Source organism: Mangifera indica, chromosome 6, assembly GCF_011075055.1.
Source record: "Mangifera indica cultivar Alphonso chromosome 6, CATAS_Mindica_2.1, whole genome shotgun sequence".
NCBI classification, from domain to species: domain Eukaryota; kingdom Viridiplantae; phylum Streptophyta; class Magnoliopsida; order Sapindales; family Anacardiaceae; genus Mangifera; species Mangifera indica.
In genome coordinates this window covers 17,596,422-17,740,600 of record NC_058142.1, presented here as the reverse complement: position 1 = coordinate 17,740,600, position 144,179 = coordinate 17,596,422, and the positions used below count along the sequence as shown (strand labels likewise).

The 144,179-nt window shown below is 31.5% G+C and overlaps 14 protein-coding genes and 2 long non-coding RNA genes across 24 annotated transcripts; 7 read left to right on the top strand and 9 right to left on the bottom strand.

The window, feature by feature from the left end:
- Nucleotides 1-2,007: 2,007 nt before the first annotated feature.
- On the top strand, nt 2,008-9,926 carry LOC123219741 (probable LRR receptor-like serine/threonine-protein kinase At3g47570). Its single transcript, XM_044641724.1, has 6 exons — nt 2,008-2,953; nt 3,108-3,179; nt 4,385-4,456; nt 6,385-6,477; nt 6,844-8,835; nt 9,334-9,926. Exons 1-6 carry the CDS (start codon nt 2,008-2,010, stop codon nt 9,681-9,683), a joined length of 3,525 nt encoding a protein of 1,174 aa, XP_044497659.1. The 3' UTR covers nt 9,684-9,926.
- Nucleotides 9,927-16,091: 6,165 nt separating this feature from the next.
- LOC123218212 lies at nt 16,092-19,541 on the bottom strand. 2 transcript variants are annotated; one of them, XR_006502640.1, is made up of 4 exons: nt 19,313-19,541; nt 18,284-18,420; nt 18,030-18,138; nt 16,092-17,407 (listed from the first exon to the last, which is right to left on the bottom strand). It is a non-coding gene; the product is annotated as an uncharacterized LOC123218212 (long non-coding RNA). The 2 variants fall into 2 exon arrangements; XR_006502639.1 differs by lacking the exon at nt 18,284-18,420.
- A 21,114-nt stretch (nt 19,542-40,655) lies between these two features.
- On the top strand, nt 40,656-48,364 carry LOC123218402 (putative receptor-like protein kinase At3g47110). Of its 2 annotated transcripts, XM_044639855.1 has the most exons (7): nt 40,662-41,675; nt 41,898-41,969; nt 43,164-43,235; nt 44,543-44,614; nt 44,978-46,975; nt 47,452-47,826; nt 47,976-48,364. In XM_044639855.1, exons 1-6 carry the CDS (start codon nt 40,673-40,675, stop codon nt 47,808-47,810), a joined length of 3,576 nt encoding a protein of 1,191 aa, XP_044495790.1. In that variant the 5' UTR covers nt 40,662-40,672; the 3' UTR covers nt 47,811-47,826; nt 47,976-48,364. The 2 variants fall into 2 exon arrangements, with proteins under 2 accessions (XP_044495791.1, XP_044495790.1); XM_044639856.1 differs by lacking the exon at nt 47,976-48,364 and having other exon boundaries at nt 40,656-41,675; nt 47,395-47,623.
- Nucleotides 48,365-57,092: 8,728 nt separating this feature from the next.
- Nucleotides 57,093-60,004, top strand: LOC123218469 (probable GMP synthase [glutamine-hydrolyzing]). Of its 2 annotated transcripts, none has more exons than XM_044639932.1 (5): nt 57,093-57,749; nt 57,832-57,904; nt 58,317-58,400; nt 58,493-58,628; nt 59,529-60,004. In XM_044639932.1, the coding sequence occupies exons 1-5, from the start codon at nt 57,236-57,238 to the stop codon at nt 59,817-59,819; spliced, it is 1,098 nt and encodes a 365-aa protein (XP_044495867.1). In that variant the 5' UTR covers nt 57,093-57,235; the 3' UTR covers nt 59,820-60,004. The 2 variants fall into 2 exon arrangements, with proteins under 2 accessions (XP_044495867.1, XP_044495868.1); XM_044639933.1 differs by having other exon boundaries at nt 57,094-57,749; nt 57,847-57,904.
- An 8,741-nt stretch (nt 60,005-68,745) lies between these two features.
- On the top strand, nt 68,746-71,587 carry LOC123219814 (galactan beta-1,4-galactosyltransferase GALS3-like). The gene is made up of 2 exons (XM_044641803.1): nt 68,746-70,163; nt 71,019-71,587. Exons 1-2 carry the CDS (start codon nt 68,917-68,919, stop codon nt 71,362-71,364), a joined length of 1,593 nt encoding a protein of 530 aa, XP_044497738.1. The 5' UTR covers nt 68,746-68,916; the 3' UTR covers nt 71,365-71,587.
- Nucleotides 71,588-74,326: 2,739 nt separating this feature from the next.
- On the bottom strand, nt 74,327-75,881 carry LOC123219785. The gene has a single exon (XM_044641771.1). The coding sequence runs from the start codon at nt 75,717-75,719 to the stop codon at nt 74,634-74,636; it is 1,086 nt and encodes a 361-aa protein (XP_044497706.1). The 5' UTR covers nt 75,720-75,881; the 3' UTR covers nt 74,327-74,633.
- A 147-nt stretch (nt 75,882-76,028) lies between these two features.
- Nucleotides 76,029-80,518, bottom strand: LOC123219786 (ycf3-interacting protein 1, chloroplastic). Its single transcript, XM_044641772.1, has 5 exons — nt 80,008-80,518; nt 79,798-79,911; nt 78,165-78,245; nt 76,542-76,706; nt 76,029-76,249 (listed from the first exon to the last, which is right to left on the bottom strand). Exons 1-5 carry the CDS (start codon nt 80,374-80,376, stop codon nt 76,160-76,162), a joined length of 819 nt encoding a protein of 272 aa, XP_044497707.1. The 5' UTR covers nt 80,377-80,518; the 3' UTR covers nt 76,029-76,159.
- Nucleotides 80,519-88,512: 7,994 nt separating this feature from the next.
- On the bottom strand, nt 88,513-89,839 carry LOC123218560 (probable purine permease 4). The gene has a single exon (XM_044640047.1). It carries the CDS (start codon nt 89,823-89,825, stop codon nt 88,590-88,592), a length of 1,236 nt encoding a protein of 411 aa, XP_044495982.1. The 5' UTR covers nt 89,826-89,839; the 3' UTR covers nt 88,513-88,589.
- A 6,103-nt stretch (nt 89,840-95,942) lies between these two features.
- Nucleotides 95,943-101,742, top strand: LOC123218179 (DNA replication licensing factor MCM6). Of its 4 annotated transcripts, none has more exons than XR_006502635.1 (18): nt 95,943-96,244; nt 96,341-96,466; nt 96,619-96,781; nt 96,884-97,077; nt 97,181-97,376; nt 97,477-97,554; nt 97,938-98,167; nt 98,271-98,385; nt 98,725-98,799; nt 98,876-99,016; nt 99,126-99,329; nt 99,428-99,589; nt 99,676-99,731; nt 99,821-99,966; nt 100,054-100,179; nt 100,320-100,450; nt 100,554-100,776; nt 101,398-101,742. XR_006502635.1 is itself a non-coding variant. In XM_044639457.1 (17 exons), the coding sequence occupies exons 1-17, from the start codon at nt 96,024-96,026 to the stop codon at nt 100,686-100,688; spliced, it is 2,499 nt and encodes an 832-aa protein (XP_044495392.1). In that variant the 5' UTR covers nt 95,943-96,023; the 3' UTR covers nt 100,689-100,968. The 4 variants fall into 4 exon arrangements, 1 of the variants encoding a protein (XP_044495392.1); XR_006502636.1 differs by having other exon boundaries at nt 101,348-101,742; XR_006502637.1 differs by lacking the exon at nt 101,398-101,742 and adding an exon at nt 101,016-101,281.
- A 3,215-nt stretch (nt 101,743-104,957) lies between these two features.
- Nucleotides 104,958-106,828, top strand: LOC123219470 (plasma membrane-associated cation-binding protein 1-like). The gene is made up of 5 exons (XM_044641455.1): nt 104,958-105,118; nt 105,220-105,341; nt 105,444-105,533; nt 105,645-105,729; nt 106,330-106,828. Exons 2-5 carry the CDS (start codon nt 105,231-105,233, stop codon nt 106,614-106,616), a joined length of 573 nt encoding a protein of 190 aa, XP_044497390.1. The 5' UTR covers nt 104,958-105,118; nt 105,220-105,230; the 3' UTR covers nt 106,617-106,828.
- Nucleotides 106,829-107,676: 848 nt separating this feature from the next.
- On the top strand, nt 107,677-108,670 carry LOC123219775. Its single transcript, XR_006502906.1, has 3 exons — nt 107,677-107,921; nt 108,017-108,168; nt 108,257-108,670. It is a non-coding gene; the product is annotated as an uncharacterized LOC123219775 (long non-coding RNA).
- LOC123219774 (methyltransferase N6AMT1) lies at nt 108,636-111,926 on the bottom strand. 3 transcript variants are annotated; one of them, XM_044641758.1, is made up of 3 exons: nt 111,776-111,926; nt 109,604-110,409; nt 108,636-109,053 (listed from the first exon to the last, which is right to left on the bottom strand). In XM_044641758.1, the coding sequence occupies exon 2, from the start codon at nt 110,398-110,400 to the stop codon at nt 109,630-109,632; it is 771 nt and encodes a 256-aa protein (XP_044497693.1). In that variant the 5' UTR covers nt 110,401-110,409; nt 111,776-111,926; the 3' UTR covers nt 108,636-109,053; nt 109,604-109,629. The 3 variants fall into 3 exon arrangements, with proteins under 3 accessions (XP_044497693.1, XP_044497692.1, XP_044497691.1); XM_044641757.1 differs by lacking the exon at nt 108,636-109,053 and adding an exon at nt 109,148-109,510; XM_044641756.1 differs by lacking the exon at nt 108,636-109,053 and having other exon boundaries at nt 109,148-110,409.
- Nucleotides 111,927-114,323: 2,397 nt separating this feature from the next.
- On the bottom strand, nt 114,324-118,443 carry LOC123218043 (leucine-rich repeat receptor-like serine/threonine-protein kinase BAM3). The gene is made up of 2 exons (XM_044639241.1): nt 115,667-118,443; nt 114,324-114,880 (listed from the first exon to the last, which is right to left on the bottom strand). Exons 1-2 carry the CDS (start codon nt 118,290-118,292, stop codon nt 114,543-114,545), a joined length of 2,964 nt encoding a protein of 987 aa, XP_044495176.1. The 5' UTR covers nt 118,293-118,443; the 3' UTR covers nt 114,324-114,542.
- Nucleotides 118,444-130,712: 12,269 nt separating this feature from the next.
- On the bottom strand, nt 130,713-132,914 carry LOC123219740 (phospholipase A1-IIgamma-like). The gene is made up of 2 exons (XM_044641722.1): nt 132,073-132,914; nt 130,713-131,452 (listed from the first exon to the last, which is right to left on the bottom strand). The coding sequence occupies exons 1-2, from the start codon at nt 132,727-132,729 to the stop codon at nt 130,997-130,999; spliced, it is 1,113 nt and encodes a 370-aa protein (XP_044497657.1). The 5' UTR covers nt 132,730-132,914; the 3' UTR covers nt 130,713-130,996.
- A 5,861-nt stretch (nt 132,915-138,775) lies between these two features.
- On the bottom strand, nt 138,776-141,036 carry LOC123219607 (phospholipase A1-II 1-like). Its single transcript, XM_044641610.1, has 2 exons — nt 140,139-141,036; nt 138,776-139,519 (listed from the first exon to the last, which is right to left on the bottom strand). Exons 1-2 carry the CDS (start codon nt 140,973-140,975, stop codon nt 139,064-139,066), a joined length of 1,293 nt encoding a protein of 430 aa, XP_044497545.1. The 5' UTR covers nt 140,976-141,036; the 3' UTR covers nt 138,776-139,063.
- Nucleotides 141,037-141,404: 368 nt separating this feature from the next.
- Nucleotides 141,405-141,867, bottom strand: LOC123219739 (lectin-like). Its single transcript, XM_044641721.1, has 2 exons — nt 141,653-141,867; nt 141,405-141,578 (listed from the first exon to the last, which is right to left on the bottom strand). Exons 1-2 carry the CDS (start codon nt 141,761-141,763, stop codon nt 141,405-141,407), a joined length of 285 nt encoding a protein of 94 aa, XP_044497656.1. The 5' UTR covers nt 141,764-141,867.
- Nucleotides 141,868-144,179: the final 2,312 nt, after the last annotated feature.

Here is a 144,179-nt window from a genome sequence, read left to right as displayed (position 1 = left end):
ACATCATTTGGGAAACTAAGATAAGACTAATTAATAGTTTATGAGCTCTTTAAATTATTAAGTGTTTTAGGATGAACCATGTATCCAAAATAAATATTATCTAAACAGTGCATCGAATTACTTAAACTAAGATATTACAATTCAGATCACCATCTTATCCCATTCATACTAATTAAAAAAAAAAAAAAGAAGCATAAAGTGGGATAGATATGTATTACATCATCATGAAATAATATAATGATGCATGTTTGTGTTCTCTTTCGTCTTTGTGTCTAAGTCAAGAAATATAATGGGTTTATATTTGCCCACATGGCTAAGGAAACTAAGATAAAATTGGTTAATAATTTATAAACTTTTTAAACTATTAATAAATATTTTAGGATAAACTGGGTATTTAAAATAAATGAATCTTGACAATGAGTCAAACTACTTAAACAAGCATATTAAAATTCAGATCACCAATATAGAAGAACACTAAATAATTTTTTCCATTCACACTAATTAAAAATAAAAAAAAAAACTTAGTGGGATAAATATGTATTGCATCATCATGAAATAATATGATGATTCATGCTTATGTTCTCTTTCGTCTTTATGTCTAAGTCGGTGTTTTTATATCTTGACACTTTATAAGATAGAAAAATGGGAAACCGCGGGGACATGCATGGTGACTTTTTTCACCTTCGATCACGGTGCATGCTGGCTCCTTCTGCGCACTACGTACGTGCTAGAAGGGATAGAAAAATGGGATAACTTCTTGGACATGGTGACTTTTTTCTTCTTCAATCACAATCCATGTTGACTCCTTCCGCGCACTACATACGTGTTAGAAGGGATAGAAAAATGGGATAACCTTGTTGGACATGGTGACTTTTTTCTCCTTCAATCACAATCCATGTTGACTCCTGCGCACTACATTCGTGTTAGAAGGGACAGAAAAATGGGACAACCTTATTGGACATTGTGACTTTTTTCTCCTTCAATCACAATCCATCTTGACTCCTTTGGCACACTACTTACGTGTTAGAAGGGATGAAACAGTCCAATCTGAGGAATAAAATTTCACGATCATCATGTTGATTATATAAATATAATATGTATCTGCTTGACTTTCACTTTAATCTTGGTTTTAAAGTAATGATACCTTTATGAGGAGTGTTCCTTCGAGGAGAGTTGTTTAACTAGTGATCAAGGAGCATTTCTTGCCCGCCTAATGATAAGGGACACAGATAAACTTTAAATCCAACATGTAATAACGAGAAGACCTTTGTTTATAAACTTTAAGTTCAACATGTGATAATGAGAAGACATTTGTTTTACAACATAATGGTTTAGAGTCTCTTAAAAGGAATTTGTTTTGATCACAATAATAAGATATTTTCTCCTTTCCAATCAAGATATTTTCATTATTACAATATTTTTTATATCCAATTAGGACAAGATTAAACCATTAAAATCATATTTGTATTAAAAATCTTTTTATTATCCAGTATAATTAGTTGTAATTTATTTACACAAGCCTACCACAGAGAGCAAAGGGAACACATAGATGTAGAATGCATACATAATACCTACACTCTTATGCATTCATTCTCCTTGGGATATATTATATAAACTATAACTAATAGTTATACCATAAGCATATACATTATGTTTCACTATTTAGTTTCGTATTTTATTCATATGTCATTATAGAAGACATTAAAGTCTTATTAATTAGATCTTCATCGTTTTTATCTAACCTAACTCACATAAGACTCAGACTACAATTATTGACAAAAACTCTCTTCACACTAACCTTTAAATCAACGTTATGTCACTATTTCTTATCTCTAGAACTTTGAAGTCAAAGTCATTGCTCTTCTTTTTCCTCTTTTTTTTCCTAATTACTTCATTATAGAAAAGAATAATTAATTCATGAAACCGGTGTAAAATATCATTATGGGTACCAATCCACCTTTATATATATATATATATATATATTGCTTCTACTTTTGTTACATTGACATGTACACAAAAGCCTGGCCTCTCATGGAGAAAAATCTTTCCCTTCGCAGTTTATTGGTAGCTTACTTTGTTCAATTTTCAACACTTTCCTTTGTCACTGCAAAACAAACCAACATTTTCACAGACCAACAAGCTCTTCTTGCTTTAAAAGCTCATATAACCCATGATCCCACTAATTTATTGTCCACAAATTGGTCCTCAGCTACCTCCGCTTGTAATTGGATTGGCATCCGTTGTGGTGCCCGTCACCATAGAGTTACAGCTTTGAATATTTCTTACTTTCATCTTACAGCCACTCTTCCTCCTCAACTGGGAAACCTGTCTTTCCTTTCGTCTCTGAGCATTCAAAACAACAGCTTTCATGGCGCTATCCCTGATGAGCTGGCTCGTTTACGTCAACTGAAGCACCTTCAGTTGAGTAACAATAACTTCAATAATATAGAGATCCCATTATGGTTGGGATCCTTAACTAAACTTCAATTATTGGGTTTGAATGAAGTCAAGTTTTCAGGGACTATCCCAGAAGCCCTAGGTAACTTGTCTTCACTTGAAGGACTTCATCTTGATTACAATCAGCTTTCGGGCTCCATTCCCACCTCCATCTTCAACATATCTTCACTGCAAGTACTCAGTCTGTATCATAGCCAACTCTCAGGCTCCTTCCCTTCCATCTTTTTCAACATGCCTTATTTGGTACGTATTAACTTGGGCGATAATGGATTGTCTGGTGGACTCACTGAAACTAAGTTTGATAATCTTCCTAGTTTGGAAGTTCTTTACTTGGATGGAAACATGTTCACTGGCCAAATACCATCCAATTTATCAGGATGCAGAAGCTTGCAATCCTTGGCCTTGTCGCACAATTATTTCACTGGAGCCATGCCGAAAGAAATTGGAAAATTGTCTCAACTTAAGAACATATTTATTGGACACAATAGACTCCAAGGTATATGCTATAATGTTAATTTTATAGTGTAATATCTAATCACATAATAATAAATCATTATTTGTGTACATAATTTTATTATAATCTTATTACTAATTAAGACTTGAAATTTCTAACTAATACAATTGCTCAAATAAATTTGTTGATTTTGTAGGAGAAATTCCCAAGGAGTTGGGCAATTGTACACAACTAGAATCATTAATACTTGCAAATAATCAGCTCACTGGTTCGTAATTATTTTTTATTATCTTCTCTTCAATGTGTTTAGATTTAGATTGGGAATTAATCTAATGAAAAAGTTGATTCATGGAACAACTGGTTTGATTGTTTGGTTAGAATGGTGACATTAATATGAAATAATTAAAATTTTAAATTAGATTTTAATCACATAATATTATCATGTAATCAGAATGATGATCAGATTAATTTAACTTAATTGAATCATAATTTGATAGTATTCACTCTATTCAACCTAAGTCAATTTGATCTAGTTGTTGAAATAGATTTTAAATATGATTTGTATTAGATTTGACACTGGTTTCTGATCAGACTAGCTGGTCCAATTTGAATTTTTAAACAATATTCCCAAATTGAAATAACATTATTTATTTGGGATAATAACACTAAAAAGTATCAAATTATCTCTTTTTTTTTTTCTATAAAAATATCAAACTTTGTTTATTTTTATTGAATTGACTGAAATTCCACATTTTCATTTTAAAAAAATAAAACTTTTAGATTTTTTAATTAAAGGAACTAAATTTTCACCATTTTTATTAAAGGTAGGTAACTAATCACCTTACTTTTAGAAACAAAATAAAGCAAACAATTCTAATTGTACTTATTTAATATATTCAATAAAAAATACAAAAAGTTTTATCTCATTTACAAGAAAATTTGAAAGTTTGTTTTCTTTAATAGAAAAATATGAGATTTTGTCCATTCAATAGAAAAAAATATTTGATTTCTTTAATAAAAAAAAAAATGATAGCTCAATATCTACAATTATGGTTATCCTTTGGAAAAATTGTTGACCATTAAAAATTACATACTTAATAAAAAATGTAGAATAAGGAACACTTAAAATATTATTGAAAAAAATTCTCATGTGGAGAATGCCCACATTTTTTTTAAAAAAATGTTATTGTTTATTGTATCATTTAATGTTAAAAAACAAAGAGCAATCATATGTGCACACAATTTTGAGTGCACAATAAAGTATATAAATAATATATTATCATATAATTAGATATTACTTTATCCTTAATTCAAAATCACTCAATCACATGTTGATAGATCATTTATATATTCAATTATGTACTTAAAACTTTATGCACTTGAAAAAGAAAATCAGGTAACTTTCAGCCTTTGACAAGAAAAATTGGAAAATTGTTTGTTTTTAATGTTATCCTGTTCAATTTTTTTTCTCAGGAGCTATTCCGAAAGATATTGGAAACTTGATTCAACTCTCCTTGATTTATCTTGACTACAATAATATTCAGGGTATGATTTTCTTGACACCCATTAATTTCCATAATTTAAATTATTGTATTATCTTTGAAGTTAAGACATTATGGATCATGTGATAGTCTTTATCATTTCATATATAGAACTTCCCCTCTTTCCACTAGAGGTAATATCAGTCAAACCGGTTTCGAATCCATAAATGAATCAAGACTGAAGTATTCTTTTTTTATTCGGATAATGTTTCTTTTTCTTTGATGATTATTCTTTTCTCCAATATTACTATTCATCAATTCGGCGGACTCATACTTAAATTCATCTTTCTTGATTCCAACTCATATACCCCCACCTTTCTCCACAGCTTCACGGAAGAATGATTAAAGTGACAACCACTAACTTAGAGCAGCCCACAACTACTATACTTTCACACCACTTGAACATATAAAGGATCCTTGACCAATGTTTAGGTTATTGTAATGGACTGAATCAATTAAATTTTTTTACTAATTAATATTCTTGATCTTCTTCTTTACTTGCCCCCCACTACAAATTGTAAAGGGCAATCACCTATTCTTGGCTTTCAAAGTTACTGATGCTTTCTTTTACATAATCCACTTAAATTCTTTATGACTATAAATTAGGCCAGATGATTATTTCCCACCCAAGGTTTAATGAAATGCCACATTTTCAACCTTTAAGTTTAAAAAAATCAAATTTTCAGTTGTTATTCGCTTTTATTGATAAATTTTGTTTGGTTTTTCTAAAAATAATTGTTTTACCCTTTTATTAGAATTACAAAACTATCATAAACACTTAATGTAAATGTCAAATTATCACTATAACCTTACTAACTTAAAAAATTTACTACTCAGATTTCTAAAAGATATCAAAATTTTAACAAACTTTAAATGTTATGTTTTTGTCTAATTTTTTAATGGTGTAACTGTTATTTTTTAAATTGTCAAAGGACATGTTAAAATTTATATATTTAAAAGTACCCTCAAACATTTTTTGAATTTTAAAATCTCTTGAAAATTTTCATTAGCATTTCTAATATTATAAAAAATTAAGTTCTACTCTAAACAAACGTTGTTTTGAAAAAGAAAAAATAGAAAAACTAAAGAAAAAATAATAACAAAAAATAAGGAGGAAACATAAAGAATAAAATAAAATAGAGAAATTTATGCAAATGACTGTAAGACCTTCTTGCTTGATGGAATTCATCAACAAAAATTAATGCTAGATGATAATCTTTTTTTTTTAAACTTAAATTGTGAGAATTTGTCATTTTAACAAACCTTAGGTGGGAAATAATCTTTTTTGGCCTATAAATTATTATTGCTTTTACATATGCCCCACATAATCACTGAAATCTTAAAGATGCTTCCACTAAACTTTCGATAGGATTGTATATAACCCTCAACTGGTTTCTCATGACATTCAATTGTCCAACACAAAAAACAGATATTGTCTGACGATGTCATATTCAATATACCAGCATACGCGAAATCTCCTAAATATTGTATATGAAAAGCAAGACATATAAAATGACTTTCATGCAACTCAAGAGAGACCCCATATAGTTTTACCGTATATTCAACTTTTTTATAGGGAAAATAATCTTACACCTGTATTATTTTGGTTGATTTATTAAGATCCATTAACTTTAGAAATTAACAATGACTCCAAGGCAGCAAGCTTTAAAAAGAAAAACAAACAGAAGGATATTAACACTTATAGGCAAATCACAAGGGAGATGTTGGGCATATAGTCATCCCACATTGCTTAAAAATGATAACATAACATTGATTAAATCTGAAAAGCAAAACTGTGGCAAATTGAATAATATCTTGAGAATAAACTAGATGTCACAAATATTCACAATTCTTTAATCTTGACTTTTCTGTTTCTCTTTTAGATTAATCATTTTTTATTAGATGAAATGAGATCTTTGAATTAATTCACAGGACCATTGCCAAAGGAAATTGGAAATTTGACTCAGCTTCAATATATGTTTATTTCTGGCAATAAACTCCAAGGTATGATATATGCAATTGGATAATATAAATAGGTATAAATTTAATTTGATCTAAGTTGAGCCTAGGGTTGGTTTGAGCTCAAATAAAAAACATAATGTCTTATTCGGGCTCATTCAAACTGGTAAACAATATCACCAAATGATCGATGACGATGTAAACAATATCGTCGGAGATATAAAATGTGTCGCTAACAAGATAAACAATGTCATCTAATAAAAAACAAGCCAAGACGTCAAGCTAGAGCTCTTGCTCAAAATCAACTCATTCAAGTTGAGCCATGGATTTGATTCAAGCTCAAACTGGATCCAACCCTAAATAAAAAATATATAGTTTTATAGTAAAATATAATTAATCCACCAAATGATGAGCTCTCATATTAATTTTCAGGTGAGATTCCAAGTGAAATTGGAAATCTTCATAATCTACAATATCTGGTACTTAATTTTAACAATTTAGTCGGCGTGGTTCCAACAGCTCTCTTCAATATATCAATGATGAAACATCTTTCTGTTGTGGAAAATAAGCTTTCTTTCTCAGGATTTCTTTCTTCAAACATTCAACTTCCAAATCTTAAAGGTCTTCACTTGGGTTCTAATTGTTTTAGTGGGAGATTTCCGAACTTTGTCTTCAATTCTTCCAAGCTCTTTATTCTTGATATTTCAGAAAACTCATTCTCTGACTTCATTCCTGATACAACTGGAAATTTAAGAAATCTTGGGTGGCTTGTCTTATCTGATAATTTCTTGACATCTTATACCCCAAATTTGAGCTTTCTTTCCTCCTTGACCCTTTGCAGGAATTTAAAGTATTTAGAGTTGAATGGAAATCCATTGAATGGCATTCTGCCAAGTTCCATAGGGAATCTCTCTATTTCTTTGGAAAGTATTCACATGAATGACTGCAATATTAGTGGCAACATTCCCAGAGAAATAAAAAATTTGAAAAACTTGATAGATTTGCAGTTGGAAAACAATGAATTGATTGGATCTATCCCAGTTACACTAGGTGGACTACAAAAACTCCAGGGTTTGAACCTTGGAAATAATAAACTAAAAGGGTCCATCCCGGATGATCTTTGTGGACTGAATAAATTACGTGACTTGCAATTAGATGGTAACAAGATTTTTGGATCCATACCTGCATGCGTGGGCAATCTCACTACACTAAATAAACTGTCGTTGGCCTTCAATAGGTTAGCTTCTTTCATACCCTCAACTTTATGGCAGCTTGAGAACATGTTGTACTTTAATTTGTCATCAAATTTTCTAAATGGGTCTCTCCCTTTAGAAATAGAAGCCCTGAAGGTTGTGATAAATATAGATTTGTCAAGGAATCTGTTGTCTGGCAATATTCCAAACAACATTGGACGTTTAAAAAATCTACAAAATCTATCCTTAGGATGGAATAGAATAGAAGGCTCAATTCCTGAATCAATTGGTGAAATGACAAGCTTGGTCTTCTTGGATTTATCTAGTAACAATCTCTCTGGAGACATTCCTATATCTCTAGAAAAACTCATGCATCTGAAGTATCTAAACTTGTCTTTCAACCGACTAAGTGGCAAAATTCCTGAAAAAGGATCTTTTGGAAACTTTTCGACTAAATCATTCATGGGAAACCTTGCATTATGTGGCTCTCCAAAACTTCAAGTTCCCACATGCAAAACAAACAGTCCTCGAAAACTAAGGGCTAAAAAGGTTATCATATTGATTGTTTTACCGCTAAGCATTGTAGTCACTATCTTGATTCTCACTTTTGTGCTGACCAAAACCCTAAAAAAGAGCACAAAGCCACCCACTAATGTTGAGATGTCTCCACATCATACCTGGAGAAGAATTTCTTACCAAGAACTAATGAAAGCTACAGATGGATTCAATGAGAACAACCTACTTGGAAGAGGAAGCTATGGTTCAGTTTACAAAGGTAGACTTGATGATGGTATGGATCTTGCAGTGAAAGTATTTCACCTACATTTTGATGGAGCAATTAAAAGTTTCAAAACTGAATGTGAACTTTTAAGCAGTTTTCGTCATCGAAATCTTGTCAAAGTCATCAGTAGTTGTACAAATGAGGATTTTAAAGGTCTGATACTCGAGTACATGCCCAATGGAAGCTTGGAGAAATGTTTGTATTCTAAAAATATTGTTTTGGACATTTCACAGAGGTTGAACATCATGATAGATGTTGCTTTAGGTTTAGAATATCTGCATTTTGGTTGTCCAACTTTCATTGTTCATTGTGACTTGAAGCCCAACAATGTCTTGATTGATGAAAATTTGGTTGCCCATTTGAGCGATTTTGGCATTGCAAAGCTCTTAGGTGAAGAAGACTCAATGACTTTGACACAAACCGTTGCCACCATTGGTTACATGGCACCAGGTAAATTTTTCTAACTCTACATTATTTTTATTAAGTTTGTGATTTAATTTACATGAATTTAATATAATTCAATCTATTCAGTATGATTTTTGCACAAATTATAAAATGCGAAATTAGATATAAGGTTTATAAGAACATTTGATTGAGTCATATATTATGAATTCATAGAGCTTCTAAGATCACTTGACTAGTCTTCTTCTCTTAAAATAGGGTTTCAAAGATAGAACCTAACTAGTAGTATATTAGACCCTATCAAGGCTCCAATAAAGCTTAAAACCTATATTGATATTGTCTACCTATATTATTACCTGTAAGCTCATGCGTAAATCTTCATTGGACTATTAAATTATATGGTTTTAATTAAATCAAAATTACAATGAATGTTAACCCACTTCAAAAATTTTCTAACATTCTTTGTTGTTGGTTATTTCCCTTTTACAAACATAAAATCTATTGATGTATACATCTGACAATGGAAATGCATGTGACGACTCCTAGAATATGGAAGAGAAGGAAAAATATCTAGAAAAGGAGATGTTTACAGTTATGGTATCATACTAATGGAAACATTTACAAGGAAGAAGCCAACAGATGAAATTTTTACAGGAGAAAAGAGTTTAAGGAGTTGGGTTGGTGAATCATTAAGCAGCACAGTGATGCAAGTCTTAGACACAAATCTACTAAGAAGGGATGATGAACATTTCTCTAGTAAGGAGGCATGTGTGTCTTCTATCTTGAGTTTGGCTATGGAGTGTACAAGAGAATCGCCATTGGAGAGGATCACCATAGAAGAAGTAGCAATAAGACTCATCAAAATTAGAGTCCAATTTGCAAAATTGGAAACATAAGAGGCAGGAAGGTTTAAAATTTAGGTTAATTTATTTTTATTTTCAATAATAATAATAAAGTTTTAATCCAGGTGATCAGCCTTAACCTTTCACCTTTCTTTCACCTATGCTATCTGTTATTTAACTTTCGGCTCATAAGTTTTTGTTGATGTAAAAAATTTCAAGTTGAACATGAGTCAAGGTTTTTTGTCAATATTAACTCATTATCTTTCTTTCCACATGAAACGTCTTTTGAGAGCAAAACTGTAAAGTCAATGAAAGTTAGAGTGGATAATCCCTTGCAATGGTTTACTATGTGTAAATCGAGGCAACATCAATAGCTTTGATTTGTAGAATGAAATGGATCAGCTTGCTAGCCAACTGCCCATGAATTGAACAACCTAGATTTTAGAGAGGCTATGTGTGAAGATAAAGCAACCTTCAACTTTTTCCTGACAAGAAGTTCTTGTAATGAGTTTTTTTAATTTGATAGATCTTAATGTACTGAAGACAAAATATAGGGGCTTTGAAGAAGTTTCCCTTTTCTAATAAGGATGAATTATATTTTCCTTTATTAAACTTTTTTTTTTTTGTAATATTAAAAATCACTAATCATTTTTTCATTTCCTTTATAGCAAAATCTTTTTTTTTCATTCATTTTGATTTTACAAATGGTAATTTAAAAAAAAATTAAGAAAGCAAACTTCCTGTCAAATTTCTTACTGATGGTAGTCATAAAATTAGAGAGTATGACTTCTCATTTTCCTTGGGTGGATTTGATCCTAAATCACAAGCGATTCTTTTCTTCTTCTTCTTCAGCAATTTGTTGCTACTATTGTGGTAATTCTTCTTCTTTTTCGGTAATTTGAACAAACCAAACTCAATCTTGAGATAACTATTTTGAATTCAAATCAAACTTAAGCTATTCCTTATTTGGATTCAACTCAACTCAAATCTACTCATATCATTTAGTTTTGTGGTTATTAATGTGTACATGGTATAGCCAGTAGCCTATCTCTTTTCAAGGCCAAAGGACTTATTCCTATCCAAAGTATATTATTTTCTCAAATTCTCATCCATTAACTTTAGAAATCTCAAACACCCATTTATCTGTTAATTTTTGTTGTTACTATCAGACGTAAAATCGTTATTTTAAAATTTTTATTTGAAAAAGAATAATTTATCTCTATTTTTCACCTTAATTTTAAAAACTCAAAATTTCCAACCTAACTAACTTAGAAATATTAACTTAATTTTAGAAAGTTACATTTTCACCCCCACCATTTAGGGTTCATAGAGTTTTCATATTTTACTAATAACAACCGCCTCAAATTTTAAAACATTGCACTTACACCCTCAAAATTTTATTTTCTCTTTCTAATAACCATTCTTCCTAGTGATTTTCTTTGGTGTGTCATCAATCTCACCACCAATAAGCCATTTCCCTCCCCAATGGTTTCTCGACATGAAAACCATCGAAATCTAATGAAAATAATGGGATGTGGCACGAATCTATGCCTCGATCGACATCACATGTACCTGGTTCACATCTATGTGATTTTGATCGGTGCATCTATGCATCGATCAATGCATTCGTGCTTCAATTGATGCACAAATCTGTGTGACATCCAATGATTTTCATTAGATTTCAGTGGTTTTCACGTTGGAAAACCACCGAGGAAGGAGAGGATTTATCAATGGTGGAGTTGACAATGCACCAGAGAAAATCATCTAGAAGAATGGTCATAAAAAAAAGAAAATAAAATTTTGGGAATATAAGTACAATATTTTAAATTTTGAAGGGATAATTGTTATCTCTAAAATATGAAAACCTATGAACCCTAAATGGTGGGGGGAAAAAAGCAACTTTCTAAAATTAAGTTAATTTTTTTTTTAAGTGAGTTACGAAGAATTATGAGTTTTTAAAATTGAGGTAAAAAATGTAGATAAATTATCATTTTTTTAAATAAAAATTTTAAAATGATAATTTTATCTTTGATAATAACAACAAAAATTAACAGATAGGTAAATATTTGAAATTGTTTAAGTTAATAGGTAAAAATTTAAAAAAATAATATACTTTGGATAGGAACAAACCCTTTAGCCCTCTTTTCAGTGCCACATCTAGCATTGTTGAAGCCTGCCACTGTTGGCCAACATTATTTTAGGATCCTGGTGGATTTCATATTTGAAAAGGTCATCTAAGCCCTTGCATTTATTACACCGTTCCGTAATGTTTCAATAAAATTATATGCACTAATAAATATTAATATAGATATTAATAATTATATATCATCATATAAATATATAATTTTAAATTAAAGATAAAATAACATTTAATCATACAGTGACTCATTATTAATTAAAACTCATTATAAGTGCCTATAAAATTGCTCTTTAACCTCTATTTTTAGAAGCCTATTGTTATTATAAGTTTACATTTTAAGTTTATTATTTATGTTGTTGTTATTGTTTTATTAGGGGTGGATTCAAGTTAAACTGTCTCAAAAAAGTTAAACTTGAGCTCAATTCAAATTCAAAATAGTTAGTTTAATGTTAGTTCACTCAAATTGGTGAATGGTAATATTAGAAAAGGAAAAGTGTCATTAGAGAAGAAAAATCGTCAAAAATATTAGGAAAACAAGAAAAATAATCGGTAAAGAAAAAAAAATTCTAATGAAGAAAGCTTTGATGCGGATATGCCAGTAAGGTATCAATCTCAAGCCATGCTCCAACAAAATGAGATGATCCTTTTAAACTTGACCAGTTGAAGCTAAACATCAAGCCTAACCCAAATTGACTTGACTCAAATTCACCTCTAATTATTGTTCCATCGGTAAAAAAAGAAAGGTTCCCACAATTTTAATTAAATTTAACGACACTTGATAGTAGGACTAGAGATCGGCTTTTACATGTGGGCACTATGGTCGGTAGATAAATGAGCTAGAAATTAGCTTTTAAAAGCGTTTCAAGTCATGTGTCCAACTTATCCTCAAACTATATATGCAAATGATCCATCAATTTCTGAGGTCCTTTTTATTATTATTATTATTGTTGTTGTTTATTTTATAAATAGTCTAGGAGACACATATCATGTCCAAAATCACTTTTTTATGAACAAAATAGAGAGCAAGACTGAGAGAGATGGCAGCTTCATGGTCCACATCTTGAGGCACAATGTCCATCTATCTGTGCTTGTGTATAAACAGGAAGAAGGCCACCAATCCTTTTCTTTTATGTGATTTGGGACTTGCTTGTAACAGCTTGCTCACTAGACAAGGCCAAACTCAATTATTAATGTTTTTTCTTTATTGTATCAAGATTCTCTATGTGATAATGGCTTTTCAACACTACAGTTTCAGCCTTATATGTGTAGATGATAGGTACTAATGTGTAAAACAATCTAATATAACATCATATGATTAAGTAATCTAATTGTTTATATTATTTTTATTTCAAAATCACTCAATCATATAATGATATATTAGTTTGTTTGTATTTGTTGGTAACTACCAATTATACATGAAGCATTATTGTTAATTTAGTTCGGTTATGAGAAACTCAACCTAAATTTCAATGCATAAAAGCCTTCAAATCGCTTCACCGAACACCATTTGGTTTATCAACAAGTTAGGTAGTAATGTTCAACCCTGACAAATGGTATTAGAGTTCAAATCAATTTACACTTTTTCGGTGACAAGGTACCTTTACTTGGCAAAACATGAACCACCAGACTAATAAACCTTGAGAAGACAAACTCAATTTACACTTCAATAGGAGCATATCAGAAGGTGCCAAGGTGTGCACTCACATCCATTTACTAGAGTGTGGAGTCAAGCCAAGATCTACTAACTCCACATTTAAGATTTTATATCTTAACTGACTGTTTTATTCATGATGGGTATTCATTTCACATTATTATCTTAAAAAAGGTATAATTAGGCTTTTCCGACAATGCTTACTTTGGATAATTCAGACTTTTTCATTTCACATTATTATCTTAAAAATTTACTTTGGGCAATAGCACATTTGAGGCTTTTCCCACTTAATGATGAATTCATGGGCTACAAAATTTATATCTGGGACGAAATGGTCGTTCCACTTGATGGGATGTCCATTCCAAACTAAAACAACCAAAATGCTTTTAAACAGCCAATGAACAACTAATGGAATGACCTCCTTTTGACTTGATACAATGTTTGGAACACTTGTTCACCCCACTGGAATGTCTGTTTGAATACTGGAACTCCTGATTTTTTGTTTGAAAAACATGTTCCAAAATTTGAGTCACCATATCTAACCTAAATAAATATGGCAAAATAATGTATAAGATATTGAGAATATCAAAGAGGTAAATTTTGTCCCAAATTCCTGGGGACACAATCCCTAGGTACTATAATTAGGAAGCATGAAGATATAAATATATTTGAAATTGTCCCACAAAATAATAGGTACATTGTGCAAAAGCAGTGGAATATTAATAGTTTGCACTTTTTAAGTGCCTGTCTCAACTGTCAAGATTATAATTGATAAATAAAATGAGACAATTACTTCATTTCTTAAAATAATGCATTCTGGGGCCTTTTAAAAAAAAAAAAAAAAGCTAGATTAGATCCAAATTGTTAGTGCTTAATTTTTCAGTTCAGACTGAATGAATCAAATTTGAATCAAAGATTGATTTAGTTTTCATAAACAAACTGAGTTTAAGCAGATTCAAACATACAAGTTCCATTCAACTCAAACATAAGCGTAAATCGATTCTAGAACAAAATTATTTACAAATTATTGGCTGAATCAAGATAAATTGTGTGTTTTCCTATTTAGTGTTGAATATAATTATTTGTTTTATTGTTCTGACACTAGTATTTAACAGTTGACAAGTGTTCAGGCCATGAAAAGTTCTCGTTTGTTATGTGCACTTGTAACTTGGCTAAGGATGGGGTCGAACATGAACAAGCACAGTGTCACATAATAAGGCAAAGAAGAATGGTGGGATCTTACAATGGATAGAAAATTATATCAAACATATATTAATTTCTGTTAGAAGAGAGTTGTGTTTCTCCACAGGAAAGCTTACCTCACAAGTTGATATTACTGATAGTTCAGGCCGAATCAAACCTAAACAAGAGTTAATTTGAATTCGATTCGAATAAAAAACAACCATCTCAAGTTTAACTCAAATATAAGAAAAGTTGAAAAATTATCACCAAAGAAAAAGAGTTTAAAATTTCAATTTGAGTTTGGTTTGTTTAAGCCAAAGAAAGAATCTAAGCCCCAGACAATTTGGGTTGCATATGCCCCTAGATATATTGTGAGAAACCTATAATCTCTTTTGTACATATCAAATAATAAGAAGTATAAATAACAATCATGTGTTGTTATTTGTGTAATCTTTGTCATGGAAGTGCCTCTCATTATTTATGCAGATACGCTGGAAAAACACATGGCCTGTCTTTCTTGTGGAGCATTTCAGAAGAGGAAAGCTAGAGCTCTATCTTATGATTGATTATTTATTTATCCAATTACATTATTCATTTCACTAGTGATATTATTCACTTCTATAATGATATTGTTTATTTTATTAACGATTTTTTGATGATATTATATATCAATTTAAATAAGCTCAAATTAAATATTATAGTGTTAATTTAAATTTGAGTTAACTCCAAACTCAATTTGACTAAAATCAAATCTATTTTGATTTATATGGGTTTAAAAATGAATTAATTGTTCAAAACCTTAAAGTACAAAATCAACTGTAGATGACATAACATTTGAAGATCCCCTAGCAAAATCAATTGTTGATGACACAAAACTTGTATGTGTTCAATGTGAATAAGTTTGGCCTCATTAATGCTCAAGTGCATATGCCCTGTCATCTGTTGCTTGAAATTGGGTTTGGTAGATGTAGATAGGACATAAATGGGTTGTCAATGGATTAGAAATGATTGGGACCCACACACATGGTAATTTGGTTACTGCAGGGTTAAATTGTCAACCATAATTGCAGGGTTAAATTGGGAAAATACTGTAGGACATGGCCTCACAACCAAGGGTCAAGGGAGCAGAGGCCTCTTGCAGAGGACATATAAGGGATTTACTTGCGATTACGTTTTTCTAAATTCATGCATAAATATGTGGTGATATCTTCTTTTATATCTTGTAACTCTTCAAAATTAATAAGAAACCTAATGCAGTCATGGACGTGAGCATTATTAATTGAACCACCTGAATCGATCTTGTTTTGTGTAATGATTTTGATTTGTAGCTTCTTTTTCATTTGATTTGTTTTCTAACATTGGACTTGCATGTTCTAATCAGTAGATTTGAGGGGAGAATGTCGTACAAAAAATGGATTTTATTCGTATCTAATCGGATTCAAGCAGCAATTCTTTTTAAAAATAGATTCCATCGCCCATGAAGAAATAATGAGATGTAATACATTCAAACTCTTAGATTAATGCAACCAAATGGTCCAGCAGCACTGGTTCCCAATTGGGATTTGGGACCATTTCCAATTTTCCAGCATCAGCTTACAAAGAAATCAAAACGAAGAAGCAATAAGAAAAACAAACATTAAAATGTATCAAGCATTGAACACACAGGAACACGAGAATTTACATGAAAGACCCAATAAAGGAAAAACCATGGGCAAATTACTTCACGAAAATCTCCTACTCTACCATCATTACCATTACCATTGCCAACTTCTGCAACAAATAATTGTAATGTCAAAACTACTTCTAAGTCTTCAAAAATCTCTCCTCCCGTCTCTCCAAAGTTAAAGGCTCCAAGCCCACCAGCAGTAAAGAGAGGAAACGAAGCCACTATGCAAGAACAAGTGGAGGCTTCGTTGTTAGCTGAGGCTCCTACAGGAAGCATACCGGCAGCTAGAAGAGAACAAGTTGCCATTATGCAAAAAGAAAGAAAGATGAAAATTGCTCATCATGGAAGAACAAAAACTTCGAGGATCTTCTCAACATTAATATGCACTATTGCAACATTTTTAGATTAAATATTTTTCAAGTTCCTTTGCTACAAAATAGTTGGGAATGGAAGTGATGAATGGTTTTCACAACTGAACTTCAAAGGTTTTCTATTCAAAATGTAGTATTCCTAGAATTTTTGAAGTTCACATCTTGTTTATATACATTTTTCTGCGAAAAGTTACCAGAAAAACATCCCTTACATCAAAACTCAATTTAGAATTGGCTCCATCCAGAATTGAACTATCAGTGAATAGCTTAAGTTTTCCAGTACTTCTATGAAAATCTGATGCTACATGTGATTACAAAGCAACAATGACCAGAGCTATCATGACCAAGATTTTCTAAATTAAAAAGAAATTTGATGAAATTATTGCTGATTTGCACTTTCATTTAAAAAGAAAAAGGAAAATTTCAACAAATTCTCTACAAAGCATCATATGCAAAACGAAGCAATTTAAAATATTCCTAGTTAGTCGGTGTCACACGACAAAAAAAACTAGGCAATAGACTAATTGCAGTCATCTATATCAAAAAGCAAACAAAGTTATGTGCTGCAACGACTGAGTTATGTTACTGTTAAGTGCATTATCTCACCCCATAACCAAAAGCAAACAAAGTAACAATTCGATTATTCTACAAGGATCGCATCACGAGAAGTGCATAAATGTCTACAATGGCCAGCGAATGGCTCAACAAACTCTGCAAGCCAGCTGCAGCAACAAGGAAGCTGACATAGCAAAACTCAAAAAAGATTTCCTAGAAAGCCAAGAAAAAACATTCGTGATAACAATATAAACAGAGCCACAAACAGAAAACATGAAAGACATTCCGAGGAGCTATAATATCACAACAAATAGATGAACAAATATGTAACTCTTAGACTACAAATTTTCCTATAAAATATCATAATAAATAACTTTGGAAGATTAATCTTATACTAGAGATGTGGTATCTCCAATATTTTCTGAATTGTTTGGAAAGAGAGAAATAAAAGCATTTTGGATAAGAAAAAGAAAGGCTGTTGAATTGCTTTGGGAGAGAGTCTGTGAGAAGGCATCAATCAAGGTTATTGAGATATTAGAATATGAACTACAAGAATATAATTATAGTTAAAGTACTGTGAACTTATGACTATTCATGATTTAAACTGCTACAAAAAATTATTTTTTAGTATATCTGGTAAACCTTTTTTTTTTTTTCTTCTTACAAGTAGTTAAAAATATTGAACTACAAGCAGATTCTTCTACAATTAATGATTATGACTTGAAATACTTCTAAAATTTAAAATGAATGATAACTTCTATTCAAGAATTGTTTAAAATCTAAAATGGAGATTTTTTAGTTTTAACTGAAGTTCAAAATTAGAATTAAAACTCACCTTCTTGTACAAAGGTGCTTAGTTTTAAACATGAATGGCATTTGGGCTCCTGTAGTCAGATGCTTCTGAAAGGCGCTCTTGGTCATCAACATCATCTTCACTTGAATCGCTACAAATTAAGTCAACATGTAAAAATGATACACATGCCACCAAAGTGGGTTAAAGATCAAATTGAGATTCTATTTCACAGCCCCAAAATTAATACTCTAGCTGACACTAGGTCAAAATTTGCAAACAAAAGACACGAACTTCACCTTAGCCACGTTAGCCTGAAGATCTGGTGTCAGGTCATCTTGAAGAGTAATTATAACAGGATACGGAGATGTTAAAAAAAGCATTCTTTTTAATGGATCTCAAGCATTTTATGAGCTCCACAGGGTTTGTCAAAGTCCTTAATTTGGCAACAACACTTCAAGTGAGAATACAGAAAAGAATTTATCTATTAAGGAAAATGAGGGGAGCATATTAAAAATACCAAAAGTTGTAAGAGCCTATTTAAGTATCATGTTTACGAAGTAGAGAGAAAAACAAAAAATAAAGGAAAATGGATGCTCATTCAATATTGATAAGATTTTTATGACAACACAACTGTATCAAGCTTTTTCTTTTACTAGTGTACAACTAATATATAAACAGTTAGAGAAATCAGCAGAATTTGATGTCTATGCTACATGCTACATAAAGGCAGCCTTCCTCTGTGATTCATAACTAAATTATACTAGTGTCTGCTTCCTTAGGTAACATATGAGAGTCATTCCATTCTTGATCAGAGTAAAGATTCCCAGCGTCCAAACAAACACACCTTATATGGGAGGCTTGATTGAAGCAGTGGACTCTATGATGCTTGTTTTTGGTTTAATTCAATATCCTTTATTATAGGTTTTTATAATATTACTAGTTGGGCAAAAGCAAGCAACAACGCTCAACTAGAAATCTAACAAATCACACCCGGAATCTCAAATAGTCTCAACTAAAACCACCTTCAGAGTGATAGTGATTCAAGGAAAGCTAGATAGATAATTTATCAATCTAAAATTCCGATAGTTAAAAAATAAAAAATAAAAACTTGAAATCTAATAAATCAATAAACTCCATTAACTCAAATTGTTTCAATCAATGGAACACAACATTTAATGACTAAAAAAATTCACAAATTGCAAGCATTCAACACAATCAAAATTAAGCTTCCAATAATATAATTCACAAAATTCAATCCATCATCAACCAAATATAAAAAATTTAAAAAAAAATAAGGAAACGAGGATCAAGATCAGCTTATTGACCTAGAAGAAATATCAGTGACGAAACTTTGCGTAATCATAATGAACACTTTCATTGAATATGGCAAGGCTTTGACATGCTCAATTAAACTATCATGCTAGGTTTTGTCGATCTGCTTTTCTTTGCTCCGCTCTATCAACGAATTTAGAGGTAGAGCATCGACGACAAGAAATGAGAATGTTAATGTTGTTGACCCAATTTTTCAGTGAGAGGGAAATGTTTTGGAGCGGAGGGGAAATTTGGAATAAAATAACTGAGAAGTACGTTATAATAAAGGCCAAATGACCATTTCACCCCTTTGGACTAACTTCCGTTCAAAAAAGTAAAAGTAAAATCATTATTTCATTAATTATGTTTAAAAATATAAAATTTATTCTATTTTTCCTCTACTGTTTTAAAAATTAACAACTCCACCCCTACATAAAGTTTTCAAACTTTCAAAAGTAATATTTCCCCCTAAAACCTAGAAATTATTTTTCAGACATTCTCCGATCACCATCTCTGGCAATAGACAATAATGCTTCAACCCACAACTCGTCAGCCACCAAATCGTCACTCTCCGGTGGAAGAAGAGGGGACGAAGACGTGTTGATTCATTTGAATCGTGAAATCTTCATCGATTTCAGATGAATCGACAAAAATCCTTATCTCCATCGATTCATTTAGAATCGATGAAGATGAGTCTTTGGTGTGCCATCTTGAAGCTTCGGTGGTGGCCGGTGAGATAGTGGGTTGAAGTTCTTTCTCCGATGGCTGGAGATAGTGGTCAGAGAGTCTTTGGAAACTAAACCCTAGGTTTTGGGGGGGGGAGAATGTTACTTTTAAAAGTTAGAAAACTTTTTGATAGGGGTAAATTTGTTATTTTTTAAAACTGTGAGGAAAAAATTTAATAAATTTTATATTATTTTAATATAATTAATGAAACAATGATTTTACCTTTACTTTTTAACAAAAGTTAGCATATAGATGAGACTTCGGGTTTTTCAAACCCTACGGATGTCACTTTAAAAATGCACTAAAAGTGAGGGGTGAAATAGTCCTTTGGCCTATAATACATTATATTTTTAATATATTATATCTTTAAGGGGTGAGTATAAACCCAGTTGATTTCGGTTACTCTATTAATTGTGTTCAGATTAAATCAAAAATTGTTTCACTCAAATTTAGTTTGAATTTATTAAATTAAAATAAAAAATAATTTAAATTTAATTCAAACAAAAATAATTTTATTCAAATTTAATTCAAATTTATAATTTAAATTAAATTAAACTAAATTGAGTTAACTTTTAAAATTGAGTTAACTTGATTTAAGTCTAACTCTACTAACAATGATAGATTTATAGATTTATAAATTTTTTAGTGAGAATTTTAAAATTTAATCATTAAATATATATTTTTATATAACTTTAATATGAATATAAATAATTAATTATTAAAATTATAAAAATAACACCCGTAATAACGGCATATTATCTCTTCGTTATTTTTTCCGTTAACAGTTTTTTTCTTTCTAAGTGATTCTTTTGCACTTTAATTCCTTAACGCTACACAGCCGCCTGGTAACCCCAATAATGATAATACTCCACTTAAGAATTAATTTTGTTTAATGTACAAGCTTTAAAGTGTTATCTTATCGTTTTGCAGCCTTAAAAAATAAAAATTAGCTTAGCTTTCTGCACCCAAATAAACACTAACTGGGTTTGGGGAGTGTTTGAGTCCGGTCAACTCAAAGCTTAACTTGAGTTTGACTTGGGCAAGTTAAATTTGAACTGAAACTTTAGTTCGATAGTTTGACTCAAGTTTAAAACTTATTGACAATTCTTCACCGAAGCTCTTTTTTTTGACAATTTTTTTTCTCCGGCTTTTGCTTCAACAATATTTTTTTATTTTCCAATGTTTTATCTTTTTCTCTTTCTCTATCGACTAATTGTCTTTTCCAATATTATTATCTATCATTTGAGCTAGCTTTAGCTCGAAGTCAAACTCATTATTTCATAATTAAGTCAAGTTCGAATTAGCTCGTATTTAGATTTGACTCGAATCCACCCCTCATTGAAATTCTCATAGTAATCATTGTTATCATTAGACATCAATATCTTTAGGCCTTATATGAAACTGTTTTATCATCTCACCTACTTGAATAATTTCACAAATGTGATTTTGAGATTGATCTAGATACATTTCCCTTATTAATAATTTGAGTTCACTTTCACAGGTGAAGAGTTTGAAACATTTGCGAGTACTTGTGGGGGTTTGTGAATTTCAAACCAATCAGTACCCAATACAGATTATGCAACAAGATTCCTAAGAACACCTCAAAATCAGAAAGCATAAGCAAAGACATGGTAAAGAGAGGTTTCAGGTTTGTTGGGCCAACAGTTATGCACTCATTCATGCAAGCAGCCGATCTCACCAATGACCATTTAATCACTTGTCCAAGACACCTTCAATGCATAGGTTTGGAGTACTCTCCTCAGCCAACCGCAGCCCCGGCTCTATCTCCTCTCTTATTTACAATTTTTATTGACAAGAGTTCAAAAATGTCATTTGTTACACTTGTTATCATATTCTCCAAATCTTTCTATGTATATATTATAAATTTCTGGTCAAATTGTTTGTTTCCCATCACATTTTTTCTTTTGGGTTTTATAACTTAAATTGTAACTGAACTTGAATTGGTATTCTTAACTCATTTGAAAAGATAACATCCAAGTCAATAGCTAAGCAGAGTTGAAAAAAATATATTTTAAGCCCAGCCATTAAAAGTGGGTATAAGACAAGTTAATTTAACCTTATTAAATAAAGTGAGAAGGATAATAAGTAACGATCATAACTCTCGAAACCCTATTTGATGAACTGAGTTGAAGATATTACATTTGTTTTGGATTTCGTATATAACACACAACATGGAATGTGAGAGCATTGACTTATAGAAAAATAATAACACTTCATATATAAATTGTGGGTATTAACGAGTGCAAACAATTGTTGTATCATTATACGATTTGATAATTTTGTAGTAGAAATAAAGTAAATAATTTGATTACCAAATCACATGAAGTAAATAATTTTTGAGAATATTCAATAAACCAAGTAATTAAAAGTAATGTTTTCTTACATAAACCGAACATTAACTCAGTTAATAGGTTGGTTCAACCAATAATCAAACTAATGATAGGTTAAATAAACATTAGAATAATATACGATCAAACAAATTATGACCTAATAGTATATATGTGGTGCATATTCTTCATAATATATAAATTAAATGAACATTAGAATAATATATAACCAAAATTATGCTATGATGTTATCATGCTGTAGTGTTCACTGATTCGTTAAACTTTAAACATCGACCTCTGGGTCTAAAGATTAAGAGCAACAGCTAATCGGATGCATATATCGTAGAATTACTTTTCTAGTGTATAATTTTTAAGAGAACAAAATTTAGATATTAAAATCCAAAAACTATGAATTTGGAATATGCAATATACTTTCTTCTAGAGCTAAATTATCTTTTTCACTTTAACGAGAAGTTACATTTTCTTCCTAATTAGGTATGAAACAACAACATCAAGTAGATGAAAAACTCGAGTTTAATTATTAGCCTTACAATCACTTTACATATTTTTTTATATATGGAGTATTCTCTTTTATCACTCAATGTATTGGTTGAGGGCAATGTGTAGTCCACTTTCTTAACTACATTCCTTTGATTATTTTGCTTTCTTTCTTACTGACTTGTGAAGCTTTAACTCCTGTAAAGTGTACATAGAAGAGAATCCTAAGCTGTTGGCATGCAGTTTGACAGGATGGCATATATGCCATGTTTTATAAGCTGTCATCTTTATTTCCTGTGGAGCTTGCTATTTCTGAGAAGGCAGCTTTTTGCAGTCATAATTCTGAATGGAATTCCTGAAGAGTATGATCCAGAAAGGTTACCATTTGGAGCCAAAGATGTAATTGCAGTATCACAGCCCCGTAAACAAAATCAATAATATTTCTTTCATCATGTGATCGGGTGATCCATTGCTATTAAACATAGTATTTCTCAAATAAATTAGACCACCCATTTCAATAAAACGGAGATACACAATCATGACATCTTGATTTTTTCTGATATGCGAAAACCTACGTTTAGAGACAAATTAAGAATTAACACTGGACAGCAAATTAAGTAAGACTGTCAATTAAACTGAGCAAGCTCAAGGTCTGAAAGTTCAATCAAACAAGATGCAGGTTGATATTGTCATGAATCTAAAAGAACTAGCTCAAGATTGACAAATTGAGGCTCGAACTCAATTTGAAAAAATTTAAATTTAAATTTGATCGGAGTCCACTGAAATTCAAATGTTCATATTGGCTCAGCTTGACTTGTTTGATTTGAATTTAAATTAAAAATTATGGGCCTTATTTTAAGGAGGTGAAATCAATTGGGCCAAAAGTGTGAACTTGTGGAGTACTGCTTTGTTGGGCTTGTAATATAAAGTCCAGACATCGGTATGGGTTAGGCTTAGGGTTAGCGTTTGTTCGGCCTCATTGACAGCAGCTTTGTTGGGCATGCTATATGAAGTACAGCTGCAATTATGTGTTGGGCTTTGCTAGAAAATCTTTAGGCATCTAATGAACAAGCCCGAAACCTCTTATGACACTCCTATTCTTTGAACATGTTACAAGAGTCTTTTGTATGACTATAATGACCAAATAATAATACTGTATATATTAATAATAAATACTAATTTAATAGTAGTTTACATAGTTTTATCATTTTTCTAAATGAGTTCTAAGTACCAATTATGCTAATTTGGAAAGACTGATATCAAGTTTGAATGAGGGAGATATGTTACAAGCTAAACTATTTAAGACCAATAATTTGGAATCCAATCAAATAATATGAATAGGACAATATGTATAGTAACTCTCCAAGCCCACTTAAGGAGGCAGGTAAGGCTAAGGATGTTACAAGATTCATGTTATTTGAATGAGTAATTCATGTATTTAAAATGACATGTTAGATATGAAAACTTGCACCAATAAGAAATATATGAGATAAGAGGTGTGATCCTATGCAATGGGGTGATGATTAAAGTGATCAATGAGATGAATTTAGCAACGTCTTTTAAAGTGGTTTGACCTTCTATACAAAACATGCATTCATGGTTATGTTATTGTTTATTTTGGTTATAATTTGAACGATAATATATTGAATCCATACATATATGTATAGGCAAGAGGAAATGTATAATCACATAATTACATCATTAGACAATCTAAATCCTTTATTAAGTTTCTTTGATGACATTGTCCCACAATGGTAAGAAATAACAATACATGGAACATGATATTATAAAAATAAGAGAGAAGAATGGGAAGTTTGAGAGAATTAAAAAAATATCAATATTTATCACTCTCACTACTTCTAGATGAAAGGGTTTTTATCTTTATTCTACGGTGATTTAAAAGTAAATAATATATCTAAGGTCTCGCTTTTAAACGGTAAACAAGTTTACTCCAACTTTATAATTATATTTACTTTCATATACAAGTGAAGTGAATTTTATCTAGTATTATTTTAATAAATAAATATTTAATATAATAATAAAATTATACATAATTTTAAATATTTAATTAAATATTTAAATAATAAATAATAATATAATTAAATAATAATATATTATTTAAATATTTAATTGAATAGCAAAATAGAGTATAATATTGTTTAAAATACAAATGTATAATACAACATAGCACAAACGCATGATTGGTATCAGATGTGCTCTATCGGAGACGCCATGTGGCACTAGCAAATTCTTAATAGGAATAATGTTCCAGGAGCCGAGCAGAATTGAAATGTAGACACGCAACTTGGCAAACCAATAGTTTTGTAAAGTGACTGTAACCGTTGGATTAAGAATGATTTGCCCATGTGATGTGATGACAACACGTTTTTTTGGTGTCGAACATTTCAGTTGGCCATAGTCCTTATCATTCCTCTTATTTTTGGTGTCAAAAATCTGAAGTGGATTGAACAATATCATATCATCCAAAATATGATAATTGAGTTGTGTATTAAAAATTTAATTTTTTGTATTATATATCATATTATATCACATATTATATCTTTTAAAACATAAATATTAAAAAATTTTAATTAATACATCATTATTTTAAAAAATATCACAAATACATTTTAAATTTTAATATTTCTCATATATTCTACGACTATATTATCATTTTTTTTAAAAGAATTTGTCAATCTATATAAGTAATATATATCGTATCACCAAATACATATCGTATCGTATAGTATATTCATTATATTATATTAAATTGATATACTTATGATATATATCATTTTCCATCTGTATTATATTATCTCATAGAATATGTATCATATATCATAAGATACTAATAATTATGATTCAAACGTCTCATAAACTTTTGGTACTAATAAATCGTACCAACGAAGAAGTAAAGTATAAACATATAACACCATTCTCTAGATACATACCTCTATAAGAAATATGACCCAAAGAGATACACATGACTTAACTTCTTAATTTTAAAGCCACAAAAATTAATGCATGGTAATTAAAAACTCAAACATACAAAAAGGTAAAACTCAACATGTAGATTGAAATACCTCATTTATTAAGTTTCATAAATAAAAAAAAAAATTGAAAATTCAAATCCAAATGGTCATTATGCCTAAACAATTATAAAGTTATAACTGAGTGTTATAAATACATAAATAGACATAGATCTAAAAAATAACTATTATGCCCCTCACCCTTGCACACTTCTTCTATCTCAAATAAAATTAGACAAATCAAAGACTTTGCTCGATTGGGGTCTTATGTCATCTTCTACATAATCGGACACTTCGTCTATCTTTTACTACTATGTCTTTCCTTACTAAGGTTTCTTTTTCTTTCTTTTCTTATTTTTTCCCTTGTATTTAAACAAAGGGTAAAATGGTCTTTTAACTACCTACACAGGTGTGCACCCAAGCTGCACCCTCGTGTTCCTCTATTTAAACATAACGTCTACTTTTGGAAAGTTACACATAAGCGTGTGTTTCATACCACACCATAGTATGTGCTTTTCCTCAGAATGAGCGCACGAAAATTGTGTAATTTCTTATTTTACTTGAAAGACACACGGACGTGTATGATGTCATACACACCCATGTGTCACAATATCGATTCTACTTATTCAGGTGGATTTTCAATAATTCTAACACATACAAAAGTCTCTAAAGCAGGTTTCTAAACACCCTAAAGCAGTTTATCATCATAGTAGTGCTAACACATATCCATAAACGAATTGAGAACATTATCATTGTTTTAACCTAGCTAACATGATTTCTAACCCATGTATCACTTGTTCTAACAACATTCATACATGCATCATCAAGTAATCTTCTTGATTTTCCAAGCCTTATAATGATCAGTATCTTTCTTCTCAACATAAGATGAGCAAAACATATATATACACACACACACACATTTATCAATCACTTATTATTGTAAAAAAAAAAAAAAAAAACCAATCATACAATCTAAACGATCTAGTATAAGGGCACGCTTTCAATGATTCATCATGGTTAACATAAAGAGTAGACTATATTGATCAATCATCCATATTTTCTTTAAAGCATAACAAGCAAAAAGGTTGTCACACTTGCTTGTCTTCTGATGTATAAACATTTCTTTGTATGGCTATAGAGTTTTCCAACAATCAGCAGTTTCCTTTAATGACCCAAGATCTTTTCTCACTCTATTCTATTTCTGGTTGTGCGGTTAAAGGTGCAAATATTGATGAAAATTAAGTTAAACGCTCTTTTATTTTTACCTTCTAGATGTGACACACAGGCGTGTTGTCATTTTACATGAGCATGTGTCATGTCATATCTTTACATAGAATAGTTACTCAAAGAGACGTGTTGAATTAATGACAAAAGGGGAGAAGTTATACATGTTATATTTTATATTTGATTATGGATGTAATATTTAATGTACATGGACTTTACACATGTTTTGATGTTTTATCTTGTTTGGATTGTTAATACTCTCATTTTGATGCTCATGCTTATTTGGACATTGTTTTCATGAACTATGCTTTCATGATTATATTTGGTCATTTTGGTGATCATTTCTATACATTGTTCATGCATGTTAGTCTTCTTTTGTCTTATTGATTATATCTTTTTTATACATTGTCTTATTCTTTTTGATAATGACAAAAGAAGAGAAAAGTTTGATTGACCTTATAAATACTTTAATGTGGTTATGGAGAATTATGAATATATTTTATGATTATAGATGAGATATTTGATATTGTGGATATTTTGATAAGGATATATTTGACTGATGTTGTGGAAGATGTTTTATTGATATTGTGGACTTTTGATGTGGATGTATTTGATTGATGTTGTGGATATTTTGATAAGGATATATTTGATTAATGTTATGGATATTTTGATGAGATTAATGTTGGATATATGATATTTATATGAATTATATTATTTGCATATATTCAGGGGGAGGAAACTTGATTTATTTTAAGGCGAAATCTTGCAAAATGTTCTTAAAAATCAAGTGTTTCTTAACTTCAAGGAAATACATTCATTAATATTTTTTATAAAATTCTTTGAAGTATATATGTGTTTGTCATCATAAAAAATGGGGAGATTGTTAACTCAAGAAGTCATTATGCTCTTATTTTGATGATAACAAACTAATATACCCCTAATTATATTGACTAATGATTTTACTTGAGTGTGAGTTTAGATAGCAATAATTTACCTAATGCACTTGAAGAAGTTCAAGATGGAAATAAAGACAAGACTCAATCGAAGAATTTTTGAAGATTTGAAGAAAAACTCAAGTTTAGATAGACATATTTGTAATTTGAAGCATTCGTTTTGATTAGAAAATTTATTTGCATGTGATAACTCATTTAAAAACTTATTCTCATATCTTTCACATTTTGAGTTAAAATGTTGTTTTTCAAACTTATTGGGTTAAGCCAATTTTTTCATCAAAGTTTATTAACTCTTTTAAAATGATGAAGTTTTGTGAACTACATTTTCATATCTCAAAGTTGGTTTTGAAAGAATTTTCAAATATGGGTTAAATTGTCACTTTGAAAAGGTTTAGGGGGCAAATAAAGTTTTCAAAAATTCAAAGGGTAAAATGCAATAAAATTTGATTGATCGAATTTGACCAATCGAATTTTTCGATGGCAGCTTTCGAATTATCCAAAAGACATGCATTTTGGCTTTCAAAAATTCGATTGATCGAATTAAATCCGATCGAACGAATTTTGTTTTGAATTTTCTAATGACTAATGTCACATAGACTCCATAGAAGTGTCATGTCATATTCGGTTGATCGAATTACATCCAGTTGATCGAATTTTACGTTTTTTGAAAAATTAAAACAGTTAGTTTTTGTGCACAATGATAATTTTCCTTATTTTCCCCTATATAAACTCAATCAAATTCATTTGTAAAGAACTTTTGCGATCAAGAACTTTCACATATTTGAGAGCAAATTAGTTTTGAGCTATTCACTTGCAAATTTTCTTCTCTAATCAAAAACCTTGTCCATACACTTTATAAGTTCATTTGCATTGGATTGTACTAAGGCCAAACGACTATTTCCCACCCAAGGTATGCTGTAATGACAACTTTCCACCCTTTAACTATGGAAACACCAAATACCCACCTATGGCCGGTTAAATTTAACAGAACCCTAACGCCTGAAAATTTTATCTCTTTTTGTCCTCCTAAACTTTAAAAACTAAAATTTTCCCTCAGCCTAAGTTTTAAAAAATGGCAGTTTCACCCTATGGTTTGGTTTTGAAATCTCTGATGACCTCTTCGGCTCCATTGTCAACAGCATCTCCCTTTCGAAGCATCCTCTCCTTTCGATGATCTCTTTCCTCCTATTTGGAGGGCCGATCGATGTTGTAGACACCTTAGAAGATGAAGAACTTCGTCGGGAAAGACGAAGACGAAGACGAAACCGTCGTCTTCATCTGGGAAGACGAAGTCGTTGTCTTCATCTAGGAAAATGAAGCCATCGTCTTCGTCTGGGAAGATGGTCATCTTTCCAGAGGTCTTCTCGGACAAAGTTCTTCGTCTCTCAAGGCGTCTCCGATGTCGATCAGCCCTTCAAATGGGAGGAAAGAGATCACCGGAAGGAGAGGATGTCTTGGGAGGGAGAGGCCGTCGGTAATGGAGCTGGAGATTTCAAAACCAAACCCTAGGGTGAAACTGCCATTTTTTAAAACTTAAGCTAGGAGAAAATTTTAGTTTTCAAAGTTTAGGAGGGTAAAAATAGATTATATTTTAGTTTATTTTTTAATATTATAGAGAAAATGACGGTTTTACCCTTATCACCGTTATTTTTAACTGGTCATGGATAGATATTTGGTGTTTTCATAGTTAAAGGGTGGAAACTTATTATTACAGTATACCTTGGGTGGGAAATAGTCGTTTTACCTTGTAATAAGCTTAAACTTTCATATATACTCTTTGAGAGAGATTATATTTCAAAGTCATATAAAAAATTCGTACTATAAAGGAGTAAGGTTCATTGATTTGAATAAATTGATTCAAATCCTTAAATTTGGTAAAGATTCTTTTTAAATAACCTAATTCACCCCTCTCCCCCTCTTTTAGGTCATTCAATCCTTCACAACTATGTACTTAAGACACATAAGCTTGTACTTAAGGTACATAGGTATGTATGCCATTGCGTAATTAAAGTCGCATTTCGAATCCTCTTGAAACACATCTTTATCAAATATTCAAATACATTGACTATACACAAGCATGTAGACCATCACACACAAGCATGTGGATTAACCAAACTTAGCCAAAAATCAAACAACAAAAAATAAAAGATGATTTTGCCTTTCTTCACCACTCACACGAGCTTGCGGCCTTCCCACATGGCCATGTGTTGTTTATTTCATACATATTAATTACTCAAACATATCTAAACACATATTAAGCCAAAAAATGAAAATGCCTACAGGTGTTATATTTCTCTTCAAAATTTACACGAACAGCTATGGAAACCTCTATCTCATATCTTGTTCTACCTCCTAAGTGGCCTTCTTGATCCAATAGTTCCTCCAAAAAACTTTAACTAGAGGAATCTACTTATTCCTGAGCTATTTCACCTGTCTATTTAGAATTTGAATTGGGCATTCCTCATTGACTTGATTATCCTCAAGTATCTCATCATCTCTTAGCACATGCGTTGAGTCATTGATATACTTACACAACAACGACACATGAAAAATATTATAAATCCTATCCATGCTTGCTAATAATGTAAGTTAGTAGGCAACCTTACCTATATACTTTAGAACCTTAAATGGTCATACAAATCTTAAAGTTGATTTACTTTTCCATCCAAACCTCATCACACGATGGTAGGAGGCAACTCTAACAAAAACTTTATCACCCATATCAAACTCCAAGTCTTGCCTTCTCTAATCAACATAACTTTTCTCGTGATCTTGGGCATGTTTTATCCTCTCCCTAATTAACCTCACATCTTCGATCATCTTTTAAGTTATCTCTAACCCCAAAGCATGTGTCAAAGCATCTTTCTCGCTTATCTCATCCCAATGAAACAGTGATCTGTACTTTCTCTTATAATGTGTCTCATATGGAGTTATCTAGATGGTCACATAATATCTATTATTATAAGCAAACTTTATCAACAGTAACATATCAATCCAACTAGCTTCTTTATCTAAGCAATATGCCTTCAACATATCCTTGATCATCTAGTTCACTCTCTTAGTCCGTCTATTAGTTTGAGGATGATAAATGGTGCTAAATGCCAATTTGGTAACCATAAACCTCTACAAACTCTATCAAAATGCTGAAACAAACCCCGTGTTCTTATCCGACACAATTTTCTTGGGTACCCATAAAGCCTTATAATTTCTCTAACATACACCTAACCTAATTGATTAGCACTCGTGTTGCCTTTGATAAGGATGAAATATGCCAACTTGGTTAACTTGTCCATAATTACCTATAAAGTGTTGTATCCACCTCAAACCCTCAGTAAAGTAATCACGAAATCCATTGAAATGTGCTCTCATTTCTATTTGGGAATGCACAAAGGCTACAATAATCTTGAAGGCCTCTAATGTTCAACTTTAACCTACTGACACACTAGACACTTGGCAATAAAGTCTATCATGTCCTTTTCCATACTGACCCACCAAAATGATTTTCTCAAGTCTTAGTACATTTTTACACTCCCAAGATGAACAATGTAAAGGAAACTATATGTCTTCATAAGAATGTTATCCTTTAACCCAGCCACATTGGGAACATAAACTCGATTTCTAAATCTCAATACATTTTCAACAACACTAAAGTCAACCTCAACACCTTTGGTAACTCTCTACCTCTTTTGGATGCACTAATTATCTTATAGTTAAGCCTCATGTATCTTATCCAGTAAAGTTGATTGAATATTCAATCTAACCAATAACCCATAAATTAGCTCTATCTAATCCCTTTCCAATTCTCATTGTAACTCTCAACAAGTTGTAATATGAGACAACATTACCTTTCTACTCAAGGCATCAATTACTATATCAATATTTTCCATGTGGTACCTAATGTCACAATCATAATCGTTTACTAGCTCAAACCACCTCTTCTGTCTCATGTTTAACTTTTTATGGGTGAAGAAGCATTTCAAACTTTGTGCTCTATGTAAATATTGCACTTAACCCCATACAAGTAATACCGCTAGATTTTCAATACAAAGACAACTAATACCAACTCAATATCATGGGTAGGGTAACAAATGTCATAATCCTTAAGTTGTCGAGAAGCATAAGTAATCACTTTCTCTTTCTAAATCAACATAACTCTCAAACTCTAGTGAGAAGCATCCGTATAAAAATAATAATCCTCACCCTTAGTCAGTAGTGCTAAAATCGGTGCCAAAGTAAATCTTCTTTTTAATTCCTAAAAGCTCCTCTCATAAGCATTAGACCATTTGAAATAGATATTCTTTTGGGTCAACTCAGTCAATGACTAAGCTAACTTAGCAAAGCCTTTCATGAACCATTTATAGTAATCTATCAAACCTAAAACTGTGTACCTCATTAGCTATCTTGGGCCTCTGCCACTCTAACACATCCTCAGTCTTACTCATGTCTACTAAGATACCATCAGAAGATACTGCATATCTTAAAAAAGCCACACGATTCAATCAAAACTCACATTTTGAGAATTTGGCATACAACTACCTATCATCAATCTCTATAACATAAATCTCAGATGTTGTTCATGATCCTCCCAAGTCCTAAGATATATCAATATATCATCGATGAACACCACCAAAAATTTATCAAGAGAATCTTGGAATACTCCATTCATGAGGTTCATAAAGACTACTAGTGTATTAGTCAATCTAAAAAGTATCACCACAAACTTATAATGCCTATACCTCACCTTGAAAGTAGTCTTCAAAATATCTTGCTCAATAACTCATACTTGATGATACCCAAATCTTAAGTCAATTTTTGAAAACATCGAGGTACCAATAAATTGATCAAACAAATCATCAATCCTCGATAGAGGTACTTATTCTTTACTATCACTTTGTTAAGCTTTATATAGTCAATGCACATATGCATCGACCTATTCTTCTTTTTCATGAAAAGAATCAGTGTACCCCAACCGAGTGATTGGGTTTGATAAAACTACTATCCAAAAGCTCTTGTAATTACTTCTTCAGTTCTTGGAGTTCAGTTAGGCTATACGGTATAAGGCTTTAGAAATAGGTATTATCCTGAAAGCCAGTTTAGTACTAAACTCAACATCTTTCTCTAGTGTCAACCTTGGCAGATTATCTAAAAACACATTTTGAAACTCAAATACGATAGGAGTATTTTGCAAACTTAGGACTTATTTATCAACTTTATTCACTACATGTGCCATATATCTCGTACATCCTTTACCCAGCATCTTTCTGGCTTTCACACTACTGATCATTATACTCAACACACAACCCTTTCCAAAAGTGAACTTCTCACCATTATCTAGATGAAACCGAACTTTCTTTTTCCTGTAACCAATCTCAACTCCATAGCGACTCAGGAAATCCATTCTCAGAATGATATCAAAATCTGACATGTTAAACATGATCAAGTCTATGGTCATCTTGTGGCCTCTCAAAAACACTAACTCACCCACTCTCATTTGATTGCTCAATATCTTATCCCTATCAGACATCTCATGCTAATTTCAATCACAAAAGTAGGCTTTAATATGAGCCTTACAATAATACCTCAAGTAATAAAACTGTGAGTAACACCAAAATCAATTAATACATATAATGGACAATAATGAAAAGATAATTGACCTATAGCAGTAGGCAGGCAAGCATTTGCCTGCATCTAGATCGTTGCATAAACCTTGGCTTGTCCTTCCCCTACTGTCTGTTTGACAGGGGTTAGTGCTACTATCATGCACGCATAAGCAAAATGACCTAGTTGTTGGCATCAAAAATAGACCCTCTGAGCTACTTCACACTCACCAGAATTATAAATAAATAAATTTGGGGGATCTTTAAAGAAATATAAATAGTCTACATGTACATACATTTAAAAGAGAGAGAGAGAGAGAGAGAGAGAGAGCAAGCAAAAAATAATTGAAAAAAAGGGGAAAAGAGAAAAAAAAATTGAAAAAAAAAAAAGAAATGAAAAAAATATTTTTGTATATATCATTAGTGCAATATACATTTGTATTTCTCTCTTGATTTTATCTTATGATCATGTAGATCTCAACTTTCTCATTAATAGTATGCTCTTGTTAATTTGTTTATCATTTTATTTTTTAACCCATACCTATAGTCACGTTACAACCTGAACAAAGATATAATGATATTTTTGAAATGCATTGCATCTACATTAATGGAGATAGATTGTTTGATTTTGCCTATGAGACTTGGTTGATTCCCTTTAGAGACCATAGTGGTTGCAAGTACGTATATGCCAATTTAAGTGTAATGTTCTTGTTTATGATTGATTGTTGTGTGAATTTTCGGTTTGATATTTGTGATTATCGTTTACCTTGAATCTAAGATTTGAGCATTTCGAGCGTTTCGAGTTTGAAGGGGCAATTTTTACTTTTGATTGCATAAACTTATTTCAAAAATTTGACCATCTTGTTCATACCATTCCAATAGCTCTTTCCATTTGTTTTTCTATTGTCTTTATTTGCTTGGAGACAAGCAAATCTTAAGTTTAGGGGAGTTTGATGTGTGTATTTTATATACACATTTATAGCTTTTAATTGGTTCATTTTAGGTAAATTTTGGTTTATTTTAATTAATTTTCTTTTAAAGATTTCATCTTATGTAGTACTTTAAATAATGTTTTTAGGTGTTTTGGTGAGGTTCAAAACAAAAATTAAATAATCGAAACAAGAAATGAACGTGAATTGTTGAGAAACTACATAAGTCAATTATGACCATAATTAGTTTCAATTATGTCCATAATTACTAGGCAAAAATTAAAAAAACGCAGAATTAATATAGGGTGAGCCTACAAGTACTTTAAATAGAAAGTTATGCATTTTTATTAAAAAAAGACAGTAACAACAACTTAGAGAGAAAATTTCAATAAAAAACCCACAAAATCTAAGAAGGAGATTCAAGATCTAAGAGCCAATCAATCAATCTTGAAAACTCAAAAGTTTTCCCTGTCATCTTCTTCTTGATAAATGTTTTCTTCACCGATCTGAACATTATAAATATATCTTCAACTAATTTTTGTGGAGTTATTGTGATGGCTTTGAGTAACTAAATTTTTTATGTAAGATTTATGATGGATCTATACATCTATGTGATTGTTGATGGATTTTTTATTTAATTTAATATTGATGAAACTTTGATTTAATGATTGTGAGTTTATTTCTTGCTGAATGTTTTGGGCACAACATTTAGTTTATTTATAGGTTGATTTTATGCTATTGAAAGATAGATAATCAATTAATTTATGCAATTACTAAGCCTAAAATTTAGATTTAGGTTCTTTGTGGATTTTGTAATCATCATTGCACAATTTAATGGGTTTTAATCGATACTTAACTGCAAAAGTAGATAATTTTTTAATCTTTACATGTTTTATCAACTTCGAAAGAAGAATTAAATAATTTTGGATGATTACCCATCAAATTCTCATCAATTTATAGTTTTAGATTTGATCCATTAACAATTACGAGTAATTTATAGTGAAATCTTAAATCGTAGACAAATTTACTTGATAATTAGTCTCTTAATTTTCTGTTTTATTAATTTCTATGATTAATTTTAATTAATTTACTGCATTTATTTCAACTTTTTAAATTAAATATTTGGTCTCTCTAACTAATTCGAATTACAAAACAAACTAGTAGTTAATAACCAATCTTTGTTGATTAACTCGTATACTTGCAAGCTATAGGCAACAATAAGTTATAATAGCTATTATTTTGATATAAATAGTTGAACTACTGCCCTAAGCCCATCGTGTTCTTATTTTTAATTTTTTGTCACTCAAACTTCTCAAGAAATGAACTTTGTGTTGGAATGTCCTAATAATTCATAAAAACTCAAGACAAATCTCACATCAATAAAGTATGAAAAAAATATTAAAATGCTAAGACAAGACATGTTTTCGATTAAAGTAAAATTATTATGAACTTTGTGTTCAAAATTGACAATATCTTAACAATTAATTAAACTATTTAAATCATAATAAATTATTAAATTAAAAAATTAAGTGCATATGTGAGAGGAAAAATTTTGGATTTAGTGAAGAGTAAAAAGATGGAATAGAATTTCTCCCTTTAACTTTTAATTTAAGAAAAAGTTTATAGTCATCTAAGTCATTAGTCATTATCGTTGAAATTTCTAGCTTCCATAAATTCTCAAGCAGACTTGACTTGGAAACTTAGGATACGTTCACACTCCCCTAAGTCATCAATGTAGTCAAGGTAATTTTGGAATCATATAAATTTGTCTAAGTAACTAGCTTGACTTGGAAAATTAGGTATGTTCACAACACTTTTAAGAAAAAAGTTGATTTTCTTATGGAAAATAACCTGGAAAGGTTCTTGATTGAGGAAGTGATTTTGGCGCCCCTTGAGTCATTATCAGCTAAGCAAAGCCAACTAAAGCGGACAATGTTAAAGAGACTAATACTAGAATTGATAAAACCATAGAGGTAACTACAATATTATAGTAAATTTAACGAACCTCTTAAATAGTGATAAATTCAAGTTTAATTCAATGCGAATGAGGGTTAGTTAGAGTTTGGTTTAAATCTAAATTGGTTAGCTTGAAATGAAGCTCATTTTACTCAATGAGTGAACAACATCACCGAAAAAAAAAATTTTGATTCTGAAAAATTTGTCAAAAAAGAAAAAAATCATTTCTAAAGAAGAAGAAAAATTGCTGATGAGAAGAATTTCGGTACGATGAACTCAAGCGGCTCCCCTATGTAAATCTCATCTTTGTAAGACATGGAAGCCTAATGATCACTTAGCATTTTTCTTTATTTAAATATGGATCCTTAACGTCTGATCTGTATTACATTACCAATATGGCGTTCCATGTTATGATTTGTACTTTAGAATTCTATTGTTCCATTTTATAAGTTTATGGACTAAGAAAAATGATTCCAGGATTTAATAATTTGACAGCTCTTGAAAAATTAGACAAGAAACTAGCTTTTCCATGGAAATTTGTAGGCAATCTGATTTATAAATGAGAAAAAATCACAAGACCTCCACATATACTTCCTAACTTAAACTCAAATCATATGAAAATGACCTATTTATTTCCAAGATCTCATTTTCTCATAAATTGTTTAAAGTATAAATTTGTTGTTTTAGGATACATTGTGAGACCCACTGACAAATCTTATATTGACAAAGAATGAAATGATATTAAGTATATGTGTCATATTGTTTAGAGATGATAAAACAAAATTAGTTGACCAATGAAATGAATAATATCATCGGAGGAGATTTGAACAGAATTCTGATCGAATTGAGTTGTCTTGATTTGGATCCACCCCTAAATTTTGAAGGTATTCAAACTTTATTTTTCTTTGTGAACATAGAATTGTAGTGAGCAGGGTCTCCAAAATATTTATCTCTAGCTAGAAGGAGCACCAAGTTTTGTAATTAGGCAAATGTGAAATGTATTATTGTAAGGCAATAAATCATACGATTATATAATTAAATGTTATATGAATTAAATAATAATAGATCATTTATTAATGATTAATATAAAATTACATTTACAAATATAAAATCATGAACTTTACGTTCAAAATTGACAATAACTTCACATTGGTCAGACAATTTAAATCAAGATGTTACATATATAGTCATTTTATAATAAATGATTAAATTAAAAAATTAAGTGCATACGTGCGAGGAATAATTTGGGATTTAGTGAAGAAAAAAAAGATAGAATAGAATTTCTCCCTCAACTTTGTTTCAGTTTTTTCAATCAAATTGTAGCATAAGTTTCATTATATTTTATGAGTTTATTAAAAATAAAACTATGTATATTTGGTTTTGAGTTTGGATAACTAGAGTATATACTATCAAGTGATTATGTAATTTTAAATTAAAGATAATTTAACACATAATCATATGATATACATCAATCTCTCACAAGTCTAGTAATTTTAGAAATAAAAATAGTTTAGATATGTATGATTTCAATCAACAGAAGAGAAAAGAAATCATGTCCATTTTATGTATAGACACACGCACATACATACGCAGAGTATTGAAGAACACTTTAGTTAAGAAAAGTCATTTGTAGTGTCACTGAAATTTCTGGCTTCCATAAATTCTCAAGCAGATAGCTTGACTGGGAAACTTAGGTTATTTTCATAGTCTCCTAAGTTATCAATATAGTCAAGGTAATTTTGGAATTACATAAATTCGTCCAAGTAACTTGCTTGACTTGAAAAATTAGATTATGTTCACAATCCTTTTAAGAAAAAAGTTGATTTTCTTATGGAAAATAACCTGAAAAGTTCCTTGATTGAGGAAGTGATTTTGGAGCCATTAAAGTCATTATTAGCTAAGCGAAGCCAACTAAGATTAATACTAGAGTTGATAGAACCATAGAGGTAATTACAATATTATAGTAAATTTGACAAGCCTAATTCAAGTCTAATTCAATGTGAATAAGGTTAGTTAAGAGTTTCGTTTAAATCTAAATTGATTAGCTTGAAATGAAGCTTATTTTACTCAACCAATGAACAACATCGCCCAAAAAAAAGAATTGTTCAAATTTAACAAAATTGTCAAAAAAGAAAAAGAATCATTTCTAAAGAAGAAGAAGAAAAATGGCTGATGAGACGAATTTCGATATGATGAAATCCAGCAGCTCAGATCATATACGTCCCTTTTGTAAATCTCATCTTTGTAAGACATGGAAGCCTAATGATCACTTAGCATTTTTCTTTATTTAAATATTATCTTTATCGTCTGATTTGTATTATTTTACCAATATGGCGTTCCATGTTATAATTTGAATTTTAGAATTCTATTGCTCCATTTTATAAGTTTATGGACTAAGAAAAATGATTCCAGGATTTAATAATTTGACAGCTTTTGAAAAATTAGACAAGAAACTAGCTTTTCCATGGAAATTTGCAGGCAATCTGATTTATAAACGAGAACAAATCACAAGTCCTCCACATAGACTTCCTAACTTAAACTCGAATCATATGAAAATGACCTATTTATTTCCAAGATCTCATTTTCTCATAAATTATTTAGGGTATAAATTTGTTGTTTTAGGATACATTATACGACCAAAAAATCTTACATTGACAAAAAATGAGAAGATATTAAATATATATGTCACATTATTTAGAGATAATGAAACAAAATTAGTTCACCAATGAAATAAACAATATCATCGGAGGGGATTTGAGTAGAATTTTGGTCGAACTGAGTTGTCCCGATTTGGATCCACCCTAAATTTTGAAGCTAGTCAAACTTTATTTTTCTTTGTGAACATAGAATTGTAGTGAGCAGGGTCTCAAAAATATTAATCTCTAGCTAGAAAACTACAGGAGGACCAAGTTTTGTAATTAGGCAAATGTGAAATGTATTATTGTAAGGCAAACATTTCTTCTTCAAGCACCATCATTGTTGACTTCTTAAAGCATTACGTATTGGAAGGGTTTCTGTAAATGTGAATGGGAGGTTTCTCACCTGACTGATGGACATACGAAAGGAAGTGTGAGAAACAAGCACAATTAATTATGAATTCATTGATCCGTCTATTGTTGGAATTGTTGACCACGTCTATTGTTGGAATTATTACAAAGCCAAAAAAAGAAAACCATTTGACAGTGAGTCCAAATTATGTGATCCCATTCACACCTTTTAATAATTGAAAAAAAAAAAAAAAGCTTAAAGTGGGATAGATATGTATTACGTGATGACTTTTCTCTCCTTCAATCAAAACCCATGCCTGTTAGAAGGAATAGAAAAATGGGATAACCTTATTGTACATGGTGACTTTTTTCTCTTCAGTCTAAATCATTGTTGACTGCTTCTGCGCGCATTCGTGTTAGAAGGGATGAAACAGTCCAATATGAGGACTAAAATTTCAAGATTATCATCATGGTGATTATATAATATAATGATGTATTTGCTTTAACTTTCTCTTCAATCTTGGTTTTAAAGTAATTATACCTTTACGATGAGAAGTGTTTCTTCAAGGAAAATCGTTCAACTAAGCAATCAAGGAGCATTTTTAGTTTGTCTAATGACAATAAACGTGGGTAGACTTTCCAACACCTGGTAGTAGGAAGATCTCTCTTTAATAGTATTTTATTTTAGAATCTTTCAAAAAATATTTTTTATTCTCTTCTAGAGAAAGATTATTTTCTCCTTTCCAATTGAGGTATTTCCATTATTATAATATTTCCTTTTAATCCAATAAGAACATGATTAAATCCTCGTATTCATATTTGTGTGAGAAATATTTTTTATTATCCTGTATGATTGTAATTTCTTTACACAAGGCCACCACCAAGAAAGAAAAGGGAGGGAAGACATAGATATACACATACATAAATACCTACATTCTTACATATTGTGTCTCATCTATTTAATTATTTTCTCATTTCATTCACATCTCACACTAACCTTAAAACCAAAGTTATATCACTATTTTATTTCTCTTCAAGACTTTGAAGTCAAAGTCGTGCAACTTCTTTTTACTGTTTTTCTTCATTATGGAAAATAATAATTTATAAAAACGGTGTAGAATATCATTATGGGTACATGTAACTCCACTAATCCACCTCTATATATATATTGCTATTACTTTTGTTACATTGACGTGTATACAAAACCTTGTCCTCTCATGGAGAAAAATCTTTCTCTTTGCTGCTTATTCATAGCTTTCTTTCTTCAATTTTCAACACTTTCCTTTGCCACTTTCAACATTTTCACAGACCAACAAGCTCTTCTTGCTTTAAAAGTTCATATTACCCATGATCCTACCAATTTATTGTCCGCAAATTGGTCCTCAGCTACCTCCGTTTGTAATTGGATTGGCATCCGTTGTGGTGCCCGTCACCATAGAGTTACAGCTTTGAATATTTCTTACTTTCATCTTACAGCCACTCTTCCTCCTCAACTGGGAAACCTGTCTTTCCTTTCGTCTCTGAGCATTCAAAACAACAGCTTTCATGGCGCTATCCCTGATGAGTTGGCTCGATTACGTCAACTCAAGCACCTTCAGTTGAGTAACAATAACTTCAATAATATAGAGATCCCATTATGGTTGGGGTCCTTAACTAAACTTCAGTTCTTGGGTTTGAATGAAGTCAAGTTTTCAGGGACCATCCCAGAAGCCCTAGGTAACTTGTCTTCACTTGAACGACTACATCTTGATCACAATCAGCTGTCGGGCTCCATTCCCACCTCCATCTTCAACATATCTTCACTGCAAGTACTTAATCTGTATCATAGCCAACTCTCGGGCTCCTTCCCTTCCATCTTTTTCAACATGCCTTCGTTGGTACGTATTGACTTGGGCGATAATGGACTGTCCGGTGGACTCACTGAGACTAATTTTGATAATCTTCCTAGTTTGGAAATTCTTTACTTGGATGGAAACATGTTCAGCGGCCAAATACCATCCAATTTATCAGAATGCAGAAACTTGCAATCCTTTGCCTTGTCGTACAATTATTTCACCGGAGCCATGCCGAAAGAAATTGGAAAATTGTCTCAACTTAGAGAGATATTTATTGGACACAATAGACTCCAAGGTATATGCTATAATATTTATTTTATGAGTATTGTTACTATTGACACATATAATAATTTGTTACTATATAATTAAATAGTTTTAAATTAAAATTAAAATAATATTTGTTCATATAATAATAAATCATTATTTATACATATAATTTTATTATAATTTTATTTCTAATTAAGCCTCGAAATTTCTAACTAATATGATTGCTCAAATAAATTTTCTGATTTTGTAGGAGAAATTCCCAAGGAGTTAGGCAATTGTACACAACTGGAATCATTAATGCTTCCAAATAATCAGCTCACAGGTTAGTAATTATTTTTTTATTATTTTCTCTTCAATGCGTTTAGATTCAGATTGAGCATTAATATAATAAAAAAATTAGTTCACACATCAACTAGTTTGATTGTTTGGTAGGACTGGTGACATTAATATGCAATAATTTAATTTTTAAATTGGGTTTTAATCATGTAATATTATTATGTAATTAGATGGCGGTTGAATTGATTCACTCCAACTATTGAATTATAATTTGATATTATTCATTTTATTCAATCTAATCTAATAGTTGAAATAGATTTTAAACATGATTTGTAACGGATTTGGCATTAGTTTCTGACCAAACTAGCTGGTCCAATTTGGATTTTGAAACAATATTTCTAAATTGAAATAGCATTATATATTTGGGATAATAACACCAAAAAGTAGCGAATTATCATTTTTTTTAAATAAAGGGTATCAAACTTTATTTATTTTTATTGAATGGATTGAAATTTCATATTTTTTTATTGAATGAAGCAAACTTTTAGATTTTTTAATGAAAGGGAATAAATTTTCACCTTTTATTATTAAAGGTAGGTGACTAATCACCTTGTTTTTTGAGACAAAATAAAGCAAATAATTCTAATTATGTTTGTTCGATATATTCAATAATAAATACTGAAAATTTTATCCCATTTATAAGAAAATTTGAAAGTTTGTTTTTTTAATAAAAAAATATGAAATTCTATACATTCAATTGAAAAAATTTTGATCTCTTCAATAGAAAAAATGTGATAGTTCGATATCTACAATTATGGTTATCCCTTGTAAAAATTGTTGACCATTAAAAATTACATAATTAAAAATGTCGAATAATGAACACTTAAAATATTATTGAAAAAAATTCTCATGTAGACAATGCCCACTCTTTTGTTTTTATTTTATGTTATTTTATTGTTTATTGTATCATTTAATGTCAAAAACAAAGAGCAATCACATGTATACACAATTTTGAGTATACAATTGGATATACATATAATATGTCATTATATGAATAGATGTTATTTTATCATTAATTTCAAATTACTCAATCACATCATGATATATTAACTATATATCTAATTATGTACTTAAAACTTTATGTATTTGACAAAAAAAAATCAGATAACTTTCAGCCTTTGACAAGAAAAATTGGGAAATTGCTTGTTTTTAATGTTATCCTGTTCAATTATTTTCTCAGGAGCTATTCCGAACGATATTGGAAACTTAATTCAACTCTCCACCATTTATCTTGACTACAATAATATTCAAGGTACGAGTTATCTTGACACCCATTATTTTCCATAATTTACATTATTGTATTATCTTTCAAAGTTAACACATCATGGATCATGTGATAGCCTTTATCATTTCATATATAAAACTTTCCTCTCTTTCCACTAGAGGTGATATCAGTCAAACCGGTTTCGAATCCATATATGAATCAAGACTGAAGTATTCTTTTTTTATTGGGATAATGTTTTTTTTTCTTTGATGACTATTTTTTTTCTCCAATATTACTATTCATCAATTCGGCGGACTCAAACTTAAATTCATTTTTCTAGATTCCAACTCATATGTTAAAATTTATATATTTAAAGTACCCTCAAACATTTTTTGAATTTTTAAAATCTCTTGAAAATTTTCATTAGCATCTCTAATATTATAAAAAATTAAGTTCTCCTCTAAAAAAACGTTGTTTTGAAAAAGAAAAAATAAAAAAAGTAAAGAAAATAATAATAATAATAAATAAGAAAATATAAAGAATAAAAGAAAAAAGAGAAAATAAAGAAATTTATGCAAAATGACTGTAAGACCTTCTCACTTGATAGAATTTATTAACAAAAATAAATGCTAGATGATAATGTTATTTTTGAAACTTAGATGGTGAGAATTTGTGATTTTAACAAACCTTAGGTGGGAAATAGCGTTTTTTGGCCTATAAATTATTATTGCCGTTACATATGCCCCACATAATGACTGAAATCTAAAAATGCTTCCACTAAACTTTCGATAAGATTGTATATAACCCTCAATTTGTTTCTCATGACATTCAATTATCCAACACAAAAAAAAAAGATATTGTCTAACATGTCATATTCAACATACCAGCATACGCGAAATCTCCTAAATATTGTATATGAAAAGCAAGACATATAAAATGACTTTCATGCAACTCAAGAGAGACCCCATATAGTTTTACCGTATATTCAACTTTTTGATAGGGAAAATAATCGTACACCTGTATTATTTTGGTTGATTTATTAAGATCCATTAACTTTAGAAATTAACAATGACTCCAAGGCAGCAAGCTTTAAAAAGAAAAACAAACAGAAGGATATTAACACTTATAGGCAAATCACAAGGGAGATATTGGACATGTAGTCATCCCACATTGTTTAAAAATGATAACATAACATTGATTAAATCTGAAAAGCAAAACTGTGGCAAATTGAATAATGTCTTGAGAATAAACTAGATGTCACAAATATTCACAATTCTTAATCTAGACTTTTCTGTTTCTCTTTTAGATTAATCATTTTTTATTAGATGAAATGAGATCTTTGAATTAATTCACAGGACCATTGCCAAAGGAAATTGGAAATTTGACTCAGCTTGAGCAGATGTATATTTCTGACAATAAACTCCAAGGTATGATATACCCAATTGGATAATATAAATACGGGTGAATTTAATCTGATTTAAATTGAGCTTAGGGTTGGTTTGAGCTCAGATTGAAATATAATACCTAGTTCGGACTCATTCAAACTGGTGAACAGTATTACTAGATGATTGACGACGATGTAAACAATATCATCGGAGAGATAAAATGTGTTGCTAACAAGATAAACAATGTCATCTAATAAAAAACAAGCTAAGGCATCAAGCTAGAGCTCTTGCTTGAAATCAACCCATTCAAGCTCAAATTGGATCCAACCCTGAATAAAAATATATATTTATATTGTAAAATATAATTAATCCATCAAATGATCAGCTCTCATATTTAATTTTCAGGTGAGATTCCAAGTGAAATTGGAAATCTTCATAATCTACAATATCTGATACTTAGTTATAACAATTTAGTCGGCGTGGTTCCAACAACTCTCTTCAATATATCAATGATGAAACGACTTTCTGTTTTGGCAAATAAGCTCTCTCTCTCAGGAATTCTTTCTTCAAACATTGAACTTCCAAATCTTGAAGCTCTTTACTTGGGGTCTAATGGTTTTAGTGGGAGATTTCCGAACTTTGTCTTCAATTCTTCCAAGCTCTCTAAACTTGATATTTCAGATAATTCATTCTCGGACTTCATTCCTACTACAATTGGAAATTTAAGAAATCTTGAGTGGCTTGTCTTATCTGATAATTTCTTGACATCTTCTTCTCCAAATTTGAGCTTTCTTTCCTCCTTGACACTTTGCAAGAATTTAAAACATTTAGGGTTGAATGGAAATCCATTGAATGGCATTCTGCCTAGTTCCATAGGGAATCTCTCTATTTCTTTGGAAAGTATTCAGATGATTAACTGCAATATTACTGGCAACATTCCCAAAGAAATAAAAAAGTTGAAAAACCTGATAGATTTGCAGTTAAAAAACAATGAATTGACTGGATCTATCCCAGTTACACTAGGTGGACTACAAAAACTCCAGGGTTTGAACCTTGGAAATAATAAATTAGAAGGGACCATCCCGGATGAACTTTGTGGATTGAATAAATTGTGTGACTTGCGATTAGATGGTAACAAGATGTTTGGATCCATACCTGCATGCATAGGCAATCTCTCTAGATTGAGAAAACTGTCGTTGGCCTTCAATAGGTTAACTTCTTTCATACCCTCAACTTTATGGCACCTTGAGGACATATTGCACTTTAATTTGTCATCAAATTTTCTAAATGGGTCTATTCCATTAGAAATTGAAGCCCTGAAGGTTGCGGTAGATATAGATTTGTCAAGAAATCTTTTGTCTGGCAATATTCCAAACAATATTGGGCGCTTAAATAATCTACAAAATCTATCCTTGGGATATAATAGATTAGAAGGCTCGATTCCTGAATCAATTGGCGACCTGACAAGCTTGGCCTTCTTGGATTTATCTAGGAACAATCTCTCTGGAGACATTCCTATGTCTTTAGAAAAACTTGTGTATCTGAAATATCTAAACGTGTCTTACAATCGATTAAGTGGCAAAATTCCTGAAAAAGGATCATTCGAAAACTTTTTGGCTGAATCTTTCATGGGAAATCTTGCATTGTGTGGTTCTCCAAAACTACAAGTTCCACCATGCAAAACAAGCAGCACTCATCGGAAATCAAGGGCTAAAAGGGTTATCATATTGATTGTTTTACCACTAAGTATTGCAGTCACTGTCCTGATTCTCCCTTTTGTGCTAACTAAAATCCTTAAAAAGAGCACAAAGCCACCCACCAATGTTGAGATGTCTTCACAACATACATGGAGAAGAATTTCTTACCAAGAACTAATGAGAGCTACAGATGGATTCAATGAGAACAACCTGCTTGGAAGAGGAAGTTATGGTTCAGTTTACAAAGGAAGACTTGATGATGATGGTATGGATATTGCAGTAAAAGTGTTTCACCTACATTTTGATGGAGCAATTAAAAGTTTTGAAGCTGAATGTGAACTTTTGAGCAGTATTCGTCATCCAAATCTTGTTACAGTCATTAGTAATTGTAGAAATGATGATTTTAAATGTCTGATACTCGAGTACATGCCCAATGGAAGCTTGGAGAAATGTTTGTATTCTGAAAATATTACTTTGGACATTTCACAAAGGTTGAACATAATGATAGATGTCGCTTCAGGTTTAGAATATCTGCATTTTGGTTATTCAACTCCCATTGTTCATTGTGATGTCAAGCCCAACAATGTGTTGATAGATGAAAATTTGACCGCCCATTTGAGCGATTTTGGCATTGCAAAGCTCTTAGGTGAAGAAGACTCAATGACTCGAACACAAACCCTAGCCACTATTGGTTACATGGCACCAGGTAATTTTTCTAATTCTACATTTTCTATTATGTTTTCTTTGTGATATAAATTTACATGAACAAAGAACATAATTCAATTTAACAAGCAAGATCTATGCACAAGTTATAAATTACTGAATAAGAAATCAAATTTATAGAAATACCTAATTGAGTTGTATCATTTAAATCTAGCTGTTAAAATTCACATAATCAGTCTTCCTTTTCTGAAACCACCTTGAATGACAAATTTTAATGGATAAAACTGTTATGTTAGGGTTTCAAAGATGGAACTTAGCTAGTAGGGATTCAATAAACATTAAAATCTATATTGATATCATCTACCTAGATTAAAACATGGAAGCTTATCTCCAATTAATGTTAGCCAATATTAATAGATTTTCCAACATTCTTTGTTACTGATTTTTTCTCTCTCTGAGTAGGATAAAAAGTTAATGATTTATACATCTGACAAAGGAAGTACTTGTGATGACTCCCAGAATATGGAAGAGAAGGGAAAGTATCTAGAAAAGGAGATGTTTACAGCTATGGTATTATGCTAATGGAAACATTTACAAGGAAAAAGCCAACAGATGAAATATTTATAGGAGAAAAGAGCCTAAGGAGTTGGGTTGGTGAATCATTATACAGCACAGTGATGCAAGTCTTGGATGCAGATTTGCTAATAAGGGATGATGAACATTTCTCTAGCAAGGAGGCATGTGTGTCTTCTATCTTGAGTTTGGCTATAGAGTGTACAAGAGAATCACCATTGGAGAGGATCAACATAAAAGAAGTGGCAGCAAGACTCATCAAAATTAGAGTCGAATTTGCAAAAATTGGAACCAGAAGAGGCTAGAGAGTTTAAAATTTAGGTTAACTTCTTTTTATTTTCAGTGATAATAATAAAGTTTTAATCCAGATTATTAGCCTTAGCCTTTCACTTTTCTTTCAGCTTTGCTATATGTTATTTAACTTTTGGCTAATTGGTTTTTGTTGATGTCAAAAATGTCACATTGAACAGGAGTCATGGTTTTTGGTCAGTTTTAACCATTATCTCTCTTTCCCACATGAGACGTCTCTTAAAAGCAAAATTGTAAAGTCAACAAAGGTCAAAGTGGACAATCTCTTGCAATGGTTTAATATGTGTAGATCAAGGCAACATCAACAATTTTGGTTTGTAGAATGAAATGGATGAGTCAACTGCCCATGAATTGAACAGCCTGGAATTTAGAGAAGCTATGTCTGAAGATAAAGCAACCTTCAACTTTTTCGAGGCCTGTGATGAGAACTAACAAGAAGTGCTCGTAATGAGCTTTTTAAATTTGATAGATCTTAATGTACTAAAGACAAAATTTAGGGGCTTTGAAAATGTTTCCCATTTCTAATGAAGATGAAAATATTTTCATTTATTAAACTTCTTTTTTTTTTGTAATATTAAAAACCACTAATCTTTTTTTCATTTCCTTCATCGCAAAATCATTTTTCTTCTATTCATTTTGATTTTAACAACAAAGTTAGAAGACAAAGTTCCTGTCAAATTTCTTACTGATGGCAGTCATAAAATTGGAGATTATGACTGCTTATTTTCCTTGAGTAGGGTGGATTCAATCCAAGATTGCATGCGATTCTTCTTCTCCTTCTACTATTTCGGTTATTCTTCTTCTTTTTTGACAATTTGAACAATCCAAACTTAATTTTGAGATAACTATTTCGGATTTAAATAAAACTTGAACTATCTTTTATTTAGATTCAATTCAACTCAAATCCATTGTATCCTTTAGTTTTGTAGTTATTAATGTACACATGGTATACTTAGCAGCATATCTCTTTTCAGTGACACATTTAGCATGATTGAAGCCCGCCATTGTTGGCCCAAAGGCTTTTAGGATGTGGATGGATATCATATTTGAAAAGGCCACCTGAGCCCATAAAATGGTTCATAGGATGATGTATAGTATCAAGGTAACCTTATCTATCATGTTTTAATAAAATTATATATACTTATAATAAATATTATTTTAGATATCAATGATGATATATCTTCATGTGGATAGATGATTTTGAATTAAGAATAAAGTAACACTCAATTATATGATGACCCATCATTATTAATATTTATCGTAAATGTATATGGAATTGCTCTTTGACCTCTATTTTTAGAAGTCTATTGCTATTATATATAAGTTTACATTTTAACGTTATGTACAAGTCTATTGTTGATGTTGTTTTTAATGTTATTGTTATTAGAGGTGGATTCAAGTCAAACCACCTAAAGAAAAGTAAATTTGAGTGTGGTTTGAATCCAAAACAAACAGTTCAAGCTTAATTCCCTCAAAATGGTGAATACTAATATCAAAGAAGGAAAAGCGACATTAGAGAAGAACAATTATCAAAAAAAAAAATATAAGAGAGCAAGTTGAAGAAGAAAAATAATTTCTAATGAAGCAAGCTTCGGTTCAAATACGCCAATGAGGTATTAGTCTCAAGCTTGAGCGCAATGAGATAATCCTTCTTTAGTTCAAACTTAACTAGTTTAAGTTGAACATCAAGCTAAGTCCAAATTGTCTTGACTTAAATCCATCCGTTATTATTATTCCATCAATGCAAAGAGAAATGTTCCCGCAATTTGAATTAAAACGGCCCCTGATGGTAGGACTAGATCGGCTTTTAGGTGTGGGCACTATGATCGGTGGATAAATGAGCTAGAAATTAGCTTTTGGATGCATTTCAAGTCGTGTCCAACTTATCCTCAAACCACATATGAAAATGATCCATCTACTTCAGAGGTCCCATTTTTAATAAATTGTTTAGGAGACATTTCGTGGCCAAAATCACTTTTTATACAAAACAGAGACTGAGAGAGATGACAGCTTCATGGTCCACTTCTTGGGGCTCGATGTCCATCTCTCTGTGCTTGTGTATAAACAGGAAGAAGGCCACCAATCCTTTCCTTTTATGTAATTAGGGACTTGCTTGTAAGTTGCAACAGCTTGGTCACTAGACAAGGCCAAACTCAATTATTAATATTTTTCTTTATTGTATCAAGAGACTCTCTGTGATAAAGGCTTCAACACAATTGTTTATGCCTTATATATGTAGAAATGGTAAGTACTAATAGGTATAAATAATAAAATGTATCATCATATGATTGAGTAATCTAATTATTTATTTTATTTCTATTTTAAAATTACTCAATTACATGATTACATATTAATTTGTTTATATCTATTGATAACCACTAATCGTACATGAAGTATTATTGTTAGTTTAGTTTGGTTATGAGGAACTCAACCTAAATTTCAATGCATAAATGCCTTCAACTCACTTCACCGAACACCATTTGGTTTCTCAACCAGTCAAGTACTAACATTCAATCCTGACAAATGGTATCAAAGTTTAAATTATTTTACATTATTTTGGTGATGAGGAACCATTGCTTAGCAAAATTTGACCACTAAGTTGGTAAACCTTCAGACAAACTCAATAGTTCACCATTAGAGTCTCACACTTCAAATTGAATCTATCAGAATACGCTAAGGTGTGTATGCAAGTCTATTTACAAGAATATGAAGTCAAACCTAGATTTTCTAACTCTATGTTTGAGATTTTATATCATAACAGTTGTTCTACCCATGATGGGCAATCATTTCACACCCAACGCTTACTTTGGATAATTAAGACTTTTTCATTTATCTTACAATATATCCATGTGTTATGACATAAGATATGAAAAAAAAAAATCAATAAATTGTTATGCAGAAACTCAAGTAATTCGTAATGAAATCAAGCAATCAACAAATAGGGCAAGAAGAAAATGATACAAAATTTTTGTGGAAAAATCACCGACAAAGGATGAAGAATTCATTATTCAAAAATTAAATTACAATAAGATTGCAAGGGATTGACAGTCCTGTTAAATACCAAGTGTGTAACTCAAAACCCTTGTTACTCAAATCCCTCTTCGAACTTAATAATGAATTCATGAACTGCAGAATTTGTATCTGGGATGAAATGGTCGTTCCATTTGATGGAATGTCCATTCCGAACTGAAATGACCAAAACGCTTTTAAACAAGCAATGAATAACTAGTGGAATGACCTCATTTTGATTTGATACAATATCTAAAAACACTCGGTCACCTCACCGAAATGCCCATTCAAATACTGAGACTCTTGATTCTTTATTTGAAACACATGTTCCTAAATTTGAGTCATGATATCTAACCTAAATAAATAAGCCAACATAATGTATAAGATATTGAGAATATCAAAGAGATAAATTTTGTCTCAAATTATTGAGGACACAATCCCTGCGTACTATTATTAGGAAGCGTGAAGATAGACACATATTTGAAATTGTCCCACAAAATAATAGGTACATTGTGCAAAAGCTGTGGAATATTAATAGTTTCCACTTTTTGGGCTCTCTCGTGAATGCCTGTTTCAACTTTCAAGATTATAATTGATAAATAACATGAGGCAATTACTTCATTTCGTACAATAGTGCACTCTGGGGCCTTTTTTTCTTTTTTAATCTAACCTAAGCTAGACCCAATCTAAATTGTCAGAGCTTAAATTTCAAGCTCAGAATAAATCAATTGAGTTCAAATAAAAAATTGATTTAGTTTTCATAAACAAAGTAAGTTGAATCATTTTTGACCTAAATTCAAAATTCAACTTGTTAATTTCAAACTGATTCTTTTAAGTTCAAAACTAAGTCCACCCATAATAATAACTATACAAAGCTATCACAATTCACAACAATGAAAACAATATATTGATTCTCACAAATGGAAACTTTACAAAATGTTTAATCATTATTTGAAATAATAAAACTATATATACAAGTTTTATACATAATTTTATATATAAATAATTATTTACTATCATGTAATTGGATATTATTTTAATTTTAACTTTTAATTATTTAATTACATAATAGCATATCATTGTTTATGCATATAACAGTACTCTATTTGAAATTAAAGCTTAAATTAATGGCAACAAGACAACAAATAAGACACAAGTTTTCATTCTTTTTTGACTAAAATGTACAAGATCATGTATAACTAGGCTTCGAAATATATTAACTAAAACATATTTAAAATGTCTTTTGGGAAAGAATTTGATAGAATTAGATATAAAAGGCTAAAAGACTATTTCCCACCCAAGTTTTAATGCAAAGATAGATACACATCTATGAAGTTTCAAAAACCTAAATATTCACTTATGACAAAATTTTTGTTAAAACTCTTAGTTAAGGTTAGGGGTAAATTTGTTATTTATTAAAAAATTTTAAAAATTAAAATTTTATCATATTTTACTCTCCAGGTTTAAAAATCTTACAATTCCTCTCACCTATAGTTTTCAAGCTTTGAAAAGTAACCATTTCACCTCCCAAATCCCTAGGTTTTATTTCTCAACTCATAGAGGACATCTCCGATGATGGCAACCTCTGAAAACATGATGGGAGGGCTGAAGCCATCTCTAGCAAAGTTCCCTCATCTCCATTGACAAAGGGATGTCGTCTTTGTCGACGAAGAGACCACGCCTCTTCGTCGACGAAGATGAAGGAACTCTATCAGAGTGGCTTCGGCTCTCCCCGTAGCATTTTCAAAGGTCATCGTCGCCAGAGATGTCGTCAATGAGGGAAAAAAGAAAACCTAGAGATTTGGGGGGGTGAAATGGTCACTTTTCAAAATTTGAAAACTTTAGGAGAGGGGAATTGTGGAATTTTTAAATCTGTGGAGTAAAATGTGATAAAACTTTAATTTTTTAATAAATGATGATTTTATCCCTAATACTAACTAAAATTTTTAATAGAAATTTTGTTATAAGTGAGTTTTTGAAATCCTGCAAGTGTGTATATGTTTTTACATTAAAACTTGGGTGGAAAATAGTCCTTTGGTCGATATAAAATCTTCCGAAACCATCATGATAAGGGGCAACCCCTTATAATCCCTTAAACGATTTGAGCTTTAACTCATAATGAGTTTTTTTAAGATTTTTAAAAATCTCAATAGGGTTTCTCTTAGGAATATTTAATCACAAATTTCACTCTTGGATAGCGTCCCATGATCTCGACATCCAAGCACAAATCACTTGAGCGTTTCTGTGACAGATTGCAATTACATAGGAAACTGTCGCAAGCAGCCAATTCTCATCACTTTCACCTAGACAGTCTTGCGCACTGCTGAACTCTATGGCGATTGCGGTCACCACCTTCAGGCCTGAGCTCTGGTCAAGCGTAGTCAGCCAGCTTCGTGACTTTGCTTAGCTTCTAGTGCTGCAAAGGAATAACCCGAGCATATAAACACATATTCTCTTGTATGAGTGACATAGTATTCTTTAGCAAATATCCCCCAAAATTTGTCTTATATTTGTTTGAGTATGATTATTTGCTTTATTAGTTTTCAAATGTTCCCTAAAATTCTATACCTACATATATTAATTTTTGTTAGAAGATAGTTGTGTTTCTCCGTAAGAAAAGCTTACCTCACAAGTTGAAATTATGGATGAATTCAAGTCAAATCAAACTTAAATAAGGGTTAATTGTTGTCACATTTAAATCAATAATAGTCAACTCAAATTTGAGTTCAGTTTGCTTGAATTGGGCATTCAATGATGTTGGAGAAACAGAAAAATCATCACTAAAGAAGAGTCTAAAACTTTAACTTGAGTTTGGCTTGCTCAAACCAAGAAAAGATCTAAGTCCAAGCCGGTTTAGATTGCATACACCCCTTGTTGATATATTGTTAGAAACCTACAATCTCTTTGAGACATATCAGATAATAAGATGGCAAAAACTGTATAAATAACAATCATGTGTTGTTATTTGTGTAATCTTTGTATTAGAAGTGCCTGCCTTTCTTGTGGAGCAACTCAGAAGAGGAAAAGTGGGAGCTCCGACTCAAGATTGATTGTTTATTCATCCAATTATATTGTTCATTTCATCAATAATATTGTTTACTTGTCTAATAATTAGATATTATAATTTTAATTTAAACTCTAGGTGGCCTAGACTCAGTTTAGTTCAAATTGAATCAACACTTATTTATATGGCTTTAAAAATGAATTGACTGTTCAAAAGCTCATCCTACAAAATCAACTGTAGATGACACAAAAGAGATTAAAGATCATCTAGCAAAATCAACCGGTGATGACATAAATCTTGTTTGCGTTCAATGTGTATAAGCTTGGCCTTATTAATGCCCAAGTGCATGTGCCTTGTTTTCTCTTGCCTGAAATTAGGTTGGTAGATGTAGATTGGACATCAATGGGTTGTCATTGGATGAGAAATCATTGGGATCCACACACATGATAATTTGGTTTGTGGTTATTCAACCATAAATTGTGAAAAATACATGTTGATACAGGAACAATGATATTTGGAAGTATCCAACTACCATTTTCTTTTTATTGAACAAATCAAATTTTAAAATTTTTATTAAAGAGATTGAATTTAAGATTTTCTTATTAAAATGGCGAAATTTTTAGATTTTTCTATTGAATAAATCAAACTTTCTAATATTTTTATTAAAAGAATCAATTTTTTATTATTTCTTGTTAAACATATCAAACTAATCATATTACTTCAAAAACAAAACACAACAATAATCTTAATAGTATTTGTTTAATAACTTCAATAGAGAATAATAAAATTTTGGTTCTTTTAATAAAAAACTTTAAAAGTTTGATTTATTCGATATGAAAATAAGTATGTTTGATTTCTCTAATGGAAAAAAGAAAAAATTAAGTCCCTTAAATTGATAAGAGTGATGCTCAACAGCTCTGGATACTGTTATCCCTAGGCAGATATTAATTTATTTGAGGTGGGTTTTGGATTAACATCACATAATTTTATAAAAATGCTAAAGGATACCATTGCAAGATTAATTGGGAAATTATTTCGAGACATAGCCCCACAACCAGGGGTCAAGGGAGCAAAGGCCCCCTGCAGGGGTTTTATAAGGGGTTTGTTTGTGATTACGTTGTCCTAAATTCTTGTATAAACATATGGTTATATTTCAAAATCAATAAGAAAACTACTGTAGTCATGGACGTAAGCATTATTAATCAAATTCTATCTTGTTCTGTGTAATGATTTTGATTTCTAGCTTCTTTTGCATTTGATTCGCTTCCTAACATTGGACTTGCATGTTCTAATCAGTAGATTTGAGAGGAGAATGTTGTACCAAAAAAAGACTATTCGTATCTAATCAGATTTAAGCAGCAATTCTTTTTACAAATAGATTCCATTGCCCATGAAAAAATAATAAGATGTAACACATTTAAACTCTCAAGGGTGTTTGGTTTGGGAAATATTTTATTACTAAAATTAGAGGATTACCTGAAAGTTACTGGGTATAAATTATAATTATATTTGATAAAATTTGATAAATTAGATAGGTATAAACAATTATTTTGTTTGGTTAAGAGTAATAAAAGAACACTAGTATATTATTTTACTTAAATATCTTTGGATATAATTATTCTAAAATATTTTTATGTTATTTTTTATATTAATTAAAAATAAGATTATTTTTATCCTAAAAAAATTAATAAATAAGGATATAGTTATAATAAAATAAAAATTATCTTGGTATTCTTTTCAGATTATCTTTTATATTATTTATCATATCACTATTGATAATAGAATATTATCAAAATCTTTTATTATTTATAAATTAAATAAAATAATATAAATAATAAAAAAATATTATTCAAGTACTCTTTAATATTCCCTACCCAAATGCACCGATAGAGTAATGCAACCAAATGGTCCAGCAGCACTGGTTCCCAATTGGGCTTTGGGACCATTTCCACTTTCCAGCATAAGATTACAAAGAAATCAAAACTAAGAATTAATGAAAAAAACAAACCGTAAAATGCATCAACCACTCAATATATAGGAACACAAGTATTTACATCAAAGACCCAATATGGGAAAACCATGGGTAAATGATAGATAAAATTACAGTATAGATAAAAATGATTATAAGATGAGGAAGAGATTATTCAGTTCTCTCTCTATTGAGGCACACACTCTTCCCCTATTCTTTTTACGTATACTTTAATACAACTTTTATGTACAAACTTTAGCGGACAGATATTTAATATATGTACTCGTAGGTCACATGTTCACAATAGATTGCGTTTGTTCAGCCTGCAAGTCACTCCTACTCTATATCTATTTACAGTTAAGTCATGTGGTCCATATTGTAGTAGCAAATCCCCAGTACCCGCAACTCAAATCCATCCTCTGTGAATTTGGGCAACCTTTTTTCAGAATTTAGGTCACCGCACTGTACAACAAAAGTAAGAAAGCATCCAATTAGGACCAAAACAACCCTAAAAAGTAGCTCTAAAGCGATTACCACTCTCTATCTATAGGAAGACAACTAATTAACATATCATTAAGATCATGTGAATTGCAATGGATGATGTAACATATTCAAAATAATTAGTCTTGAAATTGTCGGCCAGCTCTTAAGAGAGACAATGATTAGTCTCTCTCACTCACCCACTTACCTCTCTTGTCTTCCCAACCCAACTCCAGCTTGGGATTTTGCAGACTTGTGAGCAGTAAAGGCACAAAATGAGTGGGGGAATTGAGGGTCTATTTGAGGCTGGCAATGGCACCATAACCATCACCGCACTGTGCCCTCACACACTTTTGGTCACTGATACTCAAACCCAACACTCTATAGACGAAAATAGATTTGTGTAACCACTAGACTAAATTCAATTTCAATTAAATGTAATTTGAGTTTTATATTTAATGATTAAATAATTCATTGATCTAACTGCCAGTTTAATTAGTCGAATCAAGAAAAAACTATTCTTTCACTTTGTTCAAAGTTTTAAAACATTGGTATTGTGGTTTCAAAACCTATAAAACTTCATCTTTAAATGATTATTAATATCATATAACAAATGTTCAAAACAATTAGAAATAAAATAAACAATTAAATTATTTAATCACATGATATCTATCATTGCCTAACATTTGTACATATAATATTTCTTGAATTTAAATATGCTTTTAACATAAATTTTATGTCATCAAAATATTGTCATTTTCGACACATGGGGCTTGCATTAGGAAAATAAATAATGCCCCTTGGAAGAAGATGTCTATGGCAGATTCCCACCTCCCTATGTTACAACTTTCCAAAATGTACCCCACATTTCTAGTTGATAGGCACAACTTCTTCTCCAAGCCCTCCTTATAACTCCTTCCTTCACCATTATTTCTGTATCTTTAAACCATTCTGAAAAAATGTGTTCCTCTAAATGTAAGCCTCAAAAAGGCACTCCAAAAATTGTTCAAATCAATGGCCGCCCTGTCCTTCAACCAAAATCCAACCAAGTTCCAAGCTTGGAAAGGCGCAATTCTATTAAGAAAATTACTTCACCAAAATCTCCTACTCTACCACCATTACCACTGCCATTGCCAACTTCTGCAACAAGTAATTATAATGTTAAAACTTCCACCAAGTCTTCAATAATGTCTCCTCCCATCTCTCCAAAGTTGAAGTCTCCAAGGCCACCAGCAGTAAAGAGAGGAAACGAAGCCATTGTGCAAGAACAAGTTGAGGCTTCTTTTTTAGTTGAGGCTCCTGCAGGAAGCATAGCAGCAGCTAGAAGAGAACAAGTCGCCATTATGCAAGAAGAAAGAAAGATGAAAATTGCTCATTATGGAAGAACAAAATCTTCCAAGAAGTACTCTTCGATTGCCACTGCCAGTATTGGTAGAGAGAAAAAGAGATGTAGCTTTATCACTCCTAATTCAGGTATGTATAAAGTTAAACATAAGCTGCAAAAAGTTTTAATTTCAGGCCTGGTAATTTTTTATGCAAATTTACAATTTAGTAGCCTGTTTGTGTGCAGATCCTATATATGTTGCTTACCATGATGAAGAATGGGGAGTGCCTGTCCATGATGACAAGTAAATTCTCAAACTCTACTCCTTACTATTAAATAAGTCTCTTATTTTCTCAACTAAGTAGATGCATTCCGGGTAAAAATGCCCGCATTTTGGGTATGAATACCCGTATAAAATTCAAAAACAAACAATATTTATTTAGTTGAATATAGACTTTATGAGAAATGTAATAACCCTACGTAAATCACACATCAACAAAGAATGAAAAAAATATGTTGAGTATGTGTAAACATCTCACATTGTTTGGAATAATAAGAAAAGATTTGTTAGATAGATTGTGAGATCATAAACTATTAAAAAGTGTTTTGAGTTATAATATAGAAAATATCTTGATAATAAACCAGGATATTGCACGGGATGTTATAAAACAAATACAATGATATATAGAATTACTGAAAGATTTGTCTTCTTACAGGTTGTTATTTGAATTGCTAGTCTTGACTGGTGCACAAGTTGGATCAGACTGGACTTCTTTATTGAAGAAAAGACAAAAATTCAGGTGAGTAATCAAGCTGATGCTTTAGCTAGCTGGCAACTTCATCCCCTGGAAGAAACTGGCTCTTATTGCTTCTCATTTATTGTTAATTGCAGGGAGGCATTTTCAGGGTTTGATGCAGAAGTTGTTGCCAAATTCAATGAAAAAAAGATAGCATCAATAAGTGCTGAGTATGGCATAGTTATAAGCCAAGTTCGAGGTGTTATTGACAACTCCATCAGAATTCTTGAGGCAATGAAATATCCTTAAATCAGTTTTTTAATTTTTTTTTGCACTTTAATTCCTTAATGCTACACAACTGCGTGCTAACCCAAAAATAATAATACCCCACTTAACTTCAAATTTTTGTTTTAATCTACAAGCTGTAAAGCTTTTTTTTATCATTTTGCAGCCTCATAAAATAAAAATTAGCTTTAACTTTTTGCACCCGAATAAACACTATTTGTATTAACACTGAACTCGAGTTAAAACTTCAATTCAATTTGACTTTGAGGGCTGATTGGCTATTCTTTAGTGAAGCTCTTTTTCTCTAGCGATTTTGCTCTTTCTCTTATGATTTTTCTTATTCTCCAGTGACTTTTTCTTCTTCTTTTCAGCCTCATAAAATAAAAATTAGCTTTAACTTTTTGCACCCGAATAAACACTATTTGTATTAACACTGAACTCGAGTTAAAACTCCAATTCAATTTGACTTTGAGGTCTGATTGGCTACTCTTCAGTGAAGCTCTTTTTCTCTAACGATTTTGCTCTTTCTCTAATGATTTTCTTATTCTCCAATGACTTTTCTTCTTCTCTAGCTATTTTTTTTCTTCTTCTTTAGCAATTCTTCTTCTTCTTTTCTGATGACTTGTCATCTTTTCTAGCATCATTTTTCACCATTCAAACTAATTTGAGCTCAAACTTGAGTTCAAGTAGGCCCTTATCAATTACAGCTCAACTCAAATGCACCCTTATTGGATTTCTCATAGTAATCATCATTATCATTAGGCCTTATATGAAACATCTACAGCCTTACCACTCTTTTTACTAATGTGATAAGATAGTTAACTTGAATAATCTTACAAATGAGATGATGAGTTGATCTATCTAGATAAATTTCCTTTATTAATAATTTGAGATCATTTTTCACAGGTGAAGAAAGAGTTTGGATCATTTGACAAGTACTTGTGGGGGTTCGTGAATTTCAAGCCAATCAATACCCAGTACAGATTATGTAACAAGATTCCTGTGAAGACCTCAAAATCAGAAAGCATAAGCAAAGACATGGTAAAGAGAGGTTTCAGGTTTGTTGGGCCAACAGTTATGCACTTATTCATGCAAGCAGCTGGTCTCACCAATGACCATTTAATCACTTGTCCAAGACACCTTCAATGCATAGGTTTGGAGTACTCTCATCAGCAAACTGCAGCCCCAGCTTCATAGCCTCTCTTATTTACAAGTTTTAGTGACAAGAGTTCAAAAAAGTCATTTGCTAGCTTTATTATAATATAACAAAGCTACACTTCTCAGCATATTCTCTAACTCTCTCTCTATGTATATATTGTAAATTTCTGACCTAATAGTTCAATTCCCATCAAGTTTCTTTCTTTTGGGATTTACAACCCAAATCGCATTGCAATAAAATTTGAAATGGTACTCCTAAATCATTTAAAAAGATGTTATCCAAGTTACTATCTAAATTGAATTAATAAAGATACGTTTTAAGTCTCTATGTTAAAAGTGGGTAAAAGAAAAGTTAATCTAAACCTTTCTAAATGAAGTGAGAAGGATGAGATATAACGATTATAACTCTCAAAACCCTACTTAATGAGTTGAGTTCGAGATATTACACTTCTTTTAGATTTCACGTATAACACATAATATGGGATGCGAGAGCATTGATTTGTAACAGACAATAATAGGTATAAAAATTAGATCATCGAATCACATGAAAATACACAGTTTTTTTGTACTTGTAAGTATTCATCATTTATACACAAAGTATTTACTCATAAAAAAAATAGTATAGTGTAATGTGGACAAAAGGAGACAAGAACATGTGAAGTGGGCAACGGCATGTGTATAGTGTCAAAGTTTTCAATTTTTAGGGATCCCCACATACAACTCTCAATTATCAGCTTCTTTAAAGTGATGCAAAAGTTTGATTGGCCAACTTTGATGCTACTTTTTATATAAATGAATATTATTTTACTTTTAATTGTATTAATTATAAATGCACATAATTTTATTATTAAAATTAATTAGAGTTCATATTTCTGCTTTGAGATCTAGGCAGCTTGCTTCTTTGCACAAGCATGTTTGTGAATTAATTCCATTCTCTTGACCTCAATCATAAGAAATATAAATTTCACCTATGCTACAAAGCTCAAAAGAATAATCAAATGGTTGAAATAGATTCAAGCAACAGTCAAACTGGTGACAGATTAAAAAAACATTAAAACAATAGTTAATCAGATGAAATTGAGGTATGATGGTATATATGGTGGATAGTTCTTATCAGAAATGCAAATTCTGTTCATTGTCCAACTTGGCCGATTTCATAAAAGGTTAAATAAATATTAGAACAATTTATAACCAAACAAAATTGTGGTACGATGGTATAGTGTCCGACTAATTAAATTTTAAACATCGACCTAAATGAGACCTAGATCAACAAATCGGTTCAACTAAACAATTTAATCTAGGTTTTAAGATTGAGAGGAACAGTATCAGATTCATATATCATGGAATTAAAATTCCAATACTGTGAGATTGGGATATGCAATATACCTTCTTGACTACATTGCCTTAATTTTTTTCTGCTCTCTTTCTTACTGATTTGTGAAGCTTTAACTCCTGTAGAGTGTACCTAGAAGAGAATCCTAAGCTGTTGGCATTCAGCTTGACAGGATGGCACAGTTGACCTTCCCCATATATGCCATGTCTTATAAGCTTTCATCTTTATTGCCTGTGCAGCTTGCTCTTTCTGATGAGACAGCCTTTTGCAGTCATAATTCTGAGTGGAATTTCTGAAAATTATGATCCAGAAAGGCTGCCATTTTGGATTGGCCAAAGATGTAATTGCAATGTAACGGCTCACTTTGTACAACCGTTATTAACGAATGTAAATAAATTAAAATGTCATTATATGATTGAGTGATTTATTTTTATTATATATAATATTATTCAAACAAAATTTCACCACCTATTTACAATACAATGTAGATATATAATCATTTATCCCACATGAACATCAATTGAAATGGAAAGTCTTAAGGCTAAAAAATTGAGTTTGAATAAGGCACAATGCAAGATTGGCTCAAATTGAAAAGAATTAGCTTGAAATCAGCTCAAGATTGATATTCTAACACTCAAACTTAGTTTGAAAAAATTAGTCTTTGAATTTGATTTAAGTCAATTCTAACTCAAATGTTTAAATCAATTTAAACTCAGTTTATTTTATTTCAGTTCAAACTTGAGGTTATAGACCTGATTTTAAAGAGGTGAAATCACTAAGCCCCAAAGTGTGGACTCATGGGGTACCGCTTTGTTGGGCTTATATTGTAAGGTCTATAGTCAATATGTGTTAGGCTTAGAGTTAGCATTGGTTTGGGCTCGTGGACAATAGCTCTGTGGGATTTGTTTTATGAAGTCCAGCCACAATTATGAGTTGGGCTTCCCTAACAAATCTTTTGGCTAATGAACAAACAAGTCCTAAAGCTCTAATGAAGTAGAGTGATAATATATGGAATCTATACCTATATTTTTAGGACAAGAGAGTATGCATAATTATGAAGTAATCATATCACTAGACAATCTAGATTGTACATTGAATTTAGACTTTTATTAATTTTTGTAAATGATATTATTTCATATAAGGTTGTGCATAATCTAGTTTAGTCTAGTTTAAATTTATTAAAATTATTTATTTTTAAATATATATTTTTTAATAAAATTAATTAAATTATAATTGAATATAAACAAGTAATATAAATATAAAAAATATATATAATACAATATATATATATATATATATATTAAAAATATATAATTTATAATTTAACTCAGTTTAAAAATAATTTAAATTACCATCAAAATTGAAAAGGAACAATTCTAGAATTTCTGACCAAATTAAATTAAATATATAACAGATGATCGGCATCAGTCGGTGACGCCATGTGGACCTGACTAATTCTAAGCGGAAATAATGTTGCAGCAGCCGAGCAGGTTTGAATTTTCACACACGCAACCTCCCATGCTAGTAGTTTTGTAAGGTGATTGTGACCGTTGGATTGAAAATGATTTGCCCATATGATGTGATGTGACGACAACACCTTCCCTTTGGTGTCAAATATTTCAACCGCTCCCGATCATTCTTCTTCATTGTCGTCAATTACTTGTGTCCCCACACATTTCATTGATTACATTCTCCTCCGAAAGAGTCAGGCGCCATGAACTTCTGATACATATTCCTTTGACAAAACGAACCCAAGAAGAAGGCTGTATGAATAAAATTTTTAAAATCGGATGAGATCACTCAGTTTGACTATTTAAATTGTAAAACAGTATATAATCTAATCTAATTATATATATATATATATATATATATATATATATATAATATATATTAATTTATTTAAAATTAAATTAAACTCGATAAATTTATTAAATTGAAAAAAAATTTTGAAATTAATAATTTATAATCTATTTTTTAATTTATATAATGAAATATTAATTATTTAATTAATATATTTAAAATAATGTGTTTCATATGTATTATATTTTTAAAAAGTGGTAAATGTATAATAACTTCTTTTTTTTAAACACTTTTTTATGGTTTCACTGTATTTGATTTCGATAGAATTCAAATACAACATTAATTTGATGAGGTGTGCCTATCATATCATATTATTTCAATGATGTGATACAATTTTTTGACCAAATTTTTTTATATATAATATTAATATAAAAATAAAATAATATTTAAGACAAGACAATAACCCGTATTTATATCTATATATTATTCATAATTATGCACCTAACGTAGATTATTTTGACGATAGGTCCAGAAACTAAAACTTGCCAATCTCCAAGGTCAAATCGAACATGCTAGTGAAGGTTTCTTCTGGTTAAGCTGCTCCCACGAGTCCCCGGCAATGGGATAATTTATTAATTAGTTCCAAGGGAAAAAGACCATTTCCCACCCTTTTTTTTTCCATTCTCAACTTATACCTATGGGAGATAAAAAATCTCTTTTTTTATCTATGACCAAAATATCATCCAATTTTTTAGTCAGGGACAGAGGTAAAATCAGTATTTTACTGTTTAAAATCTTGAAACTTTAAAATTTTACCATTTCTCTCTCTAAGTTTTAAAAACTAATAACTCAATCCATCCTCAAAATTTAAAAGGTTTATATTTCACTCTTAGGGTTTGTTGCCCTCTCTGGCCATTACCGACGGCCAACGCATTTCACCGATCTTCCATCTTTGACTACAAAGGATGATGAAGGACGACCTTTTGTCGCTCAGATCTCTGTCTCTTAATCGCATCATACGACGAAGAGATCTTCATCTCTTCATTGCACCACTATCGTCACACCGAGAGAAGGAGGAAGCCGGTGATAATGTTGAAAGATGAAGTTGAAGAATGGGGGTGAAACTGCTACTTTTAAAAATTATAAGGGGGCGACTACATTTTGAAAAATATGAAAACCATAGGTTTGGGGGTGAAAATGTTAGTTTTCAAAGTTTAAAAACTTTAGATAAAAGTGAAATGTTTGTTTCTAAAACCTAAAAGAGATAAAAAGAAATAAACTTTACAACTTTTTAATATAAATAGTAAAATGATGATTTTATCTCTGTTCTTAACTGAAAAATCGGACGGCAATTTGGTCATAGATAAGAGAAGGGTTTTTCGTCTCCTATGGATATAGATTTGAGAATGACCTAAAAAATGGGTGCGAAATAATTATTTTCCCTTAGTTCCAAATAATTATTATTTTCTTAATAATACTTATACATCAAAAAATATTTATTATTCAACATTATAAATTTTACAAAATTTTAGTGAATCTGCATCAAATTCTATCATTCTGACACGGGTGTGAAGTTTAAACGAGGTTACGTTTTTAAATTTAGCTTCAACAAGTTAAATATGAGTTGATTATATGTTTTATTTTTATATAGTAAATTAAATTTAAATTGATTTAAATATTTAAATTTTAAAATGTTTAGGTTGAAATGAAAGATATATTTTTTCGAATCCAATTTGCCCTTAATTTATCAATTTTAGATCAATCTCAAACTAATTTTTTTTAATTTAAATCAAATATTAAATCGGACTTTATTCATTCGCGACCTTAATCAAATTTAGCCCTGCTGGTACTCGGTAACGTTACTGAAATCCACACCTTTAGGTACTCGGTTTTATATTGGCCCCCAATTCTGGGAAAATCCCATGGCCCATCTCCAATTTTTCACCTTCAGAAAATTAAGACCACCAATATGGGTGGCTTCGACAGGTGGCAATGTTAGGAACACGTGGCAGAAACACCCACGTGGTACGTGAATAACAAATGAAGAATTTTATATTTTTTTGTTGAATAATAATGGTCCCCATACAGGTGTCTTGTATAGGCAAGCAAGACAGCTCAGAGAAAATGGTCCCAACATCCACGTGGTCATGCTCACACTGAAATCTCCACGTGTCACCTTTTGCTCTCTTCATCGTTTTCAACAAACCAGCTAAGTTTGTAACATTGCTCATTTGACACCACTCTTGCAAGAGGTTTTCATTTTTAGTCCTACTATGAAAAATAAAAAACACATCATCGAGCCTATGTGCGATAATCCAACGATCAAATTTTAGATTTAATTTCACCGGTTTGAGTTTCAAAACCTATTAAAAAACTTATTAATGTAATATACATGTTTAACGAGAAAATTATGACAGAATACAATTTAGATTAAGTAAATAAAAAAACTAGTTTGAGACCTGTTTGAATTTAAAATTGTAAATTCAAGATCGATAAACTAAATAAATTGAAGTTTGAATTTAACTTGATTTATAAAATTAAGACTCGAAAATAATTTGATTTTTGTGGCTTCTCTAATAACTTTACTGCTCGCTTAAATTAAACTTTTTGGATTTTAACAAAAATCAAAATTAGTTCATATTTGAGTTTGATTTGATTCGAATATAACTCTAATTTGATTAACTACATTAAACATATCACATTACTTCAAAGATGTGATACAATTTTTTGACCTGAATTTTTTAAAATAAAATAACATATAATGACAGGACAATAATCCATATTTATATTTATATATTGTTCATAATTAGCGCACCTTGTATTATTTTCACAATGGGTGCTCAAACTAACCTCCATAGTCAAATTGAACTTTCTAGTGAAGGTTTTTCTGAGTCCAATTGGATAATTTATTAATTAGAATATTCAGTATATAATGTTAATTTCTTATCACGTTCCATATAATAATTATTTTCTTAATAATATTTATGCATCAAAAATTATTTTATTATTCACATTATAGATTTTAAAAATTTTAGTGAATCTGTCTCTGAAGTCCGTCATTCTGATATGAATGTGTGAAGTTTATATGAGGTAACGGTACTCCTGGTAGCAAAATCCCAATAACAAACCCCACATGGATTAGGGTGTATACAAAATCGATAACTAATGGGATTTGACTTATAAAGTTCAAGTTTAGAGTAAACGGGTTAAGTTTAAATTGATTATTAAACTTGTTTTTATATAATAATTTGAGTTTAAACGGATCTAAATATTTAAGTTTTAATTAGTTTTAATTGAATTAAAATTTAAATTATTTTCGAATTGAATTTAAATTTTAGCTCATTAATCTCTAATCAATTTCCAGCTAACTTTTTTTATTGGAACCAATTTTAAATTGAATTTTTTTAATTTAATCTAATTTCAAACTGGATTTTATTCATGGTCAACCTTAATCGAATTTAGACCTACTCGTATTCGGTAACGTTACTGAAATCCGGACCTTTAGATAGTCGGTGTTCAATTGCCCCCGACTCAGGGAAGAAGCCCATGGCCCATCTCCAATTTTTCACCTTCGGAAAATTTAGTCCACCAATTTGGATGGCTTCGACACATGGCATTAATAGGCACACGTGGCAAAACCTCCACGTGGTGAGTCAATAAGAAATAAAGAATTTTATACTTTTTTGTTGAATAGTAATGGTCCACCCACCGCGTCTTGTATAGGTAATACAGCCCGGAGGAACCTGACAGGTCATATTCACACACAGAAACCTCCACGTGTCACCTCTTTTCAAATTCAAGCTTCCCTTTTGCACCGTGGCCCCCCACTTTACTTTTAATAAACCACCCAAGTTTCTAATATTTTTTTTGACACTATTCTTGTAAAAGGGTTTATTTTTAGTCCTATTATGAAAAATTAAAAGTGTACCATGGAGCCTATGTAAACTAGTCCAATGATCAAATTTTAGATTTAATTTCACCAGTTTTGAGCTTCAAAACCTATTAAAAAACTTATTGTTTTAATACACAAGACTATCAAGAAAATTAAGGTTGAAAATGACTTTGGGATGAGTTTAAACAAGAATTAATTTGAAATTAGTTTGAATTTAATAATTCAATCATGAGTTGAATAAATCGAGTATTGGATATAGGTCTACCATGACGGATCGACCCAATTTGATTTTTTTAACTGTCAAATGACAGTTATTAGAGGTTAATGATTGACAGTTAAACTCTTATTTAAAGTCCTAATTGTCTCCCCAATAAGATACACCATTTTTATGAGAAAAAATGGATTATCTCCTCTCTTCTACAAAGACCAAAAAAGACAATAAACTTGTCTCCCAAAATGGAAATAATACGTAGGTAAATGGTATTATGGAAATAGACTAATGTCAACACCTCGTGTAGTATTCAAAGACTCGAAATTGAAATGGGTACACAAAATTCTTGTTTATATAATTCACAAAATTTGATCCTAATATGTTTAATTATTTCTAACATTAAGGTTTAAATTGACTTGATTTATAAAATTGAGACTCAAAAGCAATATCTAAATTTGATTCAAGTTAAAATTTGAACTCAAATTTTTAAATAAACTGAAACTTATCTCGTTTAAGAAAACATGATCAATTCTTGATTCGAATTGGAATTCACCTTGTTTGATTTAAGTTATAATTCAAGTTTGAACAACTCATATCTAATCTATTCCTGGAGGAAATGCTCATTCACAATTCAGAATTTTAGGTTACAATTATTCATTCAACAACAATTTACACTATACCTTTATTTTTATTAACCCCTAATCATATTATTACATAATTAGGAAATAATGAAAGTAAAAGTTTTCCATATTTATTATATAATAAAAATACTATAAGCAATGTTATATGCATACACTTTTGAAAAGTAGTTTAAATGATGAAAGAAAAAATTTCATGTATAAAAAAATATCAGTTTAAGTCTCTTCTAATAATATATTAAGATCAAATTTTTGATTTATCTGATTCAATAATTGTGAAATCAATTACTAAATTTGAGGTTTATTCTATCTGATATGATTGGTTTGGACCTGAAAATGACAATGTTTTATCTATGCGTCAATTGTGTTTTCAAAAACTAAGACTATATACACAAATACTATCTATTTCGGGGGCTCTTGTGTAGGCAAATATCAAAGAACAAGGGGCCTATAAGAAAAAGAGTAGGAAGCTGGCGCGACGCCAATGCCTTGTTGTTTCCAGATTTTGAGCCCCTTATTTTGACACGGCTTTTAAGCTGTAAAAAAATTAAATAATTAATAATTAATGTCTAAAATCACTTCCAAAAATTTGTTTAACTTCAATTCACCTTTAGCTTTCCTAAAAGTCCAAAACCGTCCAAACAAATCAATTTACATTGTAGTTTCTGATTATTTTTAGTCATAATTCAATCAAATTTATACAAATCACGACAAAATAACAAAATTATATCCAAAAACACTTGATTAATTTTAGTGGTATTTCAACAAAATAATATAACTATACAACAAAACATAACAAAATTTTTAACCGATCAATTTAATTATTAGAAATTTGCTTAAGATTATAGAAAAACAATAAGATTATGATACAATCACATTTGATTAATTTTGTCATATTTCAATTAAACTAATACAACTAAAACGTTACGAAAATTTCAATCGGTTGATCTAGTTATCAAAATTTGCTTAAAAATATAGATATATTGGATTTGTAAACCGAACCTCATGGACGTTGACGGAGAAAAACAATATTTCAGGGGTCTCGTGGATATTCCTTGTTGGACTCTTTAAAAGCGGAGTCTAAAATATAACACAAAGAAGGAGAAAGGAATCCATGTCGTTGGCTGATTCATAATATTGATTCATTGTCTTCCCCATCCTCCTGAAAGCTTGTTTTTTTTCTCTTTCTTCTCTAACCAAAGTTTCAAACTTTGGGTTCTTTGATTGGCTTCTTCTTCTTGAGGAACCCATCGGCATCAACAATGGCGCCCAAAGAAAGAGATCAGAAAGACAGCAAAGAGAAGAAGGTGTTTATGGGGTTGCTACGGAACTGTGCAGCTGAGCTCAAGCTTTTGTTAGGCTTTCTTTTGATTCTTTGTAGCATTGCTACTCTTCTCCAATTCATCCCTTCTCGTTTCATCATTTCTTCTTCCGATTTGCGCCTCTGCATCTCGAAGATTAACGCCAACTCCAATCCAAACGCCACCTCTCATCTTCAACAGCAGCCCCCCTTGGCCCCTCCTTCACCTCCTTCTTCACCTCCCCCGCCTCCTCCACCTTCTCCACCTCCTTCTTCACCTCCCCCGCCTTCGCCACCTCCTCCTCCTGCCCTTGAGCTCGACCAAATCATTGACAGCAGCACCATCAAGAGAGCCTTCAACACATATGGTGCTGCAGCTTATAATTTCATCACCATGGGAAGCTACCGTGGAGGGCTCAACACATTCGCCATTGTTGGCCTTTCTTCGAAGCCGAATCATGTTTTTGGAAAGCCCTCTTATGCATGTGAGTGGGTTCCTTTAAATCGTTCACAGCCGAGCATCAAGGCCTCCGGTTACAGAATGCTTCCTGACTGGGGCTATGGGAGGGTTTACACAGTTGTTGTTGTGAATTGTACCTTTAATCAACCCATTAACGATGACAACAGTGGAGGAAGTTTGGTGGTTCATGCCTCAAGAGCTTTAGGTGCTGATACAAAACACACTGTGGTGGATCAAATTCAGGCAATTCAAGAACCTCCAGGGAGTGTTGATTTTAGTATTTATACAACTTATGCTCCAAAGTATGAATTTTTCTATTGTGGGTCGCCTTTGTATGGGAATTTGAGTCCACAAAGGATGAGAGAGTGGATTGCTTATCATGTAAGGCTTTTTGGGGAGAAATCCCACTTTGTGATTTATGATGCAGGTGGGGTTAATCCTGAGGTTTTGGAGGTGTTGAAGCCATGGATGGAGTTGGGTTATGTGACATTACAAGACATAAAGGAGCAAGAGAGATTTGATGGGTATTATCACAATCAATTCTTGGTGGTAAATGATTGTTTACATAGATACAAATTCATGGCTAAATGGATGTTCTTCTTTGATGTTGATGAGTATATTTATGTGCCCTCAAAAATGTCCATCAAGGCTGTGCTTGATTCCCTCACTGATTATGATCAGTTAACCTTTGAGCAAAATCATATGAGCAGTCAGATTTGTATGCAAGCTGATGCTGGAAAAACTGAGAGGTAATTTTAAATCTTAATGTTCTTACATGAATTTTCTTTCCTCTTTTTTTTTTTTTTTTTTTTTTGTGAATTTGTTTAACGCAAAACTATAGAGCTGCCTCGTTTTTTTTGAGTAGTTCTGTTTAAATTTGGCATTGAATTGATCAAAGTAAAAGGGTAAAAATAGTAAAGGGTAAAGCAGGGTTCTGTGGCAGATATTCTTGACATTGTTAATGTGAATGATGAAGCATCAATAATGAATTTTCAATGAGCTTTCTGTAGGGTAGTCCTTTTAATTGCAATGAGCTGTCGTTTATCCATTGAACTTTTTTGTGGAAATTTCAACATTATAAGGCATCTTTAGGTTTATTTAATGTATCATGTGAATATCGTAATTTGCGGTGGTTGAGTAACTCGGAATATAATAGACCTGATGTTGAACTTTAATATATTTATATATAAATAAGATCTAATGGTGTGTATGTGTTTGGAGTTATTCTTCCTGATTTTGACATTCGATTCTTGATTCTTCCTTTGAGTTATTGCATTTAGATGGGCGGGGAAGTTGGGGTGGGTCTGCACCTTGTTCCAAAGCGATTGTTTCTTACCTTTGATTAGGACTTGTTCATTTGTTATGCTTCTTAAAGAAAAATCCTTGAATGATTGATGTTCCCTTCTTGCATACGATACTGTTAGAATCACATCAGTCTAAAGACAAATTTGGTAGTCATGGAGCTCCATTTTGTGTTGATGCTGATATGGCTAATCGAGAAACAAAAAGAAATCTTGTTGCATAATGCTTGGTTTGGTTGTTCCTATTAGTAGATATGATGCACATTTATGGATGGTTGTTGTTGACATGATTGTTTATGGCAGGATGTGGGGGTTTGAGAAGCTTGTGTATCAGGACGTGAAGCGAGGGATAAGAAAGGATCGAAAATACGCCATACAGCCTCGGAACGTGTATGCCACCGGAGTTCACATGTCGCAGAACTTTAAGGGAAGGACAAACTACAAGACAGAAGGCAAGCTCAAATACTACCATTACCATGGCACAATTGCAAACAGGCAAGAGCCCTGCACAACTCTTGTCAATGAGACAAATTATATCTTTGAGAAGACACCTTACATTTTGGATACCACATTGAGAACAACAGCCCCGGCTGTGAGGAAATTTGAGCTCAAAATGATTGGCCCTAGGCTACAAAACACTCACCAATGATTCTGTATTTAACCATTTTCCTCTTCTTTATCTTCTTCTGTACAATAGTTTTTTTTTTCTCAAAAAAGGGTATAGAGATACATATGAAGAGAGAGAGACTAGAAGTTGCACCATTCTTTTGATTTTTTACATTCATTTTAGAAACTCTACTATATACCAGTTTGATAATGCTATAGATTGGTACATAAATTTAATTTATGAGTGTATGTTACATTTTACATTAGCACAACTATTGTCTTTGCTATTAATCTGATAACATTATCGAATGAGTAAACGAGTGATTTCTTTTATTTATTTATTTTTTGCATTATAATTATTATGCAAAAACCCAAGAAGCAAATAATCAGAGTAAATCAAAACAATCAATGCAAAAGCGAAAAAAACACAACGATTTACATAGAAAACTCAAATATTGGAAAAATCACAGGCAAAAAAAAGGGAGAAATCACTAATATTGAAGTTTCGAATATAAGAAGAACAAAAGATTCGATAAAGTTATTGAATTTTTATGTGATCGAATTCCTTTATTCTTTTCATTATAATTGTTCTGTTGAAACAGATGGAACAAATTCAACAAATAATCAAAGTAAACTAAAATAATTAATGCAAGAGTAAAATAACACAAAGATTTACGTGGAAAACCCAAATACAAGGAAAAAACATGAGCAAAAAATAGAAAAATCAGTAATACTGAAGTTTTTAATACAAGGGGAACAAAAGAGATCGAAAGCTCTCTCTAATATCAATTGCTCTTAAGCCTATCAAAAGTTTAATAAAACTTATGAACATAATAAATTTATATATGTGATGGATTGCCCATTCTGGGACTTTAACCCTAGTAGTTCAAAAGGGAACGAAACTACTACTTCTCAGGTCGTTCTACATTCAGTCATGATTTTAAGATTTTGGTTAAATGCATGTTTTTTCACTGAAATACCCATTTTGTAATTTGGAATACCTGATCTAGAATTCGGATAATAATATTCAACAATAATATTTGTGGTCCTTCTTCCTTGTTTTTTACACCTTTCTCCTCCACCAGTAGGAGGTGGACAATGTGCTTGGTGGGTTGGATTCCTTTCCAGCTGCCTCACTTTCTTTGCTTTTCATGGGAAGGTGTTTGGATGATGAGAAAGTGAAATGTTCTATTATTTTGAGGAAAGCCACAAGCAGTATTCTTTTGATCTCTTTTGACAAAGTAAAAAAGGCATGTGGGTGGATCATGTTCAAGGGAATTTCCAGACCCTATCATGTGAAAGGTTAGATAAAGAATAAAACATAAGAAAAGCAAGTGAAATTTCTGTATATTTCTACAATAGTAATTAAATCATGTACAAGGGAATTTCCAGCTATTTCACTCGATTCGATTCGATTCATAAATGACAATCAAAGCAGCCTAACCTAAGACTTCTATACAACAAAAATGTGAAATGTTTGTGGACATAATTTTCTACTAACCATTGCTATATTTGTTTGCTTGTTCATTAGTCATTCTATGACCATGGAAAATAGACTTGAAGATTAACAACTCACCAAACTTTAAATTGATAGATATCGTTTAAAATCAATTTTTCGTAACTCAATCGTCTTCTAAAATATTATCTGTCATATCATTTTTATATTGATAAATAATTATTGAATTAGATCAGTCTGACTTTCATATCGATGTTAGTTTGGTGTTATAAGTTATGTTGATCACGGAATGACTAAAACTTATTTTAAAATTCTAATTAAGTGATGCTTAAGGTCTTGTCCAGGCCTGAAAACATGTACAGGGGTTTTTGTGAGATTTGTTAAAACTTGAAAGGTCTTTTTGACGTTAAAAGTTTGATAGTAACAAAAATGGAATCACGTTCATGACTAAAATTAATAATTGAGCACCGAATCATGACAAATAAAATAATAGAGACAAAATTGAATTTTGTAGGTTGGTGGACCCAATGATTCACATGTTGGTTAAACAATTAATAAATGAGAATAATAATTATTATTATTGTATGTTTATATGGATGAGTATAATAAATAATTTCTACTTATATTTATTGAATTAAAGTTGTTAGGCAAAAGAGTTACATATTCATCTTCCAACATTAAATGGGTTTAGAAATTAAGAACATAAAATAAAGTTGGATATGATCTGAACTGATTTATCGTAAAAATTGATTTGGTTTAGTTTAGTTTAACTTAACTTAATTCATTTAGGTCACACTTGAATTGGAAGGTTAGCATATTTTTTAAATAGAGTTGACTTAAATTAGAGAAAGTTTAGTTTGATTTAATTCTTAAACTAAATGATAGTTTGATTCAGTTAGAGTTTGGCTTGTCATTCGATTCAAATCATGTCAAATAATCGTTAAAATAATATCATTTTATTTATTATTAAAATGATATCATTTTATTAATAAACTGTGAACTCAAGTTAAGAATCTGAACTATAAATCCAAATTATGAACTCGAGCTAAACTTTGAATATTAAACTTAGGAATTAAGTAAAACTCAAGTTATCCTTAATTTTGATTCCACAAATTCTAATTACACATGAACAGTAAGAGTATTCAAATTTTACTTAGTTTTATACAGACTAAACTTTTATGATCAAACAAGAGTTACTAAATTTTAGGGTACTATAGTAAATGACCATTTCTATAAAAACTAAACTTTTATGACTAAACATCTTAATCATTTATCATTTTGTCTTCATCCCTAACCTGACTTCAAAAAAATCCCACACCAAAAATACAAATTCAAGCAAAGAAAAAAAGAGTTAAATCAAGGTAAGAAGAAGATCAATGTTTATTGATTAAATGGGCAATGAATGACAAAAAACTAGGTTTATATAAGGGACATTGCATTCAGTTTGCAATTTGTTAGTTATCAAGGTTTAGTCCTTCAAAAGTTGGTGTTTTTTTTTTGGGCCAGATTTCAAATGAATAACTGTAAATGACATGGAACTGAGAGGTTTGGTACAAAAAGCAACTACCAAAAAAGAAAAGATCAACTTCCATGTTACATATATGGTTGCTCAAATATATAGGGAACTGAGAGGTTTGCTATAGCTACTGCATATATAAAGTACCAAAAAAACTAGTGAGACTGATCATTTCTCAAGCTCTTTGAGCTTCCAAGAATGTATTGAAATCCTCCCTAGCCTTGCGCGGCCTGGGAGTAATGCAAGAAGCTGGTGATGAAGGGTATGATGAGGTAAGTGATGATACTGAAAACCGAACATGGCACGACGACTCATGGGATTTTCCAGCAGTCGTTTTTCTTCAATTTGAACCATTTTTTAGCACACCCTTATAGTCTCTGTTGAAGACAAAGGCTGCGTTGATCGGATAGTGAGCATCGTGAGCATCATTCGCATTGTTTTTTATCAACTCCACTGGCAAGTCAAAGTAGAGATGATTCATCAAGTCTCCATCTTCGTCATGATAATGAAGCATGGCAGATGATGCCCAGGATCCACATTCAAACTTTTCTAAAGAAACTGTCCTGGAAATAATATCCTCCATTACTGCTGCCTCTTCCTTTCTTGCTCTCACTGGCTTCACTTTACCAAAGCCAGGGAGGAACATGCAAAGCGTGCCGCATTTGAAGTCCTCGTCGCAAGGATTAATATTGTTAGCATTCTTGTTAACATCTCTGTTAATCTCAGCTTTGGCGAAGTTGGTATGAGAGATTTTGTTGTATTCAGGAGCCTTAGGTTTGCTGAAGCAAAGTTCAAACTCATCTGATGATGCAGAGGTTCTTCCTTCGCCACAAGACTTGCTCTTTGCTAGCATGGCATCTTGTCCCAATGAGAGATGTGAATGTGCCGAGGACCCCTGCCAGACCAGATTATCTACTTTTTGAGAAGGTTGATTTTCATTAATATTCCATTTCTTCATTGACAAAATAGATCCAAATGGAGGAGAAGATGTCGCAGAACTTGGGAGGATGCAGCTAACGAACTTGGTTTTTGCAGGAGGTAGAATGGGTGGAAATGGTGGAAGAGGGACAGCTGTGTCTCTTGGAGAAGTAAGAACAGGAGGCAACATCAAGTTAAAGCTCGGTTCCCTCAGTGACAATGATATAGGATCCACCGATATCTGCTTCTCACTCTGGGCACTCTCCTTCTCCAGGGTGTCAGGCTCATCACCAAAGGCCAAGAAGTTCAGCTCATGAAGATCATCGACAAATTCATCAGGTTCTTGTGTAGTTTTTGTAGCTGGAGTAAGCACAACCGGTGATGCTGGAGGTGCCATGGAGTTAAAAGGGAATGGACTGCAAGGATGGGGCCTGCCTGACTTGAAGTGCTTAAAAGAGGAAGAGACATGAAGAGAGTCAAGGATGTGGGCAGCATGCCTCTCGTACATACAAGTAGTGATTTACATGTTCTCTACTTGCTCAGCAGGCAAATGAATAAAATATGAACTTCTCTGTATCAAAATCTGCAGGAAATGTATGCTGCTACTATCTGAGATATCTTATTTTATTCTAATGAGAGCTGACTTTTCTCCAATTCTGACGCACTGGTGGCTCTTAACAACCTCAAAATCTACCTTAAAGAAATCAAGAGCTTAAACCAAAAGCACACAACAAGCTTTTGTGTATACGATGAGCTTGCATCAACAAAAAGTTCATGTTTGAGAGTGAGTAAGATCTAGCGAAAGTTAGCCAAAAAATATTGACAATGTGTTCATGACTATATACGAATTGTGTACATAGTAGAGTGTTATCAATTAAACAACAAACGATTCATGTAATTCATGATTGCAATGTACAAAACTGATGGTAAAATGGAAAGACAAAATTTCTACTGGAGGGAATTATAGAACAAAATTAACACTACTGAGATACCAATGATAACAGGAAAAGCCGTGACTAGGTATAGTGCTCCGTAACCCTGCAGGAGAATTCATTTCCTCAGTTACAACCTAAACATACAGATATTGATTTCAGAATTTGAAAAAATAAATGGTCTTCAGGGGCTTTTCTCCATGCTTTTTTAAATAAAATTTAATAATTAGTCTGAGATAATCACTTAATATTAGTATAACATTAAGGCATATTATCAGTTGTATTAACAAGAAACAAGAAGTATATGTTTGTTTGAAATCTTTTAAAATTAACCAGTTTTCTTTAGAAATGACATGCATCCTGCTACCAATATTCAAGACAGTGACAAGAAAACAAACCACTACTTGGGGCACTTCTGTTTCATCGGTATCATCAGCATCTCCAATTTCAGCAGCCGAATCCCAATCAACATTCAATCTCTTAGCAGCTAATTCAGGATCAATACCAGTGTCCGTAACTCTTGCATATGGGGATTTGCTAGACTTTTTCTTAGGTGCTTCCACCTATGAAAAGAATAAAATTTGCATCAATAAATATAGGCAAAAAAATAAAACAAGGCCACTTATTTCACACACATATCAGTACAGAGCCCTGAAGAAGAAATATCAGAATGACCAATATCAATCTCTCTGATGTTAACTGTGTTGTCTGCTGAGCATAAAGCTTCCAGACGGTTTTACAAATTTGGTATCAATATCACAAACTAAACATAGAAATGATACTAAAATAAAGTTCACAGTAAAAATGCATAATGCAGAAGTTGAAGGATAGCTATATCATAGAACCAATGTTTTTAAAACCGGACCAGTGATCGAACCGATTGTCTTACTGGTTCATGATTTGACCAGTTCAATAGCTTATTATCAAATTATAATAAATAGATTTTGCTTAAAAATTTATAAAAAATAAAATCAATCAGGATACCCACACCTATGAAAATTAGATTATATCTTTTTTAAAGAGTAACAATTATTCATTTGATTTCAATGAAACAATTAAAATTAAAAAAATCTCAATCTCATGATACATAAAAAAACATAATTCTGCAAATTATTGTTTATAGAAGACATTTTAATAGATATGAAATACTTTTTTTTTTTTAATTTTATTTTTGAACTTATTTTTCCTTACAAATATTTAGAAATTCATCAAATTTAATAAAAAATAATCAAATTATTCAAAAATAATTAAAATTTCAAAAAATTTTCTAAATTTTGGTCAAACTCGATTTTGACCTGTTCATCCGGTCAAACCCAAGTCAATGAATAAACCTTTTTTTTTTGGAGAAATTAAAAGATTTCATAAAAGAAAAAATATAGTACAAAATATGAGGGGCCTACCTCAAGTAACATCAATGCTCAAAACTAAAGCAAGTCAATGAATAAACCGTCTTTTCATATTAACCAAACTGGACTTAGAGCCGGTTCCCGGTTCAACTGGTTGAATCGGCCAGTCTGGTCTGGTTTTAAAATCATTGCATGGAACAGATACAAGCTAGATTCTCCCCTTGTTTATACACTTTCACAACATTCTATAGTTGCATCTTTCAATATGAGTTCAATATGATTATCCAAAGATTAGAATGAGTCAATCTAATCATCAGAAAAACTCTAGTAAGGTCATTCATCTCAATCATAAACAACATAGTCAGGACTACCCATATGGTTGCTCCATAGCTGAAATGAAGAGCCCTTCAACCATATTTCTCAATAGGGTTCTTAACCATATTTTATGTTCTATGTACTTTAAAGGGAAAAAAATATCTAACCTAAAATTTAGAAAAGAGAAAAAACAAATCCGGTGCCACTTTTTTTTTTTGCATCTACAATGTGAAATGAAGACTGATAGTATTTTGTCAACTGAAAAAGAAAAAGCGAACGTCAATCAACATCAGCTACCTAATCTGTTTGTAAAGCATCTCAAATGTGACCAAATAAAATATTCTCGAGCTATCATTGTACCTCTAAATTAGGCCACTGCATCATTTCCTCAGCTAGCATTCGAAGAGCAACACGATCTTTTGGGACCTTTCCTTCATTCACCTGGTGGATGACAATCACACCAACAATCATGCAACAATCATCTAATAGGAAAGAAAAAATCAGGCTAATAGATGGAAACACTCAACTGCTTTACCAAAGTACTAGTTTTGCATATGAAATGGAATCATCTGCTTCTCTTCCTAAATCTATGGAAGTACATAAGGTTGCAAATATCAGTCTAGACGTACATAACAACATATTAAAGTACCGATGGTGATTGATATTATATACTGTTGGCATTTTGATGTTTTAAAATTACATCTCAAAAATTAATCAATTACCTCTAGTCACGCTTTTTCTTCTTTGTAATTAAGGACATCTATTTTACTAATAAGTCCAATCAAGGAGGATAACAAAAAGGAAGTGAACTCATCTCATGGAGTGCCTAGCTGGAGAGATTTTTTTTCCCATTTTAAACTGACAAAATGAAGAAAGGCATCCAAAGTACAATAAATCTAACCATGGTGGTGTCCATTCCAAATTCAGACATGATAAATTGTTGATATAGGATGTTCAGTGCCCAGGAACAGATATAAACTCTCACTCAAATCTTGAAGATTCACAATTGATGGAAGCAGGACTTACGCATACTATGAGCCACTTCGGCAAAAATTCTGTGATTTGACTGTTTATTTAGCAGCTATATAGAAGGTCACATCCAAGCAAATATGTATTCTCACTGGATTGCATTAAAGATACTGCAAAATTTTTAACTAAACTTCACACTCAATATGAGAGGTTTAATCACAAGGAACACAGATAATAACTCACTCGAATTATGAGGATTCACCAAAGTTGGAACCAGGGTTTAAGTGTACATTGGGCCGTTTTGTCAAAAATTCTGTGATTTCACAATCTACTTTGTGGCTATAGAGAATATCACATCCAAGAAAATATGAACTCTCACTGCCTGGACTCTTTGTAATGAATGATTAGTTATGTAAAAATCATTGCGTCTCCTTTTATCAATCGATATAACACGAAGATCTCTATTAACACCCCAATCTGCCCCCCAATCACATAAAATTCTTTCCCATTCCAGTTCATACACTACAATCAACTCGAGAATTCTCATGATTGCTCCCTTCCATAAAACTTCTGACAAGCTTATCCTCTTGTTTAACACTGATCTTGACTTGCTCTGTCCTCCTTATTGTGTATAGGAGACCCAGACTAAAACAAGTGAAATAGAGTACCCAACTTTGCAAATTTTAATACCTTTGACTTTGATAGAGATCAGAGATATAAATGCCATATTTTATTTAATACAAACCCTCCTCAGGATAGCCTGAGATATTTGGAAAGGAACCAACAAGATCCTTAGACAAACAATCCTCGCTTATGCGAAAGACTGTTAGAGAAATCAAACCATGTCTATTGAAACGCAAATTTGCATTATCATTCTTCCATAATAACTAAATACTTAAACCAACCTCTAAAACAACATATACAGATATGCACCAAGTTTGCACAAAATATAACTTAAAATTCATCTGTATTCATAGTTTACAGACTAAAATTAATCGAAATTCAACATAAATTTTAGACTTACTTGTTCCAAAGCCTCAGCCAAATCGTCCCTAGTGGGAGCATCAGCATCTTCTATCCCCAACAATCTCCTCCTCTCCACCTCTCTTGGATCCTCGATCGTTATAGTCAACTTAACCTACAAAATAAAAAATCACAAGATTTACAACCCAATTATAATCAGATAAAGACTTAAAATTAATAATGCCACATACCAAATAAGAAAAGTACTTACCTCACTGAAGAGCATGTCACGGTTTTTTTTAAGAAGCTCCAGGACCCTTTTAACCTGAGCAATGTACTCCAGGTCTTCTGGGGTTGCTTCTTCTTCTTCTTCTTCTTTTTCTTCTTCTTGAGTGAGTTGAAGTTCAGTGTCTTCTTTACCGGAAAACGCAACAAGTCTTGATTTATTGTTGCAAAGATAAAGCTTTGACTGAGAATTACTAATGCAGCGGCCAACACTAATATTCTGAGAGATTAATGCATGGAAATTCTTTTGTCTTTTATTTTGCTTCTGATTCTGAGTCCTGTTGCTGAAGAAAATTAATGATGATGAATAAGTAATGGGCAGTTGAAACTGCTGCAAAGCCACGGCTGCTGCCATCTTTGTTACAGCTTTAGCATCTCCTTCTTCATACAAAAACTAAACTGAACTGATTTGAAACTTTTCTGAGTTTACTCCATGTTTGAATGGTTCATCTTGTCTGTCTGGTTTTGGTCTTCTGGTTTTAGTGGTCACCATAACGGATTGGATTTTCAGTGAACTATTATCTGGGCCAGGATTACCAAAACAAAAAAACTTTTCTGGGCCATGGATGGGCCCATGGGCCAAGCAAGTTTTACTTCCTTCTCTGGCTGGTAAAATCATAATGAATGATTAGAGTAACATTTTCTGGGGCTGCATTGGATGCCCAGCATAAGAGCAGTCCAAATTCAAAATAATCAACTCAAGATCGACAAATTGATATTCGGATTCTATTCGAAAATAATGTAACTTAGATTCAATATAAGTCAACTCAAATTCACATGTTATTGATTCGTTCTCAACTTGATTGATTGAAACTTGAATTCAAACTCAAACAATTCAGATCAAATCCATGTGTGGGTGTAATCAAATCGAACTGAGTAGTGTTTGGCTTGAGCTTGATTTGATTATCATAAAGAAAAGCTTAAACTTGTCAAGCTAGTAATATTTCAAGTCAAACTTAAGTTCCAGACATAAATAGATGACTTGGGCTTGGCTAAAATTTGCAAACCCCTTAAGTTTCAAAATATTAATTTAAAGCATATAACTTATATATTTTACTGCATATATTTAAAGGCAATAAACTAGTTTTTAGGGGTCTAAATGCATTATTTAAAATTATTAGGGGTATATTAATATTTTACCGAGCTAAGTTGTAAGCACACAAATAAATTCACCAAGCCAAGTAATATCAAAAAATAAAAATCAACTCAACTATAGACAAGTCAAATTGTGAATTGTTCACAAATAGCTCAACTTGTATACACCCTAAATCCAACCCTAACGTCACCTATCAATGATAACTAGGACTGTCAATTGGGTTAGGCAAGCTCGAGTCTCAATTATTCAATTTAAAAAATTCAGCAGAGTAGAATCCAAACCTTAGGTGTGTCTAGACATAAAAAATTCTCGATTAAGTTATTGGACTTGGACTTGAACAAAAATTGTTCAAACTCAAGGCCTGATAGGCCTAAAAATTCATTGTGAGCATGCGTGTATTTACCAAGTTTTCAAACCTACAAAGAAAATTGTAAATATGTTTTTGCATATTTTTAAATTTATAAAACAACCCCGAAATAGGCCAAAACAAGTTCAAAACCAGAAAAATTTTAATAAACCAAATCTAAATAAAAAATTTTATGCTCAAATGAGTAGACCCACGACCTTAGCTCAAAATTTTTCTATGAATCTGAATTTAAATAAATCAAACCCGATTCGATAGATCCAATTGTAAGCTCCAATAATAACCTTTGGACTCATGTCTCTAAAGTACCAGGGTTGTTATGAAAGTTGGGTAAGGAAGTAATTTTGTTTATTCTAAAAATCATAACGATACCATAAATATAATGAAATACAACAATTTTTTATTTTATTTTATGATTTCAGTTTGTTTTTGTTCTTAAAAAGTCATTTCAATGTGACTCTTAATCATAATTACATTACCACTTATCAATAAGCATGCTATAGTGATTAGGATTTTCACTGTAGAAGTGTATGGGAATCTATATATTCAAAATATCATATCAATCTGTCTTTCTCTTATCATTTTCCTATTTATTCAAATATGACTCGTAATCAACTATTTGCTAATTTGGTATGGCTAATCGTATTACTATTTTGATAATTTTAATTAGAGATTGATTTGATCTAAATTAAATCTGAATAACAGTTAATATGAATTTGATCGATTCTAATATAAAACGTTTAGTTTAAACTTGAATTCAACTCATTTGAATTGACAATATATTCGCATGAGAAACCCTTAGGAAAAAATAATAACTAAGATGGGTTGTCAAAGATAAAGAAGAAGTAGAATCATTAAAGAAAAAGAAAAATTGTTAAAGAAGATAAATTTATCAATGATTTTTTAACGACTCTATCAAATCAAATTGGCTTGATTTGAACTCAAGTTAAGAATATTTCAATTTGTATTTAAACTGTTTGAACCAAACACGGAACTAAACAATAGTTGGGTTGACTATGATCCACCCCAAATGATAATGTGAGTAAAACATACCTTTGAGTTAGAAAGTATCAATAAGTTTGATCTTTCACATGTAGATCTCCCACTGCCATAGTATATAACATTCTCTTTGAAATTTACATTCGAACACATCAATCAAGTCTTGTTAACTCAAATGGAATTGAACCAACCTGGATCAAATAAATTTGGTTTGGTTCGACTGAATCTCAAATCAATCTGAACCATGCATATAACCCTAGATGGAATTATACTGTATTCAATTACTACTACATGTCTTAATAAAAAAGTATAATGCATGTAATAACATGTGATCTAGTATTATTTTATTTTTAATTTAAAATAATTAATTATATAATGAAATACCAATATTTGTGCATATTATTATATAACTCTGCACACTATATTTGTCTCACTATATATGTCAAGAGAATTATCTCCATGAAGACTAAAGCTCATCTTCTTTAACCTAAGCTAGCTCTTGCATGCCACATGTTACCATGGGGTTAAAAAAAAAAAAAAGAAGAAGAAAATGATCAATATGTTCAATGGAAAAGATGGTAGAATTAAGGTAGAAACTATTATTTGTCGCCATTGAAACCTTACATTGATCTTTTTTAAAGTTAGAGATGGAAAAGATCCCGTTTTGCTTATTATTATGAATATTACTAGGGTTTATCATAGTATTCTAAAACTTTGAGCTTGGTTGAATTGATTGATGCAAGGCTTGAGCTCAAATTTAAAATACAAAAGTTTAACGATATTTGTGCACGATAAAAGTAAATATAAAGAGACAGAGAATAAATATTTGTGCATGAAAGAATATGAATATGTGGCCAAATATTCGTCCTCTATAATAGCTGATAAAAATAAAGCAAAGCAAATTTGCAGGTGAATTGTTTTTACAGGGCTTTAATGGCAGCGGACGAATTTTATCAATCTGAGCTTAGCTTTAATTTTCTCTTTCGTACTGCAGGTGAGGTGCCTTCTTTTTCAGCTTTATATTATTCGTGCATGCACCATGAACCACCTTTTGATTCATCCTTGGCCGATGACTCCACAACGTTTTAAAGGCACCATTTGTTTTCTTTGGCATGCATGCTTCTTTTAATGCAAAAAGAAACGTTTCATTCACTTTTTCAAACCATAAAATTATGAGTATCTACTTTCAATATATAAATATATACACATTTAATATATATCATCATGTTATTGAGTGATTTTGAATTAAGAATAAAATAATATTCAATTACGTGTCATCACATCAAAACTTTTATTCTTTAACGATCCTTCTTTTTTTTCAATGATCATTCTTTTTTTTTAAATTAGTTCAAGCTCAAACTATGAACTCAACATATATGCTTCTTTTAAGAGCATAAAGAAAAACTTTAGTGTCAGCTTAAGGTCCAATCTATGTTCAACGCAAATAAGTCAAACTTTCCAACTTAACTTAAGTTAAAGGGTTTATCGGTATTGTTACATTGAAGCTCTTCTTTGACAATTCTTATTTTTCGATGACTTTGAGTTTGATGGCTTAAGATTGATTAAGATATAATCACAATGGATTGACCATTATAATGATTTGATAAAATTAATCATAATTTAATTAACATTTTTATGTCAATATGAATTTTATAGAATCGAAATATATAATTTTGATTATATAAATGTTCTAAAAAAATTATATATAATTATACAATAATAATATATCTGTATAATTAATTAAACGATTTTATTCAATCACATGTTTTTATAAGTTAAGAGTGGACAGAGCCGATATCAAACGAATCAAATTTGACTCAAGATTTGTGATCATTTTCATGAAAAAAATTGAGCTAGCTTGATTGAATATAAAGTGAAATTGTTTACAAGTTTGATTTGAGCCTTAACTCATTGATATTAAATCAATCTCAAACTAATTTTTTTAAATTTCAATTACTCTCAAATTAGAACTTATTCATACTTATTGAAATCTAATTCAACCTTACATAAGTCCATCATAATGATAAAAATGAAACTTCTATTGAATATGTTAATTTTTATTGGTTGAACTTGTAAAGAGAAATATTAGAGAAATTTTAAGTAAAAGATGTGTACCTTTCCTTAGTAGGATCGAATGTGGATTACATTAGGCCAAATATTATTACATCCCTTTGAGATATTGTAATTATTTACCAATTAATATATATCTAAAGAATTTTTAATTTACTTTATATAAATGACATAATATATATATATGTGTGTGTGTGTGTGTGTGCGCGCGCGCGCGTGTGTGCGTGTGTATAACACTCTCTCAAATAGTAGACATGTAATATGGGTTTAAAATCATAAACCAAGATCTCAATACTTGTCCAATATATGTGGTGAGATCATTCTCACCCACAAAGGAAATACATAGGAATAACACTAAGGAAGCGTATAGTTGTGACGGGTGATTAAACAAGTGAGCAACATAGAACAGTTACGTATTGTTTAGAAATAAAACGTTAAACATATCATTCACTCGTAGATCACTCTTTGGTGAATAGAAGTTTTCCATCCAGAGTAAACATGAAGATTAAATTTTGATAGGTTTCATGTCTACGCATTATTATCTCTTACTTTTTGGATAATGCCAACAACTAAAGTTAATAAAAGTCTATATGTATTCGCACAAATAATCCTACTTCTTATCAAGATTTTCCAAAGAAAAAAGTGTCTGATAACCCTTCTAACATTTTTTAATAACAGATTAAACCACTTTAAAAATATCATTTTGTTCATTATAATTTCACTATTTTTAATCTCTAGTTCTAAATTACACTTTAATTTGATATATTTTTTGTTGATCTAACTTTTAGTATTAACACTACAGATTTGGTATCGGTGATAATATTGTATCTATATATATATATATATATATATATATATATATATATATATATATGTGTGTGTGTGTGTGTGTGTGTGTGTGTGTATACGTCCCCCACGCTTAAATCATCATGCATGATTATAGGATTTGGATAATGGTTTACCATATTTATGGGTTTATTTTATTTTATGGGCAAATCGATAATTCAAAAGAAAATGGTAAAAAGGTGAAATTGGTGAGGGTGATGACTAGACACCCATTTGAATCATCTTTAAACAAAAATTGAATAATGAAAAAAAAAAAGACTTATTGGATAATAAAAGACCCACGTAGTCCATATGAGATCCATCCATAGCTACTTTTATATGTAATCAACCTCATTATCACTAACCCCAATTAATTATATTTTAATCATAATCAGTCGCCATTTTATGTTAATTTATCTAGAAAAGGAAGATCCACTGTCTTTTCTCCCTTAACGAAGAAAGGTCAAATCCACCTCCCTTTCTTTGTCACTTGTTCTTATTCTATTGAATTTAGGATTATTTAAGGAGTCATGCATAAGTTTTCAAATTACATTTTTTTCGTGAAAAATCTTTATTTTAAGGTTTAATTCTTTTCATTTTAATATTTTTTTTCTTTTAAAGGATAAATTTTCAAAATGTCAATATTTTATTTCAGTATCTCATATTCACCAAGGATTCATAATATTAAATATTGACATATACTTTTTTTTAGTAACGAAGAATAATTTATTCCATCTCTTTTGAAGATACCATTTTTTTTCGTTTTACTTCTTGTATTCATCATAAGTGAAAAGGTGTATATCAATCTAAGGCTTCCCTTGGAACCTTGATTCTCAAGTTAGATTTCTTTATTATTTTGTGTCAACTGAGGCTTTTTAGTGGTATATTTCTCCTGTTTGAAACGAGGGTTTGAAGATAAATTCTTTTTCAAAATGATAGATGAGATAATTCAAGTGAGATCTAATATAGATCAAACTTTCTATTCACTCATGGGATCCAGATGGTCCGAGGGCACCAAACATTTATGGAACACTACATCTAACTCATATGCCATATGAACTTCCTAAATTAATAGTTACCTTTTGGAAGATAGGAGTGCGCGGGGCATCCACATTCCCTATGACCTTTAACGATATACATCAAGAGTAATTTTTATATCAATAAAATTAAATTGAATACATTAGTAGCTATCAATCCTTTTAATTGAGTGACCACCACTTGCACTAAAGAAAGGTTTCCGAAAGCTATAATAATCAAATAGAAGAACCCTAACAAAGTGGGTTTGTTTTTACATAGAAAAGGTGTATTATGGCGACAAGATTAATCAAAATCCATATTAATTAATAATGCTTTGCTGCATCATCATAATTGGTCTTGATAAGCTAGCAAAAATAAATTAAGCAATAGGTGACAAATTATGTGCTTAATTTGTTTCAATAGAAACAAACGTTGTAATGGATCTTAATGGACTCTTTTGCTCCTCAACAAACAATATTCATTGGCACAAAGTACAACTTGACCATTTTGTTTAAATAAATTTTTTAATTTTCTATATAGTCAATTCATTTAAAGATTAATAATCGAATAGTTTAGATATTATCGATTATATAATTAAACTATTTATAGTCAAACTCCCAAAAATTGACATCAAACAAGTAAATAAGCCACAAGATTATCAATTAACTAAATTGTGTAATCAAACCAAGGTGTGAATAAGAAACTTCCACCAAGATGAAGTGGGAAGAGCAAGACTTAGATAGATTTCCGTCATCCCATAGTTTCCCTAACGTGTCTTATCAGTTACTATCATCACGTAAGAATATTTTTGTTTTATATTAAACTGATTTAAGAAAGTAATTATCTCAATGATGACAGAGATACACAACAGTGTTTGCATACACTTGATTACTCTATTGAACAATATTAATAACATAATGGTGGACATATACTTATCTGGACCACCTTACATTGTCTTGTTTTATCATCTTATTACTCTCTTTTACAGAAGATTATACCCTAATTTCCCGTGTGCGTGTGTGTGTATATATATATATTTGGTTGTCTTTTGAAGATTATAAATTTATTTTTTAAAAATATTTTAAATGCATGATCAACTAAAAATTGAAAGTGGAGACAAATAGTAGTGTTGTCAACTTCACAAAATCTTCTCCACCTAATAAATGGATACATTTTTTAACCAATAATTAAACCACACTTTCAATGAAATCTTATTCTTAACCCCAAGTAAAGTACTAATTCCTATGATATTGATGTTGATTATATATTAAGAATCCTTTCATATTTATCTCAATCTCCACTTAAATATTTGGCCACTAAAATTATCCAGAGAAAGATTATAACCAATCTTTTTTGTAGTCCATATAAATTGTTAAGTTACCTCTTCCACATTGACATTAAAAGATCAAATTTTAAAATTATTTTTTTTATAATTAACTATTATTATCTTTTTAAATAAATAAAAACTTTTGATATTCATTATAGTAAATCACCATTTTTAATCCCAAGGTTTTGAGAAATTGTAATCTTATATGGGGAAATTTCTCATCCATAAAATATATAATATAGAAGTCTCTTAGTTTAGAGATAACGAGAGAAGAACACAACTTGTCACTTTCTCTCTTTAACATCAATGAGATCGATTTCTTGTTTTGATTCAAGTTTTCGTAAGAAAACAAGATTATATAATTAATTTAATTATCTTATTTTTATTAAATCCCAGTGGTTATATATAAATATCACAATTACACAAAATCCCATTTTTTATCCTATGAGTATAGAAAATTGTATAAGTGATACTAAGACTGTGTTATCATCGACAAAGATGTAAATAATATAATGGTAGAGGCGAAAGTAATATAATAATAAGGTAAATTTTTGAACGATTGATTAAATTACGTTAAAAATACTATATTTGCGTTGTTGAGTTTGTTTCGATCGGAAAAAAAAAAAAAGATAGGTTGATATGTTTAATTTTATGCTTGTTATTATCATTGAAAAATTGCCGCAAGTAAATATAAATTTGGAAGTTTTTTAGAATTTTGGATCATAAAACAATAAGAAACAAAAATTATAAACTCTAATAAGGAAGATAATTAATTAAGCATTAACAAAACATGTATCTAATTAACTCCATAATTATCATTAATTTTCTACGAATTACACCACGTCATCATCTTTATCATCTTCTTCCCCATCAGCCTCCTGTTACAATCTGAACCATCTCCATCCCATTACTATTATTATTATCATTATCATTGTTCATTTCCATCTTCTTCTTCTCCATCTCCTCCTTCTCCTTCTCCTTCTCCTTCTTCAATTTCACATACATTCCATAAACATAAGAGCAAAATCCCCAAGTACACAGCACCGTCGACACTACTTTCACGCCGCCGAAGTTATCTCCATAAACCGACACTCCTCCGATCACATTCATCGCCAGAATCGCCGTCATACAGATGGCTCCCGTCAGCGACGATGTCAAGAACACCATCCCCGCCGTCCCCATGAAGCAAAGCTGCCACGTCACCACGTTGCCAAACACCGTAACCCAATAAAGTTTTTTTCCCAAATCAAACACCTTCTCGCTCTCTCTCCTCATCTCCGCAAACCCGCCGCTGAATGACATCCCGACGGTGGCCAAAGCGGTGGCGGCAATCTCCATGATGAGCTGCATTTCCACCACCATTGAGTAGCAGTAAACTTTCTTGTAGATGATCTCCATGACGGGGAGGTACAAGGCGAAGAGCAAACCGGCGCCGACTGTGCAGAAAAATCCGATGAAATACTTCGATTTGGACAAATTTGAGGCTTTATCGTGGCCGGAATCAAGGGCTAAAAGCACTGAACTTAACGTTAAAAGAGTGACTGCGTTGAGATTGGTAAAGGTGATTTTTTGCCTGGCGATGAGGACGGAGAAAAACAGGTTGAAGACGAGCTGAGAAGAGAGCAAAAGAGAGGAGGTAGAGACAGGCAAATAGGAATTCCCCCATGAAAAGAGAAGATTGTTGACGCCTAAAAGGAGGCCAATGAAGACGGATAAAGAGAAGATTTTTGGGGTGAAATGGGAGAAGGGTTTTCTGTTAGTGCATTTGAAGAGATAATAAGGGAGAAAGATGGGAAAGAGGAGGAAGGGGAAGCCGCCGCATTGGACCCAAGTGGACACCCAACGGCTTGAGCCTTTGTGGTTGAAGTAAAACTTCGACAACAGGCTTGCAGAGACTGAACCCACAAAGAGGAAAAGATAGTTGACAAGTAAAAGAGTGAAGTAGCCTTTGCTAGTTTTGGCCTTTTGGTCTTCTTCTGGTTCATCTTCTTCACGATGCAAAATATGGTTTGCGGCGTTATCCATGGTGAAATCGGAAAGGTTGAGTTGGGGGGTGAGAGGGAGTTTAATTCTAAAGGGAAGTGAAATTGAGCAGGAGAATCCCATTGAAGGTGGATGGTGCATATATCTCTTTATAATTCTGCTTTAATTAATTTTTGTTTTTTTGTTAATACCTCATTCAAAATACTTATATAATAACTTTTAATTAAAATTATAATATTTGTTGGGGTATACAAAATTAACCAGTTGTCTGCATAAAAAATGATTTTCCATCCACGAGTAATGTTATATATATTCATTTTTTATACATAGATAATATATAATTAAGTATTATTTTATCTTTAATTTAAAATCATTTAATCACTTAATGACACATAATTTATGTATACAAAAAATAAGTACACAAAATTTTATTGTTACGATAAAATGTTATGTTAATTTTGATTATTAATTTTACAATAAAACTATACATATTTACTTTGAATATAAAAATGAGTATACACTTAATATATTATTATATGATTAAATGATTTTAAATTAAAGATAAAATAATATTCATTCATATAATGATAAATATAATTATATACTTATTTATATACCTAAAATAAATACGTATAATATTACTCTTAATTTTTAAATTTAGTGTTTTTGGTTTCAGGATGAAAGTTACTATTTTTGTGATTGTTTAGATGATTAAGTTGTGAATTTGTTTTGAATTCATAAAGTTGGAAGTCCATTTTGAGTATATTAAGTGGTTTTGAAGGGGTTTAGGGTGTAAATTGTCAATTGACAGGACTTGAATGCCAAACTTGAAATGAGGTTTGTAATATATATTAGTTAGGAGGTTTTATGGTAATTTTTCATGTAATGCTGAAACGTATAATTTTGTACGTATCTGAAAACCACGATGTATATTAGTAAAACATAACGTTTCTAATAATAATATTTGTGGTAACTAAGTTGCCACGAATATTATAATATTTGTGCGTGGCAACGTATCATACCAGATTAGTAAAATATAATGCATCTCAGTATATAGGATCATATAATTTTACTATATTATTAATATAATATATTTTATAATAATAAAATTACGGTTAGATTCGAACTGAGCTGAGCTCAAGCTCGACTCAGCTTGAATCTAACCGGCTCAGCTCGGTTTATTTATAGCTGAGCTTGAGTTCGAGTTCGAGCTCGTGAAAGCTAAGTTCGAACTCGGTTTGAATTTGATTCGATTCATTTTACGTTATTAAAACGACGTCGTTTTAATACATATTAGTCAAAACGATGTCGTTTTGTATCAAAATTTTTAATTAGAAACTTTAGCGAATAGCTCAAGCTCAACCGAACTCGTATAGGGTTGACTCTTTTCAGACTTGTTCGAACTGAGTTTGAGTTCGAAATAGCTCGGTTCGAGTCTAGCCCTAAATAAAATTATATGTACAATTTTTAAGTATATAAATATTTATATATTTAATATATCTTATTATTTAATTGAGTGATTTTAAATTAATAATAAAATAATATTTAATTATAAGATAACATATATAATATATATCTATTTATATACTCAAAATAGGTATACATAATATTATTTATCTCATAAAATAAAATTGTGAGAATCATAAAAGAGTATTAATTTGTATTTAACTATGCTGTGTCACCCAATGATATTTTGACATGTCATTTATACTATATACATTATTATTTATTTAAGAGTAATATTATGTATATAATTTTATATAAAAATAATAATATATTATCATATGATTGAATAATTAATAATTAAAAATAAAATAATTTTTAATTATATAAAAATATATTATTATTTATATATAAAATTATAATCTCCATAAGGTATAACGACAAAAGGGGTGGGTGATCATGGATTCTGTTGACCCCTTTGAAAATCTTTTTATTATAGTATACGTGATGTATCAATAAGCTTTTAAAATTTTACACTAATCCATTCACCCTCAATATTTTATTGTTTTCCACTTTGACCCTTTAAATTTTATTTATTGCTTGTTTCATTGATCAGGGGTCAGAAGATTTCCAACCTAACTAGTAAGTGGTGGGCATTAGGAGCATAGTATTCATACTAGGGCTGGATTCGAGCCGAGCCGAGCTTGGCTCGCAGCCAGCTCGGGCTCGGCTCGGCTTTTTGAGGGCCGGCTCGAGCTCGACTCGAGCCGAATTCGGCTCGGCTCGAGTTCAACTCATTTTCAGTTCGGTTCGGTAACGGCTCGGTTCGGCTCGTTTTTTATATCAAAACGACACCGTTTTGTATATATATATGAATCAAAACGACGCCGTTTTGTATAAAAAAATTTTTAAAAAAATATCTCGAGCCAGCTCGGGCTCGGCTCGAGCTCGATCGAGCCGAGCTGAGCCCGGCTCGTTTCGGGCTCGAATCGAGCCGAGCCGAGCTCGAGCTTGAGCTGGCTCGGCTCGAATCCAGCCCTAATTCATACTAAGCCAAAAGCAAATACTATGAACAGTGGCAGACTTAAAAGAGATCGACTTTGAAATTTTGTTGGTTTTCAATATATTTTTAAAATTTTAATTAATCCCTACAGATTTCATCTCTTGTTTACTCAAGGAATCCTATCTTAACCAAACTATCTTTTTAAAGTTAAACTAATCACACCAAAAAGTGTTCAAAAATATTTGATAACCAAAATTGAATCAAAAAATCAGTTATTTAAAAAATCAGTTTGGATACTAGTTCAATAATATAGAAAAATTAAGTTTTTTATTCGGTTATCAATTTGTCTATTTTTTAAAACCGGTTAACTAAACTGAATCGGTTTTTAAAAAATTCAATAAAATATTAAATCTATTTTGAAAAATTGGCCAAAAAAATAGGGCATCCTTTGAAATTTGGCCCAAAACAGGTTAGCCGAAAATTCGATTCAATTAATTAGTATTTTTGGTTTAATTCAAAATCGATTAATTTTTAAAGTAGTTCAATTTCGATTTATAATTTTTTTCAAATTGAAAATTCATTTCGGTTAAAAAATTATCAAAGTTTAATTAACCTATTTTGAACATTTTTAATTATATTAAATAAGTAAAACCTTATATTAAGTAATTGATCTTATAACTACTGAACTTGATAAATCATTAAAAAAAAATTATATTTATACTTTTTTATATATAAAATTTTTTCTTTTATCATTTAAATTATTTTTTAAGAGTAACATTTATATATTTGACTTTGATCCAATCTCTACCCATGGTTTTATTTTTCTGTTGGCCACTTCCATGAATGCAAATCAGACGAACTTTGGCAGAGAGTCACTACCATACAAATTTCATAAATGGAAAGTAGAGATGCAGAATGAGTTGTAATTTCGAAACGGTTACCTTGACTGTTTCTTCTTTCTCTTCTTCACTCTTCATGCACGCATCCCAGGTTCTGTTCAGTTCACTTTTAAGTTAGGTCAAGTGGGTCTCTTACACGTGTCCCTTCACTTAATTTTTGGTCATACGTTATTAAGTTGTCTTGGTTTCCACAGTTCTACCATGTTATGGGTTAGGTTAATGTGCTTTTAACGTGGGGTGGTCAATTTTTTACCATTATAACCATCATACACTTTTACAGGGGAATGATCATTTCTTATCTAAAGAATGTTAATATGACAAATTTTATTTGTTAAGGTAGAATATGATATTTTCTGGCCTTTGAAAAGTATTATCAGTGCAACAAGAACATCATTGATAACGAGAAATAATATATTGCCCCGAAAACTTTATTAATTACTTTTTACCATTATCGTTTGTGATGATTAGTGTCACGTTAGTTATTGTGATTCCAACTAAAATTACATTAAAATGATGTGATTCTATTTGAAATCACATTAAAATGATATAATTTTAAAATAATATAAATAAATTAAAATAACGTTATTTTGATTTGATTTTAGTACGTTTTTAAATTTAGAACTTATTAGAGTTAGAGTCATTGTTTTGATTGTTTTCAATGAAAGATAGGGATGTAAGCGATGAATTTTAATGTTGCTAAGAGAAAATATAATTTGTTTGTACTTTAACATTTATATATTTTATAAATGGGCGAAAATACACTTTGACCATTAAAATTAATACTTTGTTTGGATAAAAGCAAAAAAAATGTCATTTTTTAACATTAAAATATGGAAACTTCTTGTTTTAGTATAATTCGTGTTAAAAATAGTTGTTTTGTTTACATTTATATTACTAATTCGATAAGGTTAGGGAAAGTATGAGATACACTATATTACTAATATTATAAAATTATCACTGTAACAATGCACAATTCAATCGTTTTAGTAATGGTATTCAATATGAGTGAATATAACTTGAGCTGGTTCAGATTTGGTTTGAATGAGCTGAACATGAGTTATGGTTGCCCTAAATTTGCTTGATTGAGTTATTGAAAAGTTGTCAGCAAAGTCATCTTCTTCGATGATTTTTCTTTGTTTTAAATAAATCTTCTTTTTGATTATTTTTGACCACCTTTCTATTTTTTTATGACTTTCTAACAACTTCTTCAGTTGTCTAACATGGGGTGTCGATAAAAAGATATATGATGAATTTTAGGTTGGATTTTTTTCAAAGTTAAAGAAAATATTTGTGAAGAGGTGTGTGGCTAAGTTTCATATCATTGAAAGATGTATGCCTATTAATAACCAAACAATTGAAAAAGCATAATTACTTAATTAATTGTTAAATTTACGAACCCCATGATTCAATTTTTGTTTCTAATTTTTATCTCTAATTATTATGCTCATTTTGAAAATTTTTTGGCATGATGTATATATAAAGGGGTTTAAATTGACAACAAAAATGAATAAAAAATCTTTAGAGATCTTCCTTCTTTAATATTTTGTCTCAAAATTGCATTTGGTGGGTGTTTGATTCTGAAAAAGCATTGCATTCTACTCTTAGAAATTTTGCTCAACAAAACCAAATCACTTGTAAACAATGTTTTTAAAACTAAATTGATAGTCAAATCAGTTATCTCATTGGTTTACAGTTCAACCTTTTCGACTAATCAGTTTCAGTTTAACCACTATTATTGAATCAATAACTATAAACGGTTGAATTAATATTTCATCACAATATACAATTATTTAATTAGTTAATATGAGTGTCATTTATCAAATATTTTCAAATTCATCATTATAAAAGACCAACACAACTTTAAATCTGTTTATTTATATTGATAATACAATGCACAATAATAGAGTACAAATAAATCACATAAATTATATTTAATTCATCATAAGTTCCTGATTCCAAATTTTAATAATACAAACCTATTTGTATTTAACATCAAGTATGTACAAAAATTCTTATAGACTGAAATTTTTATATCACTTATATTACAGGGTTTAACCCATTTTTTAATTAGTCAACAATTACATGAAAACCATATTGGGTTATATACTGGTTGTTGGTTGAATTAGTTGATCTAGTCAAAATTTCGAAACACTACTTGCAAATAATGTATATTAGTCCATCTAGGGGTGCATTTGAGTTGAGTCGATCTTGAACAAGAACTATTTCTAACTTGGCTCGAAAGTAGAATGGTTAGCTCAAAACGAAACTCAACTTGTTTGGCTAATAAACAATAATGATAGAGAAGAAGATAACAAATTATCAGAAAAAAAAGAAGAATTATCAATAAGACATGTTTAGTGTGATGAGGCTTCGATTTCAAGTTTCAGTTTAAATTTGATTCGTTTGAATCGAACAACAATCTAAACTAAAACCTATTTAGATCACATCCACCTCTAAGCCTACCCAATCTGTTTGTACATGAAATGAAGGTGATGGTTTGTTTTTTTTTTCACACCCCCCCCCCCTTGCCTCGCGGCAATCCTTATTATAATTCAATAAATTACATTTATCACTAGTTTATTATGAGGATAATTTTATTAGTATTGCCCATGACTTGCTTTCTTATTTTCTTTAATTTTTGTTACGATAAAAAAATTGAAAAAGGTAGAAAATTATTTTTTACTATTGAAAATATATTTAATTTTAAATTATCAATAATAAAAATCATGTTTACTAATTACTTTGAATTTATATTGGCTAAGGCTTCGGCCCAAAAATATGTCCAGGTCAAGAGGGCCAATTAAATAAAGAACAGGCCCACCTCGAACCCATCAATATTTTGGCGCGAAAGCTATGGTGATTTTCGCGCCAAAAAGAGACCCACAACAGTGAATCGATGCTTCCTGCCATACCCAACTAAAATTAGGGCATTCTATCCACCGAGAGAGTGATTGAAGCTCTGAAACAAACGAAAAAATGGAGGCTTTTGGTGGGTACTTAGTCGACGAGAAAGCCATAAGAGTGGAGAACATTTTCTTGGACTTTCTCAAGAGCTTTAAATTGGATGGAGAAGTTTATTACGAAGCCGAAATTGAAGCCATGCGAGCCAACGAATCAACCACCATGTTCATCGATTTCTCTCACGTTATGCGCTTCAATGATGTTCTGCAGAAGGCGATCGCCAACGAGTACTTGAGGTTCTTGTTTCTCCCTTTTTTTTTTTTCAGCCATTTAATCGATTTGGGTTTGCGATATGATTGTGGTTCTGATCATCCCATCTGTGATTAATACAGATTTGAGCCGTATTTGAAGAACGCCTGTAAGAGGTTTGTCACGGAGCAAAACCCGACTTTCATTTCGGATGATAATCCGAACAAAGATATAAATGTAGCCTTTTTCAACATCCCTTTTTTGAAACGGTACGTTTCACTGATTATTGCATAATTTAGGGTTTAATTGTTGATTGTAGAGTGTTATTATTTTGTAAATTTGATGAATTTGATTAAATTTATGAAAGTATGAACATTTTGGATAAGAGTGTGTAAGGGTTCTTGTGTGTGATGAAGGACAGATTGAGAGAGTTGACTACAGCTGAAATTGGGAAACTGGTGTCAGTAACCGGTGTTGTAACCCGCACTAGTGAGGTTCGGCCTGAGCTTCTACAAGGGACTTTCCGGTGCTTGGATTGTGGAGGGGTCATTAAGCACGTTGAGCAGCAATTCAAGTACACTGAGGTTGGTGTGGATGTGGAAGTTTAATGTTTTGATTGTGTAAATTAGTATTGTTTACCAGAATGTGGTAGTGATTGCATTTTTCTTGAATTTGATTGGTTTCAGCCTACTATTTGTGTGAATGCAACGTGTTCAAATAGAAATAAATGGGCATTACTTCGTCAGGAAAGTAAGTTTGCCGATTGGCAGAGGGTAAGGATGCAGGAGACTTCCAAAGAGATTCCGGCTGGATCTTTACCTAGGTCATTGGATGTTATTCTCCGTCATGACATTGTTGAACAGGCTAGGGCTGGAGACACGTAAGATCATCAAGTCCATTGGATCTGTGCATTTAGTCAATCTAAAAGATATGTTTCTTTTAATAGAAGTTAATTTTAACTGTGCGTTTTTGTGAAAACGCAGGGTCATTTTCACTGGTACCGTGGTTGCCATACCTGATATAATGGCATTGGCCTCTCCTGGGGAGAGGGCAGAATGTCGTCGAGAAGCTAACCAGCGCAAGAATTCTGCCGTTGGACATGATGGTGTGAGGGGTCTTCGAGCATTGGGAGTGAGAGACCTCTCCTATCGCATGGCCTTTATTGCTAATTCTGTTCAGGTTGGTTAATAGTTTAGTTTGTCATAAGAAACTATCTCATTTAAATTTTGTGATGAATAAGTCTGGTTAATCTATCCATCATGATTGCTTCATTGTCTAGATTGCTGATGGTCGGAGGGATATTGACATACGAAATAGAAAGAAGGATGCTGATGAAGACGAACAATATCAATTCATGGTCTGTTCAAGATGCAATATCTCTATTATTTTCACTTTTTTTTCTATCTGCTTGAACCGTGATTGTGAGAGTTTTCATTAATAGTTCATTTTCGTATTATATCTATTTTTATATAACCATTTCCTAACTCATTGTGCAGAATTTTGACGATTACTTTTGTTTGGGCTTAATTGTAACATAATTTCCTTCTAATCTTCTCCCATTTAACCTGCTCTAAGTAAATATGTAATTTGTTGATCAGAATTTGCGTATAAGCTGTGGATCTTATAGCAATCATAAGTCTCATGGTTTGCATACTGTTTTTGCCATTCTTAATATTTGTAGAAATCTCCTTATGGGGAGAAACAATTTATAATACAGCTCCGCTTGATTTCAATTAACAGACAGAAGAGATAGATGAAATCCAAAGAATGAGAAATGTGCCAGATTTCTTCAATAAGATTGTTGATAGCATTGCTCCAACTGTCTTTGGTCACCAAGATATCAAGCGAGCCATCCTGCTCATGCTCTTGGGAGGTGTCCACAAGTTGACTCATGAAGGCATCAACCTTAGAGGAGATATAAATGTTTGTATAGTTGGAGATCCCAGCTGTGCCAAATCTCAGTTCCTCAAGTATGACAAGCGCTCTATTTCCTTATTTCATTTTCTGTTTTCCATTTTCAGATCCTTTTATTTATACTGCTTCAAGCATTTAAAATGATTGATTTACTTGCAGGTACACTTCTGGTATAGTTCCTAGATCTGTCTACACCTCAGGCAAGTCCTCTTCTGCTGCAGGTTTGACTGCAACTGTGGCCAAAGAACCAGAAACTGGGGAATTCTGTATAGAGGTAACTTTTGGGATTTGTTTCTAATTTGTTCACTCAGAAGATTTTTCACATTTGTGCAGTCCTAGGTAGTCATGACATTTGCTGTAGGCATGGAAATGACACCATACTTTATTGTCTTCATAGTTATAAACAACCTAATATGTTAATGTTTTACCTTTGAACGAACAAATGTTGGTTCATGCATGACCAGGCAAGAAACATTGCCATTTCAGGCAAATTATTTACATTTGTAAGGTTATAAATTTTCATTTACAATCATTTAAAGGGCTGTGGACTAGAAATTTGGAGTCAAGTTTCAGAAGCATGTTTAAGTTTGCTGATAAATTTCTGCCTATTTAGGCTGGTGCACTGATGCTTGCTGACAATGGCATTTGTTGCATTGATGAATTTGACAAGATGGACATTAGGGACCAGGTAATTTTCATATATTATTAGTGGTGGCCCTTAACCCATGATATTCATAATCACTAATAAAAATATGATTGTCAAGGTTGCAATTCATGAAGCCATGGAACAGCAGACAATAAGCATTACAAAAGCAGGGATACAGGCGACGCTTAATGCTCGAACATCAATACTAGCTGCAGCTAACCCTACTGGGGGCCGTTATGATAAGTCTAAACCACTTAAGGTAAGAAAATTCTTTATACTGAAGCTATGCAATTGATTCCCTCTTCTTTAGCTACAATTTGGTGTCTTTTAAGTGGACTAATTAGCTTTTGATATTTTTTCTTTCCCAGTACAATGTTGCCCTTGCTCCTGCTATTCTTTCAAGATTTGATCTGGTATATGTGATGATTGATGACCCAGATGATCAAACTGACTATCACATTGCCCACCACATTGTCAGAGTTCATCAGAAGCGTGAAAATGCACTTGCTCCTGCATTCACTACTGCACAACTGAAGCGATACATTGCATATGCAAAAACTTTGAAACCAAAGGTATGCTTTCTAATCTTTACAGGGCCAGGATTTTTTTTCACTTGGAAAAAGAAAAAGATTTCTGTCATTATACTTATAACCTAAATGATGTAATTCAGTTAAGCATGGAAGCCAGGAAGTTGTTGGTGGACTCTTATGTTGCTCTGCGTAGGGGCGATACAGCTCCAGGTGGTAGAGTTGCATATCGCATGACGGTTAGGCAGCTGGAGGCATTGATCAGGTTGTCTGAGGCCATTGCTCGAAGTCATTTAGAAACTCAGGTGCACTGTTTTTAGTGAATTATCCTTTCTTGTTTTGTCATGGTCATGCATTTCCACCTTATACTCAAAGAGGTTAACTGTCACAGGTACAACCACGTCATGTTAAAGTTGCAGTAAGACTACTGAAAACATCTATAATCAGGCAAGAGAACTGCAAAATTATGCCAAATTTCTTTTGTCTCCTCTCAATGTAATTCTAACCAGAATGTATAATATTAATTTTGCATGCAGTGTGGAGTCAAGTGAGATTGATCTGTCTGAGTTTCAAGAAGAGAACGGTGATAATGGTAATGCTGGTGATAATGGAAACGATCCAATCGGTAATGGTGATACTCAACCGACCAACAGGACTGCTGAACCACCTTCAGGAAATGCTGGTGTGATTTTATCACTAATGTCATTCTAATCTTTTTCTCTCCATGAATAAATTCAACTGAAGAAAATTTTGGGTTATAACTGTGCAGAAAATGGACCAAGCTTATCAAACCGACAAGGGAAAACACTTGTGATAAGTGATGAATATTTTCAGAGGATCACCCAAGCCCTTGTCATGCGCCTTAGACAGCATGAAGAAACTGTAGTCCAACAAGGTAAACTGCATGTTGATTTTGATAGCACATATAATGATTAACCATGAAAGCCTAATCCAGCCATTAATGATCTATGATTTTTTGTCTATTAATCATTATATTTGTTTCAAGAAACCTTGTAATGTTTTCGCCATCTGCAGGAACTGGCCTTGCTGGAATGAGGCAGAAGGACTTGATAAAATGGTATATTGACCAACAGAATGAGAAAAATACCTACAGTACTATGGAGGAAGTTAAGAAGGAAATTACCAAAATCAAAGCTATTATTGAGGTACTACAACACTTTGAATCCTATGAATTATTTCTGAACAATGACATTTGAAGATAACATCATTACTCGAGTTGTTTAACAATAACAATTGCCTTTAATGCAGAGCTTGATACGAAGGGAAGGTCACCTAATAGTGGTAGATGATGGCAGACAAGCAGCTGTCGATGGTGAATCTGAAAGACGTCCATCTAGAGATGACAGAATTCTAGCTGTGGCTCCAAACTATGTCATTGATTGAAGTTGAAATACATTGACAAGAACCTTTAATGTAGCTGGATGTAACTTAGTCATCTGTTCCAAAGCAAGTCGGCATTACAGTAAGAAAGGTAAAATCATATTCATGGCATGAAACCTGGATCTCCAGATTATTATAGTCGAAAAACCTGCATTGAAACATGTTTTAAAACAATTCAACCTAAAAATTTCTTCCGCATGTTTTCCCTTGTATGTAATTTAACTAACTGGTCTAGGTTGTAATATACAAATCTCCATGGAATTTCATTGAGTTCATTTTAGCACTGGTGGGTACACTTAATTCCTTCGCTTGTCCATCTGTCAATATCAGTCGAAGATGTTACTGAACATTCATTCGAAATGTAAGGAACAAGACAAGCTGCCAGCCAGCCAGCAGTAGTACATGAAACATGACTAAGTTATTTGATGTTGGGTTGGATTGAAAAACCAGTCACTGTCCCCACCTACCCTTCTAACATGACACAAATATAACATAGTAAACTATGAGATACTCTGTACAGTGAGTTATCTGTCTGGCCCTTATCTGGCATTGCTTGCAAATTCAAGCTTTTTGTAATCATCCCCATGTGCTTACTACGTTGCTCTGATTATTGCTTTGAAATTTTCAAGTTGGTAGAGCTTATTTTGAGTAATGACGTTCAGTTTTTAGGGCACCTGAAGAAAGTCTTCTTACTGTCAATTCCATTCCACAGATGGGCTGTCAATTTCTGTTCTAGTTGGATTTGTCCCACCAATTGAAGGCTTCGTGGAAAAGATTTACGTTCATTACTAGTATTGGTCATCATCACAATAAGCCCCCTCAAATTTGCCTAGATATAAGAATGTTGGACATGTTTGTGACTATGGGTAGGGATGGATTCGAGTTAGGAAGATTACATGTTGATTGTCAACTCCATTTGATTAGGTTTTGTATAGTTGAATTTGAGTTTTAGAGTGTTCAGATTATCAAATTTGTTAGCCTAGAAGAGTTTATTGTGATTCGGTCTAATGATATTATTTTTTAGTAAGATACATAAAAATGATGTTGTTTTATTTGATTTTAGTTTGACTATCCCTCGAATTAAACTCGAGTTGGTTTGAGGGAATTTGAAATTGGATGTTACCCATTCCAAAAAATTGTTTACAAAATTTTCATCCATTGAAATGAATTTATCTCTTACGCTGGGGCATCACATGGTACCTTACCTTTTATGGGAATTTTGAGATACAGCTTCAAATGTCTTGGAAGTAAAGAAAACCTTGGGTAGGCATGTGAAATTGGCCCTTAAAATCTTATGGAATTTTTTTTTTTTCAATAATCAAGGACCTTGCTTGTATTTAATAGACGGGTAAATTTAGATATAGTAATCAAACTTATAATCATTAGATCAAGTAGGTTAATGTTTTATAAATGTGATAAAAACTCAAATTCAAATATTTACTTTAAAAGTTTTAATGTTTTATCAGTTTTGTTAACCTTTGAAATAAGTTTTTTATATTAATTAAGATTTAAATGAACCTTGGTTCTTGGTCCTGCCTGGCTTATTATTTATGGAGAAATATTTCATATACTAGCAGGTATATACTCATGGATAATGTGTATAATCTAATTGATTAATTATTTATTTTATTTTTAATTACAAATTATCAAAATACAGACTGAAATATCAATTTTTAGTACATAAAGACTTGTTTTTATTTAATTATTTATATTTTCTTATTGTAAATTTGAAACTGAAGAACCTATCAAAGTTTGTAAATTAATTTAAATTTCCATTTGTCGTAGGGAACTTGTCATTGAAGACCAATGATTAGTTTTAATGAAATTCTTTGGTAGGAAAAATCATCCGAGTTGGATGATAAGCACAATTAAACTTTCATGTGTCATTATCAATAGTGTTGTGCACTCAAACTCTTAAGTTATGTCATCTTCTCATTCATTCTAAAGCAATTGACTTCGACTTCCATTTTAAAATGACACTTTTACCCTCATCGACTAAGCTTGCTACCAATGTATATCTTCAAAAGGAAAAAAAAAAATTATTGATTTAAATATATTATCAACTTTTAAACACTTTACAAAAAAAAAAGTTGATCAATCTGTCTTTTTTAAGAGTTTGTAATGTTATTAAAATATGTTTATTGATATTTTTAACAATTGCGAGTATAAAAAAAAATGACCCTATTATAAATAATTTAAACACCAAATCAATGGTAATATTATAATAAAAAATTAATAAAAATTGATAAAAATAACTAGATAAAATATTGTCAAAACTTTTGATCCCTAAGAGGGAATTTCCCCAAATCATGATATTGGGTTAATGTTGCCATCTCATTCACTATTCAACTTTGGATAAGGAGGCATCTTTGAATTGAAAAGTGAAATAAATAATAAATAAATAAATTTATTGTGATTTGGATAAATAATTATTTATTTTTCTATATAAGAAAATAATGAAGGAAAATAGTAAATGAAATTAGAGTAATATAATATATATAAATAAATTGATATGTAATTATATGATAATTTAATTATTTATTTTATTTCTAATATAAAATTATTAATTATATAATGACATGTTAATTTCTTTGTATTAATTAAGTAAATAAGCATAAAAAAAGGATTAATACTAATTAATCTTATAATTTTTGTCTGCAACTCTTTGTTTTGGTCAAACACAAGTCAAGAGTGAAACATTCCATGTGGATGCAAGCTAAGAGTTTATGTTGTTTAACGGATAATATCGTTATGATATATATTAATTAAAATATAATTTTAGTTTTTTCTAATTAAACTTATTTAGGCTCACAAGTATAACACGTCAAACATTCTTAAATTTGAATTTAAACTCAAATAAAAAATAACTTGTTTTATATTCAATTTAAATTGATTTAAATTTAATTTTATATATAATCGAATGGAGCCTGAGATGGGAGGGAATGACGTCCTACAAAAGGAATTTTCGAATATTTTCTATTTTAAAATAAAATAAATAAATATGTTTGGTAATCGAGGAGTTGATTGTGGTTGAACCAGCGAAGCCATGTGAGCAAGGCAAAAGAGACACACAAGACGTAGATCTGTCAAAGATCAACATCAGCACACGAGATACATCACAGAGATGAGAATTCAAGAGGCCCCACTCTTCTACTGCCACCTTGGAATGAGGTGATTGCCAGCTGTCATCTCCCACCATCTTTGTCTTTTTCCTATTTTGGCCTAGGAATATTCCACTTATTTACAACTCCAACCTCGATTCTAAAATCCTATCTTTTCAACCTTATATTCAAGATTCATTTGGACGACTATACCCTCCCCTCCAAATACTGATATACAGATTCAAATTCTTTATAATTAAATAATAAATTATTACATTAGCTTGCTAAAAAATTATAATTTTATGATTTATGAAAATTCAAATTCTAATAAGGTAATAATATTTGTAATTGATATTTCGTACTCACATTAATAAATTTATATTATGATATTTAAATCAAACTGATTGATTCAATCATTTTAATTGAGATTTGATAGATAATCGAATCCAGATATATTTTTAAAGTAATACGAATCACGGTTTAATCACCTTTGAACCCAAGTTTCGACAATTATAGAGCATACAATACGCCACAAGGTCACAATTCTATTTGATTACACATCATTCGATTTTTTTTATTTAATTTGTTTTAATTAGAAAAATGAAAATTTTTTCCATCAAACCACAAGTCTATCTCATTATACGAGCAATGTTATGTGTACATATTTTAGGTATATAATGTAAGTATATTGATAACATGTTATTATGTGATTAAATATTATTTTATTTTTAATTTAAAATTATCTAATCACTTGATGATATATTATCTTTGTACTTAAATTATGTATAAAAAATATGTACATATATTGTTATTGTTAAACATAATATTTATACATGGTAGAAGTGATGATGTTATATCATGTGGTATAATAGAAATTCTCAAATAAACTATAAATTAGGGATGATTTCAATTTGAATTGAATTTAAAACTAATTTGAACTTAGATTAAATTTATAATGTTTAACTTGAATTTATTCAAACTGATAAACAATATTATTAAAAGATAATTGATATAACGAATAATATTATCAACAAGACGAAGAATGTCACCGTTGATGTAGTAATACCGCCTCATTCCATATGAAGCAATTTGAATCGGATCTGCCCATGCTATAAATAGATAAGGGTTTGGTGGTATAATTGGTAAATAAGATTGGAAGGAAGGGGTACTTAAAAGTGAACATGTCTATATGATGAAGCCATCTTCATAAGCTTGATGAGGCCATAAATTTGGATGGGCGGTTGGCTCGAACGACGGTTTTTCTGAGGTCGACTTTGATCGAAGCTTTTGTAGACGACGACACAACGCAAGCTTCCAACACTCTGAATAATTGTAAGTTCATCATCATCATCATCACCTTCTTCTTCTTCTTCTTCTTCTTCTTCTTCTTCTTCACCTTTCTCACCATTATTCACCACTTGCTGCTTCTATAGGTTAAACAGATATGGGGTACTGGACATCCAAGGTTCTTCCAAAGATCAAAAAGGTTTTCGATAAAAATGGAACCAAGAAAGCTGCTGCAGCTGAAGCCATCAAGTCCTTCGATGATTCAAAGGTTTTTCTTTTCATCCATGATAGCTTCTGCAGCTGAAATCATCAAATATTTTTTAAGTTATTGTTTTTTTTCTGATTGTTGTTTGAACATTGATATGTACAGGAAGACATTAATAAGGAGTTTGAAGAGAAGAAAGCTGAGCTCCAGCCTAAAGTGATTGAAATCTATGAAGCTTCTTCCACTGAAATCAAGGTCTGTTCAGAACGTCTGCAACTCAGAATTTTGATCATAACGTCTATACCTGAGGATTTTCATGTGTTTTGCTGGCTCTTTCTCCTTACTTTTTGCTTCTAAACTGTGCAGACTCTTGTTAAAGAACCAAAGGAAGCAGGCTTGAAGAAGCACTCCACTTTGGTAGTCAAGTTTCTTGAAGAGCTAGCAAAAATTGGTATGAAAAATTATTGTTGAAAGCGGTTCTATTACACTTTTCAGTTGGATTCGATCCGAGATTTGGTTAGAAGAATCTAACTCGAATTAGAGTTTCAACTCAATACCGTGGTTTGTTTGTCTTTCCAACAAGACTTTATGATCCTCTGAGGATATTATTCATCCATGGGCAATCTTCCAATGGTAGTGTATACTAGTTTAAATGAACTTAAGCTACCCCGAATTTAGCTTGGCACGAATTCAATCCACTCCTAGGAGCTGGATGAACCGACTGGCTAGCCACAACTCACCAACCCAATTGACATTTGTCTTACATGCATAGGCTAGCCTGTCATAACAGGGTTTAGCTCTCTTTTCTAGTCCATAGGTTTTACTTGACTTTTACCTCGGGGCCTAACTTCTTTTTGGTCTTGTCCATGGACCCAAATCATCTGAGACTAATTGTTAAAATGACTTGAGTCGATTTAACTGGACACCAAAACATAATCTGTGTACCTTTGACAATTATGTATTTTGAGTTTATATTTTAACTACGAAGTTGGTTGATTTAAAGTTGATGAACTGATTGAATTTGGTTTGATTAATGTAATGGAATATACAGAGTTTCCAGGATCGAAGCCTGTGGCGGAAGCAACATCCAAGTACGGAGCAGCCGTAGTTCCGGGGCCGGTGTTCTTTCTCTTCGAAAAAGTTTCGACGTTTATTGTCACCGAAGAGAAAACAGAAGGGCCAGCAGCAGCAGCAGAAGGCGAAGAAACAAGCGAAGTTAAAGGGAAAGAGATAGTTGTTGAAGAAGAGAAGAAAGAAGAAGAAGTCACAGTTGTTGCAGAGAAAACTACTGAAACTGAAGCTGCTGCAAAGGAGGAACCTGAGCCACCAAAACCTTGAAAAACCTGAAAAAGAAGAAGAACAAGTAATATTCAGAGGCAGCATGTGAAGTATTTTTTGTGATTTTTATATTTTTAAGGGAAAAATGAAGGATGTAATTGTTATTCTTTATTGTTATGGTTTTATTGATTTGGAATTTGCCCTTTTGTAATTTTTGGAATATATTGTGTAATGTTTGCGTTTAAATGTGAAAAAAGTTAGTTGTAATATTATTTATAGGCCAAAAGACTAATTCCCACCCAAAGTTTAGCTGCCTCCAAACACACACCCACAAGGTTTCAAAAACCCTAATACCTGTTAATTTAAAAAACCTAAAAATTTATATCATTTCTCCATTTTAATTTAAAAACTAACAATTTTTTTTACTTAAAGTTTAAAAAATTATATTTTTTTCTCTAATTTTTTTCTCCTTCTTCAGCAATGGTCTTCATTCCAGCCAACAATCAGCTTTCACCAATTTTTTTTATTGTTAGATGCTAACGCTCGGTGACTATCTCCATGGCCAGATGAGGACGAAGATGTTTTCGTCTTAAGTAGAGATAAGGACATCGTCTTCGTCTCTTCAAACAAGACAAAAACTATTCATCTTCGTTCAACCACTAAAACAATCAATCTTTGATTGTGTGACGCTGATATATTATCTCTATGGTCAGCCGAAGACAAATTATCTTCATCTAGCCTGAAGTTTGTTTTGTCTTTTTGTCGAATGAAGATGATACATATTAATATGTTTAATCTAAATCTTTCTCTTGAAATTATACCAAGTGAATATTGAGATGAAAGTCAATTAATAAAAATATATCATTATACAATTTAGTGTTATTTTATCTTAATAAAAAATAATTGAATTACATAGTATCACATCACCAATGATACTTATATATATATATATATATATATATATAAAATCTCATTGGAAAGAATAGTGTACGTTACATTTTCCCCCTTAGGCAAAATTCAAACTTTTCTTTGAAGGTTTTTACTTCTTTTGCAAATTATAACTTTTGTTAGAAAATAATTAATGATAAAAAAGTATAAAGTTAATTATAGCTTCCCCAAACCCTAAATTAAAAATAAACGTTGGCCGAAATCGCATACAAAAAGGTGGGATTGGCATCGTTACAATACAACTTGAAATGTTGGATGTGGAAAGAATTTTGATGGTTGCTTATAGCTTTTAGCCTTTAAACATGAAGATATTTCCAATATATCTTATTTTATTTTCCCTTCATCCTGTGAACATCCCGTGCTAATGTACTTCTAGGAGAAAAAGACAAGAAAAGGATGAAGCAAAGGCACAGCCATGTAAGTTGTTCATGCTAACATAGCTAGGGATTTAGCAGATCAATTTTTATCAAGGTTAAGTTAAACTGTCTTCTGCTGTATGACATCATTTGCAGGCATGAACCAATGTCATAATTGTTCAACATAACTTGAGCATTATATATTCAGCATGCAGCAGGCCTTCATCTGAGATTTTCAAATGTTTTCAGCTTACTTAAGTTGATAGTCAATTGGAGAAGCTCAGAGAATCAATAGTTCAGAAGTGTAGGTTGGTCAAACAACCTAGTTTTACTGCAATTTCTACTTCATTTTATATTTTTGTTCAATCAATGCTAACTGCAGATGCCTGACTGCAGAAAAATGTCAACCGAAGAGAAGAAAAAACTTGGGGTAGCTCTTACTCGATTGACCTCGAATGATCTTAGTAAGGCATTGGAGATTGTTGCTGAGAGTGACCCTAACTTCCAAGCAACTGCCCAAGAAGTGGATCTAAACATTGATGCTCAGTTGAACATTCCCAGTGAAGAAAAATGCTGTCAGTAACATTCAGATTCAATTTTTATAATTAATCCTTTGTCCATATCCACACGGAGTGAGACAACGTGGTGGAAAGGTTTTTTCACAAGATGCACTAAGAGTTGCATGCAAGAGTTCTGGAGACACGGGAGGCAACAACAACACCATCGATGAAAACAATGACAGCAACAGGAACAAAAAGAATAATAACAAGAACAGTGCCAAACAAAGAAGAAGATCAGCGATACACTAAGAAGTCCTCGAATGCATGAGTAATCCTCATTGCACTTGAAGATATGGTTCAAGTGCTGAAAGTTACACATAATCTTGTACAGATTTTGTTACATCATTTTGGCCTTGTAAGTGTCCTCTTAAAGAGCTTTTGACCTATCTGTTAGACATTAATGCTATCATATATATTCTTCTACATATGCTTCAAAACTTATTTTTGCAGCGCCTTAAAAGCTCTTTGTACCACACTGTCTACTTTATCAGATGCACCAAAGTGAGAAACATGAAGTTAAGAACATACTGGAAAAGAGAGGGCAAGTAATGGCCATGATTAATGTAACAAGGTCTTTATTGTCTTCAGATTCAGAGACTGGCTCTTGGTTGTATATGCAACATATAGAAGGTGCTAAAAGCATCAAAATGAGATCAATGATCCATTATGATACACAAACGCGTACAGATACAGTACATGAGATGCACATGCAAATCAGAGAGTGAAGTTGACAATACTATATGCCATTTAGTTCTGATGTACTATCAACTGTCTATATATAAATAAGTAGTAGGTATTGGAATCAAGGGCACCAAAATTAAACAAATAAAGAAAAGTAATCACCAGACAAGCCAACTATAAATAAGGTTGATCAATGGTGATACTATAAGTTGATATAAGATCAATGGCCTATTGCTATTCCAAGAACCCGAACAAGGCACATGCCCAGATGAAAGACCAGGTTCATCCAGCAATTTCATGATGCCATTGCTCCTCATCATGACAAAATCATTGCTATTACTGAATCACTGAACTTTCAACTAGTTAGCACAAGGTGGCACCAAATAATCACATGTGTGCTTCCACACTCCTGTAATATCGGTCCAAGAAAATGAATAGTATGAACATTGGACATGAAGACAGAACATGGTGTATATCCAGATTTTGGAGTAAATACACTTACATCTTCATTTCACTGTTGCTTGTACATCAGCTGCTGTTGCTGCTGCTACTTAATTTAAATGAAAATCGCTGAACTTGCGAAAGCAGGGTTTCCATTACTCTGGAAGAAACTGTTTTGTTTGTTGGCACTTCCTTTGTATTCAATGGAAAATCAGAATCCCGCCAGAACTTGATAATGTGCAGATTCTCTTCTTCTGTTGATCTCTGGATAACAATTCTAGAAGCATAACCCTTCGCCCTCATTTGGAGGCATATTTGTGAAGGATTGTTTGTGGTAAGAGTCACCAGGTATAACCAGCCTCTTTCTGATAAGAGTTTTTCAGCAATGGGCAATATCTTATCAATAACGCTCCGGCCATTCTCCCCTCCAGCCCAAGCAGAGGCTATTCCTTCACGACCAACTTCATCTTCAGGTGTTGGTACATACGGTGGATTCACAACCATCACATCAACTGATCTTGCCAGACGCTTTTCCAGTCCTGCTGCAATGTTGGTGTTAATCAACTCTGCATGAACACCATGTGCTTCCAATGTACGGCCGGTGACTTGGACTGCATGAGGGTTTATATCAGTGGCAATATAGTGAACCCCAGAATCTTCCTGTCCCAGCATAAGAGCTAGAGAAGTTATAACATATCCACTACCACAACCCACTTCCATACACAAAGTTGGACGATGCTCTAACAAGTTAACTCGATCAGCTAGAAGTGCATCAACTAGAGCAAAAGAATCATCACATGGTTCATAAACCTCAGGATGTGAATGGACAAGGCGTATTTGAGCAATATTTGAAGACATCTTTTCAACCTGAAGTAAGAAATATCCATGTTATGAGAACTAAATGAGTAAGACACATAGAAAACTTCAACTACAAGAAACCACTTCTAAAAGTTTGACACAGTATTTAGTACAGAAGTTTATTTGGTTTCAGTAAATATTTATCAACAGTAACCGCTAGAGCTCTCCTAGCTATTCAGTGCTTCATCAAATAGTTAAGTTTGCCATCAACTCCGAAAGGAAGAAGAATAATAACTGATTAGTTAGTTTCTAGCTTCAGTTTTAGGTTAATGTGATCATGCTCAGAAGTAAAACTTACAAATTGGCTCACTCCTACAGCCAAAACAAAAATTTCAGCAATAAGAAAGCAGCAACTGAAAATACTACAGAGGATGGATCACACATGTTTCACTGCTTATTTATACAATTCTGTATGCATCTTATAATCAGATTTTGGTGGCTAACTACAGATAGAAATGCACTTTATATGTATATGAAAATGACGAATTGTCATAGGTTGACAATAATATACTTTACACATTCAAGCATCATCAGAACGCTTAAATGTAAAATTTTAAAACTGTCTACTATGTCTTTTCTCTTACAAAAAGCACATTACCTTTCAACTGTTAAACCACTCTTGAGAGACTCTAAAACCACATTTATAGTCAAAAACAAAACACAAATTTGTTGCTTTGCTTCTGATTTCTCAGAAAATCCACACATCCTTCCACAAAATCAATCTCTCTTAGCCCTCTCACAGTAACATTAAGGAAGCAAAGTCATTCCTTAAGGGGTGTTTGTCAAAATAACTTTATGAGAATCCTCTCTAGGAATATAATATGCAATTATTATTCTCCCCAAAAGACTCTAAATTTCAAAGTTTTCCGATACCAAAAATTGTTTTTGACAGCACCTCACGTATCATAAACAAATTTTTATAATTAAATGAATTTAAAAAATGAAACCCTACTAGTGCCAAGTTAAAATGAAGTTATTATTCGCTTCAGAAGGCAGTAAAGTTTCAAGTGTTCCAACATCAAGACTTGTTTTTGGCAACACCCCATATCAAAAGCCAAAACTTTAAAATGAAAAGAATAAAGAAAATTAAAATTTACTCGAGTAAAGTTGAAACGATCTCTTCAAAAGGCGGTTAAATTTCTAAGTATTTCAACATCAAATCTTGGTTTTGGCAACAACCCATATATCAAAACTTGTTCTTGGAAGCAACCCACATATCAAAACTTGATTTGGGCAACAACCCACTTATGAATAACAAATGTTTACAATAAAAATGAATAATACAAATTCAACGTTCAATTTAATCGAACGTTTGACATGCATCAATCAAAAAGCCAAGAGCCGTAAATAAAGACCAGTGTTTCGAATTGTTTACCTGTGCTACGAATCCACGGAGAGTGAAGGTCTTTCAATTTGAGCTGTGTTGCTCAGCACAGAAAACTCGATTTTCAAGTGTGTATAAAAATAAGAATACGAATGTGGTAGGGTACCCCAGGGCAGGGGTAAACCCAATCTCATACCTTCCCATTTTCTAAAATTCAAAGGGGACAAAATTCAATTAAAAATTTTAGGTAAGGTTACGAGTAAATTTATTATTTAATTAAAAAAATTTAAATTAAAATTTTATTATATTTTTTAAATTTAATAATTTAATAATTTGTTATCTAAAATTTTAAAAATAATTTTTTTAAGGTTTTAAAATTGATTTCAGATACATCGATTTTTTAATTGAAGAAAAAAATATAATAAAATTTTAATTTTTAAATTTTTTTTATTAAATAATAATTTCATTTTAATTTTAACTAAAATTTTTAATAATATTTTATTTATAAATAAAATTTTAGATTTTTAAAAATTAAAAGATATAAATTTAGGTTTACACGTAACTTAGTTTAAAACAAGGCTCTGCCCTTTTAATTTCCCTTAAGTTTTGTATTATTTTATGAAAATAGTGAAAGTATTCAATTGGATGAAGATACTTGTAATAGAACCTACATGTTAGTGTGACCAATTGTTTTAACTTAGATTGGGTGTCTGACTTGGTCAAATGCCAGTTTGCCGATCAAGCAACTTGATTGGTCCAAATTAATTGATGACATCAATATTATGTAATTAAAATTATGTTGAGATTAGTATAACAGTTAATTAGTTTAACCCTATAGTTAAATTATAATCTAACATAATTCAGATAATTTAATTTTGAATCAATCTAATATAACGATTAAAATAAGTTTTAAACATAATTAGAATTAAATTTGTCCATAATTTTTTGGTAGACCAGTTTGTACGATTTGAGTTTTAAAATATGAAATGTGAATCGAAATTAACATATCTGTACATTAAGGAATTTTCCTTTCTTTTATTTTTATAAAACAATTTTAAAATACTTGTAAATGACTTTTAATGCAATAAGTTATTTAAAAACCCAAATGGGAAAAAAACATTATTTTTAAATTTTTATTTTGATTAATACAACAAGGACATGAGAGGGGAGTTAAACCGACCTGGGCTTAGGGTTGGATTCGAATCAAGTCTGTTTGAGCTTAAGTTCGATTCGAATAAGCTAGAAACGAGCCAACTCTATATGAGTTCGATTGAACTCGAGCTACTCGTCAAATTTTTTAATTAAAAATTTTGATACAAAATGAGGTCGTTTTGATAAATATGTATTAAAAACGATGTCGTTTTAATATCAAAAAACGAGTCAAATAGAATTCAAATCGAGTTTGAGTTTAACTTTCACGAGCTTGACCTTGAACTCAACTATATATAAATCAAATCAAATTCAAACTCAACTCAATTCGAATCTAACCATACCTGATCTTTCCATTTTTAGCTTAGCCCATGAAAGCACGATTTATTTCAGCACAACATATTACTATAACAGATTGTTTTACGCATTAGAGCTATTTAGACTATCATGAATCTAGTGGCTAATTGGAGCCAATATAATACTATTTAAATTTTAAAAAAAAAATTAATAATATATTTTTAAAAAATGGAAAGACAATAGGTTAAGAATTAAAAAAAAAAAGGAAAAAAAAGAAGAAGATAATCTTATACTTTTAAGAAACCAAAAGACATTAATGAATATTAATACTTTTAAGTTTCCCATGAGATATCAATTAATTATTAAATCTTGTGGTTTTCGTAACCCATTAATTAGTAATATCTTGAAAGTTAGAAGATATTATTAAAAAATAAATAAAAAAATAAAAAAAATACAGAAATTATATAACCCAGTGGGTTAATATGTAAAAATACACGTGTTATCTTATTAACGGCTAACAAAGGTATGATTTAAGAGATTTTAGATTGATTGTGTCATAGACCTCACAATTTTTGTAGGTTAACCCAACTCGCAATACTTGCAATGTAATAAACCTAACCTAGCTTGACTAGTAACATAATAGATCTTATCAAAGTTAATTTGATACGATCCATTACCATTTCAAAAGGTTAATATATATTCAAAATTTGGAAATGAAACAAATAAGGTAGAAAGTGAACATAGTTTTACCATTTAATTAGATAATGATATTTCATTATTATATTCGAATTAGTTATAAATGTAAATAGTTTTATCGAATAAAAATAAAAAAGAAGACTAACATATTACACATTGAATGATATTTTGTTATCAACATTACTTATGAGAATTTTTTTCTCGTTTGAATTTAATATGGGTCAAGCTCTTTCGTAATATTAGTGTTATTGTATTAGTGATTTTTCTTTAATAATTTTTTTGACTATTCAAAAAGTTTAGCTCAATCTTAAATTAATTATTTTAAATTTAAATTTAAATTAAATTTATTTTTTTAGATTTAATTTGAATCAAATTCATCTATATCCCAAAATTAGTCTTCTAAGAAATATCGAAAAAAACAACTTTAAGCCATATAATCGAAATGATGATAAAATAATGAAGCAAAAATAGTACAATTTCATTTATACTTTATAGTACAATTTTTTGCCTGTTCAAAGTTCACTTTTGCCTGCATGCCTGGATAATGACCACCAGAAACACTCCTCGAAACAAAGAGCTGAAAAATACCCTCTTAATTTCAGTTATAACAACAATAAAAACAAAAACAAGAAGACAAAAAACACTAAAAAACAGAACATATTTCTTCTTTTATTGATCATTGCAAGTGAAATGTATTGGGTTGTTTAGCTTGAGCAAGCATTTGAACAACTTCTCTCATGGTTGGCCTCTCCACACTTTGCTCTTGAACACACAACATGGCTACAAAGAACACTTGCATTGCTTCATCTAGTGGGATATTACTTGGTCTTTGATCAAGGATCTTCCCCACTCTTTCTTTCATTGAGTTCGTTTGTGTTTTTGTCCATTGAACTATGTCTAGTCCCTCCTCTCCAAAATCACCAACCGGCCTCCTCCCTGTTATCAACTCTAACAACACCACTCCAAAGCTATACACATCACTTTTTTCATCGACTCTCAATGTATAAGCATACTCTGTAACAACCCAATGGATAAAAATTTTGCATGCATTAGATATACACACGTGTTCAACCAATAAATTTACAATATATCAGAAAAGAAATCATGAATCAGTTCTCTAAAAATGATAATGTAATACAATTTCAGTTATGATTCAATTGGAGACGGATTTAAATTTAAACAGTTGAAATCAAATCTAACCTTTGAGAGAATGTCAAGGAAAAAGGGAAGATAGCCAAGGGTATTCTTTATTAATTTATGTATATTCCCAACTATATTATATACACAACATGTATCTTTTTTCTAGGGTTTAGAAAAAGTATAAAGCTTAGATCCCAATCAGCATATGATTCTCGGGGATACCAATATGCTTTCTATTCATGGGTACATTTTGTTATTGTTATGTGTAATCTAAGTTGATTTTGGGTCAAAAAGTGGTTCGTGATTGCTTAAAAGAACATGGGTTTGAGTGGCAAGACCAAGGGGAAGAGGGAAAAAGTAAAGGCAAGAATTTTCCTGTGTGTTAGTGGAGCCTTTACCCTTTCTGGAACTCCACACCACTCCCCCTGTCACTACTCTAGTCTAAAATAAAGTAAAACTAAATAAATTCGGATCGAAAACGAATCAAACGAAAAAAAAAAACTAGAAATCAAATCTGCCCTTTGGACTCCGTTATAGTGTTACGCCCTATAATGACTCTCAACCAACCTTGCAAAATGTCCCACAAATTCTTGAACTTTTAGTTCACAAATAAAAACAATAGAGCATAGCTGAATTTTAGGTTTGGTGAGTCTAGTGTACCTGGAGCTATATAGCCGTAAGAGCCAGCAATTGCAGACATACACTCTGAATTTCCTGAATCTTGCAAGAACTTTGCAAGGCCAAAATCTGCAACATGAGCCTCAAAATCTGAGTTGAGTAAAATGTTATTTGACTTGACGTCGCGATGAATGATCAGCGGAGAACAATCATGGTGCAAATAACACAGCCCTTTTGCAGCTTCTATGGCAATCTTCAATCTGGTATCCCAATTAAGATATCCCCCTCTTTTGCCATGCAGCACTTCACCTAAACTCCCATTTGGCATGTACTCATAAACAAGCAAATTGGTCACTTTATTGGAACAAAATGCCATCAACCTCACAATGTTCCTGTGCCTAATTCTCCCCAGTGTTTGAATTTCTGCAGAAAGGCCATTATCATGTGATGACCCTTTTGTTATGCCTAATAGTTTTTTGACTGCAACTTGTTCTCCATTTGGCATCACTCCTCTGTACACAATTCCAGCTCCTCCTCTCCCTATCACATTGTTATCCTTCACACATTCCAGGATATCTTCACTTCCGAATTCGAGCTTCTGGAATGCGGTGAGCTTCCATGAATTTGAACCTTTTCTTACCTTTCTTGTCTTGATGATTGCTAGAACTGCAAATACTAAAGAACATGCCAGCAGCCCCAGAGCAAACAGAAGCTTGTATTTTCCAGGAACAAGTGACTTAGTACCATTTTCGCGGTGGAATTGTATTGGAGAATTTGCTGAATAGTTGCAGGGATTCAAGTTGGATCCACAGAGATGAGGATTACCAACAAAAGATGTGGAGTTAAAGAATGAGTACTGTCCAAATTCAGGTATCATACCTGAGAAATTGTTGTGGGAAAAATCTGCAGAAGTTAGACTTTTCATGTAGCCAATTTCCTTGGGGAGACTATCATTCAAGTTGTTCCAAGACACATTGAAATAATTCAATATGTGAATTTGAGTAACCTGAACTGGAATTGGACCTGAGAGCTGATTTTGACTTAGATCTAAGTAAGTTAATTGGACACAATTACCAATCTCAGGCGGAATCCTGCCGGAGAAATTGTTTCCACTCATATCCAAGTGCAACACATTCTTCAACTGCCCTATTTCTGATGGAATTTGTCCTGTTAACTTGTTTCCACTCAGTTGAAGATTCTCCAAGCTAGAGAAATTGCCAATGGAAGTAGGAAGTGACCCTGCTAACCGATTATTCGAGAGATTCAGTCCAGAAAGTTTTGATGGAACCTTGCCGGTTTCTGCAGGAATTCTGCCAGTGAGATAGTTGTTCTGCAGCTCTATGAGTTGCATCTCAGGCAAGTACAGCAAGCCATTTGGAATTGAGCCTGTCAAATAATTTTGCAACAGCCGAACTTTTACCAGAGTGTCACACTGACCCAAATCCTGAGGAAGAGGGCCAAACAAGAAATTGTTGAACAAAATCAAAGTTGTGAGCTTCCTTCCAAGGCAGAGTGATTTAGGGACTAATCCTGTGAGCTTATTGGTCGACAAGTCGAGCACTTTCAGCCTACCATTTTCTCCAAGCTTTGAAGGAATTGCCCCAGTGAAATTATTCTGCCATAGCTGTAAAACTTCCAGGTTACTCAGCCCTGCTATGAAATGAGGAATCTCCCCATGAAATCTATTGGAAAACAGGTGCAAGAGTGTGAGCTGGCGAAGCGACGATAACTCGAGAGGGATTTCTCCAGTTAAGCTATTTTTGGAAAGATCAAGAATCTTCAAGCTACTCAAATTTCCAAGTTGAGGAGGAATTGAACCACTCAGCTCATTGACTTGCAGGAAAAGAGTGTCTAGCTTGTTTAAATTGCCTAACTCTGACGGAATTGGACCCTTTATACTGCAATTGGCAAGGTCTAAATGAACCAAATTGACTAATTTCCCAAACTCAGGTGGGATTCCTCCGTCAAAATCATTGTAATAACCCAAGTAAAGCTGCTGAAGATTTGTTAGGTTTCCAAGCTCTCCTGGAATGGTTCCACTCAAGTCATTTCCACCAAGATGGAGATAAACAACCTGCTTAAGACCTCCATAGCCTGGGGGAATTGTCCCACTGAAGTAATTCCCACCTAAATGAAAGTGTTGCAGCTTTGAGAGTTGTGTGACTCCAACAGGAAGTGAGCCATTGAACTCATTGTTATAAGCATCAAGAACAACAAGCTCCTTCAGCTTAGAGAATTCCCACTTAAGCTCTCCGTTAAACAAGTTGTTGCTTATGTTGAGGACTTGTAGCCCTGAAATCCTGTGAATTTCCTGAGGAAACTCGCCGGAGAAACCGTTATCTGACACCGAAAGATTCACTAGGTCTACAAGCTCAGTGATTACAGGTGACAGAGAGCCAGAAATATTCAAACTAGAAATGTCAAGAGACACAACTGATGTGTTCAAGGCAGCACAACCAATTCTAGGCCAAGAACAAAGAGACCTATAGTTTGACACATTCCATTCATCCAAAGAAGAATCAAAAGACTCAAATCCTTCTTTGAGGGTTGCAAGAATTTCAGCTTGTCTTTTCAGAGAAGGGTTATGTAAAGAAACTGAATTACAACACTGAAATAACAACAGAAGGGAAGAAGAGAAGAAAAACAGTTTCACCACGGAAGCAGCCATCGATGGAAAGGCTTAAGTTTAGAGAGTTTCTGCAGCTTGGAGATGAAGAAGAGGGATCACCATTTTCATACAGATGAAAAAGAGAAAGTTTCCACAATAAACAGCATCCAAGGTCATTTTTATTATCTCTTTGCATACAGATGATCAGTACATTTCGGTTTCATCTTTTGCTTTATAAAAGAAAAAGAGAAAGTGTTTTCATAAAGTGTTTTGCGTTGTGCGTTTGCATGGCGTGGCATGGCATTGCACCATTTTATCAATGCCAGTGCTTGGAATATGGTTCTCCTTTCAAAGCCGACAAATATATTATTTAATAAATGTCCCTCTTGCTTTAGCTTTTGCTTTTTTTATAATATCAGGTTTTGAATCTTCTACAGTTGAGAAGGAAGGATGGATCCTGATCCATTTATATCATGAAGATTTCAAGAACAATATTTAGTAATATTTAAGCTTAAATTTCTCATCTAGAACTCAAAAATTTGCAGGCATTGAAAAGGACAAGCAAACTGATTTATACTAATTATTTTGTTGGTGGTTAGAAGATTCTTTATCTTTCAAATTATATACTTAAAATATTTGTGACATTTTTCTCACCCGGGTAGGGTTGGATTCGATTCGGGAAGAGTATAAACAACGCTGAGCTCTAAATTGACTTAAACTAAAATGAATTAGTTCGAAATTGATAGGTTGAGGTTTCAACATGTTTCGAAAACAATTTAACTTTAGATTCAATCTAAGTTAACTTGAATTCGAATGTTCGGATCGGCTCAAACTTAGTTTCTAGAAATGAAGCTAATCCTTAACTTAAACTTAGTTCATTTGATCCAAGCTCTAATTATTCAGATCGAATCTAATCCCACACCCGAGAACACTTTATCTACATTTTTAAAATTTTAGCGCATCCATCCCTAAAATTTTTCTTTTTTGAAAACTACTGTCCTATTAATTGTCAAGTGTAGATGTTCATACCTAAAAATGCCAATTAAAACACTTAGTTAGATGTTTGTTTTTACTTTGTTCAAATAGTTATATAGTTATACAATATAATATAACAATTATTTAATATTAATGTTAAGATTACATATAATATAATATTATATAATATATTTATATTGTGCTAATTAGGTCAAGGTTGGATGTTGTGCAGCAAAATTGAGATTGCACAGAGAGATGACTGCCTGCCTTGATACCCATTTGTGAGTTGCTGAGATTACAAAAATATTTTCCATGTTTTCTTTGTTTTTCTCGGACTTGTTTTTGGGAAAACATTTTCTTGGATTTTGCAAAACATGAAGACTTTCGTGTAGGAATTCTTGTGATGTTAATCAATACTTTTCTAGCTTTAGATCATCCGTTTGTCTCTAAACCACCATGCATGAAATCTTTTGAATTTTCCTTATTTTGTCGATGCATTTATAATGTGTTTATCAACAGAGGAAAGATCACAAACCAAATCTAATTTCACCCGTCACATTCTTTTGTAGTTTCTTTAAAAGTAAAATATAAAATCTACCATATTGTATTGACACATCTATTTTATTGATTCTCTCTAAAGTAAGACTTAAATTGTTTTATTGTGAAAGAGTCAAAGACTAAAAAATTATAATTTTTTTTTTTCCAAAATTATTATTTCTTTCCTATTCATATTGATATTTATATTTTATCCAAACCACTTTTGAGATAATACCCATATGATTACAAGAGATTATTGTAATATTTATGGGCACATCGATAAAACGTGAAAAAAAAAAATTGATATTTATAGACATTCAATATTGTCTGTAATGATAAAATAAGATTGATTAAATAATTTATAAGTTCTTAAATTGTCAAGATTTTTTTTAGTTATAAAGTAAAAAAATAAAATCATAGTAAACTATGTTTTCAAAACAAACAATGTTTTGACAGTATGCCAAATTATTAAATTAAAAAATGTTATAAATGGTAACAAAGTCATTCAGTGTATTCTCTTGAGCGATGATGAGACAAATTCCATTAGAAGATATTGAGTCTTATAAGGGGGTAAATGTAATACCTCATAAACAAATTTTATATCGATAAAACACAGGAGAGATGTCTACATCTAAAAAATGCGAGAGATGACCACATTAACAAAACGTGAAAGAGATGCTTCCTTTTGGGTGATGGTAGGGCAATGAGAACGTTGAGTCTTAGAAGGGGGTGAATATAACATTTTTTAACAAATTTCATATCGATAAAGTATAAGAGAAATATTGGATATGTATATGGGTATTTCATATTGTTTGGGGATGATAAGAAAAAATTAATTAAATAGCTTGTAAACTATTACATTGTCAAGACATGCCCAAAAAGAAAATTCTTGATTGATTATGTGCATAAAACGTATAATATGTTAACAGTTAATAGGGCTATTCGACTAAAAATATTATAATTATTATAAAACATTTTATATTTCAATAATTTTTTTAATTATTATCTAATTCATATCAACTTGATATTATACACAATAAAATTATGTATACTAATAATAATATTGTATTACAATAAAACTATGTGTACTAAGAATGAGTAGTAATTATATATAAACGATGACATGTCATCATATGATTTAGTAATTTTGAATTAAAAATAAAATAATACATAATTATAACATCATCATTAGTATACAAATTACTAGTTATTGTTAATACATATAATTATTATTCTGTAAAAGAAGAATAGATGTTGCTTAATCATATAAAACCACTAAATTTATAACAATATTATATGCACTTACAATAGTTATCAAATTATGTATCAATGATAATATATTACTATATGATTAAATATTATTTTATTTTTAATTTAAAATCATATAATAATATAATAATATATTATTATTGATACTCAATTTAATATTTATCATAAATATAGATAATTTTATTGTATTTCAAAAACTTTAAGATCGAAACCAAATACTCATAGTTTGTGGTCATTTCGTGGGGAGGCAAAGACCTAACTACTTAGTCAAGTTTGTAAACATAGATGTACTTAATTGACCTAGTAAAGTCGGGGTGTACGTTTAATTATCGTGATTTAAACAGTGTGAATCAAAGAAGAATAATATCAACATGGGGGATCCAAATCACCCTTTGAATCTTTTTCTTTTTAGGCCATAGTACGTAGGACCATTTCTCTCTGTTATTAATTGGCTAGGATAAAAGTGTATATTTCATCAAAGAACATTTATAAAAGAATAAAGCAATTGAGTTGATTTTAGAGCATGTTGGGATACTCATCACTTTATTCTTGCTCTTCCTTCTCCCAAAGAAAAAGTGTTGTGGGATTCATTTTATTTTATATGGAATCATAGTTTAAAAAGTTTGCATGCTAGCCCCATTATATGGGGTCTCTCCTTCCAATCTGTGCTTGAAAACAAGCACTTAGACATTGGTGATGATGTGTACAAACTCAAGAGAATTATTAAGAGCATAATGGGGTCTTTTATATATATTGCTATTTTTCATCTACTATATATGGATGTGTACTTTAGCTTCTTTTGATCCCCATGTGAAGGATCGTTTGTTTCCATGCATGCTTGGACATTTTTATGATGCTTCATCATCATGACATGAGAGCAATCCGTAGCTACATGTGTTTAATGGACATGTATAATATAATCCACTTTAGTAATATATAGATTAGAACTTCTACATCTTTTGATCCTGCATTTTCATACATTACATTTTTATGATAGTTCCTTATTATTATCATAGGAATCATGATTACATGTTTAATTCAATGAAAGAGTATTTTAGTTATTATACAAAATTATATTTTAACCATTAAAAATCTTTTTTATGATCCTTTCTTGTAAGTTTTAAAAATTTGGGTTAGGAGTAAATTTCAACCAAAATAGAGTCTGAATAAACGTTGAGCTCAAATTAAATCCAAAAAACCTAATTTGAGTTAGCGATAAGGTCGTTAGAGAAGTTATTGAAAAACGTTTAAAAAGAAAAAAGATTGTTAAAGATGAAGAAGAAGAATCATAAAAAAAAAAATAAAAATAATCAAATAAAATGATTAGAAAAATGAAAAATTATTGAAAATGATGAATCATCAATAACTTTTTGATAATTTACTAGATTCGAGATGCTTTAACTTAAACTTGAATTGAGATCTATACCCTAGCCCAAATTCAACTCTTTCAAGCGAAACATTAAACTAAGATTGAACTAACTTAATTCGAATCTAGTCTTATATATGATTCATTTCAGTTTCCTATGCATTATTAATCTTTAAATGACAATATCACATTATTATTTATAACACATAGGTGAGTACTTTTTTGGCTCCCATGTGAACGGTTGCTACTTTCCATACCAACTTGCATTTTCTTTTTTATGATGCTTCATCATCGTTGAAGGAAACCCTAGCTACATGTTTAAAGCATAAATTGCAATTTCCACTTCTCTTCGGGAGATGTCACATTTAATTATTATAAATCTTAGACTGTACCTCAGAAATTATTACAACAGTGGTTTTCAAGAACAAAATCACTATTCATAGACTATCTTAAGTCAGTCCAGGTTTATTTCGTTTTCGTTTTTTATATTTTATCTACAACGAATCTCATTTACCGGAGCCTGACTACCAAAGCTAGCAATGTTTTTGGGAACTAAATCAAGTTTTAACCTAATTAAAAGATCAGTTTATAGATTGATTAATTTGACTGAATAATTCAATCTTGTTTAATGATAAAAACATATTTTAATTATGATATGAACTGAATTTTTCATTGATTCCCAATTGAACCATTTTGATTTTGAAACACAGTATAAGACCATAATGTAAGATTAGTTAACTAATTTTTTTAACACTTTAACAAATCTTTTATCGTCAAAACACAAAAGATACGTTAAATATATATGAGTATCCTATTTCACTTTGGAATGATAACGAAAGACTGATTAAATAGTTTATAAGTTCTTATACTTTTAATGCGTGTTTTCGATTATAAAATTCAGAAACGAAACTGTGACGAATTATATGTCCGAAACTCATAATATTTTAATAGTAAATTAAACTATTGAATCAAATTATTACAAATTGTATCAAAACCATTATACCAAATCTCATGAGAGAAAATGAATGTAACATGCTTAGAGATACTAATCCCACATCGAGAGATGCAGAACATTAATACAAGATTGGTCAAGTGATAAATATAGAGAAACTTCAGATGTCAAAACCAATGTCAACTTAGTGGAGTAGCACTAGTAGTACTTATATTCTTCTTTATGTGACTAATTCCTTTTCCTGTACAAAGGAAGCATGATTGATTGGGAAATGCAATTAAGTATGCTTTTGCACTAGTGTGTGGGTATTACGAGTTTAACTTGTTAATTTTTGTTAAGGCTAAACGACTATTCCCATCAAAACTATATTGAATTCTCAAAGTTCCTCCCATTAAATATAGAAATATCATTTACCTACCTATAAACAGTTAAAATTAACGGCAGTAAAGATAAAATCGTCATTTTATATTTAATATTTAAAAATAAACTTAAATATGAGTTCATTTCCTCCCCTAAATTTAAAAAACTAACTTTTCTCCTCTAAGCCAAGTTTGAAAAGATCACATTTCCTCACCTAGGGTTTAGTTTCCAAACCCCTTTATTTTCTCTGGTGCCATCGTCGGTCGTCTCTCCCTCCCGACGGTTTCTCTTCCACCGACGACCCGTCTCAAATTTACCCCAACCCATCCAACGCCAAGAGACGTCGTCTGGGAAGAGAAATCGTCTTCCCATCTTTGTCATCTGGGAAGACAATTTCTCTTCCCAGAAAACGTCTCTCGGTGTTAGATGGGTTGGGGTGGAGTTAAGGAGGGCCGTCGGTGGAAGAGAAATCGTCAGGAGGGAGAGACGGCCGACGATGGCACCGAAGAAAGTGAAGGGGTTTGGAAACTAAATCCTAGGTGAGGAAATGTGATCTTTTCAAACTTGGCTTAAGGGAGAAAAGTTAGTTTTTAAACTTTTAGGGGGCAAAATGAGATTAAATTTTCAGGGGTTAGGGTTTCGTTAAATTTAACTGATCATGAGTGAGTAAACGGTATTTCCATAGTTAATGAGAGAAATTTTGAGAATTCAGCATAGTTTGGGTGGGAAATAGTCCTTTGGCCTTTTGTTAATTGTACAAAACATCTTGAGATATTCGATCCCATATAGAGGTGTAATTAAGTTGAACCAAACTAAATAATATATAAGTGATATGATTATTTATTTTATTAATAAAATTAATTATATTTATTTTAAATACACAAATATATACACGTTTATATATATTATCACTTGATTAGATAATATTTTATTTTTATTTTAAAATTATTTAATTATATAATAACATATATAAATATATATATTTATATATTTAAAATAAATATATATAATATTATTTTTATTTTATTATCTTATTTTACAATCATCAAATCATATAAAGTCCCGTAACATATGGGCGTTTTAAATTTGAAAATCATGGTGTCTTAGAAGCCATAAGACGATGAAGATGGGATTTGACTATTATTCCCAAAGGTCCAATATCAGTAATAAGGAGAAATGGGCTACATGGGCTCAACTCTAGAATTCCTTGGAAAGCCCAAAACAGAAACTTTTACAGCGATTTGTAAAAGGTGTCAACATCATAAACAGTCAAGTTGCCCGTCCCGGAGAGTAATGGGCAATTGATCCAATTAAATGATGGGCTTGACTGTCCAAATTAAAGGAAGTTTTATCCGAAACTCAATATTAGTTTTTAATTTGATCAAGATCAATTCAAAAATAATTTGAATTTGACATGAAAATAATTTAACTTTAAATTTAATTTGAATTAGTTCAAACTAAACTTGTTTAATCTGACTTTAAATCTGAATTCAAATAACTCAAATTGAATCCAATTTTATACAATACACTTAATCTTTTAGTAGTTTAAACGTGTGTTTAAAACATATGTTAAAACAAACAAAATGATAATGGTAAACACGTTATAATTGAACGATAACATATTACAAGTGTAATGACTAAATCAGAAATATGTTTTAAAGATCTAAAATAATATTTATTTTTACGTAATTTGTATATGAATGTTAATAATATCAACGTATCTTATTGATTGAAAAACAATGATAAAAACTTCTTTGAAATCTTATGTCTCAAGTGACATGTCATTAAATAAAGTATTAATGTTATGTATACATACTTTTAAATACATAAATAAATATATATTTATGTGTTATTTTGTGATTAAATTTATTTTATTATTAATTTTAAATTATTTAATCTCACACTGAGACATTATGTATGTGTATATAGTTTTATTATAAATAAAGTGAAAATGCATTAAGCGATATTGAAGCTGGATTTTATCAAAGGAGAGTCCGAACAAAGACAAGCTTGAAATTGGATTGAGATCAATAAGTGGAATAAATCAAGACTTGTACTAAGCTCGGTCAGTTGGTTTTTGTATATGATTCAAGTATGTAAACAGATTAATGAGTTTGCATTGTAAAACACCTCTTCTTAGCATAATCGGGGTTTATGAAACTGTTCAGAATCATGGTTGTTCTTAACCACAATGGAAAGCCCGTTCTCATATTGCAATACCCTTTTTTCACTTGAATCGTCTGTTCCTGAATTTGGGTTGCTGTATCCAACAGTTTCCTGTCTACAGAATTGGGTTGGGATAGGTTGGATCCAAACTCTAACAGTGTCTATGAAGAACTTTAATAGAAATCTATTAAATCTCAAGAAATTTTCACATTTCTTCCACACATACAACACAACACAAGGCACAAATTGCAAAGATGACTTTGCACCTAAGTAAATACACACAAACGTGCCAACCGGCGGCACTTATAAACGGAACTAGAAGCAAGAAAAACCAAAACCCGACTCTTCCGCAGAGGGAGGAATTTATTCCCTTAAGAGAGATCGACTTTGTATTATTTTTTCTTAGGAATTTTATATGCAAAAAGTTCACTAGTATAATTCTTCAAATTGTGATCAGTTCTTATCTTGCCATACTTATCTGAGCTTGCACTGGTTCGGGTAAACATGATCTCATATCCCACTTCAACATAGCCTATGAATGGAATTTTAGTGATGACATCATTAGCATTTGTAATGCGCAAGATATGCTGGTTCCTCTCATTCATATGCTTATTGAATTAAGATTGGAAGGCTATGTCTCTGACCTTGGGGCTTCCAAACACAACAGTTGTGACCAAGAATTCCTTGTTCTTTGGATTAGGGTTAGGCTTATTACATCCATTGGAAACTATATCAGTTGTATTCAATGTAGCAAGACTCGTGCCTAAATTGTATCTTGCTATTGTTATACTGTATTCCTCATCTTTTTATAAATTTACCAAATTCTTAACCTCATCTACAACCTATATAAATGAAAATTTTAAAAATTACTTCTTATGAACCCTATAGTAATGAAATATATAAAGATTGATAAGAGTCGATTCGATCTGAGCTAATTTAACTTAAATTTATTATTCGGTTAAAATGAATTGATCTCAAGCTAAAAATTTAGCTCAATTTGGGATCAGTTTGTTTATATATTTAATAATATTATTTATCTTATCAATAATACTATTTATACTTTTGATTTGTTTTGAATCAAATTTGTTAAAGACTAACGTAACTGTAATTATAGATATAATAAAAGAAAGTGTTTAGCTGATCTCTAAAACTTTTATTATCGCATTCTTTGTTTGGGTGTGTATAGATGGAGTAAAATCCTTTGTGCACCTTAGCATAAGGGACAGTCGGATATATAACTTAAGCATGGGTTTGGAAGAAACTAGTATTCTTTTCCCACTCTGTGGTATTGTAAGTTCCTCTCTAGCAAACCAAAATGTCTCTCCTTCCTAACGATCTCGTTCCTTCATCTGTAGCCACAACTACATAACCAATCCAAGCAGATCTATCTGGAACAAATAATTCGACTGGGAAAGAAACATTGACCCATACACAGATATACTTTTTCACTTGGTATATTTGGCATTGCATTGCCTTTTCTTTGTCAGGGTCAACTTTAGAAAAAAGAAAATCTTTTTCTTCATACATGGGAGGTTCATAACTCGGTGAATTTTCATCTTTAATTATGTAATCATAAATAGCATCAAGTCTTTCACCATAACCAGTTAAAAACTTGCTAAGGTCAACTGTCAAGAGGACCCAAGAGATCACGCCATTTATGCTCCCCTCAAAGCTCCTTCCAATAGATCATTGCTGGATGAATGAGGATTTTTTTGAGGACAATCCCCTTTTTCTTAAATTCATTAGTCTTTTCAAAAGAGATTTCCATGTCTCCCGACATATGATCACAAGGGGTCATAAATTCACCAACAACTTTTATCTCTGTCCATTCGTTTATCGACATCGAACTGAAATCTTGTGTGCTTTCAACTGGCTCTTGGTTGGGCAGGAAGAGTTTCATCTTCACTGGTAGGGAAAGTCCCTTATTATCGTCCTCCTTCATTAGGATAACTGAAACTTTGTAAGAAGTCCTTGGGATGAGCATTTCTATAGGGAAATTCTTTTTCACCTCAAGCCAATGTATTTCCACTGCGTCAGCCACCTCCACTTTACTACCACTGCCAAAAAACAACTTACGTACAATTAGTAAACTTCATTTCAAGTAGAAGTAACCAAGTTACAATTAACAAGGCAAAAAATTAGACATGGTCTCTGGTTCCTTTCAAACCTAGCTTTAATGTTGTAGGACATAAATGGTGGTGAAGACCAAGTATAAATCAGATGGGTCAGTGTTGAAATTTAAAGTTAGATTAGTAGCAAAAGGATGTCAATAGACTCCAGGTAAAACCAACAACAATAAGAGTGTTTGTAAATGAAGAGTATCAGTGTTTGTAACCCTGACGATAGCATATGACTGGAGAGCACATCAAATAGATTTTAATAAAGTATTTCTAAATAGAGATTTGAGTGAAGATGTGTATAAGGTTTTGTGTTTGTAACTGCTACGCTGAGTTTTTTTCTTTTTGGGTGTATTTAGACATTAACTTGGTGACTGGAATTGATTCCTCTTATATAGAAATTCTAGTTGTTGAATTGGATCTGGTTTTTGCACTTAAAATGTAAAATTTTCTTCTATAAATAATATTTACACGTTTATCTTTCTCTATTTTTTTATTTTTCCATTATTATCTCTTGCTTTTCTTCTTCACTTATTTTCGCATTATTGTCTCGTCAGTCTTCTTCTCTCTCTTTTTTTTTTGAGAAATGTCCATTTATATCTCTTTTACTTCTTTCACTTAACTTGTTTCTTTTTAATAAATACCTAATGTATCACTTCCTTATCTTTCTCCCACTCTTTTTTTTTTTTTTAAATTTCAAGTAAATGTAAATATAAGGTTATTGAGATTATATCATAGAAAATAAAAAATTGGAAGAGTGGTGCTGAAGATTACGAAGAAGAAGAATGGTCAATGGTAAAATAATTGAAAGAGAAGAATAGTTGGTGGTGTTGCTATGGTGAAGATGATGTGAAGAGAAAAAATATGATCAATGGTTGATGATGAAGATGACAAGAAGAAAAAGAGAACGATTAGAGATGGTATTAAGGGAATAGAAAAATGATGGTCAACCATTGCTAGTAAAGAACAAAAGATGAAGATGTCATGGGGAGAAGGAATAAACGAATAAAAAAATAAGGAATTTTTTTATATAAAAAGAGAATTAATATATTATAATTATTGGAAGATAAACTAGTAAATTAAATATTATTGGAAGATAAATTGATCAATTAAGTTTCTGCTTTTTATAGAGGTATTTTGTAAGTAAATTAAATATTATTAAGAATAATTTGGTCAATTAAATTCTATTTTTTATAGAGGTATTTTGTAGGTAAATGAAATATTATTAAGTATAATTTGGTAAATTAAATTTCTATTTTAATAGGTATTTTGTAATTATAATAAAATTAAAGAGATATCCCTGATCAAAATTTGTATTAAATAGTAAAGGCATTTTTGTAAAGTAGATAATAGATAAAAAAAATTAAAATTTTCAAACTAAAAGGATGAGAATTATAGTTTCACTTAACCTTTTGGCTGAAAAATAATTATTTGATATAAATTTATCACCAAACTCATCTGGCTATTTGTCTTTGTCTCTAAAATCGTTGAATTCTCCAATCCATCTCCTTGATTAGTATAGAATTATACAAATAATACGTTGTCGATTAATTTCAAACTCATTCTCTCATACTTTAAACACCTTGATTAGTCCTTTGACACTCTAGTTCCCTTGTCGAGGTTTGAGGTATTTTATAATAATAAATTAATCTTGTGACAGTACTAAGGTTTGTTTTGTACGAGTGGTTTGCTTCACCTTGGAAGTTTGAGGTATGATCCTAGTTGAAAAATGATTGAATCTAGGGTTCAAGAAACTCGAGAAAAACTGAGAAATAGAAGGAGAGTAGAGAGAATTCTACTACCAACTTCTTCTCAACTTTCACCGTATTGCATACTTTGTCAAAAGACCATCTCTATTCACAACTCAAGTCATATCAACACTAAGTTGAAGCATGTGATGGGAAAATTGGGATTGGGAGCAACTACCTATGCTATCTGGAGAGAAAGAAACAATAGAATTTTTTCAAGAGGCATGCAAACCAAGGAAGAGAATATAACAAGATTAGTGAGGGACAAAGGTGTTCAGCTTACAAATGTGCAACCCTCATGGAGTAATGAAAGAAGAGCCAGGAAATGGGACCTGCCAATTTGCATTTTTTTCTAACATGTGTTCTATTTTGCAGGTGTTATGCTTGGAGCCTTGCTGGCTGCCAAGAGCCTTGTTGTTGAGCATGATGCTGAATTGGGTGATGGCCATCTCAGGTTCAGAGACATATATGGCTCATGATATGTATCTTCCTACTTTGTACATGTCAAAACATGCATGTTTATAACCCTACCTCCTCACTTAAATCACCTGTGGTTGGTATTTTTGGAATCCCACTTTTAGGCTTGCTTTAAATGTGAATTGAATGCTAAGGTTGTGCACTTACAAAACAACTTCAAAGATGCTCAAATATGAGTCATAATTAAATTTATATATCTTAAGCAAATCAATCTATGGGGCTGAAAAAAAAAAAATTAGGGGACAACATATAACATTTAAAGAATAATAGAACCTGAAAGTAATTAGAAAGTTACATGTATGGGACTAAAGGGTTTTTTTAAAAAAAAAATTGGGGTGGCCAGAGAACAAAAACTGAATTTGTAGGGAGTTAATAAAAATTTCCATGCAAATTTTAAAATTTTACCACCAGCTTTGCCCTCCCAAACATGCATGCACGCATTTTCAATACTGAAAAGTCTTCCAAACGCACTATTGAGATAACAGATTTCTAACATTTAGAGGATGTTTAGCATATACTAAAATCGCTGCTACATGTTATTTGAATAACCTATAACATTAAAATGATTGTAAAAATACTCACAAATGTTATAATCAATATCGCACCACTTTGCCATACTCATATGAAGTTGCACTGATTGTAAAAATTCTTCCACTCACACACACACACAAAACAAAAGACAGATTGCTCAAATGGCTTAGCACATAAGTCAACACACACAAACGTGCCAACCGGCACTCATAAACAAAATAGAAAAAAGAAAAACTACAACCTGACTCTTCCTCAGAGGGAGGAATTTATGACGCCTTGCGCGAGGAATATGGTAGTGCACGAATTTCTCTGATATAATTCTTCAATTTATGGTCAACACCTACCTTGCCATACTCATATGAGGTTGCACTGGCTCGGGTAAATGTTATCTCATTTCCCATTTTAACATAGCTTCCGAGTGGAATCCCAGTGATGAAGTCCTTCACATTTTCAACGCGCAAGAGATGTAGGTTCCTTTCTAATATATGCTTATTGAATTCAGTTTGGAAGGCTATGTCTCCGACCTTGGGGCTCCCAAACACAAAGGCTGTGACCAAGAATTCCTTATTCTTTGGATTAGGGTTGGGCTTATTATATTCATTGGACACTATATCAGCTGCATTCAATGTAGCAAGACCCGCGCCTAGACTGTATCCTGTTATTGTTATACTAACTTCCTCATCTCGGTATAAATTTACCAAATGCTTAACTTCATCAATAACCTATATAAATAGAAAATATAAATAATTACTTATGAACCCTACAATAATAAATTATATAAGGTCTAATGTAATCATAATTATATATATAATAAAAAGAGTTGATATAACACTTCAAACATATTCCACTTCAACAAACATAAAAAAGATGTTATATACGTATAAATATCTCATAAGCTTTGGGAAGGACAAGACTGGATCTCTAAGCTTCCAAACTTTTAAGAAGAATTTTGGGTTACAAAACCCAAAAACAAAACCACTATTTAAACTGCACAATGACAATATCTTGACAGTCAACTAAATTACCTCTAGGTAGCAAATTTTTATTGACAAAACATGAAATAAATGTTGAGTATTTATGAGTATTTGAACATTATCAATTAAACAGTTAGGAATCACAAGAGAGATGTTCGGTATTTCTATAGGCAATACTAGTTTAACAGATAGGGATTTTGACTGTAAGAGATGTTGTATATATATAGGTAAAGATGCTAGATATGTAGGGGCATACCACTTAATCAACTTTTGAACAGAGCTCCTAAACTGGATTGCACCAGACTCTGTTCAAAGATAAAAATATCATAACAAATGACTAGGTATGAGACCGGAATATTACAATTTACCTGATCTCGAGCACTTCTGTTATCGTATTCTGACTTTGTGCTATCGTATTCTGAGTTGGTGTAGACGGAGTAAAATCCATTGTGCACCTTAGCTTTAGGGGCAGTTGGATATATGACTTGAGCATGGGTTGGCAAGAAATTAATATTCTTATTCCACTCTGCGCTATTGTAAGTTCCTCTCCAGCAAACCAAAATGTCTCTCCTGCCTAGCAATCTCATTCCTTCATCTGTAGCCACAGCCACATAACCAATCCAAGCATATTTGTTTCGACCTGACGATTTAAACAGGAAGGAAGGACTAACCCATGCATAGACGTACTTTTTCACTTCGTATGTTTGGTTTTTGATTGCTATGCCTTTGTCTGGGCCAACTGTATAAAAAAAATCTTTTTCTTCACACATGGGAAGTTCATACCTAGGTGAATTTTCATCTGGAGTTATGCAGTCATAAATGGCATCAAGTCTTTCACCATATGCCGTCAGAATCTTGCTAAGGTCAACATTGAGAGGATCCAAGAGACTCTTCCATTGATTCTCCCCACTAAGCTCCTTCCAATCCTTCTTTGTAGGACAAATGAGGATTTTGTTGACAACAAGTCCTTTCATCATGTATTCACTATCAGTCTGTGCCATAGAGATTTCCATGTCCCCGAACATAGGATCACAAGGGGTTATAAAATCACCAACTAGGATCTCTGTCCATTTGTTTTCTTCGATAGAACTCAAATTTTGTGTGCATTCAACTGGCTCTTGGTTGGGTAGTAGGAGTTTTAGCTTCACTGGTTTGTCAAGTCCCTCATTATCATTCTTCTTCTTTAATATAAATAAAACCTTGTAAGAAGTCCTTGGGGTAAGCAAAGATATAGGAAAATTCTTTTTCACCTCAAGCTTATGTACTTTCACCGCCTCTATCACTTCAACAGCACTGCCAAAAGACAATTAATGTACAATTAGTCAATAATGGTGAATTTGATCCAAACAAAGTGAGCCTGCTTGAACTGGTAGAGCCAAGCCCACCCAAGCTTGGATCAAAAGCATAATACTCGATTCAAATTTTAACTCATTCAAACTAGTAAATAATGTTATTAGGGGCGTAGATGTGTAAAAAGTGTTGTCCAATGGTCAATATAGTTATGCCAATGTGATAAACAATATCACTAAATAGATAAATGAATCAATTTCAAGTAAAACTATTGAATTCAAGCTTCAGTTCAAAATGGACTCATTCAAACCAAGCCATAAACTCCTATAGGAAAGAGGAAATTAAGGCACAACTAAGAAAATGTAATTATATATTACATACTCAGTGTCTCCCTCCGAAGTCCAGACCCAAAAATTTTGATCATTTTCCAAAGCAATTGATAGACCCCTTGAATACAACTCGAATGCCTTTGCACCAGAATTCTTCTCAATGAAAAACTTCTGCAATATTGATTTATTATTGAAGTTGATTGCTAGTACAAAAAGTAACTCTAAAAATGATATAGACGACATACCTCTTTCTTTTCTTTCAGGAAAACTCCAGCTTGGGGGTGATCCACAATATCTGTAGAGTCACCATGGCTAAGAATTACCTCCAAGTTGTCTGAAACCTTATATGAACTCATCTTGTTATCAGTTTTCTCTTACCAGCGTTGGAAGTGCAAATCTAGAATTTATAGGAAGAGATAGCTAAAAATTCTATTTGTGTTCACATACGCTGATAGGATAGATCCACACCAGTTTCCTCAATCTTATGCAAGATATTAAAACCAATTTTCTTAAATAAAAATGAAGCCACTAGTATTATATATATAATCATATTTGTTAATATAAAACAGTTATCAAATAAACTTAAGATATTGTAGTAGGTTAATGTAGCTCTCCATGCATGCATCATTATAAAGACTTTTGATTAGTTAGTCTTTATTTATATTAATATTAGTCTTAATCATCTAGATGCATATAGTCATGACGTATGACATCGATTTTCATTGACCAACATGGAGGATCAAGCATGTAGTCTTTATTTAGATTGTGTTGTTTTCGTTGCTTTAACGGTTGATGTTAAGAATATATTAAATTAGATATAAAAATAATCCCTTCTACCAATCTATAGAGTTTTTTATATTAAATGTTTTAAATTAAGTTTTGTTGGTGATGAGATTTGTACTGAGAAATACATAACACCATTAAAAGATTCAATATATAACTACAAAAAGACATAAACGATAAATAAACAGTTAAATTTTTAATATGGTTTAATTGAAAATGACAAATACTTACTTTTAAAATAACACAACTTTCGTAATTTTTTTAATATTAAATAATTGTTTTTTATTGTTTTAAAATTACTTCTAAAAACTTTTGTATTTGTAGTCAAATTGCAATTACTTTCTTGCCATCTTTAGATGATCAAATTATGTAACGTCACATGTGACGTTAACAGTTATATACATGTAACTATTCACCAATATAAATTCAAGTCAATGGTTAGACTAAAGGATAGATACTTTAACATTTAATCAACACTCAAGTATTACAATATTGAATTTGTATTGCTCACATAATATCATTAGGTAGATGTAGGGTTTTTCTTTCTAACCTATGCTAAAAATTGACTGGCTGTTTACCTTCTTGTGTGCCCTTGGTTTTTTGCATTGAATTTCAAATGAATAATATACTTTTCGTGGATGCAAATTCGACACCAACAAGTTGGGTTTTCGCTTTATGATTTACTTTCTAAAATAATAATTATTTGAATAACATATTTTACCATCATGAGTGGATGCTTATCATCTAATAATATAGCTGCCAAAAAAAAAAAATTAAAAAAAAGGAAATTGCCAAGTCATTACCAAGTCTAGCACTAAACGTTGAACACAAATGTGAATACTGACAATTTTGGCAATTTCCATGATAAGGAATTGTAACCCATAATAATCTATTCGATACTAGTTTTCTTCATGTCCGGTAAGATATCAAGTAGGTGGCTGATTTGAGATTTACTGGTGTATTATTTTAATAATATTATTTAATTTATTGATAATATCATTTATCTTATTAATAATATTTTGTAATATTATGTACCATGTCTATTGATCTTGAGTTGGACCATATGGATTCAAGCAAAAGATTGCACTTGTCTTAATGAAATAATATAAATTTGAGATTATTCAAATATTTGAGTTTAAGATAGTTTGGATCAAACCTAAAATAAAATTATTTTAAAATCAAATTTGAGTCTCAACTTGTTAATTTAGGGGTGCACGTAATTATGTGCAAACCATAGAATCTGACCAAAACTATTGGAAAATTACAGATTATAGATTCAATACAATTTTTTCACTGTCAACATAATTAATGTTTATGGGTTTTACATAAAAAGAGTAAAAGCCTATTTTAGAGACATTAAGTTGTACAAGGTGAATCGTGTTTGGCATCTGGACTGTCGATTCATATTTGTAGAATAACTTGATTGAAGCAGCATAATTGGGGTGAATCATTTTTAATATTTTAATATTAGAAAATAAGATAAAACCTAGAATCACATATATAGTAAAAAATTGAAAATTCACAAAACATAAAATAGAGTAAGGTTATATCTATTTATAAATTATATATCTATTTGGTAAGTTTGAATTTGAATCAAGTTTGTTGAAGTTTGAAAACTAGTTTAGATTGAACAAGCTCAAAACGAGTTTAAGTTTGAAACTTAAATATTTTCGGACTCAAATTTCAACTGGCTCTTGGTTGGCAGGAAGAGTTTCATCTTCACTGGTAGGGAAAGTCCCTTATTATCCTCCTCCTTCATTAGGATAACTGAAACTTTGTAAGAAGTCCTTGCGGTGAGCATTTCTATAGGGAAATTCTTTTTCACCTCAAGCCAATGTATTTCCACTGCGTCAGCCACCTCCACTTTACTACCACTGCCAAAAAACAACTTACGTACAATTAGTAAACTTCATTTCAAGTAGAAGTAACCAAGTTACAATTAACAAGGTAAAAAATTAGACATGGTCTCTGGTTCCTTTCAAACCTAGCTTTAATGTTGTAGGACATAAATGGTGGTGAAGACCAAGTATAAATCAGATGGGTCAGTGTTGAAATTTAAAGTTAGATTAGTAGCAAAAGGATGTCAATAGACTCCAGGTAAAACCAACAACAATAAGAGTGTTTGTAAATGAAGAGTATCAGTGTTTGTAACCCTGACGATAGCATATGACTGGAGAACACATCAAATAGATTTTAATGTATTTCTAAATAGAGATTTGAGTGAAGATGTGTATAAGGTTTTGTGTTTGTTACTGCTAAGCTGAAATTTCTTTTTTTTGGGTGTATTTAGACATTAACTTGGTGACTGGAATTGATTCCTCTTATATAGAAATTCTAGTTGTTGAATTGGATCTGGTTTTTGCACTTAAAATGTAAAATTTTCTTCTATAAATAATATTTACACGTTTATCTTTCTCTATTTTTTTATTTTTCCATTATTACCTCTTGCTTTGCTTCTTCACTTATTTTCGCATTATTGTCTCGTCAGTCTTCTTCTCTCTCTTTTTTTTTTGAGAAATGTCCATTTATATCTCTTTTACTTCTTTCACTTAACTTTTTTCTTTTTAATAAATACCTAATGTATCACTTCCTTATCTTTCTCCCACTCTTTTTTTTTTTTTTTAAATTTCAAGTAAATGTAAATATAAGGTTATTGAGATTATATCATAGAAAATAAAAAATTGGAAGAGTGGTGCTGAAGATTACGAAGAAGAAGAATGGTCAATGGTAAAATAATTGAAAGAGAAGAATAGTTGGTGGTGTTGCTATGGTGAAGATGATGTGAAGAGAAAAAATATGATCAATGGTTGATGATGAAGATGACAAGAAGAAAAAGAGAACGATTAGAGATGGTATTAAGGGAATAGAAAAATGATGGTCAACCATTGCTAGTAAAGAACAAAAGATGAAGATGTCATGGGGAGAAGGAATAAACGAATAAAAAAATAAGGAATTTTTTTATATAAAAAGAGAATTAATATATTATAATTATTGGAAGATAAACTAGTAAATTAAATATTATTGGAAGATAAATTGATCAATTAAGTTTCTGCTTTTTATAGAGGTATTTTGTAAGTAAATTAAATATTATTAAGAATAATTTGGTCAATTAAATTCTATTTTTTATAGAGGTATTTTGTAGGTAAATGAAATATTATTAAGTATAATTTGGTAAATTAAATTTCTATTTTAATAGATATTTTGTAATTATAATAAAATTAAAGAGATATCCATGATCAAAATTTGTATTAAATAGTAAAGGTATTTTTGTAAAGTAGATAATAGATAAAAAAAATTAAAATTTTCAAACAAAAAGGATGAGAATTATAGTTTCACTTAACCTTTTGGCTGAAAAATAATTATTTGATATAAATTTATCACCAAACTCATCTGGCTATTTGTCTTTGTCTCTAAAATCATTGAATTCTCCAATCCATCTCCTTGATTAGTATAGAATTATACAAATAATACGCTGTCGATTAATTTCAAACTCATTCTCTCATACTTAAACACTTTGATTAGTCCTTTGACACTCTAGTTCCCTTGTCGAGGTTTGAGGGATTTTATAATAATAAATCAATCTTGTGACAATTCTAGGGTTTGTTTTGTACGAGTGGTTTGCTTCACCTTGGAAGTTTGAGGTATGATCCTAGTTGAAAAATGATTGAATCTAGGGTTCAAGAAACTCAAGAAAAACTGAGAAATAGAAGGAGAGTAGAGAGAATTCTACTACCAACTTCTTCTCAACTTTCACCGTATTGCATACTTTGTCAAAAGACCATCTCTATTCACAACTCAAGTCATATCAACACTAAGTTGAAGCATGTGATGGGAAAATTGGGATTGGGAGCAACTACCTATGCTATCTGGAGAGAAAGAAACAATAGAATTTTTTCAAGAGGCATGCAAACCAAGGAAGAGAATATAACAAGATTAGTGAGGGACAAAGGTGTTCAGCTTACAAATGTGCAACCCTCATGGAGTAATGAAAGAAGAGCCAGGAAATGGGACCTGCCAATTTGCATTTTTTTCTAACATGTGTTCTATTTTGCAGGTGTTATGCTTGGAGCCTTGCTGGCTGCCAAGAGCCTTGTTGTTGAGCATGATGCTGAATTGGGTGATGGCCATCTCAGGTTCAGAGACATATATGGCTCATGATATGTATCTTCCTACTTTGTACATGTCAAAACATGCATGTTTATAACCCTACCTCCTCACTTAAATCACCTGTGGTTGGTATTTTTGGAGTCCCACTTTTAGGCTTGCTTTAAATGTGAATTGAATGCTAAGGTTGTGCACTTACAAAACAACTTCAAAGATGTTCAAATATGAGTCATAATTAAATTTATATATCTTAAGCAAATCAATCTATGGGGCTGAAAAAAAAAAATTAGGGGACAACATATAACATTTAAAGAATAATAGAACCTGAAAGTAATTAGAAAGTTACATGTATGGGACTAAAGGGTTTTTAAAAAAAAAAAAATTGGGGTGGCCAGAGAACAAAAACTGAATTTGTAGGGAGTTAATAAAAATTTCCATGCAAATTTTAAAATTTTACCACCAGCTTTGCCCTCCCAAACATGCATGCACGCATTTTGAATACTGAAAAGTTTTCCAAGCGTACTACTGAGATAACAAATTTCTAACATTTAGAGGATGTTTAGCATATACTAAAATCGCTGCTACATGTTATTTGAATAACCTATAACATTAAAATGATTGTAAAAATACTCACAAATGTTATAATCAATATCGCACCACTTTGCCGTACTCATATGAAGTTGCACTAAATGTAAAATTTCTTCCACTCACACACACACACACACACAACAAAAGACAGATTGCTCAAATGGCTTAGCACATAAGTCAACACACACAAACGTGCCAACCGGCACTCATAAACAAAATAGAAACAAGAAAAACTACAACCTGACTCTTCCTCAGAGGAAGGAATTTATGATGCCTTGCGCGAGGAATACGGTAGTGCACGAATTTCTCTGATATAATTCTTCAATTTATGGTCAACACCTACCTTGCCATACTCATATGAGGTTGCACTGGTTGGGGTAAATGTTATCTCATTTCCCACTTTAACATAGCTTCCGAGTGGAATCCCAGTGATGAAGTCCTTCACATTTTCAATGCGCAAGAGATGTAGCTTCCTCTCTAATATGTGCTTATTGAATTCAGTTTGGAAGGCTATGTCTCCGACCTTAGGGCTCCCAAACACAAAGGCTGTGACCAAGAATTCCTTATTCTTTGGATTAGGGTTAGGCTTATTATATTTATTGGACACTATATCAGCTGCGTTCAATGTAGCAAGACCTGCGCCTAGACTGTATCCTGTTATTGTTACACTGACTTCCTCATCTTGGTATAAATTTATCAAATGCTGAACTTCATCAATAACCTATATAAATAGAAAATATAAATGATTACTTATGAACCCTACAATAATAAACTATATAGGTCTAATGTAATCGTAATCATAGATATAATAAAAAGAGTTGATGTAACACCTCAAACAAATCCCATTTCAATAAACATAAGAGCTATATTAGATATGTATAAATATTTCATATGCTTTGGGAAGGACAAGACTGGACCTCTAAGCTTCCAAACTTCTAAGAAAAATTTTGGTTTACAAAACCTAAAAACAAAACTATTATCTGAAGTGGATAATAGTAATATATTGACAGTCGACTAAACTACCTCTAAGTAGCAAATTTTTATTGACAAAACATGAGATAAATGTTGAGTTTGTATAAGTACTTGAGCATTATCAATTAAACAGTTGGAAATCATAAGAAAGATTTTAGGTATTTTTATGTGCAATAATAGTTGACCCGATAGGGATATTCACCGTGAGGATGTTGGATATATAAAAGAAGAGATACTAGGCATGTAGGGGCATACCACTTAATCAACTTTTGAACGGAGCTCCTAAACTAAGATTGCAACAAACTGTGTTCAAAGGGGATAATATCATAACAAATGGCTAGGTATCAGACTATAATATTACAATTTACCTCAACTCGAGCACTACTTTTACCGTCTTTTAAGTCTGTGTAGATGGAGTAAAATCCACTGTGCACCTTAGCTTTAGTGACAGTCGGATATATGACTTGAGCAGGGGTTAGCCAGAAATTAATATTCTTTTTCCACTCCGCGGTATTGTAAGTTCCTCTCCAGCAAACCAAAATGTCTCTCCTGCCTAGCAATCTCATTCCTTCATCTGTAGCCACAGCCACATAACCAATCCAAGCACGTTTGTTTCGACTTGACAATTTAAACGGGAAGGAAGCACTAACCCATGCATAGACATACTTTTTCACTTCGTATATTTGGCATTTCATTGCTTTGCCTTTGTCTGGGCCAACTCTAGAAAAAAATTCTTTTTCTTCATACATGGGACTTTCACTCCTAGGTGAATTTACATCTGTAATTATGCAGTCATAAATGGCATCAAGTCTTTCACCATATCCTGTCAGAATCTTGCTAAGGTCAACATTGAGAGGATCCAAGAGACTATCCCATTGATGCTCCCCACTCAGCTCCTTCCAATCCTTCTTTATTGGACAAATGAGGATTTTGTTGACAACAAGTCCTTTCATCATATATTCACTATCAGTCTGTGCCATTGAGATTTCCACGTCCCCAAACATATGATCACAAGGGGTTATAAAATCACCAACTAGGATCTCTGTCCATTTGTTTTCATTGATGGAACTCAAATTTTGTGAGCATTCAACTGGCTCTTGGTTGGGTAGTAGGAGTTTCAGCTTCACTGGTTTGTCAAGTCCCTCATTATCATTCTTCTTCTTTAATATAAATAAAACCCTGTAAGAAGTCCTTGGGGTGAGCATACATATAGGGAAATTCTTTTTCACCTCAAGCTTATGTACTTTTACCGCCTCAACCACTTCAACAGCACTGCCAAAAGACAACTTAAATACAATTAGTCAATAATGTTGAATTTGATCCAAGCAAAGCCAAGCCAGCTTGAGCTTGCAGAGCCAAGCCCACCTAAGCTTGGATCAAAAGCATAATACCCTATTCAAATTTAAACTCATTCAAACTAGTAAATAGTGTTATTAGGGGTCATAGATGGTGTAAAAAGTATTGTCCAATAGTCAATATAGTTACACCAATGTGATAAATAATATTACCAAATAGATAAATGAGTCAACTTCAAGTAAAGCTATTGAATTCGAGCTTCAGTTTGAAATAAACTCATTCAAACTAAGCCATAAACTCCTTTTGGCATCAGGAAATTAAGGCACAACGAACAAAATTTAATTATATATTACATACTCAGTGTCTCCCTCCGAAGTCCAGATCCAAGAATTTTGATCATTTTCCAAAGCAATTGATAGACCCCTTTGTTGATCGTTTTCAAAAGCAACTGATAGACCCCTCGCATACAACTCGAATGCATTTGCACCAGAATTCTTCTCAATGAAAAACTTCTGCAATATTGATTTATTATTGAAGTTGATTGCTAGTACAAAAAGTAACTCTAAAAATGATATAGAGGACATACCTCTTTCTTTTCTTTCAGGAAAACTCCAGCGTGAAGGCGATCGACAATATCTGTAGAGTCAGCATGGCTAAGAATGACCTCCAAGTTGTCTGGAACCTTATATGAACTCATCTCGTTATCAGTTTTCTATTACCAGCGCTGCAAGTGCAAATCTAGAATTTGTAGGAAGAGATTGCTAAAAATTCTGTTTGTGTTCACAAAAGCTGATAGGATAGATCCCCATCAGTTTCCCTAATCTTTTTCAAGATATTAAAACCAATTTCCTTAAACAAAATTGAAGCTACTGTTATCATATAATCATATTTTTTAATATAAAATAGTAATAAAATAAAGCTAAGATATCGTGGTAGGTAAACGTAGCTCTCCATGCATGCAAGTTGGTCAAACTTTTGATTAGTTAGTCATTCTTTATATTAATATTTATATGACTTGAGCATGGGTTTGGAAGAAATTAGTATTCTTTTCCCACTCTGCGGTATTGTAAGTGGATTTTTGCATTGTATTTCAAATGGTTTAATATACTTTTCTTCGATGCAAATTTGAAACCAACAAGTTGGGTTTTTGCTTTATGATTTTACTTTTTAAAATAATAATTATTCGAATAACATATTTTACCATTATGAGTGGATGCTTATCATCTAATAATGTAGCTGCCAAAAAAAAAAATTAAAAAAAAGGAAATTGGCAAGGTCATTAACAACTCTTAACAGAAATCGTTGAACACAAATGTGAATTTTGACAATTTCAATGATAAGGAAATGTAGCCAATTATTATCTATTCAATACTAGTTTTCTTCATGTCGGGTAAAATGTCATCGTCAAATATAAAGTCAAGCTAGTCTTTCTTTAGATTAATTTTTTCAATTGTTCTAGATTGTTCATAAGAATATATTAATCGAGTTCTTGATTGACCCGGTGATGGGTGTTGATACAACCCTAGGTTAATTAAAAAAGTCTAACCAATAGACATAATCTACAAAATTGTGAGTTATGTTACGGCCTGTTAGTAAAACAAGTCATGTTGAAGTTTGAGAGGATAATTTGTGAGTTAATCTAATACGATTTGCAAAAATAAAAAATTATAAAATATGAAAATATGTATAAATTTAATTTTTGACAAGTTGACGGACACAATTTTGCTTATCTTGACCTAACATGGCTTATGAGCCTAATGGGTTGTGTCAAATAGGGCACGATATAGCTTGACCTGACCTGAGAATATGTTTAGTATTTTATATCAAATGTTCTAAACTAATTGCTATTGGTGATAAGATTTCCACTAATGAGAAATACAATACATAGTTGGAGGATTTTGTTCAAGAATATGGAGAAACACAAAAGATAAATAGACGAAGGTTTTTAATATGATTTGGTTGGAGATACCAAAAGTCTACTTTTATAGTTTTTAACATTGAATGATTTTTAATCAAAGACAAAATTACACCTAATCATATAACATATCATTTATTTATCTAATTATATATTAAAAAATGTTTGATTTCATGCATGCACTGATAATTTGATTATTGTGATATGAAGTCTTGAAGAAACACCGCATTGAGATAACATATTTTAACATTTAATATTTTAACATAAATTATAAAAGGATATCATGTATTAACATTAGTAGAGGATGTTTACCATCTAAAAAAATTGCTGCCAAAAAAACAAAATAGGAAATTACCAAGTCATTTTGAAGCTCTAATTTAAGTTTTGATTGAAAGAGTTGATTTGAAGCTAAAGTTTTAGTTTAGTAATTTGACTAAAGTTTAGTTTGTTCATTCCTTCAATAATACTTTATCTTGTCGATAATATTATTTATTTTATAAATAATATTTCTATGATATCATGTATTGAATATTATAAATTCAAACCAATGATTGGGCTTACTTTTATGAAATAATATGAATATGAATCAATTTAAATATTTAAATGTAAATTTATTCAGATTAAATTCAAAATAAATTTGTTTTAAAATGAGTTCAAACCTTAACTCACTAATCTCCATAGGACTCTTTTAAATTCATATCCATCATAAGTTATATCTTGCTCAAAATCAGCGCAAATCAAATTCTGCCCTCGAATGGTTTGATAAGATGAATGCATATGTTTTGAACGACCCTTCTGAATTTGATAAACATGCATGTCTTAGAAGCCATGAGCCAATAGAGATGGGCTTCGTTCATTATTCCCAAAGGTCCAATATGAGCAACAAGGAGAAATGGGCTCTATGGGCTCCATTCTAAAAATCTGTAAAATGCCCAAAAGAGAAAATTTTGCAGGGACTTGCTAGAGAGGGGAATATCATAAATTCTCAAAAATGTGTATGGAGCAAATAACCAAATTAAATCAAAGGCTTGACCCTCGTTTCATTCAAATGCAAATTAAAGGAGTGGATACGCTAAACAAGCATAAACACTTCTTGGTTAGAATTCAATTTAAATGAAAAATTGATTGCTTTGAGTTTGATTCGAATTCATTGAGTTAAACTTAAAAGTAACTCAAGTTTGGTTTAGTTCTTAGGTTT

Coding starts and splice junctions, on each gene's coding strand:
- LOC123219785 (XM_044641771.1), bottom strand. CDS start 75,719: ATGTACGAGAGGCATGCTGCCCACATCCTTGACTCTCTTCATGTCTCT.
- LOC123219814 (XM_044641803.1), top strand. CDS start 68,917: ATGGCGCCCAAAGAAAGAGATCAGAAAGACAGCAAAGAGAAGAAGGTG. Junction 70,164..71,018: donor GATGCTGGAAAAACTGAGAG/GTAATTTTAAAT, acceptor TGTTTATGGCAG/GATGTGGGGGTTTGAGAAGC.
- LOC123219786 (XM_044641772.1), bottom strand. CDS start 80,376: ATGGCAGCAGCCGTGGCTTTGCAGCAGTTTCAACTGCCCATTACTTAT. Junction 76,707..78,164: donor TGCAGTGGCCTAATTTAGAG/GTACAATGATAG, acceptor TTCTTTTCATAG/GTGGAAGCACCTAAGAAAAA. Junction 76,250..76,541: donor CAGAAGTGCCCCAAGTAGTG/GTTTGTTTTCTT, acceptor ATTCTCCTGCAG/GGTTACGGAGCACTATACCT.
- LOC123219739 (XM_044641721.1), bottom strand. CDS start 141,763: ATGAGTTCATATAAGGTTCCAGACAACTTGGAGGTCATTCTTAGCCAT. Junction 141,579..141,652: donor TCCTGAAAGAAAAGAAAGAG/GTATGTCCTCTA, acceptor TCAATATTGCAG/AAGTTTTTCATTGAGAAGAA.
- LOC123219774 (XM_044641758.1), bottom strand. CDS start 110,400: ATGTCTTCAAATATTGCTCAAATACGCCTTGTCCATTCACATCCTGAG.
- LOC123219607 (XM_044641610.1), bottom strand. CDS start 140,975: ATGCTCACCCCAAGGACTTCTTACAGGGTTTTATTTATATTAAAGAAG. Junction 139,520..140,138: donor AAAGTAGTGCTCGAGTTGAG/GTAAATTGTAAT, acceptor CTATTTATATAG/GTTATTGATGAAGTTCAGCA.
- LOC123218560 (XM_044640047.1), bottom strand. CDS start 89,825: ATGGGATTCTCCTGCTCAATTTCACTTCCCTTTAGAATTAAACTCCCT.
- LOC123218043 (XM_044639241.1), bottom strand. CDS start 118,292: ATGGCTGCTTCCGTGGTGAAACTGTTTTTCTTCTCTTCTTCCCTTCTG. Junction 114,881..115,666: donor TTACGGCTATATAGCTCCAG/GTACACTAGACT, acceptor GGGTTGTTACAG/AGTATGCTTATACATTGAGA.
- LOC123219470 (XM_044641455.1), top strand. CDS start 105,231: ATGGGGTACTGGACATCCAAGGTTCTTCCAAAGATCAAAAAGGTTTTC. Junction 105,342..105,443: donor AGTCCTTCGATGATTCAAAG/GTTTTTCTTTTC, acceptor TGATATGTACAG/GAAGACATTAATAAGGAGTT. Junction 105,534..105,644: donor CTTCTTCCACTGAAATCAAG/GTCTGTTCAGAA, acceptor TAAACTGTGCAG/ACTCTTGTTAAAGAACCAAA.
- LOC123218402 (XM_044639855.1), top strand. CDS start 40,673: ATGGGTACATGTAACTCCACTAATCCACCTCTATATATATATTGCTAT. Junction 41,676..41,897: donor TGGACACAATAGACTCCAAG/GTATATGCTATA, acceptor CTGATTTTGTAG/GAGAAATTCCCAAGGAGTTA. Junction 43,236..44,542: donor TGACTACAATAATATTCAAG/GTACGAGTTATC, acceptor ATTAATTCACAG/GACCATTGCCAAAGGAAATT.
- LOC123219740 (XM_044641722.1), bottom strand. CDS start 132,729: ATGTTCGGGGACATGGAAATCTCTATGGCACAGACTGATAGTGAATAC. Junction 131,453..132,072: donor ACAGAAGTGCTCGAGATCAG/GTAAATTGTAAT, acceptor CTATTTATATAG/GTTATTGATGAAGTTAAGCA.
- LOC123218469 (XM_044639932.1), top strand. CDS start 57,236: ATGTGTTCCTCTAAATGTAAGCCTCAAAAAGGCACTCCAAAAATTGTT. Junction 57,905..58,316: donor GTGCCTGTCCATGATGACAA/GTAAATTCTCAA, acceptor GTCTTCTTACAG/GTTGTTATTTGAATTGCTAG. Junction 58,401..58,492: donor AAGAAAAGACAAAAATTCAG/GTGAGTAATCAA, acceptor TGTTAATTGCAG/GGAGGCATTTTCAGGGTTTG.
- LOC123219741 (XM_044641724.1), top strand. CDS start 2,008: ATGTACACAAAAGCCTGGCCTCTCATGGAGAAAAATCTTTCCCTTCGC. Junction 2,954..3,107: donor TGGACACAATAGACTCCAAG/GTATATGCTATA, acceptor TTGATTTTGTAG/GAGAAATTCCCAAGGAGTTG. Junction 4,457..6,384: donor TGACTACAATAATATTCAGG/GTATGATTTTCT, acceptor ATTAATTCACAG/GACCATTGCCAAAGGAAATT.
- LOC123218179 (XM_044639457.1), top strand. CDS start 96,024: ATGGAGGCTTTTGGTGGGTACTTAGTCGACGAGAAAGCCATAAGAGTG. Junction 96,782..96,883: donor AGCAATTCAAGTACACTGAG/GTTGGTGTGGAT, acceptor GATTGGTTTCAG/CCTACTATTTGTGTGAATGC. Junction 97,377..97,476: donor TTATTGCTAATTCTGTTCAG/GTTGGTTAATAG, acceptor TTCATTGTCTAG/ATTGCTGATGGTCGGAGGGA.